Source organism: Camelina sativa, chromosome 4 (assembly GCF_030686135.1).
Source record: "Camelina sativa cultivar CO46 ecotype springtype chromosome 4, ASM3068613v1".
NCBI lineage: Eukaryota > Viridiplantae > Streptophyta > Magnoliopsida > Brassicales > Brassicaceae > Camelina > Camelina sativa.
Window position 1 is genome coordinate 1,187,567 of NC_141883.1, and position 142,027 is coordinate 1,329,593.

At 34.7% G+C, this 142,027-nt stretch overlaps 16 protein-coding genes and 5 pseudogenes across 22 annotated transcripts; 11 read left to right on the top strand and 10 right to left on the bottom strand.

Annotated features, from left to right (window-relative positions):
* Window positions 1-1,989: 1,989 nt before the first annotated feature.
* LOC104779504 (defensin-like protein 8) lies at window positions 1,990-2,729 on the top strand. The gene is made up of 2 exons (XM_019244377.2): window positions 1,990-2,205; window positions 2,357-2,729. Exons 1-2 carry the CDS (start codon window positions 2,136-2,138, stop codon window positions 2,524-2,526), a joined length of 240 nt encoding a protein of 79 aa, XP_019099922.1. The 5' UTR covers window positions 1,990-2,135; the 3' UTR covers window positions 2,527-2,729.
* Window positions 2,730-21,147: 18,418 nt separating this feature from the next.
* On the top strand, window positions 21,148-21,835 carry LOC147945186 (defensin-like protein 8; annotated as a pseudogene). The gene is made up of 2 exons (XR_015596100.1): window positions 21,148-21,319; window positions 21,471-21,835. The product of XR_015596100.1 is annotated as a defensin-like protein 8 (transcript).
* A 7,028-nt stretch (window positions 21,836-28,863) lies between these two features.
* On the top strand, window positions 28,864-29,610 carry LOC109132608 (defensin-like protein 8). Its single transcript, XM_019244366.2, has 2 exons — window positions 28,864-29,059; window positions 29,211-29,610. Exons 1-2 carry the CDS (start codon window positions 28,990-28,992, stop codon window positions 29,378-29,380), a joined length of 240 nt encoding a protein of 79 aa, XP_019099911.1. The 5' UTR covers window positions 28,864-28,989; the 3' UTR covers window positions 29,381-29,610.
* Window positions 29,611-32,483: 2,873 nt separating this feature from the next.
* On the bottom strand, window positions 32,484-34,252 carry LOC147945187 (uncharacterized; annotated as a pseudogene).
* Window positions 34,253-35,384: 1,132 nt separating this feature from the next.
* On the bottom strand, window positions 35,385-36,191 carry LOC147945188 (secreted RxLR effector protein 161 pseudogene; annotated as a pseudogene).
* Window positions 36,192-39,006: 2,815 nt separating this feature from the next.
* On the bottom strand, window positions 39,007-40,019 carry LOC147945189 (uncharacterized; annotated as a pseudogene).
* A 2,380-nt stretch (window positions 40,020-42,399) lies between these two features.
* LOC109132601 (uncharacterized) lies at window positions 42,400-43,658 on the bottom strand. Its single transcript, XM_019244355.2, has one exon. The coding sequence runs from the start codon at window positions 43,424-43,426 to the stop codon at window positions 42,641-42,643; it is 786 nt and encodes a 261-aa protein (XP_019099900.2). The 5' UTR covers window positions 43,427-43,658; the 3' UTR covers window positions 42,400-42,640.
* A 2,108-nt stretch (window positions 43,659-45,766) lies between these two features.
* On the top strand, window positions 45,767-47,678 carry LOC104779505 (asparagine--tRNA ligase, cytoplasmic 1 pseudogene; annotated as a pseudogene).
* A 1,398-nt stretch (window positions 47,679-49,076) lies between these two features.
* Window positions 49,077-49,754, top strand: LOC104779506 (uncharacterized protein At4g04775-like). Its single transcript, XM_019244301.2, has 2 exons — window positions 49,077-49,287; window positions 49,360-49,754. The coding sequence occupies exons 1-2, from the start codon at window positions 49,162-49,164 to the stop codon at window positions 49,633-49,635; spliced, it is 402 nt and encodes a 133-aa protein (XP_019099846.2). The 5' UTR covers window positions 49,077-49,161; the 3' UTR covers window positions 49,636-49,754.
* A 10-nt stretch (window positions 49,755-49,764) lies between these two features.
* Window positions 49,765-51,370, bottom strand: LOC147945190 (uncharacterized). The gene is made up of 2 exons (XM_087509043.1): window positions 51,232-51,370; window positions 49,765-50,983 (listed from the first exon to the last, which is right to left on the bottom strand). Exons 1-2 carry the CDS (start codon window positions 51,234-51,236, stop codon window positions 50,479-50,481), a joined length of 510 nt encoding a protein of 169 aa, XP_087365169.1. The 5' UTR covers window positions 51,237-51,370; the 3' UTR covers window positions 49,765-50,478.
* Window positions 51,371-54,126: 2,756 nt separating this feature from the next.
* LOC104779507 (protein RGF1 INDUCIBLE TRANSCRIPTION FACTOR 1-like) lies at window positions 54,127-56,686 on the bottom strand. The gene is made up of 4 exons (XM_010503871.2): window positions 56,340-56,686; window positions 55,504-55,767; window positions 55,155-55,313; window positions 54,127-54,569 (listed from the first exon to the last, which is right to left on the bottom strand). Exons 1-4 carry the CDS (start codon window positions 56,346-56,348, stop codon window positions 54,333-54,335), a joined length of 669 nt encoding a protein of 222 aa, XP_010502173.1. The 5' UTR covers window positions 56,349-56,686; the 3' UTR covers window positions 54,127-54,332.
* A 3,347-nt stretch (window positions 56,687-60,033) lies between these two features.
* On the top strand, window positions 60,034-60,596 carry LOC147945191 (uncharacterized). Its single transcript, XM_087509139.1, has 2 exons — window positions 60,034-60,180; window positions 60,282-60,596. The coding sequence occupies exons 1-2, from the start codon at window positions 60,034-60,036 to the stop codon at window positions 60,594-60,596; spliced, it is 462 nt and encodes a 153-aa protein (XP_087365265.1).
* A 14,573-nt stretch (window positions 60,597-75,169) lies between these two features.
* On the top strand, window positions 75,170-78,274 carry LOC104783444 (uncharacterized). Its single transcript, XM_087509140.1, has 5 exons — window positions 75,170-75,611; window positions 75,973-76,243; window positions 76,321-76,529; window positions 77,110-78,134; window positions 78,254-78,274. The coding sequence occupies exons 1-5, from the start codon at window positions 75,170-75,172 to the stop codon at window positions 78,272-78,274; spliced, it is 1,968 nt and encodes a 655-aa protein (XP_087365266.1).
* A 44-nt stretch (window positions 78,275-78,318) lies between these two features.
* On the top strand, window positions 78,319-78,831 carry LOC147945192 (uncharacterized). Its single transcript, XM_087509626.1, has one exon. The coding sequence runs from the start codon at window positions 78,319-78,321 to the stop codon at window positions 78,829-78,831; it is 513 nt and encodes a 170-aa protein (XP_087365752.1).
* Window positions 78,832-85,883: 7,052 nt separating this feature from the next.
* Window positions 85,884-89,593, bottom strand: LOC104779508 (receptor-like kinase TMK3). Its single transcript, XM_087509688.1, has 2 exons — window positions 86,831-89,593; window positions 85,884-86,681 (listed from the first exon to the last, which is right to left on the bottom strand). The coding sequence occupies exons 1-2, from the start codon at window positions 89,130-89,132 to the stop codon at window positions 86,137-86,139; spliced, it is 2,847 nt and encodes a 948-aa protein (XP_087365814.1). The 5' UTR covers window positions 89,133-89,593; the 3' UTR covers window positions 85,884-86,136.
* A 599-nt stretch (window positions 89,594-90,192) lies between these two features.
* On the top strand, window positions 90,193-92,185 carry LOC147945193 (uncharacterized). Of its 2 annotated transcripts, none has more exons than XM_087509044.1 (5): window positions 90,193-90,612; window positions 90,973-91,062; window positions 91,160-91,267; window positions 91,393-91,425; window positions 91,510-91,748. In XM_087509044.1, exons 1-5 carry the CDS (start codon window positions 90,295-90,297, stop codon window positions 91,612-91,614), a joined length of 654 nt encoding a protein of 217 aa, XP_087365170.1. In that variant the 5' UTR covers window positions 90,193-90,294; the 3' UTR covers window positions 91,615-91,748. The 2 variants fall into 2 exon arrangements, with proteins under 2 accessions (XP_087365170.1, XP_087365171.1); XM_087509045.1 differs by lacking the exon at window positions 91,510-91,748 and adding an exon at window positions 91,843-92,185 and having other exon boundaries at window positions 90,202-90,612.
* A 1,603-nt stretch (window positions 92,186-93,788) lies between these two features.
* Window positions 93,789-99,276, bottom strand: LOC104774020 (histidine kinase 4). Of its 4 annotated transcripts, none has more exons than XM_087509690.1 (11): window positions 98,946-99,276; window positions 97,742-98,285; window positions 97,287-97,523; window positions 97,030-97,199; window positions 96,705-96,923; window positions 96,385-96,623; window positions 96,055-96,284; window positions 95,877-95,975; window positions 95,085-95,791; window positions 94,451-94,960; window positions 93,789-94,358 (listed from the first exon to the last, which is right to left on the bottom strand). In XM_087509690.1, exons 1-11 carry the CDS (start codon window positions 98,972-98,974, stop codon window positions 94,121-94,123), a joined length of 3,222 nt encoding a protein of 1,073 aa, XP_087365816.1. In that variant the 5' UTR covers window positions 98,975-99,276; the 3' UTR covers window positions 93,789-94,120. The 4 variants fall into 4 exon arrangements, with proteins under 4 accessions (XP_087365816.1, XP_087365815.1, XP_087365818.1 ...); XM_087509689.1 differs by having other exon boundaries at window positions 97,742-98,280; window positions 98,946-99,270; XM_087509692.1 differs by lacking the exon at window positions 98,946-99,276 and adding an exon at window positions 98,425-98,897 and having other exon boundaries at window positions 97,742-98,280.
* A 19,036-nt stretch (window positions 99,277-118,312) lies between these two features.
* LOC104773877 (putative xyloglucan endotransglucosylase/hydrolase protein 27) lies at window positions 118,313-120,648 on the top strand. The gene is made up of 4 exons (XM_010498545.3): window positions 118,313-118,737; window positions 118,850-118,950; window positions 119,121-119,329; window positions 119,938-120,648. Exons 1-4 carry the CDS (start codon window positions 118,554-118,556, stop codon window positions 120,443-120,445), a joined length of 1,002 nt encoding a protein of 333 aa, XP_010496847.1. The 5' UTR covers window positions 118,313-118,553; the 3' UTR covers window positions 120,446-120,648.
* Window positions 120,649-122,307: 1,659 nt separating this feature from the next.
* LOC104779512 (uncharacterized) lies at window positions 122,308-127,691 on the bottom strand. The gene is made up of 8 exons (XM_010503877.3): window positions 126,926-127,691; window positions 126,709-126,840; window positions 124,177-124,994; window positions 123,895-124,061; window positions 123,550-123,802; window positions 123,109-123,451; window positions 122,793-122,951; window positions 122,308-122,560 (listed from the first exon to the last, which is right to left on the bottom strand). The coding sequence occupies exons 1-8, from the start codon at window positions 127,538-127,540 to the stop codon at window positions 122,552-122,554; spliced, it is 2,496 nt and encodes an 831-aa protein (XP_010502179.1). The 5' UTR covers window positions 127,541-127,691; the 3' UTR covers window positions 122,308-122,551.
* Window positions 127,692-128,236: 545 nt separating this feature from the next.
* On the bottom strand, window positions 128,237-131,547 carry LOC104779511 (uncharacterized). Of its 2 annotated transcripts, none has more exons than XM_087509694.1 (11): window positions 131,256-131,547; window positions 131,029-131,157; window positions 130,759-130,947; window positions 130,501-130,641; window positions 130,285-130,394; window positions 130,048-130,171; window positions 129,803-129,932; window positions 129,497-129,709; window positions 129,139-129,402; window positions 128,826-129,052; window positions 128,237-128,735 (listed from the first exon to the last, which is right to left on the bottom strand). In XM_087509694.1, exons 1-11 carry the CDS (start codon window positions 131,463-131,465, stop codon window positions 128,442-128,444), a joined length of 2,031 nt encoding a protein of 676 aa, XP_087365820.1. In that variant the 5' UTR covers window positions 131,466-131,547; the 3' UTR covers window positions 128,237-128,441. The 2 variants fall into 2 exon arrangements, with proteins under 2 accessions (XP_087365820.1, XP_087365819.1); XM_087509693.1 differs by having other exon boundaries at window positions 128,826-129,058.
* Window positions 131,548-134,122: 2,575 nt separating this feature from the next.
* Window positions 134,123-135,313, top strand: LOC147945194 (uncharacterized). The gene has a single exon (XM_087509141.1). The coding sequence runs from the start codon at window positions 134,123-134,125 to the stop codon at window positions 135,311-135,313; it is 1,191 nt and encodes a 396-aa protein (XP_087365267.1).
* Window positions 135,314-142,027: the final 6,714 nt, after the last annotated feature.

Below are 142,027 nucleotides of genomic sequence, written 5' to 3' on the forward strand. Positions count from 1 at the left end.
ACATAGCCAAAAGCATATATAAGTGTAACGCATATGCATTAATCAAAATTAGGAACATAATTAGGCTAACCACTTTCGTGTCAAGTGAACTGGCTCAGACTTCACCAACCTGACGTAAATTTCTCCTCAAAAGAGATTCCAACCCGAGAAATCAAGCAAAAAAAATTCTATCTCCACTATATCCCGAGTCTCTTAGAACCATACTCTTAACAGAAGTTGGATGTCTATCTTAAATACTGAGCTCCATATTGGTCGAAACATTTTGCCGGACTAAATGGCTGCAAAAAGACAGATAAGTAAATGAAGACCATAATTGAGATCGAAATGAGAGTGTGGATATATATATATATATATATATATATATATATATATATATATATATATATATTATGGAAGATTTGTACCATTAAATGGTGTGACACCCCGATTTGAGGTACATGCGGAGAGATTTAAAAGAACTGGTTTGGCCACCTATATCACCAAAGTGCACTTATATTTTTGGTCAAAGGTCCTAAGAGAATTCAAGAATTAAAGCGTGCTTGGGTGGGCTCACGGGCCTAGTGAGAAGACGTATGGCCCATTTAAGCGAGGTGGCCCATAGATCGGCAGTGGACATGGGATCCACTAAACAAGGTGACGGTCGGGGCGTTACACATGGCCTCCAATGAGGGGCTGCAAGCAATCCCTAGCTCAAAATTTATAATCTAAACTTTTATGTGTACATCGTATTTGATGTTGATTTTGTATTTAAATGAAAAGAAAAAAATAAAAAAGAGAAACAAATCAGGTTAAATAAATATGTAAAGGAAACACTATTTAAAAGCACAAGATAATAGAAGAATCTGCTTTGATTAGAATAATATCATAAGATAATATCTAATAATAATTTCATATGAATTATGTTTATTAAAATACAAAAATACATGTTAGGAATATATGGCATATGTGATAAAGAGACAAAATAAATATTGGAATGCTTTCTATCTTACAACTATTTTTGGTTTAAGATAATTTGCTTTAAAAAAAATATGTTTCTTAGATATGGCTCTGATTGGTAACGGCTGTTACTATTGACTGTAAAGACTTTGACTTTAAAATTTTAGCTGTAGAGAATTTGGTTGTAGATACTTGGACTGTAGAAACTTTAACTGTTAAAATCTGATTGTTTACCAACAACTTTTAAAGTTGTAGCTGTTATTTTTATTATTATTATTATAAATATTAATAAAAAATTTATATTATGTCAAAAATTAATTCATATATTACTTTAATGATAAAATAAATTTTATTAATGATAAATTAAAATATATCACTTTAATTATAAAATAAATTTTAAAATGATAAATTTTATTAATGATAAATTAATTCATATATCACTTGTAGAGGTTTTTTTTCTTTCTATTGACTAGTTAAATGAGCAGTCAAAAATCTATTAACCTATTATTATTTGAATTTTATTTGAATTATTCAATGCATTGTTTGAATATTATTCTATTAGTAATCATGAATTTCATAAACTCTTTTATAGTAATATTAGTGATGATGAAAAAATAAAATTTATTATTGAAATGGATCTTAAAAAAAGAGAAAAAAATAAGAATAATTAATTTATAAAAATAAAATATGTAAAATATTTATATATATACTTGTGGAGAACTTTTAAATATAAAAGGGAGAAAAAATAATGCTTTTTAAATTATTTAGTTTTAAAGCATGTGTTTTCAGGCTTTAAAAAAAAGTGAAAACAAGAAAGGACAAAAAAAATTGCTTTCAATGCTTTAAAAAAATTAAAAGCCAAAAAAGTATGATTGGCAAAAAAATAACTTTTAAGGCTTTAAATATTTTAAAAGTCTTAAAAGTAGGTTACCAATCAGAGCCATAATAGTAATATACTTCAATCATATCAAATAGATAAAGATATATTAAAAGTTCTTTTTAGAAAATACTTGTCAAAAAGAGGTGTATATATACATATTTATTATAGGTTAATTTTTATGAGTTGGTTATCAACAAATTTAAAATATTATGTAAGATATTGAGTCCTTGTGCCACCAACAACAGTTCTTGTTCCTACACAACAATTAATTAATTCCAACGATCTCTCGAGAATATTCATTCCCTCTCTCAAAAAAAAAATGAAGCTCTCAAACCGTGTTCTTTCATCCATTCTCCTGATCTCTTTTATCTTTCTTGCTGCCACTACAGGTTCAATACTCATGTCTTTATATAGTATATAAATTATCATACATTATAATATGTGAATTTAGTTGTTATATCACAATTAGTATACATTTTTATGATAGAAATTAATTTCTAAGTAACACAGATATGCTTAAATGTGTTTTCATATATATAGAGATGGGTTTGGCGGATAAAATATGCAAGACACGGAGCGATCGTTTCTCAGGTGTGTGCTTTAGTGATAACAATTGTACCATCATCTGCAGCCAATTCAAGAAATTTGAAAGAGGTCACTGCGAATTCGACGGAGCCTTACGTTGTTGTTTATGCACCAAAGCGTGTTAAAGACTATCATCATATTATCAAGAACCAGTTGTATTTTTGACTTCTCTCTTTAATATTTCTATGTGGTTGTTGTAGAATAGATCTACATATATATATATATATATTGAATTATAGACACTCTTTGTTAAATTTAAGTTTTTATCTTCTATTTTTGGATTTATTTGTTCTTGAAAATAACAAAAAATAATTTAATTTACTATGAATTAATTAATATAGTCATTTAAACGTTAAAATAAAATTTTCCTTTAATTTTAATCAATGTTATATTCAAAACAAAAGCTTATATAGATGCTTTCTTAGACTAACTCGTTGTGTTTAAATTATTACAAAGTAAAAACTGAGGATCGATCTACCTTCCATGATAAACATATAGAAAATTTGGTGTTACCACATTTTACAACATCTTTTGCAATTCATCAAAACCTAATTCAATGACACATCATATTCTAATAATCATATACTGATTCCGCATAATATATATATATATTTCAATTTTTGGTTATAAACATATTACATAGCCAAAAGCATATATAAGTGTAACGCATCTGCATTAATCAAAATTGGGAACATAATTAGGCTAACCACTTTCGTGTCAAGTGAACTGGCTCAGACTTCACCAACTTGACGTAAATTTGTGCCTCAAAAGTCTCTTAGAACCATACTCTAAACAGAAATTAAATACTGAGCTCCATATTGGTCGAAATTTTTTACCGGACTAGTTGGCTGCAAAAAGACAGATAAGTAAATGAGGACCATAATGGAGACTGAAATGAGAGTGTGGATATAAGAGAACTCCGGAGTTAAAGCATACTTGAGCTGGAGTAGTTTCACGATGGTGACCTTCCCAGAAGTGATTGTCGGAACTGTGCGAGTGAGGAAAAAGCACAGAGAAAGATCATATGGTGAATTGTAGGGATGGACAAGTCTTTAAAGCCTCCCAGACGTAGCAAACCAACCGTCGGATATGGGTGGGCCTGTAGGCCTAGTGAGAGGATGTGAGGCCCATTCAAGAAAGGAGGGCACATCGGTTGGGACTGGACATGGGCCCACTAAGCAAGGTGATGGTCGGAGCATTATAAGTGGTACCTGGAAAGCGTGCTTGAAATAGAGTAGTTTTAGAATGTGCAACATTCTGGAAAGCTGATAAGCTCAAATTAATCCCAAGAGCTACTCTCTCAAATTAAGAGGTCACTGTAATACTTAGGGGTCGATTTCCACAAGGACTCAAGTCTACACAATAAATTATAGAGTTTTTTTAATTATGCTAAATAGATTAATTTAAAATTAAATAACAATGCAAAATATTAAAGAAAAGCTGTTGTAAATTCAGAAGATCAAAAAGCTAGGCCTAGGGAATTTCTCAGGAAATTACAAATTATTAAATCAAGAAATAATTAGGATTCAAGCAATTAAGAACAAATCTAGAACTCTAAACACTTTTGTAAAATAAATCAGTTCTCACAGCAAATATTATCTAAAATTAAAACTAGGAAATCCAAATCTCTTTGTAAAATTCTAGGTTAAAAATCAGCTTTGAAAACAGGTTTAGATTGTTCACAAAATTACTAAATCAAATCTCTTTGCAAGAAGTAATTTTGCTCATCAAAAGGTTTTATCAGGAAAATCAATTATATTCTCATATCAATTTATTTTCCTAAAGTATTAATTCTAGGTGATCAATCAAGAATTAATGTGAAGAACAACCTAAGATGAAGATCTAGAAAGATAATGAATCCTGAATAAATAGATCTAATAAATCATAAAATCTCTGTGAAAAACCCTGAACCTAACTAGCAAACTACTCAGACATATTCAATGAAGAACAAAACATAATTCTGAATAATAAGCAATTGAAATTAAAAGAGTAAAAGGGAGTTCAAGAATTCTTCTCTCAAAGTAGTTCAGATCTCTCTCTCTCCAAAGCTCTCAAAACCTCATAGGGTTGCAGGAAAATAAAACTTGCTAGAAAATAACTTAAGGGTTTACAAATGTAACACCCGCGAACCGAAATCCCGGTTTGGGGATTGTATCGGTCGATGCAGAAGGTGCATCGGTCGATGCAGTTTCAGTTTTCTGCGTTTGGACTTAAGTGAAACGCTGCGTTTTGGGCAAAGGGAAGAGGAAAACCCTTAAGTCGATTATTTTGTCTCATGAGTCGAATTTGGCCGTTTTTGAAAGAAACAAAGGAGAGAAAGAGTGTTCTTGGTGTTCTTGGTGATTTTTGTGGGTTTGTGGCGTTTCTTGGTGAGATCTGAGGCGTAGAACGTTGTAGGAGCTTGCTGGGAGTGTCCTATTGCTTGTTTGAGGTTCAGATTCTTCTGTGGCAAAGGTAAGTGCAGGAACATGGCTTATCTAAGCTAGAGCTTCTCTGATCTTCTTGTTTATGTGTTGTTAGGCTTGTTAGATGGTTATTTGGGACGTTAGGAAGCTTTCTTGTGGCTTGGGATCGAGTTTTGTGGTTGCAGGAACAAAGATCCGGCGAAAAGCTTCGGGGAACACGATACTCGGCATGTTGCATCAGTCGATGCACTCTGTGCGTCGGTCGATGCAAGTGCGAGGACGGCGCGTAAAACCTTAGGGTTTTCGTGTTATGTCGAGCATGCGTCGGTCGATGCAGTGCGAGTGTTAGTCGATGCATGTGTAACTTGCATCGGTCGATGCATCCCTTGTGTCCGTCGATGCATCCCCATGTGGTGTCGGTCGATGCATGTTGGTGTCGGTCGATGTAGAGTCCTGGTTTGTTATTTGTTGTTTGTTGATTGTTGGTTGATGGTTAGAGATGTCTCTATTGCTTGTGTGTATAGCCCAGTGGATGGGAGGATTGCCTTACTGAGTGTTTATAAAATACTCATGCATTACAATTTGTGTTTGTGGTTCAGGTAAAGGCAAAGTGTGATCGTGGAATCAAGGCAATGAAGAGGAGGATGTTCTAGGGACTCGATTGGATGTTGTCTGGCATTGCTAGGTTGCTAGAGTTGGGTCATTAGATACATTGCTAGGTTGCTGGTTCCATGTTTTCTGATGATTTGGATATTGGTTTATGTTTATATTTGATTATTGGATATTTTAATTATTGGAATATTATTGGTTATTGATATTAGTTATTTCCGCTGTTTGATTGTGGTTGTGGTTAGGTGGCTAGTGGGTATGGAACCACTAGTCGTAGTATATTATCATTATTATTATTATTTATTATTTATTATTTTAAAAAAAACGGGTCGGGTCGTTTCAGTTTGGTATCAGAGCCCTTACGGTTCTAGGTTTGGGTTCACTAGGTTTCTGTTGTGATGTTTGGGATTGCATGTTTTGATTGATTATGTGAGTTAGTCAATTGTGTGTGGCATGGAGTCCTAGAACATCCTCTTCAAGCCTACAGTGTGATTCCACAGTGAGTTTATGTTTTTGTGTTATGTTTAAATTGTGTGCTTAGCCTTTTGTTCATGGTAGTGCAGATAGTTAGAGGGGTTGCTGTTGCTGGTCGTGGTCAAGGACGCGGACGTGGTCGTGGACGCGGATGTGGTCGTGGTAGGGGCAGAGTCCCAGTGGTTTGTGAGAGCGAGGACCAGAGTGTGACAGCTGAGGGTGTTGGCGAGTCGCAAGGTGTACAGGAGGATTCCATGAGTGTGGCCGGAGGGGGCGATGTTGATGCTCCAGTGGCTGGTGATGTTAGGGTCCCGGGAGTGGGAGTCCCAGTGGGTGGAGTCCCTGGTGCTGACTTTACGGCTTTGCTAGCACAGTTCTTAGAGCGGTTGCCAGCAGTGGTACCGGCTCAGGCTCACGTTGTGCCACCAGTGGTGGCGGAGGAGCACCAGCCAATGGATCCAGATGCAGGAGCGCATGGACGTTATCTGTCCATGCTCAAGGAGATGAAGGGTCTCGTGACCGCGCAGTTTTCGGGTGGTATAGATCCTACTGTCGCAGATGCGTGGAGGACAAGTGTGGAACGTAACTTCCATACTCTGAAATGTCCTGAGGAGTTTTGGGTGGACATTGGGGTCCACCATTTGATTGGTGATGCTGAGGTTTGGTGGAGATCAGTGGCTGCTAGGAGAGTGCAGAGGGAGATGACTTGGGCTGACTTCGTGGGGGAGTTCAACCGCAAGTATTTTCCGAGAAAGGCATTAGACCGGTTGGAGGTGCGGTTCCTTCAGTTATCTCAGGGTATGCGGTCAGTGAGGGAGCTGTACTTAGAGTTCAGTCGACTTCTATGTTATGGGGGTCGGACTATGGAGTCTGAGGAGGCCCAGATCAGGAGGTTTATGAGGGCTCTTCGTGATGAGTTACGTGTGCAGAGCTGGTTGAGACTGCGGCTGAGATCGAGGAGGATATCCGGACACAGTCAGTGACGGTTAGTCTAGCAGTTCAGCCTAGTAAGGCTCAGCACCATGCAGGTTCTAGCAAGGGCGACAAGCCTGCGCAGGGAACCAAGAGGAGGTGGGAGGCTACACAGAGGCCGAGTAGTGCGAGTTGCTTCGGTTGCGGGAGCAAGGATCACATGATTACTAGCTGTCCCAAGAGGAGTGCTCCGACGGCAGCAGTTTGTGTATGCTATCATTGCAGGGAGCCAGGGCACATATGGCCCTTGTGTCCCAAGTTGTAGCCGGTGACAGTGGCAGCGTTGCAGTAGGTGCAGCCGGGAGGGCAGCAGGTTGCACGGATTGAGCATGTGCCACGGGTTTACACGACTGCAGAGACTGGTGGAACCAGTGCCGGGGCGATCACATGTATAATTTATGGTACTTAAACTTTGTGAATTTCAGTAGGTTCAGAATTTGTGTTTTCCCTTGATAAAGTGTTAGGTTCTCAACACATGAGGTTTGTGTAGGGACCTTGTTGGTGGGCGGGTTTAAGTCCCATGTTATGTTTGATTCTGGAGCTTCTCATAGCTTCATTACTCCGGAGTGTGCAAAGAGCGCGAGAATCAGAGGGGATCCCGGGGAGCGTACAGGAGTTGTCAGAGTTGCGGGAGGCAAGTTCCTAAGGGTTATTGGACGAGCCAGAGGAATTGATATTCAGATCGCAGGGGAGTCATGGCCAGCGGATTTGCTTATCAGTCCAGTGGAGTTGTATGATGTTATTCTCGGAATGGATTGGTTGCATCAGCATATGGTGCATTTGGATTGCTATTGGGGTAGAGTGGAGTTTGAGCGTCTAGGAGGGAAGTTGGTTTTTCAGGGGATTAGACCGACTTCGGGGAGTCTCGTGATCTCGGCCATTCAGGCTGGGAAGATGATCGAGAAGGGCCGTGAGGCTTATTTGGTTACTATATCTATGCCAGAGTCAGTGGGGAAGTCTATGGTAAGCGGTATTCCGGTTGTAGAAGAGTTTGAGGATGTGTTCCAGTCGTTCCAGGGGTTACCACCATCTCGGTCTGATCCTTTCACGATTGAACTTGGAACCGGGGACTACGCCGTTATCCAAGGCTCCTTACAGAATGGTTCTAGCAGAGCTGGCAGTGCTGAAGAAGCAGCTAGAGGATTTGTTGAGTAAGGGATTCATCCGTCCTAGTGTATCACCGTGGGGAGCACCGGTGTTGTTTGTCAAGAAGAAGGATGGGAGTTTCCGGTTGTGTATTGATTACAGGGGTTTGAACCGGGTCACTGTGAAGAACAAGTACCCTTTCCGAGGATCAATGAGTTGTTGGATCAGTTGAGGGGTGCTACTTGGTTCTCCAAGGTAGATCTGGCGTCGGGTTATCATCAGATACCGATAGATGAGGCAGATGTGAGGAATACTGCATTCAGGACGATGTATGGGCATTATGAGTTTGTGGTGATGCCTTTCGGGTTGACTAATGCACCTACAGCGTTTATGAGATTGATGAACAGTGTGTTTCAGGAGTTTCTGGATGTATCTGTCATCATTTTCATTGACGATATCCTGGTTTATTCTAAGAGTCATGAGGAGCATGCAATGCATTTTAGGGCAGTTATGGAGAAGCTGCGGGAGCAAAAGTTGTTTGCTAAGTTGAGCAAGCACAGTTTTTGGCAGCGTGAGATGGGCTTTCTTGGTCATATTGAGTCTAGAGACAAGGTTTCTGTAGATCCGGAGAAGATTCAGGCTATCAGAGATTGGCCTAGACCGCAGAATGCCACAGAGATCAGGAGTTTCTTGGGTTGGCAGGTTACTACAAGAGATTCGTGCAGGGGATTGCGAGCAGAGCACGTCCTATGACTAAGTTGACAGGGAAGGATATTCCTTTTGGTTGGTCACAGGAGTGTGAGGAGGGCTTTGCAAAGCTGAAGGAGATGTTGACTATTGCGCCAGTGTTCACTTTGCCTGAGCAGGGAGAACCATATGTGGTTTATACAGATGCATCTAGAGTTGGGTTGGGGTGTGTTTTGATGCAGCATGGGAAGGTGATTGCCTATGCTTCGCGGCAGTTGCGGAAGCATGAAGGCAACTACCCTACTCATGATTTGGAGATGGGTGTTGTAGTTTTTGCCTTGAAGATTTGGAGATCTTATCTTTATGGTGCAAATGTGCAGGTGTTTACAGATCATAAGAGCCTGAAGTATATATTCACTCAGCCCGAGCTGAACTTGAGACAGAGGCGGTGGATGGAGCTGGTGGCGGACTATGATTTGGAGATAGCCTACCACCCTGGTAAGGCTAACTTGGTTGCTGATGCTTTGAGTCGGAAGCGGGTGGCTTCGGCTCAGGAGCAGGATATGGAGTCTATGGTAGGGGAGAACAGTGCGTTGAGCTTGTGTGCGGTTTCTCAGGAGCCGTTGGGTTTGGTTGCAGCTGATAGATCAGATCTGTTGAGCAGAGTGCGGTTGGCTTAGGAGAAAGATTTGGGGCTGGTGAATGCCTCAAAAGATGTTGATTCAGAGTATCAGGTTTCGGCTAATGGTACTATTTTGGTGCATGGGCGGATTTGTGTGCCTAAGGATGAGGAGTTGAGGCAGGAGATCCTGAGAGAAGCTCATGTGAGCATGTTCTCTATTCATCCAGGAGCGACTAAGATGTACCGTGATCTCAAGAAGTACTATCACTGGGTCGGGATGAAGAAGGACGTGGCTAGTTGGGTTGCGAGGTGCGATGTGTGTCAGCTAGTGAAGGCTGATCATCAGGTACCAGGTGGATTGCTGAAGAGTCTTCCCATTCCAGAGTGGAAGTGGGATATGATTACTATGGACTTCGTGGTAGGTTTGCCATTGTCCAGGACGTTTGATGTTATTTGGGTCATTGTGGACCGGTTGACTAAGTTGGCACATTTTCTGGCCATTAAGAAGACTGATGGAGCAGCGGTCTTGGCTAAAAAGTATGTGAAGAAGATAGTCAGGTTGCATGGGGTGCCAGCGAGCATTGTGTGTGATAGGGATTCTAAGTTCACTTCGGTGTTCTAGAGAGCGTTTCAGGCAGAGATGGGCATTAAGGTGCATATGAGTACAGCTTATCATCCCCGGACAGATGGACAATCAGAGAGGACAATCCAGACGCTGGAGGATTTGCTGAGGATGTGTGTGTTGGATTTGGGAGGCCATTGGGCAGATCACTTGAGCTTGGTAGAGTTTGCTTACAATAACAGTTATCAGGCAAGTATTAAGATGGTTCCTTATGAGGCTTTGTATGGGGACCGTATCGTACACCATTATGCTGGAATCAGGTGTGGGAGAGGACCATTTACGGGGCAGATTTTGTTCAGGATACCTCAAAGAGAATTCGGGTTCTCAAGCTGAACATGAAGGAGGCTCAGGATCGGCAGAGGAGTTATGCCGATAGGAGGAGGAGAGATCTTGAGTTTCAGGTAGGAGACAAAGTGTACCACAAGATGACCATGTTACGGGGTCCGAACAGGTCATTGACTGAGACTAAGTTGAGTCCGAGGTATATGGGTCCGTTCAGAGTGTTTGAGCGTGTTGGACCAGTGGCTTATAGACTTGAGTTACCTGAGGTTATGCGTGCATTCCAAAAGGTTTTCCATGTTTATATGTTGAGGAAGTGTCTCCGTGAGGATGATAAGTTGTTGGCTAAGATTCCTGAGGATCTTCAGCCTAACATGACTTTGGAGGCGAGACCAGTGAGGGTTCTCGAGAGGAGGATTAAGGAACTTCGGAAGAAGAAGATTCCTTTGATGAGAGTCCTTTGGGACTGTGATGGTGTTGAGGAGCAGACTTGGGAGCCTGAGGCGAGGATGAAGGCAAGGTTTAAGAAGTGGTATGAGAAGCAAGCCACGACTTGAGCTTGTCTAGCCTGGTCCCATCTGTAATCTTTGGCTGGAGCGGGAATGGAGTATTCCAGCCCATCTCTCTTGTTTACTTGGTCGCTTGGGGTGGTTGGTTGTGCGATTAAGTAACAAGATGAGGTGGTGCTCGGGGTACAAAGTTTCCGTGAGGCGGGGTTTTTGGAGGAAAGTTTCCTGAACTAGGAGTTTCCAAAAGTGGAAAGTGTTAAAAATGTAAAGTTTTATGTGAGTTATAATTTGTCCATTTTAGTGGGAGAGCCTTGGAGGGGCTTCTGAGGCCTTAGTGGTGGACTTTTTAGTCATTATGTGGCCTTAGAGGCGGTCTTTTGAGACATTGTGTGGCCTTTGTGGCGGGCTGTTTAGCCAGATGTGTGGCCTTTGTGGCGGGCTGTTTAGCCAGATGTGTGGCCTTCGTGGCAGGCTGTTTAGCCAGATGTGTGGCCTATGTGGCAGGCTGTTTAGCCAGATGTGTGGCGGACCACCAAGGCCAGAGACCCTGTTTAGGCGGTCCTTCGGGACAGATGGTCTTTGTGACGGTCCTATTTAGGACATTTGTTTGGCCTTGGTGGCGGTCCTGTTTAGGACATTTGTTTGGCCTTGGTGGCGGTCCTGTTTAGGAAATTTGTTTGACCTTGGTGGCGGTCCTATTTAGGACATTTGTTTGGCCTTTGTGGCGGCCCTTGTGGCAGTGAGATGATCCATGTGTGGTCATGAGGTATCCTAGTGAGGGGATATGTGGTTTGTAGGACATTGAGATGTCTTACGCGAGCCACGAGAAGCAAACCTGGATAGGGATAGGACTCAGACGTGTTCAGAATTGTTTGCTCGCGACTCTTGGGGAACTTAGGTTCTCCTAGTACCGCCATATTCTGAGACTTTGTGGTTTGGGAGTATGATTGGTATATCGACTTCGGATGACGATCCGGGAGCGCGCTGTAGGGTGGCAACCCGAGAGACGAGTATTGGACTTCCTTATATATTATGGCATGCAAGCTTAGGCCCGATGAGGAGCCAATATTATGGCATGCAGGTTTCGGCCTGATGAGGAGCCAATAAAAACTCAAGATTTAGGCCTCTGAGTAAAGGAAAGTCCAAAAGTCGAAATTATATAGTTTTTTAATTATGCTAAGCAGATTAATTTAAAATTAAAATAACAATGCAAAGTATTAAATAAAAGTTGTTGTAAATTCAGAAGATCAAAAAGCTAGGCCTAGGGAATTTCTCAGGAAATTAAAAATTATTAAATCAAGAAATAATTAGGATTCAAGCAATTAAGAACAGATCTAGAACTCTAAACACTTTTGTAAAATAAATAAGTTCTCACAGCAAATATTATCTAAATTTAAAACCAGAAAATCCAAATCTCTTTGTAAAATTCTAGGTTAAAAATCAGCTTTGAAAACAAGTTTAGATTGTTCACAAAATTACTAAAAAATCAAATCTCTTTGCAAGAAGTAATTTTGCTCATCAAAAAGTTTTATCAGGAAAATCAATTATATTCTCATATCAATTTATTTTCCTAAAGTATTAATTTTAGGTGATCAATCAAGAATTAATGTGAAGAACAATCTAAGATGAAGATCTAGAAAGATAATGAATCCTAAATAAACAGATCTAATAAATCATAAAATCCCTGTCAAAAACCCTAAACCTAACAAGCAAACTACTCAGACATATTCAATGAAGAACAAAACATAATTCTGAATAATAAGCAATTGAAATTAAAAGAGTAAAAGGGAGTTCAAGAATTCTTCTCTCAAAGCAGTTCAGATCTCTCTCTCTCTCTCCAAAGCTCTCAAAACCTCACAGGGTTGCAGGAAAATAAAACTTGCTAGAAAATAACTTAAGGGTTTACAAATGTAACACCCGCGAACTGAAATCCCGGTTTGGGGATTGCATCAGTCGATGCAGAAGGTGCATCGGTCGATGCAGGTTCAGTTTTCTACGTTTTGACTTAAGTGAAACGCTGCGTTTTGGGCAAAGGGAAGAGGAAAACCCTTAAGTCGATTATTTTGTCTCATGAGTCGACTTTGGCCGTTTTTGAAAGAAACAAAGGAGATAAAGAGTGTTCTTGGTGATTTTTGTGGATTTGTCGCATTTCCTGGTGAGATCTAAGGCTTAGAACGGTGTAGGAGCTTGCTGGGAGTGTCCTATTGCTTGTTTGAGGTTCAGATTCTTCTGTGGCAAAGGTAAGTGCAGGACCATGGCTTATCTAAGCTAGAGCTTCTCTAACCTTCTTGTTTATGTGTTGTTAGGCTTGTTAGATGGTTATTTGGGACATTAGGAAGCTTTCTTGTGGCTTGGGATCGAGTTTTGTGGTTGCAGAAACAAAAATCCGGCGAGAAGCTTTGGGGAACATGATGCTCGGCATGTTGCATCGGTCTATGCAAGTGCGAGGACGGCGCGTAAAACCTTAGGGTTTTCGTGTTATGTCGAGCATGCGTCGGTCGATGCAGTGCGAGTGTCGGTCGATGCATGTGTAACTTGCATCGGTCGATGCATCCTTTGTGTCGGCCGATGCATCCCCATGTGGTGTCGGTCGATGCATGTTGGTGTCGGTCGATGCAGAGTCCTGGTTTGTTATTTGTTTTTTGTTGATTGTTGGTTGATGGTTAGAGATGTCTCTATTGCTTGTGTGTATAGCCCAGTAGATGGGAGGATTACCTTACTGAGTGTTTATAAAATACTCATGCATTACAATTTGTGTTTGTGGTGCAGGTAAAGGCAAAGTGTGATCGTGGAAATAAGGCAATGAAGAGGAGGATGTTCTAGGGACTCAATTGGATGTTGTCTGGCATTGCTAGGTTGCTAGAGTTGGGTCATTAGAAACATTGCTAGGTTGCTGGTTCCATGTTTTCTGATGATTTGGATATTGGTTTATGGTTATATTTGATTATTGGATATTTTAATTATTGGAATATTATTGGTTATTGATATTGGTTATTTCCGCTGTTTTATTGTGGTCGAGGTTAGGTGGCTAGTGGATATGGGACCACTAGTTGTAGTATATTATTATTATTATTATTTATTATATAATATTTCTTATTTAAAAAAACTGGTCGGGTCGTTTCAACAAAACCCAAAAACACTATAAATATGTCTTAAAACACGTCGAGGGGATTATGTTACAATTGTGGAAAACTTTGGGTAAAATTGTAAAACTTCCAATTCTAGTTCTCTGGTCGGGTAAACAGAAGTGTTGATCGATGCTCATGTAGTGTCGATCGATGCCAGCACTCTAATCCGACTCCAAGTTCGTTTCCTTCCGTTAAATGTTGTTCCAAAACGATCCAAATTGCTCCATTTTGCTCCATCCGTACCAAATTCCTAGATAACCTTTAAAGACTCAAAAACAACCTAGAAACAAATCAAAAGACCCAAAAAGCACACTTATATGATGGTTAAAAACCACAAAAACCTTGATATATCAACTCTCCCAGACTTAGCCTTTGCTTGCCCTCAAGCAAAACATAAGCCTAGACCTGTGAAAGAGGTTTGAAAAATGGAAACTCACTCAATTTCATGATGATTCCTATTCGCACTCTTCATTTACCTGACTCAAGAACTTACTTCTTATACTTAACCATGATAAGCATCAACATTCCTTACTCAAATCCCACAATCCTTTGGAATCTCTGAAATCTCCATTGTCATCTCATTACATAAATTAAAGCAAGTACAGGTGAGTTCTTACCTAGGTGTATCGATCAGTGGCATATGGACTCTCTTCAAGCCAAGACATTTGTCATATATCTCCTTTCCTTTCCCTTTTCTCACTTCAAAAGAGTTGATTTCTCCCAAAAAAAAATTTTCTTTTCTTTTTTTTTTAAAGCAAAGGTGTAAGCGAATACTAGGGTCATCGGTAATTTACCTACTCCTCGCTTCCAAGCTTTGTGTGATCATCTGACTCAAGAGTAGAATACTGAGGTCACAGGTAATTTACCTACCTCTCTAAACTGATCAAAATCATCTCATCTTTTATTCTCTTTCTTCTTTTTGTTTTTCTGATCTTTCTTTTTAAAGTACTGAAGGGAAGAGAGAGGGGAGACATACTTTGAAAAATTGCACTGTCTTGTATGGCCCGAAGAAGAAGTCTAGTCCACTGATTTCCAACCCCAAAGTAAGAGATTAATCCCGGTTAAAATCCTGATAAAACTTGAGACAACGTTAGATCAATCAGATATCCATTGAATAAGGGCTTTCAGGATTGTTGATAAGGCTCATAGTCTTTCTAAACTTCAGTTCTGAGATCAAGCATAAACCAATAATCATTAGAGTGTTAGCCAAATAAGAGAAATCATTAATCAAGATCATATTTCCCAAAGACAAAGAAAATTTTTGAAAAATTTGACTCAAACTTTATGGTTTTGACCGACACAACTGAAACTCAAAAACAAAAAATGTAGTTAGTAGACAACCTCCCCCAGACTTAAACAACATTGTCCCCAGTGTTATCAAGTAAGAGGAAAGCTAAAAGAAACAAAAATGTATGGAAATTGTAATGAAAAGATGAACTGATTCTCGGGTTACCCAGCGGTGTAGACCGATGCCATTTCAGTGTCGATCGACACTCATCACGAATGGTGTTTTTGGCTGAAACTCCTTGTTAGTTGCAGTTAGTCGTGTTGATGTGTTGTTGGATCAATCCTTGGATGACTATTTTGTTAAGAAACACTTAAACACAAGTTAAAAGCAACATGATAGATAGATAGTTCATAATTTAAAACAAAAATTGACTCAATGCAAAAAGAAAAATGACTCAAAAGGAAAAGAAAATCTAGGAGTGGGTTGCCTCCCACTAAGAGCTTGTTTTCAGTCAGTAGCTTGACTGTGTTGAAGCTCAGGCACCGGGTGGATCAAAAAGTGGCAATGAATGTTGCCGAGAAGAATGTCTCATCATCCAAGGTGGTGTATAAGCTTTAGGTGCATGAGGTCTGCCAAGGATGTGAGGAACAGAACCAGGACGGGATTTAGAGATGGGTTTGCTTCTCTTATGTCCTGCAAAATCATCAACAGAAGAAACAAGCGCTCTACAATAATCTCGTGGCTTGGTTAGCTGCAAAACAGTTTTTGTATCTTTGAAGGTCTTATTGATGATAGGAGGAGGTTTGGGTAAAGAAGATACAAACCTTGGCCTTACTTGTGGACTCTGGAGTGTGGAGTGGGGAGGTTTCTGTGTGGGAACAGGTTTATGACTTGAAGCATAGAGAATGTCCTGCGAGCTCTCAGTTCTGGTCAAGTGTGGGCTTGGTCGCGGAGGGGTGTCGACCGACACTGATGGTGTGTCGATCGACACTGAGCCTGTTGTTCATGTATTTGCTTCTTTGCAGCTTATCTCAGCAATCTTGTCAACAGAAAATGTCTGTCCATCAATGGTAGGAGCTCTCCTCCGCTTATGCATCTCAAAGTTCACACTTAAACCATCCACATTCAGTGTTATGTGTCCCTTCTTCACATCAATGATAGCACCAGCTGTAGCCAAGAAAGATCTTCCTAAGATGAGAGGATCATTAGGCCCTTTATCATACTTCAGCACCACAAAGTCAGTGGGAATCATGAAGTTTCCAACCTTAATTGGGATATCCTCTAAAACACCTTCAGGGATTCTTCCGGATCGATCAGCTAGGATAAGAGATAATCTAGTTGGTTTGAATTCTGTCATCCCAAGTTTCACAGCAATAGAATGTGGCATCAAGTTGATACGAAAACCGAGATCACAGAGTGAGTGAGCAAACCGTTGTGCCACTGAATCATTTCACTCACTTTCTTAGAGACAACCACCTCTTGCTTCCTCTCTTTCTTTTTCTGTGGAGGCTGGTTCAAAAGAATTGCACTGACATCTTTTGTAAGTAGTGCTCCTTCCTCAGGGCTCAAACCAATGGATACCATTCTCTTCACATATCGCTTAAGTGGTGGTGAAAGCTTAACTGCATCAATCAAAGGCATCTCTATCATCACCTTGTCCATCATTGCCTTGCATCTAGCATCTTCAAGCTCCTGCTTGGACCTTCTTGGCTTAGGAAAAGGAATCTTCGGTTGGTACACCCTTTCAGCAGCTGAAACCTGAGATTTTGCAGTTTTGGGTTCTGTTTGAGAGGGGTGTCGATCGACATCATCATCTGAACCCGATAATTTGGTTGATTTTTCTCCCTGTTCTGCAGAAACAATTGCACCAGCATCTTCATCTCTCACTGATATGGCATTGCAAGCATGCTTGGGGTTTGATTCAGTTCTTCCATGAAGAAAACCCTCTTGCCTTTTAACAGACCCAACAGTTTGTGCCACTTGACTCTCCAATTGCTTAACATGTACATTCAGTGCATCAATCTTTCCAGTAAGCTCTGTGTAGACATTATCAATCTTCTCATTGAATCTCACAGTCATATTCTCTTGTCCCTGAAGAAGCTGATCAAGCATGGCCTCTATTCTACTCTCAGAAGGAGTTTGTGGAGGTGGAGACTGATAGGAAGAGTTCCCATAAGTCCTTGTGAAGTTGTTCCCTTGTTGCTGCTTCTGAAAATCAGGCTTAGGAGTGTAGCCCAAAGAGTTCCCACTGTAAGGCTTGTTGCTTTGCTGATTACCGAATCTCTGACCCTGATTCCCATATACAAAGTTGACATCTGCTTCTTCAATCCCAGTCTCAGGTTGTGGCTGAAATGATTCAACTTCAGCAGCAAAGTGAACTAATTTCTTACCAACCAGGAGATTGTGAACTGAATCAAGCTTAGCGTTAACAGAAGCTAGCTGGTTTGAATCAAATCCTCCATGCAATCTCTTCCTTTCATTATCTGCTCTCTTAGTGCTATTGTTGGAAGCCAAATTCTCAATCAAAGCTTCAGCATCTTCTGGAAATCTTGTCTTGAAGTTTCCATGGCTTGCAGCACCCAAAGCTAGCTGATATTCCCAGTCAATTCCTCTAAAAAAGATACTCAATAGCTGCACCCTTGAAAAACCATGGTTTGGACAGTCCCTCTGATAGGCCTTGAATCTCACCCAAGCTGCTTTGAAGGCTTCATCTGGTCTCTGTTTGAAAGAGGACAGCTTGACTCTTAGCTCATCTGACATTGCATCATCATAAAAGTAGTTGAGAAAAGCCACTTTGACTTGTTGCCAAGATGTCAAAGATCCAGCTGGTAACTGCTTCAACCATTGGGATGCTTCTCCTGCAAGTGAGTAAGAGAAGAGTTTGCAGAAGATGTAGTCCTCAGTCACTCCATTAGCCTTGATACTAGTCACCAGATCCTCAAAATGCTCAATGTGGTCCAAAGGCTTCTCATTGGGCAGGTTAGAGAAAGGTCAATGCCCAACTAGTTGAAAGTAAGCAGGTTTCAACTCAAAATCATTCCTCTGGAATGGAGGAGGAACAATAGCAGACCGGTTCTCATACACAAGATCAGCCCGGTTGTAGTCAGCAATGGTCCTAATCAAGTCTCGGTTGTTCTCCTGTCTTCGAACCGGATTGTTAACATGGTTTGCAGCTACATGATCGACACCATCAGCCTGTTCGTCGCCAACAGCAGCTTGTGCATTGACAACAACAACTTCAGCAATAACATTCCCTTCTGCATCAAGCTTTTGGCCCTACTCATTGCGCAAGTGGCCCTCTTGATCCCTCAAAGCACCATCCTCATCACGCATCAAAATGACTGTGTTAACCATCTTCAAGTATTTGCCTGCTTTTCAGTTTTCACGCACTAGCTTTCCCAACTCTTGGTTTGAAAGATTCATAGTGGCAACCCGAGAGAAGAGTATTGGACTTCCTTATATATTATGGCATGCGGGCTTAGGCCCGATGAGGATCCAATATTATGGCATGCAGGTTTCGGCCTGATGAGGAGCCAATAAAAACTCAAGGTTTAGGCCTCTGAGTAAAGGAAAGTCCAAAAGTCGAAATTATATAGTTTTTTAATTATGCTAAGCAGATTAATTTAAAATTAAAATAACAATGCAAAGTATTAAATAAAAGCTGTTGTAAATTCAGAAGATCAAAAAGCTAGGCCTAGGGAATTTCTCAGGAAATTACAAATTATTAAATCAAGAAATAATTAGGATTCAAGCAATTAAGAACAGATCTAGAACTCTAAACACTTTTGTAAAATAAATCAGTTCTCACAGCAAATATTATCTGAATTTAAAACCAGAAAATCCATATCTCTTTGTGAAATTCTAGGTTAAAAATCAGCTTTGAAAACAGGTTTATATTGTTCACAAAATTACTAAATCAAATCTCTTTGCAAGAAGTAATTTTGCTCATCAAAATGTTTTATCAGGAAAATCAATTATATTTTCATATCAATTTATTTTCCTAAAGTATTAATTCTAGGTGATCAATCAAGAATTAATGTGAAGAACAACCTAAGATGAAGATCTAGAAAGATAATGAATCCTAAATAAACAGATCTAATAAATCATAAAATCCCTGTGAAAAACCCTGAACCTAACAAGCAAACTACTCAGACATATTCAATGAAGAACAAAACATAATTCTGAATAATAAGCAATTGAAATTAAAAGAGTAAAAGGGAGTTCAAGAATTTTTCTCTCAAAGCAGTTCAGATCTCTCTCTCTCCTAAGCTCTCAAAACCTCATAGGGTTGGAAGAAAATACAACTTGCTAGAAAATAACTTAAGGGTTTACAAAACCCAAAAACACTATAAATATGTCCTAAAACACGTCCATGGGCTTATTTTGCAATTGTGGAAAACTTTGGGTAAAATTGTAAAATTTTCAATTCTTGTTCTCTCGTCGGGTAAACAGGAGTGTCGATCGATGACAGCACTCTAATCCGACTCCAAGTTTGTTTCCTTTCGTTAAATGTTGTTCCAAAATGATCCAAATTGCTCCATTTTGCTCCATTCGTGCCAAATTCCTAGATAACCTGTAAAGACTCAAAAACAACCTAGAGACAAATCAAAAGACTCAAAAAGCACACTTATATCATGGTTAAAACCCACAAAAACCATGATATATCAAAAATGATTATATCACTTTTAAGCAAGGTGACGGTCGGGGCGTTACACATGGCCTCCAATGAGGGGCTGCAAGCAATCCCTAGCTCAAAATTTGTAATCTAAACTTTTATGTGTACATAATATTTGATGTTGATTTTGTATTTAAATGAAAAGAAAAAAAAATAAATAAGAGAAATAAATCAGGTTAAATAAATATGTAAAGGAAACACTATTTAAAAGCACAAGATAATAGAAGAATCATATTTTTTTAAAAGCAAATTAACTTAAACCAAAAATAGCGGTAAGATAGAAAGCATTCCAATATTAATTTTGTCTCTTTACCACATATGCCATATATTCCTAACATGTATTTCTGTATTTTAATAAACATAATTCATATGAAATTCTTATTAGATATGATCGTGCTGAAATGGTGACATCGTGCTGAGATCTGATCGTGCTGAAATTTTAACCTGATCGTTACAGTTCACACCATCGGGGGTGATGGGCTTGGTGCGCAACAAGGACGTTGTGATCTGTTAGTGGGGGTGAATTGTGACACCCTGGGTTGAGGGACATGCAGAGAGGTTTAAAAGAAATGATTTGACCACCTATATCACCGATTCGGTCAAGAGTTCTGACAGAACTCCTGAGTTAAGCGTGCTTGAAATAGAGTAGTTTTAGAATGTGCGACCTTCTGGAAAGTGATTATCGGAACTGTGCCAGTGAAGGCAAAACACAAGGAAAGATCTTGTGGTGATTTGTAGGGACGATAAACAAGTCTTTAAAACTTCCTAAACGTAGCAAACCGACCGTCAGATATTGGTGGGCTCAAGAGCCTGGTCAGAAGACGTACGGCCAACTTAAGCAAGGTGGCCCATGGACCGACAGTGGATATAGGGCCCAATAAGCAATGTGACGGTCGGAGCGTTACACATGGCCTCCAATGAGGGGCTGCAAGCAATCCCTAGCCATGTATACATCATATTTGATGTTGATTTTGCATTTTAATGAAAAGAAAAAAAAATTAAAGGAGAAATAAATCAGGTTAAATAAATATGTAAAGGAAACACTATCTAAAAGCACAAGATAATAGAAGATTCTGCTTTGATTAGAATAATATCATAAGATAATATCTAATAATAATTTCATATGAATTATGTTTATTAAAATACAGAAATACATGTTACGAATATATGGCATATGCGATAAAGAGACAAAATAAATATTGGAATGCTTTCTATCTTACAGCTATTTTTGGTTTAAGATAATTTGCTTTAAAAAAAAATATGTTTCTTAGATATAGTAACATACTTCAATCAAATCAAATAGATAAAGGTGTATTAAAAGTTCTTTTTAGAAAATACTTGTCAAAAAGTGGTGTATATATACATATTTATTATAGGTTAATTTTTATGAGTTGGTTATCAACAAATTTAAAATATTATGTAAGATATTGAGTCTTTGTTGCCTATTTATATATATAGTGCCACCAACAACAATTCTTGTTCCTACACAACAATTAATTAATTCCAACGATCTCTCAAGAATATTCATTCCCTCTATCTCTCAAAAAAAAAAATGAAGCTCTCAAACCGTGTTCTTTCATCCCTTCTCCTGATCTCTTTTATCTTTCTTGCTGCCACTACATGTTCAATACTCATGTCATTATATAGTATATAAATTAACATACATTCTAATATGTGAATTTAGTTGTTATATCACAATTAGTATACATTTTTATCATAGACATTAATTTCTAAGTAGCACAGATATGCTTAAATGTGTTTTTATATATATAGAGATGGGTTTGGCGGATAAAATATGCAAGACACGGAGCGACCGTTTCTCAGAGAAATTTGAAAGCGGTAACAGTTGTGCCATCATCTGCGCCCAATTCGAGAAATTTGAAAGCGGTCACTGCGAATTCGACGGAGCCTTACGTCGTTGTCTATGCACCAAAGCCTGTCAAAGACTATCATAATATTATCAAGAACCAGTTGTATTTTTGACTTCTCTCTTTAATATTTCTATGTGGTTGTTGTAGAATATATCTACATATATATATATATATTGAATTATAGACCCTTTATGTTTTTATCTTCTATTTTTGGATTTATTTGTTCTTGAAAATAACTAAAAATAATATAAATTTACTATGAATTAATTAATATATTCATTTAAACGTTAAAATAATTTTTTCCTTTAATTTTAATCAATGTTATATTCAAAAAAAAAGCTTATATAGATGCTTTCTTAGACTAACTCGTTGTGTTTAAATTATTACAAAGTAAAACTGAGGATCGATCTACTTTCCATGATAAACATATAGAAAATTTGGTGTTACCACATTTTACAACATCTTTTGCAATTCATCAAAACCTAATTCAATGACATATCATATTCTAATAATAATATACTGATTCCGCACAATATATATATTTCAATTTTTGGTTATAAACATATTACATAGCCAAAAGCAAATATAAGTGTAACGCATCTGCATTAATCAAAATTAGGAACATAATTAGGCTAACCATTTTCGTGTCAAGTGAACTGGCTCAGACTTCACCAACTTGACGTAAATTTGTGCCTCAAAAGAGATTCCAACCCGGGGAATCAAGCAAACAAATTTCTATCTCCACTATATCTCGAGTCTCTTAGAACCATACTCTAAACAGAAATTGGATCTCTCTCTTAAATACTGAGCTCCATATTGGTCGAAAATTTTTGTCGGACTAGTTGCTGCAAAAAGACAGATGAGTAAATGAGGACCATAATGGAGATCGAAATGAGAGTGTGGATATATATATTATGGAAGATTTGTACCATTACATGGTGTGACACCCCGATTTGAAGGACATACGGAGAGGTTTAAAAGAATTTGTTTAGCCACCTATATCACCAAAGTGCACTGATCTTTTTAGTCAAGGCTCCTAAGAGAACTCCAGAGTTAAAGTGTGCTTGAGCTGGAGTAGTTTCAGGATGGTAACCTTCCAAGAAGTGATTGTCAAAACTGTGCGAGTGAAGACAAAACACAGAGAAGGATCATGTGGTTATTTGTAGGGATGGTAAACAAGTATTTATAGCCTCCCAGACATAGCAAAGCAACCGTCAGAGATGGGTGGGTCCGCATGCCTAGTGAGAGGATGTGAGTGTGAGGCCCATTCAAGAAAGGTGGAAACGACCCGACCCATTTTTTCTTAAATAATAATAATATAATTAAATACCCCATAATATTTAATTACAACCCAAACAATAAACCAATAACAAATCGACATGCACAGCGGAAGACAAACCAAACCAACTCCAATTCAATTTAAATACAATATCAATCATAACCAATATAAACCAGCAACCTAACATGTTTCTAAACCAGGTTCCAACAACACAAACACCAAAAACCGACATCACAAAACCGAGACCCTAGATCATCCTCCCCCTCATCGCCATGATTCCACGCTACATATTACCTGCACCACAAACACAATGAGATGCGTGAATATTACCAGAAATACCCAGTGAGGCGATCCTCCCATCTAAAAGCTATACACACAAGCAAATCAAGATTACAACCACAAATAAAACATAAAAAACCAGCCATTGAACATGTCACCCAATATCACATTCACCACACCTACATATCATCACACAAAAAACAAGTCATACAACCCAATCGCTCAGATAAGCTCATGGTCACGCACTCACCTTATCAAACTGATTATAACAACGAGTAAAACCAGTTGAGACTCTCCTAACGTCTGAAACAGCCCAGCAACGCCCTACAACAAGCCACACAACCAAAAAACACTTATAGCAAAACTGGACAGAAACATCAGAAAAGAACAGTCTCAAAGACGAAACCCTAAAATAAAACCCAACCGTTAACTAACAAATCTCTCCGGTGAAAACATAGCCCTAGACGTCAAAACGTGGCCCACAAAATTTCACCACGATCGGATCTCAGATGAAACCGCAATCTATCCTGAAACACCCGCTGGTCTCAATCCGCGACTGAGAAGAAACACCCCACGAAACTGCCGATATCTCCTAGAATATTAACTCAAATTCACTTCTATTAAAAGGAGAGTGTACGAAAATATCTTAGCTACAACCCTACCAAAAATAAATACCTCTCGAAACGATTTGAGCAGTCGGATCCTCCTTCTCTCAAACCCTGACGATTCTGTTCCTTTTGCTTTGAACACCAAAAATCTAGTTTACTCTCCCTTCTCCTCTTCTCACACGTGAATGAGCACTTCTTCTCTTTGTTTTCTTTCAGTCATTCACGACAATAACAGGAAGGAGGCGTCTTCTTATTAACAAAAAGGGTTTTTGGTTTAATTATAATAAACCATGATTTAATTAGATTAAACCAAGATTTATTTAAACTAGAATTAATTAAATCATCTTTTGATTTAATTAATAAATCGACCAGCTTAATAAACCAACCTCAAATTAGACCGACTTCACTCCAATTCTCGATAGAAACTTCCATATTTCATATTTTTCTGGGCACGGGCGTTACAATTCTCCCCCACCAACAAGGATTCGTCCTCGAATCCCACAACATTGTCCATCCGCCAAGAACCTCCGTGCAACCGTCACCACGCCCCGCATATCCTCCGACAGGACTGAACACTGTCAGCCAAAGTTTTCTGTGCAACTGTCGCAACATCCCGCCCATCCACGTGACTCAACGGTCCACACAACCCTGACTCCAGTAGTCAGCACAACACAAAAACACGAGGTCAATCCCGACCTCCGAGGTCTACATCCAGTCACTATGCTGATACCCACGTTCCTAGACATTGTTTGCTCTCTCACTCATACGTTCTCAGGTCGCAACCTTCGAACTGCACCGCCTGCACTCTCAGACCGTCGTCATCAAGCCATACCGTCTCACTCTCAGATCGTCACCCTCGAGATCTCAGTACCAGGGGAACTACTCATCCACTCCGGAGAACTAATCATTCCCTAGGAGAACTAATCATCTCCTCCGGAGAACTTATCATCTCCCCAGGAGAACTAATCATTTCCTCATGAGCAAACAATTCCTAACGTCTGTAAGCATCTCCCGCTTGGAACTACCTCTTGTGGTTCGCGTAAAATATCGCAATGTCCTACCAACCACCATATTCCCTCAACGGAATATCACCCCCACCATGACCACTCTTCAGGCCAACTCTAAAACATCTCAACCATTCGGGTGTTTACACACGCCCTTTCCAAAATAGAAAAGTTCTAACTATTCATAGAACTTCCTGTTTGTTTGTAACCGCATTTTCTATAAATAGGCAAGCTTTAACTATTCATAAAACTTCCCATTTATAGAACCCGCATAACTCGTAGCACCGTGACATCACCAATCAAAATCCATGAGAACTGTTCATCTCATCTGTGACCACTCTTCAGGTCAACCTCTACACATTCCCACCACTCCAGGCATTTCACATCCTCTTTCTAAAAATAGACAAGTCCTAACTATTCATAGCACTTTCTATTTACAGAAACTTTCCTTTTCTGGAACTTCATATTTAAGGAAACTTTCCATTTCCAGAATTGCATAATCCCTTAATCCATTCCACATCAAGATTCAATAAGAGCTAATCATCTTATCAAATCTTCTCCAACAACATTGTCAGTAAATCCGCAATACGATCATTTTGGTCTGAGCAGAACCTGTTGCCACACTCGCAGCACCCGCTGGACCTCCAGCAACACCAGTAAGCACACCAGCCACACCCTCAGCTCCCCACCTGACCAGCATAAGCCTGACCCTCCCGGTCAACACACATAAACTCCTCCCCCGAGATTGAACCCCCATCAATCTCGAGATCCGTATCCGGTCTCAACCAAAAACCTGAGATTGAACCCCCATCAATCTCCTAAATCCACATTTGGTTACAATAGGAAATCTGAGATTGAACCCCTATCCATCTCCTTAATCCACATCCATTTACAATACTTATCCCCACCTCAGACCCCCCCATCTTCGAGCAGTACCGCCTCACCCTCAGGTCTCACCCTCGGGATCTTGGTACCAGGAGAACCCCCATCTCCTTTGCCACCCTCAGGACCGCATTCCTTCGAACTATCGGTATCTAGGGAGCCCCCTGTCCCCTCAGGAGAACCCCCATCTCCGCATAAGTTGTTCAGGATCCCCCGTCCCTATAGCAAACGGTCTTATCGTTTATAAGCATTTTCTCCAACCGGGGCCACCCCCTGATCCGCGTAGAACATCTCAATGTCCTACCAACACCATAATCACTCCCAGCATATCACCACTGTCATGGCCACCCCCAGGCCTCACTCCAAACATCTCAAACACTTTGGATGTCCCCCGCACCCTTTCCAAAAATGGACAAGTTCTACCTCCCAAAAAACTTTCCATTTTTAGAAAATTTCCATTATGGAAACTTTCAATTTATAGAAGTCCCAAGCTATTTCCTTTCCACATGACACATAAGTCAAAAAAAAATCCAAACGAACTCCATTTGCAAAACGTCCACTCCCACAAATCACCGCCATCGGTATTTCCCGATACCGGCGTGATCTTCCACTTTCCAACAACTTTTCAATAGCCAACTGCACCTGCACTTCCTGCACAGAAGCTAAAAAGACTAAACAACTAACAACACATAAAACAACTTACCGTGCAATCTCATTGAAGGCTTGAAGATGATGATACTAGGACTCCATACCACAAAAAATTGACTAACTACTCATAATCAATTTTCATTCACAACATCATGCATCACCCAATAAGAAAATAATTCAACCAATTAAATTCCTAAATCGCTCTAAACCATCCATTTAATCATCCTAGAACCGTAAGGGCTCTGATACCAAACTGAAACGACCCGACCCGTTTTTTTTTAAATAATAATAATAGAATTAAATACCCCATAATATTTAACTACAACCCAAACAATAAACCAATAACAAATCAACATGCACAGCGGAAGACAAACCAAACCAACTCCAATTCAATTTAAATACAATATCAATCATAACCAATATAAACCAGCAACTTAACATGTTTCTAAACCAGGTTCCAACAACACAAACACCAAAAACTGACATCACAAAACTGAGACCCTAGATCATCCTCCCCCTCATCGCCATGATTCCACGATACACATTACCTGCACCACAAACACAATGAAATGCGTGAGTATTACCAGAAATACCTAGTGAGGCGATCCTCCCATCTACAAGCTATACACACAAGCAAATCAAGAGTACAACCACAAATAAAACATAAATAACCAGCCATTGAACATGTCACCCAATATCACATTCACCACACCTACATATCATCACACAAAACAAGTCATACAACCCAATCGCTCAGATAAGCTCATGGTCACGCACTCACCTTATCAAACTGATTATAACAACGAATACAACCAGTTGAGACTCTCCTAACGTCTGAAACAGCCCAGAAACGCCCTACAACAAGCCACACAACCAAAAACGACTTATAGCAAAACTGGACAGAAACATCAGAAAGGAACAGTCTCAAAGACGAAACCCTAAAATAAAAACCAACTGTTAACTATCAAATCTCTCCAGTGAAAAGATAGCCCTAGACGTCACAAAACTTCCCACAAAATTTCAGCACGATCAGATCTCAGATGAAACCGCAATCGATCCCGAAACACCCACTGGTCTCAATCCGCGACTGAGAAGAAACACTCCACGAAACTGCCGATATCTCCTAAAATATTAACTCAAATTCACTTCTGTAAAAAAGAGAGTGTACGAAAATATCTTAGCTACAACCCTACCAAAAATAAATACCTCTCGAAACGATTTGAGCAGTCGGATCCTCCTTCTCTCAAACCCTGACGATTCTGTTCCTTTTGCTTTGAACACCAAAAATCTAGTTTACTCTCCCTTCTCCTCTTCTCACACGTGAATGAGCACTTCTTCTCTTTGTTTTCTTTCAGTCATTCACGACAATAACAGGAAGGAGGCGTCTTCTTATTAACAAAAAGGGTTTTTGGTTTAATTATAATAAACCATGATTTAATTAGATTAAACGAAGATTTATTTAAACCAAAATTATTGAAATCATCCTTTGATTTAATTAATAAATCGACTAGCTTAATAAACCAACCGCAAATTAAACTGACTTCACTCCAATTCTCGATATAAACTTCCATATTTCATATTTTTTGGGGCACGGGCGTTACAGTTCACACCATCGGGGGTGACGGGCTTGGTGCGCAACAAGGACGTTGTGATCTGTTAGTGGGGTTGAATTGTGACACCCTGGGTTGAGGCACATGTAGAGAGGTTTAAAATAAATGATTTGATAACCTATATCATCAAATCGTTCAAGAGTCGTGATAGAACTCCGGAGTTAAGCCTGCTTGAAATAGAATAGTTTTCGAATGAGTGACCTTCCGGGAAGTGATTGTCGGAATTGTGCGATTGAGGGCAAAACACAGGGAAATATCATGTGGTGATTTGTAGGGACAGTAAACAAGTCGTTAAAACCTCCTAAACGTAGCAAACCGACCGTCAGATATTGGTGGGTTGACGGGCCTGGTCAGAAGACATAGAGCCCATTTAAGCGAGGTGGCCCATGGACCGACAGTGGACATGAGGCCCACTAAGCAAGGTGACGGTCGGGGCGTTACACATGGCCTCCAATGAGGGGCTGCAAGCAATCCCTAGCTCAAAAATTATAAGCTAAACTTTTATGTGTACATAATATTTGATGTTGACTTTGTATTTAAATGAAAAGAAAAAAAAATAAAAAAGAGAAATAAATCAGGTTAAATAAATATGTAAAGGAAACACTATTTAAAAGCACAAGATAATAGAAGAATCTGCTTTGATTTGAATAATATCATAAGATAATATCTAATAATAATTTCATATGAATTATGTTTATTAAAATACAGAAATACATGTTAGGAATATATGGCATATGTGATAAAGAGACAAAATAAATATTGGAATGCTTTCTATCTTACAGCTATTTTTGTTTTAAGATAATTTGCTTTAAAAAAAATATGTTTCTTAGATATAGTAACATACTTCAATCAAATCAAATAGATAAAGATGTATTAAAAGTTCTCTTTAGAAAATACTTGTAAAAAAGAATTGTATATATAGATATTTATTATAGGTTAATTTTTATGAGTTGGTTATCAACAAATTTAAAATATTATGTAAGATATTGAGTCCTTGTTGCCTATTTATATATATAGTGCCACCAACAACAGTTCTTGTTCCTACACAACAATTAATTAATTCCAACGATCTCTCGAGAATATTCATTCCCTCTATCTCTCTAAAAAAAAAATGAAGCTCTCAAACCGTGTTCTTTCATCCCTTCTCCTGATCTCTTTTATCTTTCTTGCTGCCACTACAGGTTCAATACTCATGTCATTATATAGTATCAGAATTATCATACATTCTAATATGTGAATTTAGTTGTTATATCACAATTAGTATACATTTTTATCATAGACATTAATTTCTAAGTAACCGCGATATGCTTAAATGTGTTTTTATATATATAGAGATGGGTTTGGCGGATAAAATATGCAAGACACGGAGCGACCGTTTCTCTGGTGTGTGCTTTAGCGATAACATTTGTGCCATCATCTGCGGCCAATTCGAGAAATTTGAAAGCGGTCACTGCGAATTTGACGGAGCCTTACGTCGTTGTTTATGCACCAAAGCCTGTTAAAGACTATCATAATATCATCAAGAACCAGCTGTATTTTTGACTTCTCTCTTTAATATTTCTATGTGGTTGTTGTAGAATATATCTACATATATATATATATATATATTGAATTATAGACCCTTTATGTTTTTATCTTCTATTTTTGGATTTATTTGTTCTTGAAAATAACTAAAAATAATATAAATTTACTATGAATTAATTAATATAGTCATTTAAACGTTAAAATAAAATTTTCTTTTAATTTTAATCAATGTTATATTGAAAAGAAAAGCTTATATAGATGCTTTCTTAAACTAACTCGTTGTGTTTAAATTATTACAAAGTAAAAACTGAGGATCGATCTACCTTCCATGATAAACATATAGAAAATTTGGTGTTACCACATTTTACAACATCTATTGCAATTCATCAAAATCTAATTCAATGAAACATCATATTCTAATAATCATATACTGATTCCGCATAATGTATATATTTCAATTTTTGGTTAAAAACATATCACATAGCCAAACGCATATATAAATGTAACGCATCTCCATTAATCAAAATTAGAAACATAATTAGGCTAACCACTTTCGTGTCAAGTGAACTGCGACCCAGAGACTTCACCAGTGCGGGTATAGTGCTAATAACCGGTAGTATTAAAACCGGCAAAACCTATAAAAACCGGTATTAACCCGCAATCCGATGAACCGATTAACCCGACCGGTTAGCGGTTCAAAAAAACTCTACTTGCTTTTTGGAAAATAGAATAGAGTATGAAGGGAATGATGGTGGAGATAACCAAAATTAGTTGTAGTGAATTTGGAGATGTTCAATTAGTGTTCTTTATTTTTCTTATTTGGATTTAAAAGTTTTAATCATTTTCTTAGTATTAATAAACTTCATTCTTTGTTAAACATGATATTCTTTTTTTTTATAATATTTTAAAAATGTTTATTTTATATAAATACATTAAACATATTTTATTCAATTGACCATTGGTCGAACTCAGTTGACCCGATGACCCGGTGACCCGAGAGCTAGTCCGGTTCACGATCCGGGTCGGGTTTCAAAACATTGGTTTTTATATATATAGAGATGGGTTTGGGGGATAAAATATGTAAGACACGGAGCGACCGTTTCTCAGGTGTGTGCTTTAGCGAAACCAATTGTGCCATCATCTACAGCCAATTCGAAAAATTTGAAAGCGGTCACTGCGAATTCGACGTAGCCTTACTTCGTTGTTTATGCACCAAAGCATGTTAAAGACTATCATAATATTATCAAGAACCAGTTGTATTTTTGACTTCTCTCTTTTATATTTCTATGTGGTTGTTGTAGAACATATATATATATATATACATATATATATATATTATAGACACTCTTTGTTAAAGGACGTTGCGATCTGTTAGTGAATGGTGAATTGTGACATCCCGGATTGAGGGACATACAGAGAGGTTTAAAATAAATTATTTGACCACCTATGTCATCAAAGTGCATTTATCTTTTCGGTCAAAGGTCCTGAGAGAACTCCACAGTTAAGCGTGCGTATGCTGGAGTAGTTTTAGGATGGGTGACCTTCCGAGAAATGACTATCAGAACTGTTCGAGTGAGGACAAAACACAGGGAAAGATCATGTGGTGATTTGTAGGGACGGTAACAATTCTTTAAAGCCTCCCATACATAGCAAACCGACTGTCGGATATGGATGGGCTCACGGGCCTACTGAGAGGAAAGTGAAGCCCATTAGAAAAGTGGGTCCATGGACTGGGAGTAGACATGGGCCCACTAAGAGGTGGCTCTTGGGGCGTTACACAGAGAGAGAGAGAGCTACACAGAGAGACTGAGAAACGATTTTACTCTTTTTCAAGCTTTGTTAGGATTTCTTATATTCAGTTTTTACAACTATTTCATGTTGATTTTGTAGTACGTTTTGTTTCTTTTCAATACATCATCTACTTTTATTCTATGCAATTCTCATTCTTTTACGCTTTTATGTCGATTATGATGAGATCTGACTAGTTAACAAAAGTTTCTAAGGATAGGATAGGCTAATAGGTATTCATGATCGGTTAGGATGTTTTAGCTTGATTGTTTTTATAAAGATTGCCTTCTGGATTAGTGTTCTTAATGTTTATTTCAGACTGAGAGGTTGAGATTAGATCCTAGGTGTTTCTGCACCTAGAGATCTTAGATGAAATGCTTGAATTAACTAATGCCAGAGAATTATTCACTTAGCCTAAGAGATTAGATGAGTAAGGGATTTATTAACAATAGTCAATCGGATATTAATGCATGTTTGGTCATGTTTCTCCAACGAAAGTTGGGTAAGGGAGTGATTGAGGTTGACTGTTTATACCACGAGAGTGGATTAGCAAGGATTAGAGATTCATTGTCTAGGGAATAGATTGCTTGAGGCATGTAAAACATTCAAGGTTGATTAGGAATACTTTTGAACCGATTACCCCATCCTTAGGTGTTTTTGTATTTTGATTGTTTACAGTTTTTGCATTAACTCGATCACTTGCATCGTGTGGGAATTCGAGTGCTTCATCATTCTGTTCTTATTTTTTTTTCACCTAATCACCTACTTTATCCGGTACTCGACTGCTTGCATCGTGTACCTCGTTCGAGTAGTTATTTGTTTTATTCCTTTTATTTGTTCATATATATTAGGTTGTTAGACAAAATCTCTTTTATTGCTTGGCTTGACTTGCATTCTATCTGCTAGCATACACTCATTTGGATTGATAACCTTTTGTACAACAACTGCATAGGGAATTGATACCCTAGTTGAAAATCATGTTGTCAGATGTGACATGAAAAGGACCCCAAACATCATTATGAATCAAAGAAAAAGGTTCCTCATAAATGTTTTTTTATTGAATCAAAAGACAATCGTTTTTGTTTTGACAAATGAAAAACTTTACAATGAAATTTTGAAAGTTTCTGAGGAATATTTAAATTTGGAGACATAGTTTTAACTCTTAAAAGGGATGGATGACCTAGACGCTGATGCCAAAGCTCAAGAGAAACAGCAATGAAAGCAACATGATGATTTGTATCAGGAAGGTGTTGATGGTGTAAGAGATAGAAATCATTGTATGGATCCCCTTCATCAATCATCCATTCCTGAGTATGATCCTGAATGAAACGAGAATCATGATAATAATGCACAGATACGTTTTTTGTTTGTTTTTGTTAATGAACTAACACTAATGAGATTTAAATGAAAGGAAGGAACAAAGAAAACATGTTGAAGAATAAGACTGTCACTAAGTTTAAATGTTCCAGTAGTGTGAATGGGAATTGTGATGTTATTTGGGAGAGTAATATTAGTGTGATCAACTGGCTAGACATTAGAGAACATCCTTAGGTCACATAAGACATGACAACATGCTCCATTATGAAGAATCCATATAATTCGTGGTAAAGTAAGGCCTGGTTCGAAAGTAGAAATATAGTGAGAAGGTACAAGTGAGGTACCTTGAGCTGAAATATAACTGTGATGCCGTGAGACAGACGTTAAACATATGACTTGATACGGATAACCTTGAAGTTGTCTATTCCATTGAGTAATCAGCTGAGTAATTTGTTCTCCACCATGAGAGCTACTGCTAGGAGTAAAATTTCTTCTAGAATGCACCATGTTAACATGGTGATTAATCATTGGAGAAGTTCCATTATTAATACCAGCAGAATTTTGTCAAACAGAAGTGTAGGATACGCTAGTAATGTTTCCAATAGAAGATTGTCCAGAGGACTATCTAGTGGGATGGTAGGAAATACCATTATAGGAGATAGCATGATTCTGTGGAATCTGAACTTCTGGACTATGTTCTGTAGATTGAGAGTAAATCATCTATTATGAGGGCTGAGAATACACCATATGAACTCCATTATGTGGTGTTAGATTCCCTTTAGACTTATCTGCATTATAGCCAGAGTTTGGAGACACTTTGTATCCAGGAGGATATCCATGGAGTTTGTAACAGTGTGTTATTGTGTGACCAAGCAAACCACAGTTAGTTCAAAGGCGACGAGGTCTTCCTTGTTGAAATCCTTTTGGTTTCTGATAACTGACCGTAGCTTGAAACACAGGAGACTCTGGTACATGCAGTGGAGAAGTCAAGCACCTATGTTGCTCATCTTAAGAAATGAAGTTAAAATTGTTGGTGAACTCTGGAAGTGGATCCATCATATGTATTTGACGGCGAGCTTGAGTAAAGGATTCATTCAAACACATCAAGAACCTGACAATATTACGCCTCTCATACAACTGAATCTATCGATCATTACATCCACAAGTGCATCTGCCACAACTACAAGTAGGTAACTCTTCAAAATTCTTCAACCCTCGACTTGACCAAACAGAAGTAGTGGGTGCTAAAGAGGGTGAGCTTGATATAAACTTATCGGCATCGGATCTGGGAGGGTTCATACTCGGTTCAAGGTCAGGGAAAGGGGCAGCGGCTTGATACGCATCATAGCAGATAATAATCGAAACTCCACAACGCTGCAACCTTAAACTTATATCCGATGACAAGTAAAGTGCACTATCCATACGGTTTTGAAGATTGATTAAGCGTCTTCTCTAAAAACAGTGTTCCTATGACCGAGTGGGAGACCTTTCTCTCCATTATCAAGTAAACAAGATTCTGAGAAAAACTAAGCAGAGCAGATGAGAATTCAGACCTGGATATGGGCCACAGTGGGGGAATGAGCCGGAAGATGAGAGCAAGAGTCGCTGCCGTTCTGTAGGATCGGAGTGGCGTGCGGCGATGAGGCTCCTTGTTGGACCATCCGCCAGCTTATGAGCTTGCCGTGTGCCGTCAGCGTTCCCACTAGAAAAGGCATATCTAATGGTCCAAGAGAAGCTCTTGCCATCAACGAAATCCAGTGGGAAGGAGACAATGGTCGGAGCTTAGGCACTCTACATTTACATCTCTTATCATCACATACATTCAATTTATTAAGCATTGTAAGTCCTTTGGTGTAAAAGAGCTCCCAGGCACGGGAATCCAGTGGGAAGGAGGCAATGGGCGAACAGAGGTCTCACCGGCTTTAACATAAGATTTAACTTCATACTAAATGATAATTTATTATTCAACTTGTATATAAAGGAAATCTATAATATAGAAGTTAAAAGATAGTTAACTTCATACTTAAAATGCATGGCCTTCACAAATATAAATTTGCCAGCATAGTGCCGTCCGCTCTGATTAGGCTTCGAATATTTGCATTACAAAAACCTTATGTTATGGAATATACAATTTATATTTATGGAAGTAAATACATATAAAGATGATACTTGGGAAAGGTAGCTAAACTCAGATTTTTTTTCTTTCTCAATATTGCCCTGGCCATGAATTACCCTACAGTAAGAAATCGAAATAAGTTTTAAATATGATATGTACTTTGACTGTAAAAAAACACATAATTTTGAAAGGCATGTGACAGTGCTAAAATAAACGTACCTTTGAAGAATAGCCTGTTTAAATCATTCTCTTAGTTATCCTGAGAATAAAAAGAGCAAAAAATTACACCGGTTATGTCAACGTATTATGTATGTACTTTTGAAGAATAAGATATGTATTTGGGCGTGTGGAAAAAAAATATATAACTTTGAAAAGCAAGTGACCCTCCCTAATATTGTTATAAAAGTAAGATAGAGGTTTTAGTGTTTCTCTTTTTCTTATTCTCATTAACTTATAGAACAAGTATATTATATAGTAGATGGCAAAGCCTAATCCTAAATCGAATAGGTTATGGCCGATGGGCCTTACACATGGCCGATGGGACTAACACAATAGGATAAGTAATGGGCCGGTTATGGAAGTCCACTCCATGTGTTTTACAACACTCCCTCTTGGATGACATAACCGTGCCGATGCTAAGGGATCAGTGCAATACGCTTGGGGGTGCTGCCTCATTAAAACCTTACCAAGAAAACCCATTGGGACAAAACCATGGTGAAGGAAAAAGAGTACAGCACGCATTGCTCCCCCTGTTCTAAGCATCACTGAAAGTCCTTAAGCCTCTGCATTCCAATCTGATGCGTGAGCTTCTTGAATGTTGATGCCGGTAAAGATTTGGTGAAGAGATCGGCTGAGTTGTCGCAAGACTGAACTTGTACCACTTGAACTTCTCCGACCTTCTATAATTCGTGTGTGAAGAAGAACTTGGGTAATATATGCTTCGTCTGATCTCCCTTGATATATCCTTCCTTAAGTTGTGCGATGCAAGCCGTATTGTCTTCATAAATCATGGTTGGTTCCTTGTCATCGACCATACCGCAGTCCGTCCTGATATGTTGAGTCATCGACCTCAACCATACGCACTCTCGACTAGCTTCATGCATTGCTAAAATCTTTGCATGGTTAGATGATGTGGCCGCAATAGTCTGCTTCATAGAACGCCAAGAAATTATTGTACCACCGTGCGTAAATACATAGCCAGTTTGAGACCTAGCATTATGTGGATTGGACAGATAACCTGCATCAGCAAAACCAACTAAACCTTCTTTGTTATGGTTAATATAAAATAAACCCAAATCTGTCGTCCCTTGTAGGTAACACAATACATGTTTAATACCGTTCCAGTGCCTTTGGGTCGGACAAGAACTAAATCTTGCTAGGAGGTTCACGGCAAAACAAATGTCTGGTCTAGTGTGGCTAGCCAAGAACATTAACGCTCCTATAGCACTGAGGTATGGCACTTCAGGACCGAGAACTTCTTCATCGTCCTTCTTTGGACCGAATGGATCTTTATTCACATCAATGCTCCTTACAACCATTGGGCTAGTCAATGGGTGAGCTTGGTCCATATTAAATCTCTTGAGTACCTTTTCAGTATATGCCATTTGATGCACAAGGATTCCATTATTTATGTACTCAAGTTGCAATCCCAAACAGAATTTAGTCTTGCCTAGGTCTTTCATTTCGAATTCTTTCTTTAGACATTCGACTGTTTGGGCAATTTCACCAGAGGTTCCAAGGATGTTTAAATCATCCACATACACTGCTATGATTACAAACCCTTTGTTTGCAAACTTCTTTAAAAATAATACATGGAATGATGGGATCATTCTTATAGCCCTCTTTGGCTAGGTACTCACTTAGTCTATTGTACCATATTCGCCTACTTTGTTTCAGTCCATAAAAGGATTTGTTTAGCCTTATGAAGTATTGTTCTCGAGAACCGCTCTTATCCTTGAGCTCAATACCCTCTGGTAATCTCATATATATTTCATTATCCAGTGGACCATATAGATATGCGGTCACTACATCCATTAGCCGCAAATCAAGTTTTTCTCTTATAGCCAAACTTAGCATAAATCTAAAAGTTGTTGCATCCATCACAGGGGAGTATGTCTCCTCATAATCTATTCCTGTTCTTTGAGAGAATCTTTGTGCTACAAGTCGTGCCCTATATCTTACGATTTCATTACTCTCATTTCTCTTTCTTACAAAGACCCACTTATGTCCAACTGACTTTATATCGAATGGTGTCCTTAAGATCGGTCCAAACACATTCCTCTTCTTTAAAGAGTTTAACTCTACGTCAATGGCTTCTTTCCATTTTAACCAATCTTTACTTTGAGTGCACTCTAATATAGACGTGGGTTCATGATCCTCATTTATCTCAAGTGCTATCTTATACGCAAATACTTCATCAATGTCGATATCTTTACGGTTCCATTTTATTCCAGACATAATATAATTGATTGAGATCTCATTATTATCAATACCTTCAGGTCCTTGAGGTTCAGCGTCCCAAACCTCATTTGGTACCTTAGGATTTTTCGCGGCCATGTCTATCATTTCCTTAACCTCGGTTTGATTTGCACCTTTCTTAGATTTCCGAGGGTTCTTATCCTTGGAACCTAATGGTCTAACTCGTTTCAAACGGGCCTTAGACTCTGTAGCAACTTGATTATTGTGTTCCTTCTGAACATCAATACGTATTGGTGCATTACAAGCTGGTATGTACGATTTTGTTACTCTTTTTGGGTCCGCAAAGGAATCTGGCAATTGAATAGCTAGCTTTTGCAAATGTATAATTTTCTGGACCTCTGCATCACAGGCTAGAGTCCGAGGATCTTGCCAATTTAAGGATGTCTGATTCCATGATATTTCCTTAACCAGCTTGTTATTCTCTCCACCCAACATAGGAAACTCGGATTCAACAAAGTGACAATCCGCGTATCTGGCCTTAAATAAATCACCGGTAGTTGTCTCAAGATACTTAATAATGGTGGGAGAATCATATCCAACATATATTCCCATCCTCCTCTGAGGTCCCATCTTAGTTCTCTGTGGTGGAGCAATCGGTACATAAACGGCACACCGGAATGTTTTGAGATGGGATATGTCTGGCTCATGACCCGTTAATAGTTGGGATGGTGAATACTTATGTTCACTAGATGGCCTGATGCGTATCAGTTCTGCTACATGTAATACTGCGTGTCCCCAAGCTGACATAGGAAGTTACGACCTCATAAGCAATGGCCGAGCAATCAATTGAATAAGTTTAATGAAGGATTCAGCTAATCTATTTTGTGTATGGACATGTGCCACGAGATGTTCCACACTTACCCCCATGGACATACAGTAATCATTAAACGCTTGGGATGTAAATTCACCAGCATTGTCTAGACGTATAGTCTTAAGTGGAAAATCTGGAAAGTGGGCTCGCAGACGTATAATCTGGGCCAGCAATCTAGCAAACGCAAGGTTTCTAGTTGACAATAAGCAAACATGCGACCATCTGGTCGATGCATCTATCATGACCATAAAATATCTAAACGTCCCACAAGGTGGGTGTATTGGTCCACATATATCTCCTTGGATTCTTTTCAGAAAGTTTAAAGTCTCTTTATTTACTTTGGCTGGTGATGGCCGTATAATAAGTTTCCTTTGTGCACATGCTACACACATGAGATGTTTAGGGATAACTATCCTCTCTTTAAGAGTGTGCCCATTTGAATTCATTACAAGCTTATGCATCATGTTCGAACCCGGATGGCCAAGCCGGTCATGCCATAAAGTGAATTGTTCATTGAAAATCTTATTCATTGCCAAGTTAGCTTCTATCATATCAATCTTAGCATGGTAAATACCAGTGGCTAGTGCAAGTATAGCCTCTAGGACCTTTTTATGTCCTTGGGTGGTTTCTGTAATATATAGAAACTCTTTTTTTTCTTCACCCTTTGTCTCAACATGGAAACCATTCAAACGAATGTCCTTAAAACTCAATAAACTTCTCTTTGAGCTGGGTGAATACAAGGCATCACTTATTTCAAGATGTGTGCCATTAGGTAGCAAAATATTAGCCTGGCCATAGCCTTCAATTAGGGTTGCTATACCCGCAATTGTACTAACATTGGCACTTTTCATAATGAGATTAATAAAATATCTCTTATCCTTCAAAATTGTGTGGCTGGATCCACTATCCACCACAAGTATGTTCTTGTCCTCAGCCATTGCTAATATAGACAAGAATTTATGTTTTAAACTTTTAAAGTAATATATTGAAGGAAAATAAATAATTTGAATTTAAACCAAAATAATTATCCAAAACAATAATCCAATCAAATGCAAAACATAAACCACAAAATTAAATCAAAACAACATTTGAGTTTAATTATCCTCTCCTAAACAATCGGAGGTTTCATAATCCAATAGGTCATCCTTCTCATGGTCGAAATCACCTTCACCATCGAGATGAACCAAATTAGCTTCTGGATTTTTCTTTAGACTCTCTTGATAGAGATCAACAAGGTGCTTAGAGGTTCTACAAGTCTTTATCCAATGGTTCTCCATACCACATCTATGACAAGTGGACTTGGTCTTATGTTGCGGTTTAAATTGCATGATCAGTTACCACGGCCTTGACCACCAAAATTGTGTCCTTGATAGGTCCCACGACCAGGACCACCACGTCCACCTCCACTACGGCCACGTCCATACTTGTCCCTATGGACATAGTTAGACGCCTTAGTCTCTTTCGGCTCTTTAGGCTCTTGAGGGTTTTTCTTTGCCATGTCCACCTTGTGAGCTTCTGGTAATGGAGTAGTACCAGGAGGTCTCAATGCACTATTTATCATCAATAGCTCATTGTTTTGCTCAGCTAGCAGAAAACAAGATATAAGGTCTGCATATGTCTTAAACCCCTTTTCACGATATTGTTGTTGAAGCCGTATGTTATTGGAGTGAAAGGTAGAGAATGTCTTCTCTAGCAGATCCTTCTCAGTAACCTTTGTACCACATAACCTTAGGATTGAGACTATCTTAAATAGCTCTGAGTTATACTCATCCACGGATTTGTAGTCCTGGATCCTTAGGTTTTTCCAATCAAATTGAGCCTTTGGTAGGAGCACCGTCTTTTGGTGTCCATATCTGCCTTTCAGCTCTATCCAGAGGTCAAGAGGATCTTCAACAGTGAGGTAATGGTTCTTGAGACTCTCAGCAAGGTGGTGGCGTATATGCATTATTGCCTTGTACTTATCCTTTTCTGCACATTCAACCTCATCCTCAATGCATTCGCATAAATCCTTTGATTTCAGATGGATCTTAGTGTCCAAAGCCCATTGCAAGTAATTGTCTCCAGAAGCATTAAGGGCAGCATAGGAGAGGTTGTTGAGCTTAGCCATCTGCATAATGGAGAATATACAACTGATCATTAGCATGCGGTATATGAGACCGAACCATGCAATCAATATTAGGCCATGCGGTATATGAGACCGAACCATGCCAATCACTTTAGGGTCATGCAGTATATGAGACCGATCCATGCCACAATATTACACTCAAAATTTTGTGGTTTAGTATGCATGCAAAGACAACAATCCTAGATAGATTATATTCTAGTATGCAAAGTTTTCCTTTTACCAAAATTTCATTTTTCTCAAATTTTCCTTTTTATTAAAATAGGATTAGGACAAAGTTTTAGGAAAATATTTTTTAAACCTTTAAGATAATGATTATAATTAATTTAGAAGTTATCCAAATGTATTTTCATGCAAACACATAATAATTTCCGATTTTAAAATTTTAGTTTTTAGAGTTTGATTAAACAAATAATCTTAATCGGTTTTAATCCTTAGAACAATCAGTTTAAATTTTCTTCTATGATTTTTGAATTTAATAGTTTAGTTCTAGGGTTCTTATGCAACAAACAAAATCAAACAACCCTAAACTTTTAATCTTAAGCAATTCGGATTTTAGGGTTTAGATCTAAGGATTCATGCAATCAATTCTCAAACAATCAAACAATCATAATCAGATATTAATCATAGCATAAACAGTTTAATTGCAACCAATCTAAACAACCTATAACAACCGATTTTAAAGTTTTAAAGTTATAGGGTTTAGGATTTCAAAACTTAAGAACTCGTTTGTTTGATTGTGTACTTGTAGATTTAGAGTTCCAATAGATTTAAGGATCAAGTTCGATTTATGGGTTCTAAGGAGGTTTGATTTTATTTACCTTCCACCGTTTGGAGGTTAACTGGATTTGAACCGGGAGCTAAAGACCTCGGTTATACCTTGAGTTGATCCACGAACCACGAACCTCGAACAGGATAAGAACAAAGCTTGATCACGAACAGAAACCGGACCACGAACTAGGATTAATCACGAACTGGTCACGGACAGAGCTTCGAACAGGAACTGGCCGCGAACACCGATGGGAACTGATCGCCGAACTTGGACGAACAAGAACTTTGTGGGCGGCGGTTTTTAGGGTTTTTAGGGTAAGGGTTTTTCTCAGGTGGTTTTAGAGCTTCGTGCTGATAACGTGTTATAAAAGTAAGATAGAGGTTTTAGTGTTTCTCTTCTTCTTATTCTCATTAACTCATAGAACAAGTATATTATATAGTAGAAGGCAAAGCCTAATCCTAAACCGAATAGGTTATGGCCGATGGGCCTTACACAATAGGATAAGTAATGGGCCGGTTATGGAAGTCCACTCCAAGTGTTTTACAACAACTATAATATTTTTATGTTTCTGTTTCTGGCATTAGATGTTGGTGTCATATCTTTGAGGCTGTGTTTATATAGATATCAATGAATATTACGAAATCGGACTGGTTAGGAAATTAAGAATTTTTTTATGTATTTTTTAGGGATTTTACTTGGTAGTGTTACTTTTCCACAAATCTCGTTGTACATTAAATATTTTATATTTAGCAGAGGAACTCTTTAGATTTTTTATATATTGAAGATGGAAAATCTGGAGGAATTTAGAAAAAAAAAATCGAAGTTATTATGATTGATTGGAGTGAATATAGAGTTTCCTATATTGGAATGGCAAAAATTGTGTTTAGTTTTACAGAAAATTAGGTTTGTAAGTGGAGTTAATCTAGGAACATTATACTGGATTGATAAGAGGATATTTAATTCACATACCTTATTTTTGCATATTTCGATTTTATCTTTCAATTATAAAAAAAAATATTAATTATAATAACATTGGTTGTAAATACTTTCAAACTTCAAGACTACTTTGACTAAACTGCTGTCAAAAATGTTAATACAGATTGTATTAAAAACCAAATGATATAAAAATTTAAACTTAAAAGTAAAGTTTTTTTTGTTGTGCACCAGATTTATATCAATCAAGCAAAGTTCAGGCCATACAAATTTATATTAATCAAGCAAATTTATATTAGCTTTTAATTTCACTTATGAATAGAATATACTACAATAAACGATAATTCAAGTTTTATCCAACTAATTAATGTGAAATAGTATACTTTTATTTTAATTTCAGTACTCATTTTTATTGCTATCATTCATGCTGAATTAATTTAACTGATATGTAAATGTAAGTTAGCGCGTGTAAATAATTTTGTATTTTTATTGGTTATTTTTTTTTTTTTTTTTTTTTTAGGAAAATAGATTTTTAAATTTAGATATAAATAAGTAAATTAGCATGCATCCATAAATATTTCATAGCTCTTTAAGAAAAATAAAGTTAATATTGAATTTAGTTTATGTACATACATGAAAATTAGCATATATCTAAATATATTTTTTTTTAACATCTACACAATTTTTATTAATATGAATCAGAGTATACATGATCATCAATGAGATTACAAATAGAACCAATGATTTGTGTAACAAAAATATTATAAAGCAAATTACGCGTTGCGAAATACTTTATCATCTTTGTCATTTTCGTCAATCTGGTGTGACTTTCTTGCTTGGGAATCATCTTCTTTTGACTGATGAAATACCGGTAACGCATTCAAAAATCATAGGCAGCGATTCATCTGTTACATCGCAATACCTTCGGATTGATCAAAACTCTCATACAAAAAGAGATATCAATGGTCTTGATTGTAATTAAAACCAATTGTTGAGGATATGGTATAAGCCATCTTCTGATTTTCTTCCATATATAATTGCTTATTATCACTTCATCTTCATCTCCGAATTGCCTCTTTCTCCATGATAGTTTCCATGGACTGTTTCTTCGATTAAGGTTTGCTTGTCTCCAAGATCTGCATAACGCGGTTGCAATATATCTTGAATTTGTCGATCCTTTTACTAACATGTAGTTAAACATGTTATGTTTCTTCTTCATTGGCCATCTTACACGAGTGTGATATGTATGCATTGTGGGCATTATTTGTTTGAAACTCCACACACCTTGACTCCACATCGCATAGAAGAAACCCATTGCTCCAAAGACGTTGTTGAAGATCTTCACGACAAATGCTTCTGCTGTGATTCCGGGATCCCATATGCGTCGAGGGTCGCATATTTGCATTATAACACCATCGGCAATTTTTGCCGCTTCGGGATTACCCGGCAAAACACCGTGAATGAAGCACATCATCATCACACGGACAATTACGCCTCTATGGAGAGGAAAGAGAACCTTGACAGTGAGAAACGAAGTAGCGGCCATTGTTATGGAGATTAGGAATTGAGGCATACTCAACCATAGATTTTTTAACAAGGACATCATCATAACCAGATCGCCATGTTCTGCACTGCCAGACAAACCCATCACCAAAAACTCATCTCTTATGCTACCATTCAAAACCATCTCGGCTGCCAAGAGGGAGCACACAAGAGCAGTTGGTGATAATCTTTCAAGCAATCGGGACTCCGACTAAGATTTATTAAGAATACTTTAAACTACAGATGAAAAAAACTGGAAAAGAAAGTATGGCCGACGCCGGAGTCGACGCCGGCCGAAGAAAACTAACGAAAGTTGTTTTTGTTAAGAATCGCCTTCTCCGTCGCTCGGAGAGAGACAGTTACGATTTTTTTTTTTTCTAATCTAAATATATTTTACTTTTAAATTTTGTTAATTTTCCTTGTGATATTAAAGAAACTAAAACTTTTAAAAAAAATCAGATATAAATATGTAAATTAGAGTTGACAAAAAAGAAAAGTAAATTCGTAAAGATAAATAATTCTTATTTGGCTAAGAAATAAATAATTTATATATATATATATATAATATATATGTCGACATCTTTTTTTTAATATTTTTTCACTTTATAAATTAATCTTATTATACATCGTACAAATTCCTCGTTTCTTCTTAACGAAGGGAAAGGAGAAAAACCTAAATCTTCTTAGAGCAAGTCCACTGGGGTTCTCTTAAGAATTCTCAGGCCCAAAAATAAATCTAAAACCCAAAAAGAAATCATAAAATGAGAGAATCGTTTCTCCGGGAGGTATCCTGAGAATCGGATGAGAACCGCTACGTGGCGGGTTATTATTGGTCAGGGGTAAAATACAACAAAAAAGAAAAAACATTTTTTTTCTCTATTTTCTTCTTTCTCTTCGCGACGTTCTCTCTCTTCTATCTCTCCATAGACGAACGGCGAATCCCATCTTGAATCACGCAACTCACCTTGAATCGTTGGATTTTCCGGCTTAAACAGGAAAGATCTTGTTAGATGAGAGAGATCTGTCGAGGTTTCGGGTTCCAATCGAGATTCCCCTCGATATGACATGTCGTTGCTCACGGCCTTCTATCTCCGACGTTATCACGGAAGGTTCATGTGATGGGATTAAGGGGACAGCGAGGTCAACCGGCTGGCGGTTCGCACACACAAAAGGTTCGTCATCTGATCTTCGATTAGGGTTTGTAAGGTTAGGGTTTGTTACGAGAATTTGAATCTAGTGTGAGTGTGAGTCTGGGTTTACAATTCTGATCGATTGGTTGCTGTTAGAATCAGATAAGATTTGAACAGATAGTGAATTAGGTGATGTATATATGTTTAGAGTCTTAAAGGTGTAATTTTTGTGGTTCTGATTTATCCTATTGTCCATGAAGGTTCCTACTCTCCATTGGTTTTGCTTGTAGCTTCATGACTCCTTTAGTGTATTGTAGAATTCAGGTGTTTGATAGTTTATTCTTTAAGTCTGTTTTGTTTCTTTAGAGTTGCATCTTATACGGTCCTGTGATATGGGGAATTCGGGTGAAAGGTCTTGTCCTCAATACAGTTTTTTTTCAGTTATTTCGTTTCTTAAGATTGAAGAGTACACTGTTTTGAGAGTATATGGAATCCAATTCTTTTCTCAGCTACTAAAGTGTATTGATTTCTCCTTTGTCTTGTTAAGAATTTTTGTTCAAGAGAGAATCTTAGCTGTGCTGGCTTTGAGTCATGACAGATGCTTTTCTCATTTAAGGCTATAAGTGGATGGTCGTGAGGGGCAAATTGAAAAGATTCTCACAGCTTGTCTTCAATGATTTCATTGTATATCTTGATCATTGTTGTCATTTGTCATGCGTGACCTTGTCCACCTTTATACTCTCTCGGTTTGTGAAGTTTTTGGTGTAAAGTTTTAGTATTAAGCTTTTTGTTGCAACTGTGGGTTTTGCTCAAAACGAGTGTTTTTGTCCTGGGTTCTTATTTTTTTGCTTACAAGCTTCAAATTTCGTAACTTTTTGCATCTTCTGTGATTTGGGTTTCAGTCACTTTCTCGTTTTTTGAAGTTTTTGGTTGAAAAGTTTTGGTTTTTATTTGTTGCAGAGGTTGAAGATGTCAGCACCGAAATCGGGTGGTGATCCAGCGCCACATCCGTGGAAAGAGCAGCTTCCGGATATCTCTTACTACATCACAAGTCCTCCTCCATGGCGTTAGTTTTCTCTTCTTTGCCTCTATACCTAAAACGTTTGACTTTTAGTTATTGTTCTTAGCATACCCCTACCTTTGGAGCCTTGTTGTGACTTCTATGTTTCATATTTCTGAATTATGTAAAATATTTTTGTTTTCTTTTCATGTAATATAAATAATTAAAATAACTTTTTCTTGTTTTGATTATTTCATAATTTATTAAAATGTGATAATTAATTAAAAAATTGTTAAATAAAAATTATTTTAATGCTTAAGCCTTAAGCAACCTTGATAGAGGTTCTTGAGTGGAAGAGTGATTTAGTTTAAGTTGTTAATGGATTGATTTGATTAATTTAATATTAATAATATGATTAGTTTAATTAAGAGAATCTTGATCCAAGTTCTTGAGTGGAGTTGGTCTTAGTACCTTAACCTCTTTAGGGCTTACGAACAATGAGTGATATTGATAGGATACCTTCGCCAGACAAGGATGGAGCCTCGTCATCGACGATGCAGAAATCCCCCTTTTCGATTCGGACCCGTATTCGATGGATTGTGGATCGACCCGACGACGGAGCTGGACTTGCAGGTCAGAAGGTCCAAATTAGCGGGTGGGTTAAATCGGGAAGGGCGCAAGGAAAAGGGACTTTTGCTTTTCTTGAAGTGAACGATGGAACCTGCGCAGCGAATCTTCAGGTCAAGGTTGATGCTTCTGTATACTCACATCTCTCCAAGTTGGTTGCGACGGGGACTAGTCTGACCGTTGATGGGTGTTTGAAGCTTCCTCCGCAAGGCAAAGATACGAAGCAGAAGATTGAGCTTAGCGCCGAGAAGGTGACTGATGTTGGAACGGTGGATCCGGTTAAGTACCCGATTCATAAGAAGAAGCTGACTCTAGAGCATCTGAGAGACCATACTAACTTTCGTGCAAGGACCACCACGATGGCCGCAGTTACAAGAATCCGACGTGAGATTACTCTTGCGACCCACCGTTTCTGTTATGAACATGATATATGTCACATTCACACTCCTATCATCACAACAAGTGATTGTGAAGGTGCTGGTGAATTGTTTCAAGTGACTACCTTGATGAAACAATCTGACAGGTTGGAGAGGGAAGTTGCCAAGCTCATTGTCAAGGAGAAAGCTGAAGCTTGCCAAGCAAGCAAGCAAGAGATCACTGAAGGAAAGGAGGAGACTTTAGCTAAAACTGAAGAGAGGTCAATGCTTAAGTCTGGAGGATTAAAATTTGATTATTCCCAAGATTTCTTTGGTCGGCAAGCTTTCCTGACAGTTTCTGGTCAGTTACACGCGGTACTGAACCTATGCTTGCAGTATGGGAGATGTGTATACCTTTGGCCCCACGTTCAGGGCAGAGAAGTCTCACACCACAAGGCATCTTGCTGAGTTCTGGATGGTTGAGGTTGAATTAGCTTTTTCCGGTGTAAATGAGGCTATGAACTGCGCAGAGGAACTTGTCAAATACATGTGCAAGTCGTTGCTTAAAAAGTGTGATGATGACATGCAACTTATGGCTAACAATGTCGACGAAGACTGCATTGAAAGACTAGAATCAGTTACCTTAACTGACAAGTTTGATCGAGTAACATACACGGAAGCGATAGCCTTACTTGAGGAAGCTGTGGCTCAAGGAATGAAGTTTGAGAACCAAGTGAAGTGGGGAATCGACTAAGCATCTGAGCATGAGAGATACTTGACAGATGTCTTGTTTCATCAAAAGCCTCTTATTGTCTATAGCTACCCGAAAGAGATCAAAGCTTTCTTCTACATGAGACTTAACGATGATGGAAAGACAGTGGCTGCATTTGATGTCCTCGTTCCAAAGGTTGGAGAACTAATTGGTGGAAGCCAAAGGGAAGAACGGGTGGAGGTCCTCATGGAGAGAATGGAGGAGATAGGTCTACCACTCGAACAATACAAGTGGTACATAGACTTGAGACGTCATGGAACAGTGAAGCATTCTGGATTCGGACTCGGCTTGGAGCGTATGCTTCTCTTCGTTACAGGAATGGACAACATTAGAGACGTTATTCCCTTCCCTCGCTATCCTGGAAGAGCTCAGGTTTGATAGGAGGCGTATGTCAACCGATCGAACCAGAGCGTACCAAATCGCAAATACGTGACGTGACGTGACAAGACCAGTTTTATTTAATTGTTTCAGCTTATTAAGGAGACTTGGTCTGTGTCTTTTTCAGTCTTTTTTGTTAGCTGGTCTGGTCTTGGATTTTTAACTTTGATTTATCTGTATATATGATCTAGTTTTATGCGGTAAAAAAAATTTGTTGATTGTGACACACTGACACTGACATCGATTATGGCTTTCACTCCTATATATGCAGGTACAATTAAATATTTCATTCGATTCTTATCAAAAGTTTCATCGTTTGGTCTATTTGGTATCTCTATTTGTCTTAGAAATAAATTGTGCAATCTTTAGGCTTTTTTGGAACTGGATTTCAACCACAATTTAGAAAAAAAATGAGGAGGAATGTGATATTCCTCTTAATTCCACAATTTTTTTTACCATTTGATAGTAATTATTTTTCCACTACATTCCTCTACATTTTTCAAAAAATAAAGAACAATAGAACAAAAGTGTTCCTCCCCAAAATTGATGAGGAACAAATAGAACAAAAAAAAGGAACAAATATTAAAATTCGTTTTTATATTTTAAAATAAATAAAAAATATGTTTATTAATAATATTTCAATTTTCTAATATAATAATTTTCATATTTTCATTATTTATTGATAGAAAATATAATTTTGATATGAATTTCATGTTAAACTAATCTTAAGGCTCTATTTGAAAACTATATGAATAGTAAAATAAATTTAAGAGACTCATGTTTATATCGTAAATAAAAACTAAAAATATTTTAAATTACCTTTAAAATTGTATTGTATGTTAATATTAAATAGTAATATTTAATATGACATATCTAAAATTTAATTTACAATTGACAAAAAAAAAAGATATTAATTTACAAATTTTATTTTAAAAGCAAATGTAAAATTCATTGTATATACATTAGAAGTAATATTAGTAGTATCATTGAATTTGATTTATTTAATATTTAATATATTTAAAAATATATTTTTATTGTTTAGTTACTATTTACTATTTTGTTCCCTACTGCAGAAGTTTCTTTTCATTTCTCAAAAACTGTTTATTCTATTCCGCATTATTTTTTTTTTCTATTTTTTTTGTTTTTCTAATGGTTACCGGCAGGAGTCATAGTAATTGAAGATATGATCATTGTCATACGAGTTCCTTTAGTGGAGATTTGGCTGTGTGACAACTAAGGGGAAAAGGGTATATTTCTACCTGTACTATTTGTAAAGTGTATATTTCTACCTAAACAAAAGAGAAGTGTATTATCCAACCGGAACGCCAATAAAATTCAAAATTACTACCCAAATTTTGAAGCGTTATCGATAATACTACATTGACACAAAAACTGTTAGTCAACCGTTAAATATGAGTGATTCGTATGACACATAAGCAATGATGTGGCAAGAGTTTTTGGAATCAAACTCAAAACGATGTCGTTTTGATTTGGGGGAAAAACTTCAATTAGGGTTTTTTTTTTTTTTTTGATTTCACGATTCATTTCTCTCTTTCTCTTTCTCTTTCTCTGCGAAGGCGTTCTTCAATTAGGGTTCTTTCTCTTCGAAGAAATCAAATGGATAATCAAAGAAGAGGTTTCCCCAAGAGATGTCAATGTGGAGAACCTGTTGTTTTGAAGACATCGACAACTGCTAAAAATCCTGGAAGATTGTTTCATGGGTGTCCGTTTGGAAGGGATGGGGTAAGTGTGATTCTCTAAATTTTGTTGTATAGTTTGGCTGTGTCTGCAACTAAAAGTCTGTAAATGTTATAGAATTGGTATCATACATTTAAATGGACCGATACGTTTATGGTCGAAGAGATCGAGGACTTGATTGAGAAAGTGGAGAACATTGATGGAGCTGCAATGACATTGCAGAAGGGTGTCAATGCTTGCGAATCTCAGATTGATACTCTCGCCATGGAGACTCGTGTGCATTTGGGTGTGGTTGAGAAGGAGGTCGAAGAGATGAAAATGCAACTAAGAAGCTTGAAGAACATTGTTGGCTTTGTTATGGTTATGGTTTTGTTTTTCATGTGTATGTATTGAATATGTGAGTTAAAAAGTGGTTGTATGAGAGTAACTAGTTTGGATGTTTAGAGAAAAATATGGCTTGTAAGACTGTTTGTTTGTATGAAAGGTAATGGAAAAAGAACAAGACATATAACATTGCTCAAACCCAATCCAACTGTGATAGAATCCAAAATAGACCGAGACATTTGGTTGTGGTACATGTCACAAAACAGACCATGAAATCAAAAGACATTGTGTTGTTACATGTCCCCAAAAACAGACCATGACATCAAAAAGAGAAAAAGAAATAGTCCTAAACCGCTTCATACTTCAAATGTGTCTTGTGTTGGTTGACTTGAAAATGTGTCTTGTGTTGGTTGACTTGGTCCTCCTCCATCTGCCGATGGTTTAGTCTTCTTCTTCTTCTTAGGTGGCATAGACCTTTCCACTTCCATATTTGGACATTTAGCTGCATTGTGTCCAGTTAAACTGCAACGACGACAATGCATGATTCTCCTCTCTCTACTAGCCTTTTTCTTTTTTGGAGACTCATTCTTCCCTTTCTTCCTTTTTGGCTTTGGCTTTCTTCCTTTTCTGTTTTCAAGTTCTTCAACCAGATTTGGAGATGGCAATATCACAGAACCGGAGTTATCCCAGAAACACATACCATTTACTGGCCGAATTGACTCCCTATAAATTTGTTGTTGCCTTCCATTGAGAAGCCAACTAGAGATGTAATCTTCATGATTTAGCTTCTTTTCTGCGATGATGCGTAATGTATGCCTACATGGAACTCCACTCATTTCCCATCTCCTGCAGGCACATGTCTTCATTGTAATGTTCACAGAGTAAGATGTACCTGACTCACGGACTTCATTTCTACCGTCTGATCCAGGGATAACCTTGCAGACCACTACCTCGTTTGTATCTAACCAAATGCTCCTCTTCTTCTTCACCATCAGAGTTAGGAGGTGTGTTATGATAATCGAAATCCTCATCCTCATCAACAAAAGAAGCCACATTTCTTTCAACCCGGATCTCTTCTTCACATGGCTCAGATGACTCGATATCATTAGGATGCTCTGTTGAGTTCACCAAAAAAACATTCATCACTCCAGTCCATCTGCCTGCATCACACATCCTCTTAAAACTCAAATCCGCAGACCTCAATCTCTTTCTTTCATTATGCTCTTCAAAAGGGTACTTATACCACATGTTTTGGCCATATAATCCCTCCCCCAACTCCGCCGACAACTTGATGAAAAACTCTTCTGGTTTACATTCTATAGCTATATCTTTACCATTGAGATAAGCAACATCTCCTACATGATTCTTCACCCAATATCCTCCAAAATACACAAGGAATGTCACATGATCCGGATTGCTGTCAACAAAAAAAAAATTATACAAAGTTTCAAACACTCAAGCATTTAATCAAACACTTAGTGTGCAGTAAACAAATACGACTCTTTAAAGATAAAACTTCAAATTATTGTCTCCAAATATCTACATTATGCAACTATTAAACAAAAACAAGACAAAATACAAGATTTAATACCAAAAATCGATTGTGTATTACCAAAAATACAAGATTTAATACCAAAAATACGACAAAATACGAACTAAAAATACCTCATTTTCGCTTCTATAGAAACGATTATGGGTAATGCTAACAACTCCCACGATTCACGCCTTGTTTCCTCTACACTTATCCCTTGCAATTAACTTCAATCCTCGTTCTCCATTTTCGACTTCGCAGAGAAAGAGAAAGAGAAAGAGAGAAATGAATCGTGAAATAAAAAAAAAAAAAAAAAAACCCTAATTGAAGTTTTTCCCCCAAATCAAAACGACGTCGTTTTGAGTTTGATTCCAAAAACTCTTGCCACATCATTGCTTATGTGTCATACGAATCACTCATATTTAACGGTTGACTAACAGTTTTTGTGTCAATGTAGTATTATCGATAACGCTTCAAAGTTTGGGTAGTAATTTTGAATTTTATTGGCGTTCCGGTTGGATAATACACTTCTCTTTTGTTTAGGTAGAAATATACACTTTACAAATAGTACGGGTAGAAATATATCCTTTTCCCGACAACTAAGAGGGCTGTTACCTAGAACGAACAAATCGTAATGATATCGGCCTTGCCTTTTGCAATCACTTATATGTTCTGAATGTTAACGCTGAATAGGATGCCGACATTATCTATTTATAATTGAGTTCTATTTAATCAAAAAAATCGTAAGATCAACAATGTGCATAATTCTGACTAGCTCAGTCGTTCTACACGCAATGGTTCAAAGAACTGTGTAGAGACTAGAGAGATCATTATGTTAAATGTATGTTCAAAAAAGCAATTATAAACAATATGACATTAATTTTTCAAAGACATATATGTATAAACAACTCTGGACTATTTTTTTATATATTCTTTTGACATTTAAAATTGCTAACCACTAATTTGGGACGACAGCTTATACACACGTATAGTTACATTTTATTGAGCGTTTTATCTAGTTTTAATACGAAATTATTTAAATTTTGTATCTCGGATGAAATTTGTTTTGGATCCGCCTTCGATAGAATAGTGAGAATATTTTAGAGAGATATTTTAGAGAGATGTGAGATTACATGACATGTGGAACATGCATAAGATTGAGATTAAAGAAGCACATGCATTATCCTCTACTGCTCAAATCTCTCGTCTCCTTCTTCAGTTAAATCTGTCATATCCTCTCCAATTGGCTCACAACATTCCTCTTTTATTCTTTACTTTTTGTCTGCCATAATCATACCCATTTAATTGTTTTTTTTTTTGCATTACTTTTACTTCTATTTTGATATTCTAATTTTCGAAAGTGGATTTTGCTGCCAAAAACATTATGACCATCATTCTTCTTTTTTCTATCATTAATTTTTTATTTTTTTAGAATAATGCGAGTCAATAATTAACAATAACAGTGATCCAACCATAAGACGAGGAAAAGATTTTTATTTTGTTGAGTTGGTTTAGAATATGGTTGTAGTTTTGAAGTTGTTTAGTCTTATTTTTGTTCGAGACAAAGATCGCGACAAAGGTCTTTGGCCCAATAAACGCGCCATGTTGTTGACTAGTGAGCCCCAGGTGGTCATTTTTTTTTTGGTTTCTTTATTTGTTTTCTAATTTTTTTGTTATTTCTAACTGACATAATAAGATTTTTTTTTTTTTTTTTTTGTCAAAGAATAAGAAAAATTTATAATTCAATAAACTTTCAAGAATTTCACAAAAAAATGAAACTAGTATATATTCAAATTTCAACTTACAGTATATGTAAAATTTTCATCTATCTATTTAGTAGAGTTTAAGTTTTGTAATTTCTTTTTGTTATGTTGCCCTTAAATTTCAGATATTTTATAAATTATAGCATGCCAAAAAATATTTGAGTTAAATCGATATTATGTGTCACAGTCGTGATATATACTATGCTTCCGTGCTTCTTCTTTTTGTCAATCGGTTCAGTTTATCTCTTTAATTATGAATTATTAACATTACTAGTATATATTATAATAAAGAGAAGAAATGATAATGATGGGTAATACTATTTTAATTTAGAAAGAAAGTTGTCTGATATAATCATATAACAAATATATATATAACAACAAGTTGCCGTAGACCCATTTTATCATGATCAATATTTGTTATACATCTTCGTAAGCTTGCATATACCACCAATGAATTTGTAAATACATTCTCTTATCTATTTGATATATAGACACGACTACGACTCTTAAATCGTTTTCCTACCAAACAAATAAAAAGGACTCTTAAATATATATATATATATATATAATATTCATTAATCTTGCAAAAATATCAAAGTTTTATGTGATTTGGGTAGTTATAAGTTTGCGCCATCAAAATCGTTGAACACTTCAAATAAGATAGCCCAATTTTTGGAGATGTTAGATTTTTTGTTTCTTTATTTTGCGGTGATATTTTTCTATATATTGGAACAAAATAATGATTATGCGCCAAGAGTTTCCAAATTTCATCGTGCTCAGTTATTTGTAAATGATAGACAATATACGTATGTAACACTTTTGTGGACGGTGGTTGACTGGTTGTGGATGATGGCTGACAATTATATACAATTATACATAGTAGGCGATGTGGACATTAAGACAAGTTAAAATGGTCGTTAAAATGTGTCTTGAGTATTTGATGGTGCATCAAAATCTGTTTTATTTTGTGAATGTGTATCGGAAGAACTATTATGTGCAACTTTCATAGTTTTTATGTTGGTACTATAAATGACAAATCCGTAGAAAATTGTATGACTCAAGAGTCTCTACGAGGAATGGATTCCAGCATACATATTTGTCATCAGAACCTGTATCTATCAATTTATCCCCCCAAAAAGTGTTAAGAATATTGTATATTATATTCACTTTTTCTTATTTTATGTTAGTTAAATTTGTGGGTTCCAGTGAATCAACACAATCTCATGAACACCAAAACTTTTTGGGCCCATATCTCTCTTTTCTCCATGATGAATAATACTAAAATAAATCACTCATTCACCAATACACATCACTATTAATAATTTTTTCTGGTCACAACATCACTATTTTTTCTCTTTAAAAACTTATTAGCTTTTAAACATAATATTGATACCCGATATTCAAATACAAAATACACATAATGTATATAGTTTTCATGAAAAATAAAAATCCATTAAAAGAAAAGAAAAAAATCAATAGAGAGGAGATCTTCGAGAAATTCCTTTTCTCTTGAGTATTCTCATGAGTGGTCTCAATGAAAAATTACTCAATAAAACTTCAGAATCTTCGGAAACATCAGTGAGGGACGATGATGTGCACGATTTTTTTTCTTCTAAGCTTCCTTCTTGATTAGAGTTTTCCTTCTCCATAACACCTTGTTCCAATCTTGGAGAAAAACAAAAATTTTGCTTTTTTGAAGGAGATGAAATCTGCAATAACAAAAAAGGGTATTAGAGCATGCTCTAAACTCAAAAACAAATAAATTCCTGTATGTATTTCATCATTTCAAACGATATAATGCAAATGGAACGTTTCAAAGCGTGTTTGACGTTTGTACAACTCACATAATAGATAAAATTTCCAAACTAATTTTATTAATAAATGATACTTGTCAATGTAGGTTACGTGTCAAAACAGTTTAAAAGTGTCCCTAAAATTATTTCAAAAATATATATGTATATTAAAATAAAACACTTCATAATAAACATTTAGCATCTTCCAACTTGATATAAATGACTACATATTAAAAATGTAGTACTTCAAAAAATGTAGTACTGGTGAAGATGTGTACAAATCAAATCATGCATAGTTCTCCTATATGTTATGTCAACAATGTATGACTCCTTCATCTACTAAAGGCTAACTTTTTCTAGTATTTCAAGACTACTGTAAAACATTGTTTACCTTTCATAGATAACAGTTCCAATGTATAATAATTAAAAATTAGAGAAATATATAGATAACTGCCAAATATTTTGGGGAAAATAAACTTTAAAAAAAAAAACATAATTTACCTTGCAGGAGATAGAGCAAAATCGATTAGGACGATCTTGAATATATCTTTTACAAGTCACACATGATGCTCCATTCTTGGATTTTGTAGAAGGTCTTGCATCTTTTGCTTGTGGCCTTGAATTCAAATGTATTGCCTTTTCTCCATTTATTTTATATGTCTTTTCCCATACAAAAAAAATTATTGCCATTCAATGCCATAAACCAAAAAGAGAAAAGCAAAATTTTTAGAAATTAATTTGGAATTTATGGACTCTAAAACAAGTATTAAAGACTCAGCTGGCATCAAATGATTTATTTTATTGAAAATGATTTCTTAAATAAATAAATGAAAAATTAAAAAAAAAAAACCTGAATCTCGGAACAGTCGAAGTATTGTTGGATATCGAGGAGACGAAGAACATCTTGATAAACGTATTTGCAGATCTGAAGACGACGATGGAGGACATGAGCAGCTTCTGTACTACAACAATGTCTACAGATTTCGACATTACAGTCAATGCAAAACACATTCTTCTCGTTCTTTCTAAGATACTTATGATTCATACATATCCCAAAGAACTCTGAGTTCAGTAGTGTATCAATCCAATCTTCATCACTTCTTCTCTTCTCACCCTACAACAATCATTATTATTAAAAATTTCACCCTATAATGAATTCATCATCATACATGAGTTATATGAAGAAATGAAAAAAAAAATGAACTAAAAAGGAATATAATCCAAAAAAAAAAATCTGTAGAAATTTGAAACTTTATTGACTTTTATTTCTAGGTTTTATATAGGAAATGAAGAAATTTTGGATTACTTTTTTAAAACTAAAATTACTTTTTTAAAACTAAAATTACTTTTTTTAAACTAAAATTACTTTTTTGAAAGATTATGAATCTGCAGAAGTTTGGCTCTTTATATCGAAATTTATAATGAAATTCATATATGTGTTCTATGTAGAAATCATAAATTTGTATATAAAAAGAATAAATTCTTCTGAAATTTTCTTGTTTCTTATAAATTTTGGTTGAAACCAGAAACTTTAATCTAATGGATATTTTTGCAATTTTATATATAGAAAAACACACACAAACTGCAGAAATTATTAAACTAATTTGAATTTTATGATAAAACTGATATGAATAAATTAAAAACAGGGGGATACACATACACATGAAAAAAGAAGAAGGATTGTACCAGATTCATTTGGCCAAGAGAAACCGAGTTCCTTTGATCGATCAGATGAGCAGATTTCAAATTTCTCTGATCAAAATCATCAAAAAAAATCAGAAAATGTATTTAGGGTTCTTGGGGAAGAAGAAGAAGAAGAAGAAGGCGGAAAAGCAAAAAAAGAGGAAGAGAAGAAGAGATTGTGTAGTGTGTGAATAAATAGTAGAACAAGGCAAATGAAATAAATTAAAATAAACGATATTAGGAATGTAACAATTAATTGTATATTATGTTTTGTGAGGAATAATAAATTAAAAAAGGAAAACAAGTAGCAATTTTTGTTAATTAGTAAAAATAAAAAAGGGGAAAAATCGAAAGTCCACAGAGTCAACAATAACTGTGGCTCTTTTATACCTAAAATGGACTTCGCAGGCGGGAATATGAAACATGTGTGACTCTCTATTATCATCTCTTTTAACTTTTTCTTATAACCTTCGATTTTTTTTCATTTTTATTGTTTTTCTAGATAAATAAATAAATATACAAGTATGTAGCTATGTTTTTGATACAAATGATATCCACTAATGAGGTCATTAATTTGCAAATTATTATAATAATTTAATTTTGAGCGGACATATAATTTGACTTTGAGGTGCTAAAAGGTAGTCTTTACAATTTTTAGATGGTGCGATAAAGGTAAGCAAAGCTTCCTATATTTACTCCGAAATTTCCAAGGAAACTAGCTTCTCATTTTTAGAACTATATCATTTTCTACATACACGTAGATAGGAATATTAGTTGTCCATAATAATAACCGATCACAGTGGTATACATATTACATAATATCTAAGCCTAATTCAAACCCAGCACAGACACTATGCTTAGTTAAGTGATTGGTGAAATTATTACTTTATGCCCCGCATAGACAATTGGAATTTAAAAAGATTGGTAAAATTTGTTACAGATTTAGTTAAAAACTTAAAACAATAGGATTTGGCTAAGATATCCTAAGAAATATATCATCGTATTCTCATAAATATCTATTATATTAAACGCGAAGTGAAAACGTCCCACATTCAATCTCAGCAAAATTTTACCGTTTTACCATTAATGAAATTGATCCTGACGTTGAAATATTTTGCCTTTGAACGTAATTTTACCTATTTTTGTATTAAAAATAATTCAAAAAAATCGACAGAAATAATCTAATTGCATAAAAAGTTATTTGCAAAACTAGAATTTACTAAATTAATCCCTAATTTTTATGAAAAAAATACTCTTTGACGTTTAATTTGACCATAATATAACACGCATAAAACGAAGATTGGGTAATTAATGGGCTTAGATTAGATTGTTTTAAGATCGACGTAAATTTAATTTATGGGTTTCTGCATGAAAAAAGCCCGATGTCAAAACATCTTCTAACTGGAAACCTTAAAAACCTAGAAACCCTAAAAAGATAGGTCCTTTACATCTATAAATACAATGATATCGTATGCTTCCACCATAACACAAAAAAAAAAAAACTCTTCTCTTGAATTTTTATAATTCTTTTATCATGTTCTCAAATTTATATTTATATTCCGATCTTGCTGTTTTTAATGATTCATTGACTGATCCTTCTTATTTTCTTGTTCGTATAGTGGTTTCTTGGAAAGCAAGATCCACAAATCATAAAGCTTTGGTTGTTGTTGGTTCATCTTCTAATAAAGGTATAATATCATGCTTTTTAAGGTTCATATTCTCAATTTTCAATTTATATTCTGATTTCACTGTTTCTTATGATTCACCGACTGAACCTTTTTATTTTTCTGATCGTGTAGTTGTTACTTGGAAAGCAAATTTTCTAATCTTTCCTGATCGAATAATGTTATATGTTTTCCTGTTCGTGTAGTTGTTTCTTAGGAAGGAAGATTCGAAACTCATCTAGCTTTGGATATTGTTGGTTCACTTTTTTAAAAAAGTATAATGTTTTACTTTTTTGGTTGATCGACAGATTAATTGTATTTACCTGTATGTATGGTGGTTTCATATATAATAATATAATAATAATAAAATAATAATTATTATTTGATGTAGATATTATGGAGCAGATTAAACGATACAGGAATTTGATTCTAAATAATATCAGGTATTATTTCTTATAAATAGAATGCTTATAACGATTGTATTTCTTTTTTAAATTGATTTATAATTTATAATAGATAATAGTTTTGTCTAAACTTGGATTGCCATATTTGCAGAAATACTATGATCGTAGTTACCCATGGATTCGATTTACGGGTATTTCATCACGAAACTGTTTTAAATAATCATGTTATATAATTATTCAGAAATTGATAATAATTCCATGTTTGATAATAATTATTTTTTAAATAAAATATTGAACAGATTACACCTAAAGAATGCTACAATGAAGATGATCCTGAGAATGATGTTATGATTCGTTCGACGACAACTAAATTCTCGGATTGGATTATATTCAGTACACAAGCTGCTCAAGCCAAAGAAATCACTTATTCTGAAATTCCATATCCATTACGTTGGTGTCGTGAAGAGATGATATGGAAGAGAAAGTCAAAAAGAAGACAATTTCAATCGCTATACAATATTCCTATAATATTTGTTTCTTTAAATTAATTTGAAATTTATTTAAAGGTAACACTAATCTATTTTTTAGATGTATAATTAATTTGAAATATTATGGTTACATTTTTAAAAATTATTTCACTCTAACGAGTTTTGTATAATATATAATCTGCTCAAGACAAAGAAATTATTAATGCTGAAATTCCAAAATCAACAGTCTGGTGTCATAAAGAGATGAAATAGAAGACAAAATTAAACAGAAGACAATTTCTATAACCATACAATGTTCTTATAATATTTGTTTCTTTAACACAATATAAAATTTATTTAATATAGTAATAACCTATTAATTAATATACTGATCTTTCAAACGTAGTGTTAAGTTTTTAGAAATTATACCTTTATGAGATATTTGATTATAAACGTTTCTGAGAAGTATTAAATTATTAATTATACAAAACTAGCATACATCTTCAAAATGGTGTACTTTCGTAAATTTAAAACGTAAATTTAAGTAATAAAATATTGTTATATATCTTTATTCCTAAAAGTTATAATACTCACAAAAGGATAAAATTATGATTTTTATAAAATTTACAAAATTGAAATGATAAAGATGGCAATTACCATTGTTTGAATAATAAAATATAGAAATATATATATATATATATATATATTATATATTATATATAATTATTTAAACGGATGATTTTCTGAATGAGTATATTTATTGTAAACTTAAAGTGATAAAGATAGTAATAAATATATTTTGGAATAAAAGATATTTATTAGATTTTACATAATTTATAGATTATGATGCAAGAAAATATTGTTTAAATAAGTAAATAAATATATATATAAGAGATATATATATATGTTATATATTTGCACATATCTAGTATTAATAATAAATACACTAATATTATAATATTTAATTATTTATATTTAGGAAAATATACTAATCTCTAAGGTTATATATATATATAGGGACGTCTCATATATCTTAAGTTCAATATCCAAATCTCGAGAATATTCCAAGGTTCTTTAAAACATTCGACACACAATTCTTTTATTATGTTTGGGAATCTTAATTTGCTTATAATTACTGAATTCGTTTAGTGCAGGTTAGATTATGGTCATGAATTCTCCGACTGATCGTGTTTCACGTTTGAATCCTTCAAAATACGAATGGAAAATCCGTGTTAGGATTTTGTGTTTATGGGAAGAAAAAACTCTTCGTCTTGGTTCAACCCTAGAGATGGTTCTAACTGATAATCAGGTTTGCTAAATGTTTAAATTGTTAATTAATTAGTTAGTCTTCTGAACATGATAATTATCCAAATTTTATAGAAATCTAATTATATTTGTTTTATTTAATAGGGTAAGAAGATTCAGTGTAATTTTCGTGGTGATGTTTATGACAAATTTGTGTCCAAATTTCATGTTGGCGATTGGATTGAGCTTGAAAATTTTAAAGTTGTCGATCAATATGGGTCATGCAGAGCTACCACTCATCGATACAAGATTATTATTTTGTATAAGACCAAAATTAATAAGATTTCGATTGTTCGAGGTGAAGAATATTTTGAATTCGTCGATTATAATCGAATATTAAACGGTTCTTACTGTGATGATTACTTGGTCGGTAAGTTACCTCATTCGCCTATTTTTGAATCTCCCATAATTGAATTCTAATATATTATACATTATTTTGATGTGAGTTTGCGTTTTATGTTTTAAGATGTCATTGGAGAAGTAACCAATGTTGGAAAAATGAATACTTGGAATGATAAAAAAAGACTCGATGGGTCCGAATAACGACAACAAGTATGAGCTTAGATCACAAAGTGATAATATTCGTAAGTTGCTAAAGATGTGCTGCCAAAATTCTTTGGCGAAGATGGTGGATGATTCTAATGACACTGACTCGGATGATATCGACTCTGATGTGTCCGAAAATGAAGACGATGATGGAAACAGCTCTGATGAGGATTATTGTGAAGAAGAAGAAGAAGATAAAGAAGATGAAGGCTTTTATGAAATAGTGTATGTAGACGAAGAAGATAGTGAAGGCGATGATGGGGATGACACTGATGATACTGAAAACGACGAATATGATTCTGAATCAAGTGAAGATGCTGAGTCTGAAGAAGAAGATAATGAGAAGCAAGTTTGGTTTTAAACATATTATCTAATTGATACTGCTTAAATATATAAACGTTTTTTTTTTTGATTTTTTAATTTAGTGGCATGCTTTTGCTGTGTGAGTTAACCGGAAAAGCGGCTGATGATTTCTACAAGACTTACAAAGATTCCATAGGTGAAAGCCTCATCTGTGTTGTTCTATGGGGTGTAATTGATGTCTTCCAAAGTACATACTCTATTCCTTCGTTTAAAATGTTTTAAAATTAGTTTTTATTATACCTAACTATTCTGAATTCTATATCAAATGTATTGTAGGAAGGAGGTCTGTATCCAACACTATATGTACCCAAATTAAGCTTAACCCGGAGATTCCAGAAGTTGAAACATTTAGACGATCGTATGTTACCCTCTATTGTTAATTAGTTTCTTATACTAATGTTTCAAAGATATATTTTTAATTTATAATTTGTGTTGTAGGAACACCAGAAAGAGAGCACGCACAAAAAAATGGTTGAAGTGTTGTAGGAATACCTGGAAGTGACCTCGCATCAAAAAAAAAAGTCATGAACATGTGTTTTTTATACGGCTACATCTCTATGTTTTAAATTATTTACATTTACTATCGAATCTTAAAATTTTAATACTGGGTTATTGTTACTTTGGACAAGTATATTCATCTTTTTATGTTTGATACTATTATAATTTGCAATATAATCTATTATATTATATAGTATTAAATAAATTAAATTCGACTATTATTTATGTATATGACTTCATAAGAATTAAACTTTCTTTATTTGATACTTCATAAGGTCATCACACATTGTGTCTTAATAAACTTAAATGGGCCTGAGATCATGAGACGCCAACATGGAAAGGCTTTGCGACTCTTTGGACAGATATTTAAGCACTATTCATCTTTCCTATATTGTGAGTACTACCTATTATCATCCGTATCTTTCAGGTAAGTTATCAAATATTTTTTTAAAGTCTTTCGTTTATTCAAAGTTCTACTTACGTAAAAAAAATCTATTTTTAAACTTTATAGTCTCAAATTTCGTGATGGATGGTGAAAGTTCTAGATAACGCAAAGAACCCATGTTCGATTTTGGATGGGAGGACGAAGCAGTCGACAAAGTTAAGAAGGCGTTTCAGAAATCTAGAGATGTGTCTCAAAAGGAAACGTCGAAACGATTCACCGCGATTATCGATATGGTGAAAGAGCATATGAAGAAGAAAGAAGAATCAACCGAACTCATGTGTCAACTTGAAACAATCGATGCTCAACTCACACTAATGAATGATATCTTGGAAGGACGCATCGATTTGATTGAAGAGTGTAAGAGGCTGGAAGACGTTAGGGTTGTTATTGAGAAAGATGTAAAACATTGTGTTGTGCCTAATATTGATTGGGATAAACTTCGTATTTCATTTATTGGTTAACAATCTTTGTAATTTCAGTTTTAACATTTTAATAATTCGAATAAAATAATTATCCTTTTCAAAAATAAATTACCATAAATTTTTAATACAAATCTAACAAACCTAATATATTTTACTAAAATTCATTATATAAAAAGATATTGAGCTTTATGCGAAATGGAAAAGTTTGAAATAACGAGAACATGTTTAGAAATAGAAATCAAAACGAAATTAGGTAAATGAATAAAAAATTAACAAAGATATGTATAACAAATATACAATAAGATGTGATTTCTAAACAGCAAACCAAAAAATATATTTTACACACTTCATAATATATTCTATAACGTTCTCATACGATAATGTTACAATTCTTAAATTTGTTAATAATGATAATCTCCCGATATTATTTATGTGTGTTGATTTTGTATATATATCTATATTCATTAGATGCATTGAGTGTATTATAATTTATTTAGAAAATCGGAAACATGACCACTGATTCTAATTATTGTGTTTATGTTGCCGACTTGCATCCTTTACTCATTCAAAGAAGGATCAAGGTTAAAATTATCAGAAGATTTGTTTGCAGTGCTGCGTTGAACGACGTGATCGAGTTTGTGCTAGCGGATGATAAGGTAATAATACAAACATCTACTCCGAATGATAAGCGAATTTGAATAATATTTGATATATTTTTCACTCTAGGGTTCAAAGATACATGGAACTTTTGAAAGTAGTTTGGTCCAACGCTTCAAACCGTTTTTTAACGAAGGGAATTGGTTGATCTTATCTAATTTTAATATAACACCAGTTGTTGGAAATTTTAGGCCTACTACCCATCAATTCAAAATACTCTCAAGCAGTATGACTTCAGCGCAGCTGATACCTTCTTTGAATGAAAAAAAATTATTTTTCATTCGTATCTTTCATAGATATCCTTTCTGGCTCTCTAAATCCGAATATGTGTATTGGTAAGTAGTGTATCGATTATTTTAGTTGTCTTATATATTTTATATTAAATATTTGAAACTGATTAAACAGTATTTATTCTGTTTTGGATATAATTTGACGTTTCGTGCGTGTGGAAAGATCTGAATACCTTTTGGCTAACAACGTGCACACCAGACTTTTTTTTTGAAATCGAAAACGAAGAGTAAGATTCTTATTTATTTTATACAAACAATACTTTATTCTTTGGTTTTTTATTTATTTTATTACTAATTTCGTATTCCTGTTAAAGTGGTATACGTTTGAGATGTCATCTGAGAAGAGGATATTTGGAGTATTTTTACGACAGCTTCCGTAAAATTGATGAATGCATCATTATATGTATAATCAGATCTGTCAAATTGATAATGTTGAAGGTGAGTGTTTAATATAAACTATTATGATAACTTTATGAGAATAAATACTAATTTTATGTTATGTTTTTAGGTCGTACAATGATTACTACCGCATGCAGTTGTACACAGATTCTATTCAACTACACATGTCTTGAAGTTTCGAATATGCAAAATCACTTTGAAGAATCGGAAGATTAGTTTATGGTTTTGTGTTTTTGGTTTCTTCTTTTATTTACGCATTTTTGTTTTCTTGGATGATAATAGTTAATTTTGAGATAAGACCACCTCTTTGAATTATAAGGCTTACTACATATAAGTTCATAATTCTATCAAACATCATGACTTTGACACAACTGATACCTTCTTTAGATGAAAAAGATTGATTTCTTTAGTATCTTTCATAGATGTCCTTTCGTACTCTTTAGATCTGAATATGTGTCATTGTATCAAATTTTTGTTTTTGATCAAAAGATATTTATTTTGATTTTTAGATTTTATTGGCTGTCTTGTGCATGTTGAAAGCTCTGCTTACGTTTCAGACAACAATGACCAACATCAACTTTATTTTGAGATTGAAAACGAAGAATGAATTTTGTATACAATACTAAAATATTTATTGTTCTCTTATTTTGAAAAATGTAATTCGTCTTCGTGTTCAAGTGAAATCGAAGATGGCATTGTTATATGCGTTGTCATTACCTACAGTTATATTATTATTCTAGGATCATACAATGATTATTAACGCATGTAACTATAAACGGTTTATATTCAACTATCCATGTCTTGAAATTTATAATATGCAAAATCACTTCGAAAGCTTGGAAGATTAGTTTATGGTTTTAGGTTTATGGTTTTATGTCTTAGTTTTTTCTTTGTAATTGCGAAATCACCTAACTAATATTTTTAAAAAAACTTTAATGCTACATTCGATGTATCTATTTTTATGTATTTTCAATCCTTTACTTAATAGATGTGAATGGTAACAACGATTCGAGTCGAATCTTTAAATGCACCCTTTAAACACACCCTAATATTTAAAACGACGAAATATATAACTTAAAACTGAAACATTACCTTTACAACTTCTTCATTCTTCCCTTTTACAAAATTATCTCTTTTCCATCTCTCTTCTATTTTTATAAAAAATGGCGAGATTTGTGTTTCTTACGAAGTGGAATCCTTCAACCATGCAATGGACGATTTGTTTCAAGGTGTTTCGTTCGTGGCAAGTAAAAAATTGTTTGGATGATGTTCTGAGAGAACTAATCTTGGTTGACAAAGAGGTATTGTTATTCGTTTTAAAAAAATATATATATTTTAATTTTTGTTTCTACCTAGATACGGATTGGCATAAGATCCTGACGTCTCCAAAATTTTAATTACACTTATACTGTGAATTAGGGGTCATTTGGACATGCTACGATTCCGGCGTCACTCTATGGTCTTGCGTATTTTGTAATGTCAAAGAATCAAAGTATGTTATTGAGGGGTTCGAAGTCAAAGAAGATAAAGAGCAGATCCAGAAAACTAATCTCGGTTATTGGATATTTTTCACTGACAAGACTATAATAACTCTTGCAAGCGATCCTATAATTTGCAAACCTTTCAATAACGTTGGTTTTAAACGTATTTATGATAATGAGTTTCATGGACGTTGGCCTTACGGTAAGTTTTAGTTTATAATGTATTGTTAAAGTAAACTTTAATTTGTTTCTTATAATACATATTTAAGAGTTTTTATGCAGTTGATTTGATTGGATACATCACTAATATGGGGGAAATCAAGAGTTTTAAACAAGAAGACATTGCTGATCGTTGGAGTATGATGGAACGCTACATTAGGTTCAAAATCATGTCAATTGAGTAAGTTCAAATATCATTGCATGCACGTGTATCTTTAATATAGAAGAAATATAGAAATATGTACTTGGCACAATACGTTGAATGACCTTTTATTTTTTCAAGGGGATATGTACTTGACTGCTTCGCAACAGGATGTTATGCCAATCATATGTTCAAACGGTTCAAGGTGGGTAACGGGAAGAGACTTTGTCTGTTCAAAATGTGGAAAGAAATCAAATGTGGAGGTAATGACATATTTGAATTTATTGTTCGTTTAAACTTAAATCTGTTAATTGTGATTAAGAAATTATTAACGATTTCTATTCGTTTTACTATAATTGGTAACGTTAGATGATAATGTTCTCCTAACCAACTGTGATGGATGTTCGGACATAATTGAGGATCCAAAGGGTGGAGAATATTCAGAGTACATGTACATGTAAGTTAAATTCTAGCATCGAATCATTTTCAATCAAAAAAAAAATAGTATGTGGACATATATAAAGTTATATTTAAAATTTTAATAACGTTTAGGTACAATTTCATTGCTCATGGAGAGTCAAAAATTCAGGATTTGGATGATACCGACTGTCGTTTCGTTATGGACTTGAGGTAAATAACAAATATTACTTATTAATTTTAATAGTTAGTTGTTGAATAGAACTGATCGAAACTCTTTATTGTCTACAGTGATACACTTGGATCCTATATTCATCCTGCTGTTCAAGATTCTTTTGACAAGCATCGAATCCCCGTTTGATTACTATGTGCTGGTTTTAACTTTTAGAAAAACTAATGTTATTTGCTTTTCCACAAAGACATGATTTTTTTTATGGTCAATAGACATGAGCTTAAATATTTGTTTTATAAATATAATTTCAGCATTTTGTTATTATTTTAATGTTGATTGCAAATGTCGACATATAGAATTTTAAGAAATTTTGATTATAAAAGTTTATGTAGTCTTCAAATAAGGAGAAACAATTTTAAAAAAACAATACTATATAGCCAATGCATGAAACTAATAAATTTCAGCATCCAAGGAGAAAATTCTAAACATAGTGCTTCGATTCAAACATCAGATTTTCAACAAACCAATTACAGAAATCTTGAAAACAAACAATTTATTGTTCATTCTTATCAATCAGTAACACATACAGCTTTCCCTGTGTAATACACGAGATTAAAGACAAGCCACACAAATTTTAAAATTTAATTCTATCGGCGTATTTTTGTTTTTGAATAAATATATGAAATATGAAAATTTCCTTACCACTTCCATTTTTTTCTCCGTTGTAACTTTATTTATTTTATCTACTTAATAAGAACAAGAAACAATGGTCGTGTACGTAAGAGATTTGTATCCTACAGTACGTAATTCGAGAGTTGCTGTCAAAATTCTTAGACAATGGCCACCGCATTTAAATGATGGGCAACGTTTTCATGAATGTTTAATTCTGGTAGACGAGAAGGTATGTTTTCTAACTCTTTTCATATAACAGTAATTAAACGATAACATGAAATAATGTTGATTTTTATTTTAGGGAGAAAGGATTGATGCCAAAATAGAAGTTGCTCTGTATCTAGAAACGTTTCATGATAAGATTAAAGAAGGAGGCTGGTACGTGCTTTCAAGATTTAGAGTAATTAAAGGCCTACTATCACTTAGAAACTCTAACAATCCGTTTGAAATCAAGTTCATAGACCAAACAGATATGATTCTAATACCTCCGAGAAGCACTGACAATTTTTACCATCTTATTGATTCATCAATGATCCAGAATTTTTCACCTGATGAGAAGAACTGTTGTGTTGGTAAGTTCTTATATGCAAGTAATCTTTTATAAGTCTTCATTATATAATTAGATTCTAAATTTTAGATAATTTAGGGATTAACATTCTATTTTTTAAAATTATCCCTTTTTATGTTAGATTTATGTGGAATGGTGTTGCATGTAAATGAGCCTCCGACGATCGATTTCCTCGATCGTCAAAATGGCTATACGTCCAGTAATCAAGTTGTAACATTTACCGTTCTTGACATAATGTAAGATAATATGTTAAACTATCAAGAGTACTTATAGTATTCTTTCTTATTTTATTTAAGTGTTGTCTAACAACTACATTATTGTTTTTTTGCTTTTTTCTTAAAAAAAAAAACTTAAAGTGGGGAAGAGATCGAATGTGTTGGAGTTGGCGGGACTTCTGTTGAATTTATTAAGGAATGGGAGAAAATTACTTTCTCTCCAACCTATCGTAATGAACCAGTAATGTGTACGCTTTTGTTCTGGAGGATCTCTGTTTTCGAAGGTACTGTATACTAACTTACTAATAATTACACTTTTAATCTCACAAAATTATCATTTTATTAATAACTTAACTTATTCTTTGCTAGGAATCGAATGTCTGATGTCTCAAATATGATGTTCGAAGGTTATACTTGAAGATAAAATTGCTGGAATGAAGACAGGCGATCTACTGTAATGTTATTAACCTATTAAATTATAGTAATTTAGTGTAATCGATAAATGAATTCTAAAACCTAATTCTATTATTTATTTCAGTCACTGGCCTGACGATGAATCATCTGATGAAGATTGTTCAGAGGAAGCATGCTGTTCAAGCAACCGGAAGTGAGAAGATCCCGATGTTTTCTATTGTTTTCTGTCATCTATGGTTGATTTTAAATTTTCAATATTATGATGTTGTTAATTTGGACATGTCTATTTGTATTTTATTATGTCTTGAATTTGAACTTAATTTAAAACTTAAACTTTAATCAAATTATTTGTAATAGTTTATGTATGTCATTGGTTTTGACATATATTACACTACTACCAATATGTATTATGGGGAAAAAGAATATGCAGTATTCCGCTATTTAGTAAAGTTGAAAAATATGAAATTTTAGCTTTGATTTAAAATATATTTGATCATAGTAGAATTGTAGAATTAAACCGATAAAATCAAAAAGATACTGAAAATAACTCAATATCAAAAGAAAAAAGGGTATAAAGAGTAAACTATGATTATTGAATATCAAAAAAAATGTTAATACACATATAAACGGAAAACTATAATAATCGAATTACAAATAATTGAAAAAAATATCATTAAAGTATTCTCACTGATATAATTGTTATACTTATTGACATTATCTATTGATAAAAAAATTCAAAGAAAAAGGAAAGATAAACCTATATATTTATAAATCTTTAAATACATGCTAAACTCTATACATAAAAATAATTGCTTTAAAAACTTAGATTTTTACGTTTCGTTTCAGTCCAATTTATGCTATCATGGCTAACCTACTTTCCAATGCTATCATGAATAGAAACGGGAAAAAGACTATTTTGTTGATTTGAACGACTTGAATCCTTTCATTCATGAGTGGAAAATTAGAGTACAGATTCTAAGAAAATTTGAGTGTGTTCATCCTCTCTACAATTCGTGTAATTTGATTTTGGTTGATGAAAAGGTATTTTTATACGATAGATTTTTCATAAGTTAAGATGTTCTTTACATATATTAATAAAACTTTCTCGCAGGGTCAAAAAATACACGTTTTGATGGGTCCTAGATTTCGCGACGTTTTTGTAAACAATTTGAAAGAAGGAGAGTGGATCATGTTGGCAAGTTTCTCACTATGCAGAGTTACCGGGAATTTTAGACCAACTGATCATCGTTTTATGATACATTGGAGAACCATAACATTGTTTAGAAAGATTGATGCTTTGTCTTTAAATCAATTCTTCTCTTTTGTATCATTTAATGATATCAAAAGTGGTTATTTAGACTCTACTTATTGTGTTGGTGAGGAAACGAAAATATTATATAGATTTTAAATTTGGAAAAAAATAATTCATTGTAAATTTATAAATGATGTAGATATCATCGGAAGAGTATTGCAGGTTGGAAATCGCTTTGAGGAAGGTCCTCCTGACAAAGAATGGAATGAGTTGTTCGTTGATTTGGAAAATATCGAGTATGTTTTTAAAATTCATTAAACTAAGATTATGTTGTGACACTTTGACTAAATCCTAAAATTTTTAATATAGGGGTGATCAATTGTCATGCCGATTACCAAAACCTTATGCGAACGATTTCTTTAATGAGTGGATACATTGTGTTGGTGATATCATATGTGTCATACGCTTTGCAAGAATTGAGAGAAATCAAGGTTTAGCATAATTTTATATCTATATGTTTCGATAAATGGTTTAATATAAAAATTTATATTTTGCTTTTTATAGATTCAATCCTGGTGACCACGGTGTACGAGAGTGATGATAAATCCACCATGTCCGCAGGTCACACAGTTGAGGGATGCCTTTGATGATTTGGAATCCTGATTTTTTATAGTTTTGAAGTTTATTGGCTTTTAATTGACATGAAATCTTGATTTTTTTTTTTATAATTTTTAAGTTTTTTACCTTTTAGATTTGATATACAATTATTCAATAATTGTAAGCTTTATGGTGTTCGGTTTGGACTAGGATTTACAAATATTTTTTAGACATTTAAAATATCATATCTTTACTGATACGTATAAAATTCCAAAATTACAAATTGTACTATAGATATTTAATTATATTATTCATAAATAGATATTATATAGTTATAAATAGATATTCAAAGATATTATTCATAATGAAAGGATGATCAAAATTTATTTCAATTCACGTCTAACTAAATTCCATAATATAGATATAGAATATATACTTATTAAATTAATAAAATATTTTATAAATTTCTTGATCGAATTTAGTTATATTATATTTACATGATTATTATAGAAAAATGGAAAGGTAATTTGGAAGAAAATGATTCATTATCATCATAATATACTTACAAAAATGTTAATGAAATATTACAATTATCTTAAAAGTAAAATATCCTTAAAACTTATATGCTTATCGTCTAATAATGTTATATTGACATAATTTTAATATGATAATTATTATAATGATTCTAAAAAGGAAGATAAGCTCAAATTTCAATATTATCATATTAATTATATATGTAAAAATTAACAATTGGATACTCTATATATAGTGATACATATTGAAACACTGTGTACAATTCTGCGATTCTTTTTACTAATCAAAATATTCATTATGGCCTCCAAACAAGTCAATATCTCTCCCTATGTTAACATTAACGAGATCAATCCTGCTCTGGATCACTACAAGATCAGGGTTTGTGTGATAAGACTTTGGAAAGAATTCAAATCACTGCAGATGGTTTTAGTCGATGAGGAGGTTTGTTACGATTAATTCAAGTTTATTAAAAAAAACTTTGTGAACAATAATTTAAATAGTTTATTAAAGCTTTTCTACACCTTAATATCGATTCTGATTCAAACGTATTGACGACTGCTTTAAATTTAAGGGAACAAGAATTCACGCGTCTATTGAGGATGCATTGGTGAAGAAATTTCAAAACCAGATCCAAGTTGGCGATTCGAAAATAATTGATACTTTCAGTTTGGTGGATTATGACGGTGATTACAGGACAAGTGCGTTGGGATTTAAGTTAGTGTTCTATAGAACCACCACAGTTAAACCATGTGATGATTTTCCGGCACGAGTTCCTGAAAAATACTTTCAAGAATTTTCAACTATCTTGGCTGGTAAAATAGATAAACAAGTATTGTTTGGTAAGTTGTGAAACTCATGTATATATATACTCGGTTGTTGATTAGTAACTAATATTGTTATGTTTTTAGATGTGGTTGGTCAAATTGCTGGTGTTAGTTCTCTTGATAACGTAAAAACTAAGGGAAATGACAATGTGAAGATAAGTTTTGACTTACAAGATTTAAGGTCTGTTTTTAAAAAAAATAAAAATAAACTACGAATATTTTATAGAAGATACTAACTTAAACTTTGTCTTTACAGTGGTGACCGATTAGGTTGTACGATATGGGATGATCTTGGTAGAACCTTTGAAACTTCTATAAAAGAACACAAAGACTCGGTTGTTGTGTGTGTGATTAGATTTGCATGTTTGAAAGAGTGGAAAGGTAATTTTTTAGATGATATTTAGTCGTTAACTTTACTGTGATTTAATTAGTTGAATTATCATCTTCTTGATAAATTTAAAAATTATTTCGCAGGCAATTACAGTGTATCAAACGCATTCAACACCATAGATATCCACTTGAATCCGTCAATACCCGAAGTCGAAAAATTCCGACAAATGTATTTAGTTTTCTAGAGCATCAATTAGACGCTAGACATGACTAAACATATTCACATTCTTATCTTTTATTTTTTTGAAGGATGCCAAACACTAGCGTTGTTGAGTTGGTTCACAATGAGGATGAAGCGAAGAATATACAGCCAAAAGTAACTTTGTATGAGGATTTTTTCATGAAAAATGAAAAGAAAACTATCGACGACATCCTATATTCATTCGAGGTATTGTTAATCGAAACACAACGTACAAAATAATGACAATTACAAAATAGTAATCATGATTGTATATATAGGTTCGTACATGTGTGACAATTGGAACGATCTGTTCGGTCGAGACAGTGCCTAAGTGGTATTACATTGCATGCAAAAAATGTAGAAAGAAGGTTCAACCATATCCACTAGAGTCTGACAAAGGGAAAAAACGTCTATATAGTTGTGGTGTTTGCGATGACAATGTCAAAGAAGTTGATTACAAGTATGACTTACTTAATATGATTAGAATTGTGTTCATGCGAATATGTTGATCATTTGAATGCTTCTATGTCTTTTAGGTATAAACTCATACTACACGTGTCGTATGGAAGTTCTCCAAAGATTAAGCTGCTCTTTTTTTATGGTCTAGCCCAGCTTTTTGTTGGTAAAAAGGCTGATGAATTAGTTTCTCAAATAACCAAGGTACGTTCTAACAGGAAAGACAATGTACTTTCTACCAGAATATAAATTTCTAGGAATCTATAGTAACATGCACATTTCTTACAAATTTGAAACAATGGACAGGACGATCTGAACATCATGCCTGTTTCTCTTTCTGCTCTAATCGGGAAGACCATGCTCTTTAAGATTTCTATCACCACTGATAATTTGAAGAGTTACAAGGCTTCTTATGTTGTTGAAAATTTTTGGGAAAAAGAGGATATGGTAAACCAGTTTGTCAAGGTAACATATTAAATTGATAATGTAGTCTATAAGATGATTAAATTAATTATTATAATTCCATAATGTGCTTATCTTTAATAAAATTGCAAGGAATCTTACGGAAAAGTTAATGATAATTACCAAGAACTAGAACCAGCTGAACAAATTCTACAACTTACGTCGGAAGAATCAACATAATTTTCGTCAAAGAGGGAGCTGTCTGGAATCAATGAAGAAGTCGTAAGAGGTCATAGCATGACTACTAGGAAGAAGATCAAGATTGAAAAGCAAGAATAGTATTATTCTTATGTTATAAATTATTTTGAAATCAATATATGCTTTTGATATTTGTTTTTTTCAAACTTCAGATATTTAGTTGCGTTGATAAGAATATGATTATTTATTATTTATAAATTTAGAATTTATAAACAGCTCTACATTTTATGATTCGCTAATAAAAAAATAGTTTTATTTATAAGTTAAAATACGACAATCAGAACTAATCATGTTCCAGTTACTATTATTTTGCATAGATACGACATAATCTAATCAAAAACAAAGAAATTGGTGATATTTTCCCCCTTATACAAGAAACATATATATACTGTACTAAATTAAATTATGATTATATAAATATATGTTAAGATAAATGAATAAATGTTAATTTAAATGTCAATGTTACAAAATTATGTGATATTATTATACGTTTGTTTACATAAATAAGAAATATTATAGAAATAAAAAGATAATACCTCTGAACATCATATAAATAAAGAATTTCATAGCCCTAAAGTTCTATATATTTATAAAGAATGCAGAATGTTTCGATTGTATGCATACGATGAGATCTGAAAAATTACCAATACGGAGAAAGAAGGATCTGATTCATGTAGTGAATACACAGGGTAACTAATATTCAGTTTGTTATAAAATAAAATATGTTTTGACTTTAAATTTAATGTTCAAACGTATAAACTTAATTCAGGAGTAATCTCAAAACATGCAAGGATGATAAGAACGCGAACTCTTAAATCAAATAAAGTTCGAAAACGCAAGCAAGGTCGTTTCTATATTCACATGTTATAGTATATACTAAATATTTTATTCATAATATTTTTTTTGGTGTTCACCTATGTAGTTCCTACGCTGTTGCCTCTGATGCATGAAGATTTAGCATGTTTTATTGTTTCTGACTCTGAGTCAAATAACGATAGCGTGATAGCTCGATTGATGAATCTGATTCTGAGTATCGTACTACGCCTAATGTAACATGCGAATTCACAGCCGTAACATCTGGGTTACAAATAAATGGTATTTTTGTAAAGCTAAACTTTCTTTTTGAAATAATTTTAAATATATATATATATACAGATAAATTAAGTTTGTGTTGCTAATGTTATCAGGTTATATGATGAAGGAGATCCTTCGTATATATGTGAAAATTGTGGAGCATATATGTGGTACGGAGAACGGTTAAACAAGCGAGTAAAAAAGGCGAAACCGATTTTTGCAATGTGCTGTAAAAAAGGAAAAGTCCAACTTCCCAAGCTGAAAACTCCACCGAATGCATTATCGGCGTTGTTATATAATCATGATGATAGGAGTGACAACTTCCGTGATAATATAAGAGCATACAATATGATGTTTTCTTTCACGTCATTAGGTGGGAAAATAAATCATTCTATTAATAATGGTAGAGGGTCGTACGTCTTTCAGATGTGTGGAGAAAACTATCATCGTATCGGAGATATTTTACCTGAAACTGGAGAAAAGCCGACGTTCTTACAACTTTATATACATGACGTAGATAATGAAGTCCCTAACAGGATAAATGCGTTCGGGTCAGTTTCATAGCTTAAAAAAATATAATATTATATTGATGTGTTGCTAATATTTTTTTTTCCTTCAAAGAACATCTGGATCTATAGAGAAAATAAGACAAACAACTGTAGAACTTCTGAAAAGGATGCTTGATAATCATAATCCGCATGTACAGGCGTTTAGGACGGCTCGAGAAAGATTTGATTTAACCAATATTGTGACAGATTTGAGGTTAAGAATTCCTGCAGAAAGAATTGCTGATGCAAGGACTCATAATCTACCTACATGCAATGAGGTTGCTGGATTAATACCAGGTGATTTCAATCCTGGAGTATTCAAGCGTGTCATTGTTATAGAAAGTTGTTCTGGCGGTCTGTAGAGAATAAGTGAACTCCATCCGGCTTACTTGCCACATCAATATCCATTATTGTTTCCATATGGAGAGGATGGTTACAGGTTAGGCATTGATATTGGTTTTGTAGATACGGCTGGACGAAAAAAGAAAACAGTCTCGATGAGAGAATTTTATGCATTCCGAATATTTGAGAGATATCAATAATCTTCTACGATTGTGATGTCGGGGAAATTATATCAGCAATTTTTGGTAGACGCGTTCACAACCATAGAATCTAACAGACTGAAATATATTTCCATGAACCAAAACAAACTACGGACGGAAAGAATCGATAAAATAGTTGAAGTTGTTAATCAAGGAAACGAAGATCTTCCAGAACACGGAAAAAGAATCTACATTCCTTCATCGTTTACAGGTGGAAAACGTTATATGATGCAACATTATTTAGACGCGATAGCTACTTGCAAGTACTATGGTTTTCCCGATATTTTCATAACAATTACTTGCAACCCCAAATGGCATGAAGTCGTTCGATATCTAACAAGGCATGGTCTTAAGCAAGACGATAGACCAGATATATGCTGTCAGGTCTTTAAGATGAAGCTAGATAGACTAATGGAGCAAGTGAATAAAGAAAAAACTTTTGGTGTTATAAATTCTGGTATGTTTCATATTATTAATTAATTGACTTTCTATACGTTACCGTGTTAAAACCCAAAATTATTAAAAATGGCTTTTGTGTGTGTGTGCAGCTATGTATACAATAGAATTCCAGAAGAGAGGTCTGCCTCATGCACACATGATTTTATTCTTGCATCCAGACTATAAAATGCGTACACCAGAAGACATTGATAGATTCATAAGCACTGAGATTCCCGATAAATAACTGGACAAGTACGTATATGAAGTTGTTTCTGATGTTATGATTCATGGACCTTGTGGTATTCATAATAGAGGAAGTGTTTGCATGAATAATGGTAAGTGCACTAAATTTTTTCCAAAACCATTCATGGTAAACACAGTCGTCGATGATGCTGGTTATCCAATATACAAACGGAGGAAAAACGGGAGATTCGTGCATAAAAAAGGTTTTGATTGTGATAACAGCTTTGTAATTCCGTACAACCGGGATTTGTCTATCCGTTATCGTGCTCATATTAATGTTGAGTGGTGTAATCAGTCACGTTCAGTGAAATATCTTTTCAAGTATATTACCAAAGGGCCGGATTATATTAGAGCTAACGTAGGAGAGGAAGACGATCAAAATGAAATCAATAAATTCTACAACTGCAGGTATGCCTGTTTATTAATTTCATGTAAATTTAACCCTATTAATTTAATATTTATTAATAGTATTACTCCTTTATTAGATATGTCTCTGCATGTGAAGCAGCTTGGCGGATATTGGCTTTTCCGATTTGCTATCGTACTACCCCCGTTGAAAAACTTCTGTTTCATCTTCCTGGACAGGAATTAGTAGTTTACAACGAAGATGCTCCTATTGCAGATGTTATGAAGCGTTCAGCCAGAAGATCTAAACTGTTGGCCTGGATGGAATGCAATAAAAAATATCCGGAAGGTAGAAGTCTCACTTATGCTGAATTTCTCAACATGTTTGTGTGGATTAATAGTAAAAAAATATGGCAACCAAGATCTAAGAGAAGAAAAAGTTTTCCAGTAGGCAGAATTACATATGTACCACCTTCTATAGGCCCGGCGTATTACTTGAGAGTTCTACTTAATACAGTTCCAGGGGCCACAAGTTTTGACTTTTTAAAGACGGTAAAAGGTAAACTGTAAAAGGAATTTAAAGATGCCTGCTTTGCATTGGGATTATTGGATGACGACAAAGAATATATTCTAGCTATAAAAGAGGCAAGTATGTGGTGTTTTGGGCCGTTTCTGAGGAAGTTGTTTGTCATACTATTGCTTTCGAAAAGTGTTTCAGTGCCTCTCGATCTCTGGGTCGCTACAAAAGATATATTGTGCGAAGATTTTTTGTATTTGCAAAGGAATCGTACGAAAAACCATGGTAAATACATAGTTTTTTATAAAATATATATATAATAAAATATAAAGTTATATCGATGTAGACGAACGTCTATGATTATTATTCTGATCATAAATATGTCAACTTAAAAAAAAACTCTGAAATGCAGGTCTAATGTTAAGTCAGGATCAGATAACAAACCTATGCTTAGCTAAGATTGAAATGATTATGCGGTCCAATGGAAGCTCTCTGTCAACTATTGTGAATATGCCTAAACCAGACCAATCTGTGATGGATAATAATGAGAATAGGTTTCTGATAGATGAGAGAAACTACAGGCGTGATGAACAAAGAGAGGATTTAGAGAGGTTGTTACGTATGTCAACCGATGAACAACGAAGTGTCTACCTAGAAATTATTGAAGCTGTGAATTTTAATAAGGGAGGTATGTTTTTTGTTCATGGATTTGGTGGAACTGGAAAAACATTCTTGTGGAGTATTCTTGGTGCTGATATTCGATCTAGGCGTGATATTGTTCTTAGTGTTGCATCGAGTGGTATAGCTGCTTTACTTATGAAAGGTGGCAGGACAGCTCATTCCAGATTTGGTATACCCATCCATGTGGACGAATATACAATATGTTCAATAGATGGTAAATCACATCTTGCCGAGTTAATTAGCGAAGCAAAGCTCATTATATGGGATGAGGCTCCAATGATGAACAAATTTTGTTTCAAAACCTTGGATGGGAGTATGCGAGATATTATGAAATGTGATCGGGTCTTTGGAGGTAAGGTTTTTGTTTTAAGGGGTGATTTTAGACAAATTCTACCGGTTGTACCAGAGGCTGGTAGAGTTGGCACAGTGTTAGCTTCTATAAACTCATCGTTGCTTTGGGATAGTTGTAAAATACTTCGGCTTACACAAAACATGAGGCTTCGCAAGGCCAAAAATAGTCAGGATGCAGATGCTCTCTCTACGTTTTCAAAATGGCTACTCGATATTGGGGATGGCAAGATCAACGAACCTAACAGTGGTGAGGTCGAAATAGAAATACCCGGGGATTTAGTAATTGCTGCATGTGACAATCCTATACAAGCAATTGTTAAACAAATTTACGGTACATCATTTGCAACAAGGACCGATGCAAAATTCTTTTGCGAAAGAGCTATTCTTAGTCCAAGAAATGATGACGTCGATAAAATAAATCAATATATGCTCTCTCAACCTCCAGGTATATTAAGAGTGCAATTTTTTTTTTGGCAAACAAAATTCAATATAACGGTTTCTTATTTTGGTTTTATTATATCCAGGGGAAGAGAGACATTATTTGAGTTCAGACAGCATCGAGACTTCCGATACAAGTGCTTACGACGATATGATATACACTCAGGAATTCTTAAACAGTATTCACGTTTCTGGATTACCTAACCATGTTTTGACGCTGAAAAAGGGAGCACCTATCATGTTGCTTAGGAATATTAATCCTAAAGGAGGTTTATGCAATGGTACGAGATTGATTGTCACTCAAATGGCTAATCATGTTATTGAAGCAAGGATTGTAACAGGTAAAAGAAATGTCAATGATAAAGTTCTTATCCCTAGGATGTTTGTGTCGCCACCGGATGCAAAGTTTCCCTTTCGTATGAGGCGTCGTCAGTTTCCCGTTGCTCTTGCATTTGCGATCACTATAAACAAAAGCCAAGGTCAGATGTTGGAACATGTTGGATTGTATCTACCCAAGCCCGTATTTACACATGGACAACTATACGTTGCATTTTCTAGAGTGACAAGCAGAAAAGGATTGAAGATTTTGATTACAAATGAAGAAGGGAAATGTCAGAACAAAACCCTTAATGTGGTTTTCAAAGAAGTCTTTGAAAATATATGATTTTCTTTTAATCATCTAATATCTACTATAACATTTCATTTCATACTATTGACATCTGATTTTTAGTTTTTCCCCTTAATAATATTACCTTTTTACATATCAATATCTAAGTGTTTAGTTTTAAAAAATAAAAACATGAGAACATCTGCAATATTTTAACATAAATTATATTTTCTACATACAAGTGTGACAAATCTTATATTAAAACTATATTAATTTATATAATATTAGTATTTTTAATAATCCGACTAAAGTGAGAAACTAAAAAGATTAAGACGCAACGTTTAGTCGTGACTCTTTGTATTCTTTCAAATCAAAAATCCCCTTTTTGTTTTCGATAACAGAGAAGAATCAAGAAAAAAAACTAATTTGAGAAAACCATGAAATTCGATTATATTGCTGATCTGCTTCCCGGAAGAACTAATTGGTGTATCAACGCCAAGGTCTTACATTCTTGGAGAGTCAGAGAGTTCTTTACCAAGCGAGTTCTTCTTCTTGTGGATGAAAAGGTTATAGTCGTTAGTTGAATGATTTTTACTTTAATTTCGAGTTCTAACAGTTATTGTATATAAGACTTCTTACATAATTGTTGTTAAACTGTGAAGGGTGACACAATTGAAGCTCCTTATTTACCCGATACACTCGCTAACCTTCCTAAATATATAGACGATGGTGAATGGTACAGTATTAGAAATTTCAAAGTGATCAATCTAACCGTGGAGGAGAGGAACACTCATCAACCCTATCAGATTAAATTTACGGGTAGAACAACAATGTACCTGCTCGAATCATTGAGTCCCAAGAATTACTTTCGGTTCGACGATTTGGATGACATAAAACGTGGAAGAATAGATCATCTCATCTCTTTCGGTAAGAATTTCTTTAATAGATTTTATATTATTTTGGAACAATCCGTCAATATACTTAATGGGTATCTTTGTGTTCGGAAAATTAGATTCTTTTTAGGATTTATGGAACTTTGTATACTGGTCCTTCACATAAAAAAGAACGATTAACACTTTACCAAAAATAGATTAGAAACACTTTGTAAAACTAAATTATGTCTTTTTCCCAAATTAGATGTTTGTGCGTGTATAATGGATGTGGAAGATAGAAGAAGGCCTCCGAGTATCATTGATATTAATGAAGTTGTTTTCATGTTGTTGAATGGCAGGTAAAAGATATTTACTCTACAGATGGTAACTAGTTTAGAGAACTGTGTGACATAATGGCTCTGATACTGTGTAAGTATGAGTATGACATGAGGAAGGTTTTCTTTATCGTTTAGAGAACTTTCATCATGTTATGACTCATGATTGTATAATTTAAACCAAGAGAAATCAATCTCAACCATAAACGATAATCTCATGTGGCTCTGATACTTTGTGAGTATAATTTAAACTAAGAGGAATCAATCTCATTACAAGCTTTAATTTATTGGATAGAAAATGAGATTGAAAATAACTTAATAATTTTTTTTATTAAGGTGCAAAAAACTAAAAGATATTAAATCTTGTATGGAACACTAAAATTGATTTGATTGATATTTCATACAATATTTGAAAAACCGGTAGATTCATGATACTAGTACCAAATAATTTTTCATAAATATTAAACATGTATGCTACATAACGATCTTAAAAAGAAATATCTAGGAGGAATCCCAAAATGTTCATTTTGTCAATACTAATTTTCAAAAATGCTCCCTCTCTAAAATCTTATCAAAAATGTCTCTAAAAATGATTTGAATACGTATATGACTTTATAAAAATATACAAAAACTATCTATCTTAACATTTTTGAAGTACAAATTTATATCATCCTCTCTTATTTTTGTATCCAAACAAATCCCAACTAAATTCTCTACAATCATTACCACCAAACACAATTATTTCCTAATTTGATAATATTAATTTCCTAAAATATATCTATCTAATTTATATCAATATGTCATATTAAAATATAATTCTCCTTTCATTTTTATTTAATCTTATATTTAATTATTTTAATTATTATTTAATACATAAAGTTAATACAATTTTAGATTTTTTAGCATATAATGTGATTTGAATTTTTATAAACGGATATATATTAAAAATTGTCTTAGGATATTTGTAACCAAACAAGTATATCCACATATAAAGCTCGAAATACATTTTTGGAGTACAATAGGATGCCATCACTTTTTGCCAACTTCGGGTCAGGTTTTAACTAAAATTATAACCGATTCATATATCCGGATCCTCCTTAAGATTGCCGAATATTTTGGGCCAGTTTTGAATTCATAGCGTACTTATTTACATCCAATTAATGTCAATTAATGCTCATTGTATCTTAGGAAAGATCTACTTTGCATGCCGAATTTTTAGGGCCGAGTTTGACAAAAAGAATTGATAACCCAAATTATGTAATCACATCCTCTTAATCACATCTTTATAATATAGTAACTAATTCAAGATGAATACATCTTAGAAAATATCTAATTTGCGTTTAATAAACGATTACATATTTGGTAAGATCTTATTAGCTTTAAATGTACACTATTAATCCAATAATATCAATTGAGAATCATAATAAGAATATGCCAGATCATTCATCCTAAATCATAACTAACAAATCGTAAAATGTATATTCTCAACTTGCGAATCAAGAGTTTATACAAAACTCTACCTACAACCGTTAACAGTATATATATAGATGCAATTCAACATCGACTACAAGCACCTCTAAACTATTACAATATCATATCAACAAAATAATAGACTTGTGGTGTACCATGGGGTAAAACCTAGTATCTATACATAAAATCTTCTGAATTTATAAATTCCTTATAAATACCTTGTAAACTTTTATAGAATCTTTGTAAGACCTTATATATATCTTGCAAAACGTTTTTTCTTTACATTATATTGTAGAACTTTAGAACCTTATAAAAACTATAAATACTTATAAATACTTTGATCGAATCTTCCATAGTTTTAGTTACCATCCAAAAGTATTTTATAACTTTATCAAACTTAATAAACTATCTATATTTAATGAAAATATTTTTAAGACATTTAAAAAAAAAGCATTAAATAGTGATCCACGCTGTACAATGCGGGAAAATATTTACCTAAGTTTGGATCTGTTAGTTACAAAATAATAGTTTAAATTTATTTATTTATATATACATTTTTGGAGACTTTTAGCAAATAAATCCTGGATTTGGAACCTATTTACAAGCATGTCATTGACATTATTTTTGTTTTAAATAACTCTACCTAATATTCGATTTTTTTAATAAAAACTAAGTGTTTTACATAAATTCGGTTAACTGTTATAGTAGCAAATACTATTAATTTCGGTGTAATTATTCTACATAAAGTCTGAATTTAAACAATCATTCAAAAAAAACTAACTGTATGATTTTAAAAGGTAACAAACATATTTACCATTCAATTTGATATCTTGTTCAATGCAATGATAATAAAATATAAAAGATATTGCTTGCTCACAAATTTATTTTTATTATGTATTTAAAACTAATCTTCCTAATCATTTTGATCCGCTATATATATCTTCCCATTAGTAAAAAAGAAAAACACATTATACTAGAACGATAACACGACAAAATTTGATTTTGCGCTTCTTTCTCTATTTTAGATCTTCAAGACATATTTTTTTTAGATTTTGTTATTCTTAGTATGTTGATTATTGATTGACAATGGTGTTGTTTTGATATCTATGGTAAATAAAGTGCTCTATTTTAAAATAGATTTATCTCTAAAAATTATTAAAAACAAATTTATGTTTCTGAATAGTTTTTTTGGTGCGTTTTTGACTTTATTATCAGGAAACCTAAGATGCAAGCACAAAAGATGTGGCATTTAATTTATTTTGACATCCCAAAGCCTCTTGAAAATGGAGTTATGTCGTATCCATCTCGGGAAAAAAACGGATCAGCAACTATTGTAGTATGTATGTATATATTAATGTGATATATTGGTAAAAATCTGAAAATATCAGGTTATATAGATATAATTATCATATATAAAATACAAAAATCATGAAAATATAAATGAGTCCTTTAATTATATTATTTGATCTCTCGTGTAAGATATAAATTTTAATAAAATATTTATATTTTTTACTTGATAAAAAAATTGAAAAATTAATTCGATAAAAAGTGATTTTTAGCCTCACATATTATTTTTACTTTCACGGGTTTCGTATGATGAGCTTTTGTAGATTAAAAATCTTTGAACATGTTGTTTAACCCGCCTGGAAAACTATTAGTTTATTTCATATACTAAAGATTTGTAATCATAGTTTGGAAAAATTAACTTTACACTAACATACCATATAGGCATATACCTTTGTTTCATTCTAGAAAACAAAACAAAACTAAAATTTTATATTCTATAAATTTGATGTAATTAGGTTATAAACTGTATAAAACATAAGAAGAAGAAAAACATTCTAAACAAAATTATAAATTAAGTGGACAAAAGTTAATTAATTGGGAGTTGACAAAAAAAATGTTAATTAATTGGGAATTTGAAAACTAAATAAATTAAAAATTATTATTTAAAATACAATAATTTGTAATTTAGTCTCGCGGTGTACCGCGGATGAAAACCTAGTTCTATACATTTTATAATGTTATATATTTAGTTTCCTTAGTTTCTTACTTCGATGTAGACCCATAATCGGTACCACTATTTTGGTTTGGGTATAATATCAAATTCGTTAATTATAAATTCTGTAAAATCTAAAAAAAATCTTCCAACAAAACCTGTATTGACCCTTGAATCGGTATTATAAATTGATGTGATCGTGTTTAGAACTTTAAAGATCTTAATATACCAAATTACAATAGTGATTGGTGTTAGTATTAACACCATTGAAGTTATTGGTATAACATGTTAGTATATATTAACTTTATACACCAAATTTACAATTAGATTATATATGTATATTGTTAAAATTTTATTTATAGGTTAAAATTCTATGTCAAAGAACAATATGTTCTTGTATTCATAGTGTAAAGATTAACCCACTCCAATACTCTTTAATCGTCCTACACCAATTTCAATTCAGTAAACTCATATTTAAATTGATTCAAATATCTGAGAAACTTTGTTGGATTTGCTTTATTTGCTTCTTTGTTTTCTATGAAGCCAAAACCCTTCCAAAAACATTGGGCTCCATGTTGATTTAGGGGTGGGCGTTCGGTTTTTTCAGTTTGGTTTTGGTTCGGTTTTTTTGGTTTACGGTTTTTTTGGTTTCGATTCGGTTTTTCGGTTTGGTTACAGTTCGGTTTTTTTGGTTTATGGTTTTTTCGGTTTTACAAAAATGAAACCATATAAAAACCATACGTATAACGGTTTGGTTTGGTTTCGGTTTGGTCCCGGTTTTTAACTGTTATTCCATACTTTAAAAAATAGATAGTTGATACATAACTAAAAAATAAGCATAAAAGTAAAACCTAAACATAATTTAAAAAAAAATAGAATCCAAATATAGTTTTGTAAACCCAAATACTTAATTGAAATTAAAATTTTAAAAAGTAAAGGCTATTGAAAAAGAAAACCAGAAAAAAAAAAAAAAAAAAAAAAAAACTTGGAGATCAATAATTATAAGCCCAATAAAAAAAATTACTGATATTGTTATACAATATAAATTTATAAGCTGGAGAAACTAATATATTTAATTATCTTAAATTCTATAAAAAACCAAAAAAACCATTCGGTTTTACGGTTTTTAACCAGACCAAACTTAAACCAAATAGTTAATTAAAATAAAAACCAAACGGATTTTTAAATTTAACTATAACCAAACCAAACCAATTATTTCGGTTTGGTTCGGTTCGGTTTTTCGGATTTCGGTTTTTTTGCCCACCCCTAATGTTGAATCTGGGCAATATATATTTGTAGAACCAAAAATAAAAAAAAAAAAGGAATGAGGTAAATTCTCTCTTTTTAAAAAAAAAAGAAATTGTCTTTGTAGATGTAGATCTTGATATGATTAGTCTATGTTATACACTTAATACACTGTTTATATAGGAAATATTGTGTGTAAAAAAGTTAAGTTTTAGCGAATTAAATATATATTTTTTTTTGTCAACTAATTAAATAGTTTGTTTTTGTTTAATGAGATTTATGAAACAATAAATAGAATATGTTAAATAAATTTCTTAAATAATTTCAAAATATTATTTTATTATTTTATAAATCAATATAAACTTTTCTTTTGTTAGTTATTAAATTAATTAAAATGCAATGATATTTTTTCATAATATACTACATCAAAACTGGATAAAGTTCTATCAAGCTTAAATAAGTATTTAATGATACCAAATGAGAAATTTCATGAAAACCCAAAACTCTGACCCAAAATAATGTAGGTTTCTTTTAGGGGGTGTATTCAATCTAAGATTCCAATTGATTTTAGTTTTCATAAGATTTTAAATGATTTTGATTATTTTAAGCAAGTTGATATGATTTATTGTAAAATTCTTTAAATTTTTACCTAAAACTATGAGATTTGAGTTTATGTATTTTTAACTAAAAAATCATCTATAAACTGTTTAAAAAACAGTGGATTTTAAGGTAGATTTTTAATTCAATAATAGTGGATTTTATGAGATTTTTTAAAATTCATAACTAAATAACATAAAATTTGTAAATTTTACACAAATCACTTAAAATTCAAATTGAATACACCCCCTTAGTATGGGTCTATTGTATTAGATTTTGACTCACCAACCTAAATTGTCCACTCTACATGAAGTAAATATTCAAAACACACAAAATTACACAAACATCTAATTCGAGTTAAAATAATCCAATCGGATTTTCCGTTAGTTTTTATATAAACGCAGTGAATTTGAAATAATGTTTGTATCAGCTTTTACGGTTTAGGAGTAGGAAATTGATTTTATTTTTAGTGGAAAAAGTTTGAATACATTAAAAGATTAAACAGGAAACTAGAAGTACTATGATCGATTTTTCAGCTACGATTTGGTTAAATATAATTTGAACAAAAAGAAACGTGTAAGACACTCAAAATATAGAAAGAAAGAGCTTCATATGTAAGAGGCCTCTCAAAGATCGTTATCTTTTGCATAAACACTACAAAGTAGATAAATAGATACACTAACCAAAAGCTTGCAGTAAATAAAAACGAAGTCATAAGTAAATGCTTCAGAGAAAATAAAAGAAGAGAGAGAGAGAGAGAGAGAGAGATTTATCACACAATGCTTCTTCTACTTAAACGTTTTTAACAGTTCCAAGGTAATCGGAAAACGCAATCTTGACTTCTTCAACGTCCATCCACAGAAGTGAACGAATCAGCAAATCCAGATGGACGAGTTGGGATACTTGTTTGCGTATTGTCTTTGCTTCCATAAACCGAAGAGGAAGATCCCGAGTCATCCGCAGTCTGGCTAAGTCCTTCGAAAGCTTGCCATTTCTTGAGCACCTGTGGAAGCGGCATATCGTAGTCTATCCCATAGACGTCATCGGGGTCGGTCTCAGTGGGTTTCCATTGGACGGTGAGTGAAGAAAGAACGTTGACAATGTGAGCCATGTCTGGTCTTTGGTAAGGCTCACGGGCACAGCAATGACCAGCAAGCTCCCACACTTTTTCAATACTGGCTACAGTATCATCATCTAGGCTGATGTTTGGGTCGATTGCGTTTTTGAAGGCATTTTCTTCCTTGCTGGCTGCTATCCGACGGAACCATGTGACTAGATGGACGCTGTCTTCGGGTTGTGTCTCGTCCAGGGCTTTACGACCAGTGATTAGCTCCATAAGTATGACTCCAAGGCTAAAAATGTCTACTTTCGTCGTCACTCTTCCCGTCACTGCCAAAAATCAGAGTATAGAGCAATTACGAAACGATCAAAGGACAAAACTTTAACACTGGGGGATCAAATCATGAAACTTTAACACTTGGATTAATAGCAAAACGGCCAAAGTATGAAACTGTAACAATATTTGGGTAAGTGCAAACCTGCGTATTCTGGGGCAAGATATCCGAAAGTCCCAGCGACTCGAGTCTCGATGGAGTATTTGCCATCAGGAGCTAAACGGACTAACCCAAAGTCAGAGACTTTAGCGCGCATATCATCACCAAGAAGGATGTTTGATGGCTTTAGATCCCTATGGATGAAACTCTGATGTGCAAGTGTGTGCAGATACTCAACACCTCGAGCTACATCCAGTGCAATCGCCAACCGTCTAGTCCAGTCTAGAGGTTTTAGCCCTTGCTCTTTCCAATGAAACAAATGCTCACTCAGTGTCCCCTGCGGCATGTATTCATAGACAAGAAGCCTCTCATTCCCATCAAGGCAGTACCCGAGAAGCGCAACGAGATGACGATGACGCATTTTTGTCAGAACAGTGATCTCAGATTTGAACTCAGCAAGTCCCTTGTCACTCACAACCGAAGACTCCATTCTCTTCACAGCTATTTTTGTTCCATCGTGAAGTTCACCTTTGTAAACTGTCCCAAAACCACCTCTCCCAAGAATATTCTCTTCGCTGAAGTTATTCGTCACATTCCTCAAAACCTGAATCGATATAACCAAGTTCCCAGCTTCCACAACGTGAATAGCACTCCCCCCACTTCCGCTGTGACTGTAGCTATCACTTCCTCCGCCGCTGTTAAGACTAGAAGCTGCAACAGTGAGTTTAATGTCATCGTTGTCACCCAAATGATGCGGATGAATCACCATGTTGCTAGATGGACTCTGAACTCTAGCAGGTCGCTTCCTTTTCTTCGCGTACAGACACACGCCGAGCCCAACCAGACACAATGCACCAACAACTCCACCGACCACAGGAACAATAATTTTGACATTGCTTGATTTCTTAGAAGTTTCACTGCCACCACTTCCTCCTGAAGGTTTATTACCTCCTGGTGAAGCTCCAGGAGTACCACTCGGTCTGCTAGGTCCATCCTTCCCGATGTTAGCATTCCCTGTAATCACCACATTCACAGTCTCCCTAAACTTTGGCGGTGTTCCAAAGATATCGTTGTTAGACACATCAAGTGTCCTAAGCTTAGGCAACGTTGTAAGCTCAGCCGGTATAGGCCCGGAGAGATCATTATCAGAAAGATTGATGGTCTCCAATGAAGTAAGATTGGCTAAACTCGAGGAAATTGTACCAGAGAGTCCCTGTTTCCTCAGATTAACCACCGTAATGTTACTTCCAGAACAAGTAATCCCAACCCAATTAACACACGGATCGTTTCCTTTCCAACTATAGGCAAGCTTCACTGGATATCCAAATGATTCAGCTACAGAGAGCAAAATATCAACACGAGTATCACACGGACCACCAGGTGCATCAGTACAAAAACTATTCGTCTTCTTGAATATATCAACACCAACGGATTTACCAAATAACGGAGTAGGTCCTTGAAAATGGTTATTGGTTAGATTCACAGTAGCAAGCGTATTCATACGAATCAAAGACTGAGGGACAAGACCAGTGAGCTGATTCTCTCTAACATTAAACGCACGGAGAGATAGTAAACCAGAGAGATCAGGAATTGGACCTGAGAAGTCATTTCCTTGAAGAGAAACCTCAACGAGCGAAGTCATGTTACTCAATATCGAGATGGATCCGTTAAGCTTCGAATCACTCATTTGACCGTTCAAGAACAGAGTCTGAAGCGAAGTACCAGCAAAACTCAGCGGTAACCCTCCCTGTAAACGGTTCTGAGACAATTTAAGATTCTTCAAGCTTGGAAGTGACACAGAACCGAATAAATCTGGGATCTCCCCAAAAATGCTGCAATTGGAGAGTGTAAGATTCTGGAGAGAGGTAGCTTCTTTGATGGTATCCGGAATTTGCCAAGGTGATAAAGGATTGTTCTCGAGATACACTTCTTGAAGAGAGTTCATACCGGCGAAGAGATTCTTAGGAACGGAGGTAAAGAGATTGTCGTGTAGGTTAAGCGTCTGTAAACGAGAGAGACCGGAGAGATCAGGAATGGGGCCAGAGATTCGATTGAGGAAGAGCTCGAGAATAACCAATTCAGAGAGGTTCTGAAGATTAGGAGGAAGAGTACCAAGGATGCCTTTTTGTTTAAGCTGAATCTTAGTGACACGGTTACTCCCATCGCATTCAACAGAAACCCATTTACAAGGGTTAGGGTTAGACCAATCGACGTCTGATGTGAGATTCAGACTCGATTTGAGTGCTTTCATAGTCGAATCATCGACACCGTTCTGAGAAACTGAGAAATTGAGAAAACCCAGTAAAGATATGAAGAAACAGAGGATACCCAGATGAGAAGTCATCATCTTTTCAGTGAGAAAATAAAAAAAAAATCAAAACTTGAGCTTAAAGCAGCCGCCTTTGAGAATTTTGATCTAGGGTTTTAAGGAGGCATTGAAGAAGAAGAAGAAGAGGAAGAAGAAGAAAAGGTTTGTTTTTTTTTTCTTTTGGGTAACAGAAGAGAGAAAGGGAAAGACAAAATTAAGACGATGGAATCGGCGGAGATCGAGGAAGATAGAAGAGAATACAGAAAAAAAAAAATGTAAAGTAAGTTAAAGAAGAAGAAGAAAGGATCATAAAAGCATAACCTTTTGTTTTTGCTCATTCAAAAAGTAAATATAACAAAATATTTATTCTTCTTCTTGAGAAAAAGAAAAAAAAAAAAAAAAAGGAATGAACCATATTTATTAAAAAAGCAAAATTTAAGTTTTTCCCTTTCTCTTGAGTGTTGTGTGTGTGAGAGAGAGAGTAGTATACAGCTGGCAACACGGCATAATTAAGTGGTAAAAGACTATTAGTAAATAAAAAATCAAAGAAAATGAGATTATCTACTATGTTTATAAATTATAATTATAACTTTACATACACGGCTAAGAAAATGAGATTATCTACTATGTTTATAATTTTAACAGCGTTAAGATCTGACAATATTATGCAAAATTCTATTTTAGGTAAATATATTAACAATTGATTGTGTCAAAAATCGAAATTGGTAAGAAAATTAAAAGACAATCTACTGAAGATAAAGAAAAGGATATGGTGTTTGATTTTTTTTTCTTTTTCTTACATGTATAATTGAGTCGATTTCGGCATTTATCGGCTAACTACTAATAATATCGATTTGTCTTTCCTAAAAAAAAAAAACAATTAATTTTTGTAATAGATCTTGGATTTTTCTTCACATTATTTCCATTTGCTTCTATAAAAGAAATGTATATTATTCCTTTCTTATGAAAATTGTGTGACATACACATACTCCTAGCTCCTACTACTCTTCCAAATGCGTGAAACTTATCTGTATATACATAAAAGTTGCATTTAATACGGTGACGGTGGTGGTGAGGTAATCTAAATTATTTAGTGGTCATTGTTAGGCCATCATTAACGGGGAACACATGATGTGTTCTAAGTCCAAAAAAATCAATAAAAAAGTGAATAGTGAGCTTAGATCAAATTTTATGATTTTAAATGAGAACTGATCCAAGCCTAGTTCTCATGTGTCGTGGTTTCACATCATTGGTCGAGATGTTTTGGAAAGAAAGAAAAATTTTCATTTCTTCCCTTCGCCGTCGAAGGTCAGTTTTCCGGCAATTGAAAATCTCACGAGTTCTTCCGGTGTTCATCATCGCCGTGCGCTTTCCTTACTCCGATTTCTCCACTTCGACGCCGCAGATTCCGCCGTTCGATCACCAGCCGCGTCCGTATAACGGTCCTTTCGCCGATGAAGTTTTCCTGAAACGGAAGAAGTTTCTCGGACCTTCTCTTTTCCACTTCTACCAAACGCCTGTACGTTCATCATCTCGTTGAATTTGATGTATTCTTCTGCTGATATCGAATTGAAATTTTGATTTTGTTGGTTTTTGACCGATCGTGATTGTGATCACTACGCAATCGGATGTTTCTGATTTGGGGGTTTTCGAATTCATAAAACTGTAGCATAAGTTATGATCAATTTGTTAGGGTTCTGTTTGTTCTAATAGTAGAATATTTGTGGGGATTTGATCAGTTTGACACTAGCCATAGTTATTAGAGTTCAAACCATAACAATAGATTTGATCTTGATTGCGGTTTTCTTCAGCTTCATGATCCATGTTGTGACCTAATTGGATCTGATAATACTGATTATATCTTGTTGTTGTCCTGCAGCTTAACATCGTTGAAGGCAAGATGCAATACTTGTTTGATAAAAGTGGTAGGCGATATCTGGATGCATTTGCTGGAATAGTCACCAACAAAGTATGGCCCTTTACCTTTACTGTATCTTCATCTCAATCTTCTTCTTATCTTTATATCGCTCGATGTTATAAGAGTCCCGCGTTGTTGCTTTCTACAGACGATAACTCCTTTGGAACATTGTCAATGGCTTAACAAGTTGCTCTCTGAAATTTGGCTAAACTTTATGAACAAGAAACTTTCTCTCAGATTTGCTTCCATGGTAGAGGTGAGTGAGCTTTTATTCTTAGCTCTGCTCTTTCTTATGCAAAATTTGTTTCTGCCCATATACTCGAGCTGTACATGATTCCTTGGGTCATTTAAAGACAATAAAACATGAACTTTTGATCGCAGAAACGACTGAGACAACGAAGGTCAAGACTAATAGTAAGCAATCTCTCCCTTTTCCATGACACCTCCTGCTAATAAAAATTGGACACAGTGATGCTAATTTGTATCGGTTTTCGATAGGAAAATATACAATTGTTGGAGTTTTCTCTTGGCTCATGCCCTCCTTTGCTGGAACATGAAACCATGCTTTCACATTGCTGTTTTCGGGGTTGTAGATCGTTTTGAGTTGTTAGTTTTGTTCTCTTGTTAGTTTGTATTGAATGTTGATAGCTTTACAGGTAGCTGATAAATTTGAGTTGCTGTTTGTTTATAAATGTGAGATGCTGTCTGGTTTCTGGAATGGTTATTTCCTTAGATCCTTTTAATCCAGCCAACTCCCATAAGTGATTTCAGGCTGGATTGTAGGAATTTGGTGATACCTATAATAACAGTAGTTTTTGTTTTTTTTCTCAGAGAGGGAAGCTTCAAGGAATGATGGGTGAAGGGGAAATGTTAATCACCGAGTAAACACTCTTTGTCTTTGCAACCACCGAGTCTGGGACAACACGCAAATGGAATTGAGTCTCAAGTCAAGTTTGTACATATACATACAATAACTAGACAAGTCTTCTTTATAAGACTTGGTATGAAGTGTTTAATATTATCCACTATGTAAGTCTTGTTAAACTGGGTTCCACGAAAATGTTGTTATCTATACATGACTAAATGTCTCCGAGTCCATTCCTCACCACCATGGTGAAACTGTGCCCGTTCTAGCTCCCCACTACTAGTAAATGGAAGATGCATTCTTTGAGTTGAACCAATATATTATTTCAAATAGAATCACAATATATTATTTCTAAGAACACCATAATTAGTTCTCCCATTTTTTTTACCTATGATCTTAACAACTGATCTAACATTATTTTCACTATATATTTAATCTAAGAACACAAAAAAAAGTTCTCCCATTAATGATGCCCTAACGTACTAATAATGACAGTTTTAAGATATAGATACAGCGTTTTTATTTTTAATTAGTGTTTTTGACTACTCATGAGAGTCACGACTTCGTGATTATAAATAAAGAAAATTTAGATAATTAAAAAGAGTGATTTATGCATGGTCTTTACTCTTGTAATTTGACCAACAACAACAAGATAAATGCGAATTTGCAGTCCCGACAAAAAAAGTTTTTAACTGTTAGAGACAGACGCCGTGAAATCCGGAGCCTATTAGCCACACATTATCTACGATTCGGCTGATTTTTTAACGGTCGTTCTGACGCCGTTTACTCTTTTTTTTTCTCTTTTTTTGTCTTTTAACGCCGTTTACTTTTTCATTATTAATGTTCGTTAGGTTCGGAGTTATTAATTTATTTACTTTACTTACCAGTTTTCACACTAATCTAGAACTGTTCTTTTCTTATGGTATTGAATGTCTGTTTCGTATTCACTAGTTATATATTTTTAAAAATATGAATCTAGTACGACATTTATAAAATACTAGTAGATGAAAGTAGCTAAGATGGGTGTGTATTATATGTACATACATACGCACCAACTATAATTTAAACTGGCACGAAATGTAGGTCGAACACTTGTATTGTATAAGGTATCAACAAACAAGATATTACGTGACAACAACAACTAGTCCACTCTCCCACATTGTGTTCGCTGCTGCTGCGGTCACACATCAACCACATTTATTTCTTCACTTCTTTTTTTCTCATTTCAATTCAATCATCTGAAATTCTCAATAAATATGTATAATCAGATATTTTTTGATTCGTACTTGGACAAGTCCTACTACGTCTTCACATCCTAATCGCACATTTGATTATAGACGATTAGTCTTTTATCAACAACAACAACAACAAAAAACAGACTAATGTGGATGTGTAATGGGTGGATCCCCACATGCTTGTCCAAATCACTTGATGCGCTCTCATGGGTACAATCTAGATTCTTCCAAAATTTCCGGTTAGATTCAATCGACATTTCCGGTTTATCCCCTTTAGATGTGTTGAAGACGTGAAGTTGGTCGTTGATTGTCTTTGGTTATCTCACTCGGTTTAGTAAGATCGGAGTACCAAGAAGTTGATTAAAACGCAGTCTGTTTCTTCGGTTTGGAATCTCAAGTCAACTGAGAGCTAATGAAGTGGCAGTCGCAATCTCTTAAAGGCGGTTAAAGGTGCCATGCGATAGCGGCTACGTCAGTTACAAGTGGGAGTGAGTATATAAGCAATGAGATTCAGGTTCTTATCAAGAGAGTGAATTGTGTCGATTTCTTGCTTAACCTCTTTCTATGTTCATCGTTCCATCGAGATTGTGTGAGGTTTCTTGAGTGCAACTTGGTTGTTAAAGGACCTCAAAGGTGAATCGAAATCGTCTAGTCTCAGGTTACTCTACAAGATGTTATAAAGAAATAAAGAGATTATTAGAAAATTACACGAAACTGATGTTTAAACAACTAACCAAATCTGATACAGTACAGACCCATTCCTGTGGAATTAATACTTAGGCTAAGATCAACACTGAACCGTCGATAGTTGTCATTAAACAACATACTTAATGGCCATACCAAGCTACATTACTTAGAAAAAGAAGAAAAAAAACCTTACAAAATCTCTGGACTGTGAACCTATATTTACAGCAATCAAAATGCATATATATCCCAATCAATCAGCAGAATCGGTCCATTCTCCGGCTGCAGAGAGACAAACAAAAAAAAGACTCGCCGGAAGATTGGATTATGAAGAAGAAGAATCTGAGATTGGATTAGGTTTGAATGATTTGGCAACAGATTTATAGAGATTCTCTTCTTCAAAAGGCTTTGAGACATAACCATCCATTCCACTCTTCAAACATTCTTCATAGGTTGCATGAATCACATCCGCGGTCATCGCCAGAATAGGTAAATGCCATTCGAGCTTCGTCTTCTCTTTTGCTTCCTGCTCCATCATCCTTATCTGCCGAGTCGCTTCAAATCTGATAACCAAAAAGTAAACAACCAAATCCAAATCAAACTATAGTAACGTTATATTTAGGCGGCAAACTAAATTCGGTTAATAGTTAGTTACCCGTCCATCTGTGGCATTTGAATATCCATGAAGCAAGCATCAAAACTGTGTGGAATCTGAAGCAAACCCAAAGCAACTTGACCACTCTCTGCACAAACTACCTCAGCTCCAAATTTCTTGAGAGCTCCTGCAGCTACTCTCCGGTTTACTATATTATCATCAACCACAAGAATCTTTTTCCCGGTAAGCAAGCTTTTGAGTGTTGCCGGAGATGATCCCTCAGGATGTTGTTGTCTCGTCTTTCTCAGCTCAAGAACTTGCTGAAGACACGCGCCGATCATGCTTGCTCTTAACGGTTTCATTATTACCGTATCTGCAAACCCTGCTGCTTTAGCTCTGTCGAATTCTGAATTTGTAATGTTTGTTGCGAATAGAGCTAGTTTTGGTGACTTGTGTTGAACGTTTCCATTACTTCTTGAGTTCAATACACGCATCTCTGAGTCTATATCTTCAGTTGAAATCCATGAATCTTTCTCTACTAAGATCATATCCAGCTGCGGTTTTGTTGTTCTGTGAAAGGCAAAAAACGAGTTATTCTAGTACTTGGCATATATAAAAACTGATCTGTTACCAATTTTGCTATACCAAACAGAAACAAAACTAAAACATAATAATTGAGCTTTCAATGTTTTACCCGGATGGGAGAGGAGAACCGTTTCTTCCAAACGTAGCAGCCGCAACAACAGCAGTTTTGAGACTAGTCACGACATCGACATTGATTCCAAGTCTTTTCATATGGTATTTAGTCACGGCAGCTCTAACAGGCTTAGCATCAACAACTAAAGCTCTCATTCCTTTAAAAGTAGAAGGCAAGTGCTCAACGTTAGGTTTCTTCAAATGGTTAACCGCACTGCATTTATCGCATTTCTCTAACACAGCCGTGAACCAGAACGTGCTTCCAATGTGAGGTCGGCTTATGAAACTTATCTGACCGCGCATAAGTTCAACGAGGCACTTGCTTATACTCAAACCAATCCCAGTACCTCCATAATTTCTTGAAGTTGAACTATCCGCTTGCATAAACGGCATAAAAACACGGCCTTGCGCAGCTAAAGGGATTCCAATACCTGTGTCTTCAATCGAAACCATAAGCCTAACATTGCTGGAAATGTCAAAGTCTGATAACAACTGCTCCTCGGAAACCAAATGCTTGAATGAATCCCAACTATTCCGACCATCAGCAGCTTCGTAACCGCTCAGTGTGTTGTAACTTGACGGTTTAGAGGAAACTATCATTTCTTCTGACACTCCTCCTCCATTCAATATGGTTTTTGGTTCAGCTTCATCTTTTAACTGTTCCGCAAGATGGACTTTAACAAAGATATGTCCTTTCTCTGTGAACTGTCAATAAGAAGACAACATCTTGATCAAACAAGAATCCAATATCGATGAGAAACGAAAACACTTTTATGATAAAAGAACTAACTTTAACCGAGTTTCCAACAAGGTTTATGATTATCTGTCTGAACCTCCCTGAATCTCCTTTGACTATCTCTGGTACTTTGTCCGAAACGAATACCGCAAGCTGCCAAATTTGAAATCAAGAAATCAGCAGCAACAACTTCAAAAGGATGTATCTTTTTTTCCATGTATTGAAAACTCACCTCAATGCCTTTGTTCCGTGACTCCTCAGAGAACAGAGAAAGGACATCATCTAGTATTGAACGGATATCGAAAGGTACAGATTCTAGTTCCAGCTTTCCAGCTTCAATCTTGGCACGATCAAGAACCTCATTTATCAATGCAATCAATGCTTTGCCACATACTTGAGCAGTTTGAGCGTAGTCTCTTTGTGTTGAGCTGAGTTCTGTATCTAGCAGCATAGCAAGCATTCCTGCAGAAAGAAAAAAAAGACAAAAACCAAAATCTGTGAGTCAGTTTGAGAAACTAAAGATGAAGGAAACAGTACTGAAACTTGTTTGATGATAGAGTACCGAGAATGCCATTCATTGGTGTCCTGATCTCGTGAGACACGGTGGCAAGAAACTGCGATTTAGCGACATCAGCAGCTTCTGCTCGAACTTTAAGCTCTTGCATTTCATGGAAATCGTCTTCGACTTTTACTATATGCATAGCTGCACCATACAGTATATAACCCACCAAGAAACCAATCGCAAAGAACAATGGCACAGTAGTGAGGACATTCAATGGTATTGGTGCCTTTTGGTGGTACCTGCACTCGAAATTGTTAAAACAAGACATCAGGTTTTATATATTAGGAAGTATTTTAGTTTAAAGATCTTATGTTTGGTACCTGCATATCATCTTATGTTTCCTGAAGGGGTCTCCGAAATCAAGCTTGCTCTCATGAGAGAGAGATGTGTCACCTTCTTCATCTTGATTGCCGTACATGACAAGTGGATCTGATGCATTGGTGATATCATACACATGCACAACTATTGCTTGGTTACCAGCAAGCTGACCAAGTAAATTCTCGACTAGAGACTCCACATCAAACGCACCACCAAGGTACCTGCATTTCAAATTCAAGCATCAATCTTCACATGATCACACACCTACACCAATCTTTCAATCTCAAAATTTGCTTCTTCTATCTAATGGGGATTTGAGAACTTTACCCTGCAGTGGCTGCAATACGCTCTTGGACCGTTGGGTTTTCAGGAAGAGAAGACTTGTAGACAGGGAATGTCAACACAACTCCAAGATGGTGAGTTTCCAACAACCTAAAAGGGCTTGTCAAGACAGCTTTTCCAGTTTCTCTAGCTCGCAAAATGTTCTCACGATCCTCCTGCATAGAAAAAGCTAAATTTAAGAAGCTGCATGTAGGTGGATACAGAACCAAAATATCAAAACCAGAAAGTGTTTATATTATTACCTCGCCTGACATCATATCGAGTGACTCAAGGTAAGAGACACTATCTTGAGAGAATATGACAGGAGCATACTCGTCCCTAACCGGTGAAGGCTCTCCTCTGTCCATTGTCTTTATAACCCAATCGTGCTGCCGCTCAAACATCTCCCTCTCAGAATTCTCAACTTTTTCAGCGTAAGCCACTCCACTTAGCAACGGTCTCTCAAACGCTGTTCTTGCTGTGTATTCCGCAAACGTCTCCTGCAAAATTTCACCACAAACCAGTATAAAAGATTCATAAATTTCCGTATCCTCTGACAATCAAAACAAAGAAACAAAATTTAACTTCATTTACTCAATAACAAAACTTAAATGAGTAAATTCAAAGACAAAAAAAGTCAACTTTGCATTAATGAATCTACCAACTCCAAAAAGTTTCCCCAAAGCTTTTGAGCTTTTTAATGAACTCACAGACTAACCTGATCAATTGCAGATGGATTCTTGTGGTAATGAAAGGTGGAGACGAGAATAGCCAAAGCATGAACATGATTAACACTAACACTAAACTGATCCTGCAACATTCTAGCTCTTTGATCACACATGCCAACCAAAACCTCTTCTCTTCTAATCTTGTTAGCATCATCCATCCACTGATAAATCCCACGGCTTATAAACCCAACAATGATGATCCACAGAATCAAAGCTTTAGGTAGCAATGCTCGATGCTCTTGTATGAAAGTTGACCCCTTTTTGTTACCCATTTGATCGTTACTACTACTATTCATCTTCACCGCCACTGAGTGCTGCTGCTGCTGCATCTTGGCAAAACCCATCAACCCAGAACGCCAAAAATCGATTTTTCTCGGCTTGTCAGTCGAATTCAGAGCACCACCCAGTTGATAAAAATCGCTGCTTTTCAATTTCTCCGGTGCTTGAGAATCAGAAACTTCAATCCTTGGTGGCTCTTCTTCTTCTGGGTTTTCTAATTCTTGATGATTGTTGAGTGCCCAGTTCATATCTGAGCTACAACAACAACAACAACAGAGAAAAAAACGTCTTAGCCAACAACAAAAAAAAGTTAGAGCCTTTTTGTTGCATTCATTCATATAAAACATACTACTAAAAAGCATGCGTAGTGTTTGTTTATGATTAAGAATTTTACCATAAACATTGTTTTGCGTGATTCTTTTCAATAGATTACTATATACTAAAAACAAAAACCCTAGAAACCTGTACACGAAAAAGGACAGTTTTTTTGCAAATTCAAGAACAAAAGAGAAAAAAAAAAAAATCAAAGCTTTCTCAAACGCATGGCTCTCAAAAGAAGCAAACTTTGCTCAGTTTCCGAAGGTTTCTTTCTTTCTTACAGAGAAGAATTGAATTAAAAAAATGTTTTGTCACTAATTATTGTCAGAGAAATTAATAATACTAAAAAAAAAACACTAATCATAAGCTCTTTACAGGCGTGAATGTTATTATTGTTGTTTCTTCTCGGAACAAAGAACACAGCTATGTTCACTGTCTCAAATCCAACAACTTTAAAATAACAATTGAAGCTTTGACCAAAGAACACACAAACACCAGAAGAACAAACAACGAAGCACACAACAACAACAACTAAAAAAAAAAAACCGAAACTTTCGTTAAACGCACATGGAGAGAAAAAATAATAATTTTCATTACCTGTAATGAGTTGGGAAAGGATTGAACATTGCATTATTAAAACCTTAAATCTCTTCTTCTCATCACTTTTAGGAAACAAATTCAATTGTATTTCATTTTTTTTTTTCTTTCTTCAAGCTCTTTCTTCTTTCCTCTTCTGTGTGTTTTTGTTTATATTTTCTTCTTTATGTAAAATGTACAATGAGATTTTATTGCTTTTAAAAGTAAGTAAAAAAATAAAAATAGAAGAAAAATGAAATCGAATTTTTTAGATTTTCCCCAGATACGTTTCGCTCTCTCTGTCTATATCAGTTTTTTTTTTTGCTCTCTGATGAGCTTCCTTTTCAATTTTATTTATTTATATTTATATATATATATATATGTCTCTGTAGCTCTTTTTTTTTTTATCTTTCTCTTTCTAACTTGAGTCCAACTTTGAAGAAGAAAAAGTTTTGGACTTTTTCTTAATGGCTCATGATATGATCCATCCAACAAAAAGTTACTATTTTAGCACAAATTTCCTCAATAAAATTAACATCATTATCAGAAACTATATTATAATTATTTTGTGTTATTAAATTGACCTCAATTTTTTTGTCTGTAATAAAGATGATTAAAGATTACCAGGATTTTATTATCTCTACCAAAATTACCAAACATTTAACGTGCTTAAGGGGTGTGTATTCAACTTGACATTTTAAGTAATTTGTGTAAAATTTACAAATCATATATTATTCAATTATAGATTTTAAAAACTCTATTAAAATTTTCTGTTATTGAACTGATGATTTAAAAATTTACTTTAAAATCCACTGTTATTGAGCTGATGATTTAAAAATTTACTTTAAAATCCACTGTTATTCAAAATAGATTGTGGATTTGGATTTTAATGATCTTTAGGGATTATGAAGGATTTGAGAGGATTTGTTTAGTTAAAAATACAGAAATCCAAATCTCATGGTTTTAGGTGAGATTTGAAAGAATTTTACAATAAATCATATCAACTCCCCTAAAATCATCAAAATCATTTAAAATCTCATAAAAATTCAAATCATTTGAAATATTAGATTGAATATACCCCTCTAAATTTATTAAACTTAAGTGGAGTATGTTTTTGCAAAACTATTATTAGTAGTATCTATTTCTTCACCTTCTCATAAATAGAGAAGTTTTATAAGATTTTAGAAATAAAACGTTTCCATGTTTTAGAAAGAAAAAAGGAAAAAAATAGGAATAGGGTGAGTGAGAGAGAGAGAGAGAGGGAGAGACTTTGTACGAAGGTCGCTATCGCATATCTTGGCCGATAATGACATCGCGACAAAGCGCAGATCTGGCCCCATTAAGGCATTTTAGTAGCCTCGTTTTTTTACGAAATTGCACCCCCCTGACATTACTATGTAATATGGGCCTGACCCATAAAGCCCATGATATGTCACACGTGTAAAAAACTTGAGACTACTAGTAGTTGCATATTTTGCATGAGTTTTTTGGTTGGTGCATGGATGATGGATTATAGAATTCTTTTAAAACTGTGTGAATGAGTTTCTAATGTGTTCTTTTCTTCCATGGGTACCAGATTCAACTGTTGACTATTGCTAAAACAATATTTATAAGTTTGTTTTGTAGCCGCCAGCATTTTTGCAACTTTTTCCATGGACAAACATCTTGTTAAAACCCTTACAAAGAAAATACAAATGTGTTATTAGTCAATGCATTGTAAATTTTTGTTTTGAAAATTGAGAAATGTGTCGATGGAAATATCCTTTTTTTTTGTTAATAATTATTTATGGTTTGTTTAGGGAAATGTCTAATAAATTAAAAAAAAAAAAAGCGATAGGTTTGACATATATAGAGCATTGTTTCCCCTTTCTCTTTACATCGATGGACATACTTTTGTATGATATGGAGTCTGACCAATCTCATTTTTAGTTTCACCTTACATGAAACGTATTCTTCATAATTACTCTCGAATTTTATCCTTTTATTAAAAAAGTCCTCCGCCTAAATAGTTTTTTTCTTCCGCAACTTGTTTTGGATTGATGTTAATGCTGACTTGATGAAGAATGTGACCTTTTATTGTGGTGTTGGCGACAATATTGCTACTCATGTCTCTAGCGCAAATTAGACCACAAAGTAAATGACCATATATGATACTGGAGAAAAATCAACATATTTTGGAGAAAACAACATCTTTTTCACTGGATTTGTCAATACGTTTTGGTTGTAGCGAACTCTGCGATTTTTGGAAACACGTATACATCGATATCGTTGTTGGTTCTCTAACCACGTGTGGCACATGTTTCTGCATATTTATTGACTTGTATGATCATTGATCTTTTAGAAGACAAATTTCTTCTTTTTAGACTTGGCAAAGTTAAACAAACTAATCCTAAATGTGCTCCAATATCTTGAACGTTACTCGGGCTCGAGACTAAGTGCGAAACGCGTTTTTTTATTAATCTAGCATTTAGCATATGAGCATAAACCAATCATTCCTATGCACTGACTAATTAATTAAAAAACCTTGAACTAAAGTGTGATAAAGATTAAATGAAATTAAAGATAATGCGGAGTTTTTGATAAAGTTATAATTTTCCGGCGTTCGATTCATATAAAGCATCTATGTTCATGTAGGACACACGATTTTTTTCGACGAGTTTTGCTAATTTTAATCCTTTATTCTCAAAGATGTAAAAAGTAGAATATGTGGGATTTTAGTAGTACACAAAGAGGGGGTAAAAAAGGTGGGTACATAAAGGAAGTGGTGCTAACAAAATGTGTGTGTGTCGGCCATGTGAGATTCATGTTGACTTTATATCATTAAAATCATTTAGTGGCTACAAAATATCCTCTTTTAATTATAGTATTTTATAAGATTTTGTAACATATTTTATTTTTTCTAGTGTTTGTATTTACTCTCTAATTATGTTTTTGGTAATCACATGCTCGACAATCACCTCATTAAACCAATTAACTAATAGTATACATAATAATACAAAAACCGACCCACATTATTTTATAAATTAATTTGGTTATATTTATTTCTTTAGTTAATTATAATCTATTTTGTACTAGTAAATGTTAATAACTTATTAGAAAATTCACACAAACGTGTTCGCTATTATGAGTCAAAAAAGCAAGACTAGTGTATTCGTCCTTTTTTTCCAAAGGTTATATAAACAATCACGATTTAATAATTACTATCTCAATCAATCGTAATTCAAAAGTCGAATAGAATATTCTATAGAGATAAGATCAACTACATTCATTAAATATGATATCCTATGTTAAACGTCTACAATTATCACTCATAAATCAACATCGATCAATGATTCTTTGACCAAGAAAAAGCTATTGTACGTAATTAGGTGAAAAAATCCAAAGATTTCACACTCAAAATGACACACAAAATATTTCATACAGTATTTGTTTTCAAGAATCAAGATTGTTCATGTACATGAATAACAAAAAACGAACGCCTGAAGTTTCCTGCCTAAATGTATACTAGGTCGTTTACTAGTGTTGGAAGACTTATTTTAGGGTTAGGAGCTAGACAAGTGTTTGAATCCCCTATAGTAGTTGACTATTGTTGACACCTTAACTGGCAATTACTAAGCTTTAAGACCATCTTTAACAGAGAACGATGAATCGTTTCTCACAACAACTAAAACAAATAATTTTATTACACACTTTTTCTTTTTTATTTATTTTTTAATATTAATACCAATAAAAAAATGACACATGTCTATTTTCACATAAATACCGATGCTTACATTGCTCTAGCAAGTAACGCTTCTTAATTTTTTTTCTTCTCTCTCTTCTTTTAATTATTTGTTTAATAAAAGCATCAACATGAGTAACCACCACTAATCATGCCCTAACATGTCATATCTCATGGAATCGTCTGGGATTTTGACATGAGAAATCTTCGTAATCTCATATCTATTTCTAAAAGGTTTCATTTCACATTTTATAAACATATATGTTATCTTTTTAGCATAAGTTTTAAGTTTTGATGATTTTTAATCTTTAACTCATAATACTTAATAGTGATATACTATCTCTCTACCTAGAAGAATTTCTTGTGTTATCAATTTATCATATTGTTTTGGGCCGCTACGTTTATACTTATATGATATGTAAGTTATATCCTTAAAAATAAGACTATACGTTCTAATAACTTTTGTTACAGTTTTTTGATATATAATTTATCAAAAAAAAAAAATACCTTTGAGAGTTGTATTTTTGCTCTCTACGACTTTAATCATTGGGTGGGCTGTACATGAGATGACCTAATTGGACGGGTTGGTTCGTAACTTCGTATTAAGGACCTTATTATAAGACGACCAACATACACTTGCGTGTATATGTACTTAGACACGAAAATAAATTATTGAAATATTGTAAGTATGGGCTCTACTGGGCTTGATAATGATTGAGGCCCATATTCGTGCTATGTCAGTTCTAAAATAAACGGGAACATTGCATAATAGAAAAACCTAATGTGAAACAGAGAAAAAATACAAACAGCAGAACTCAACTAATGATAACACTCTAGTAGTAGTATAATTTATCAGTAAGGCACTAACCAATAGCGCAGTGCCGTGCCTTATGAGTATTAAAAAGGACATTTGTCTAAGACCACAAAATAATAATAAATTATAAGATCACATACCATTTTAGTTAGGTTATTTATTTAGCTTGAAAATATGTTTACGCTTTTTAATTCAAATATTTATGATATTTTGTTTGTTATTAATTCTTTTTGTTTTATATTTCTTAATTTTTTGTTTGTATAAATAGAATATTATATAATGTATTGGATGTTTGAAAGTAAAATGAAAAACCACATGAAAGTTGAAAACATATATTGAAATTTTATACGAAAGCATATTTTTAATGAACTAACAAAATGCTAATATGACAATAAAAAAAATAGATGGTATGATATCTAATAGTCTATTTTATATGTTATAAAAACACATACGTACAAATATCTTAGTTATGTTTTGTTCATATTTTTTATATTTTTTTTTTATTTTTTGTTAATATCTATTCAACATTTCAAAGAACAAAAAAATGAGCTGTAAACTGTTATAAAATAGTGTAAAGCTGTAGAAAAGAATTGTACATAAAAGTTGTACAAAAAAATTGAGAATTAAGTTTTTGATAAATTTTTTGTTAAAGTTAAAAGCTGTACAAGGTGAATAAATGAAAACAAATTTTACTTACATATATTGTTTTACACAAACAAATTTTAAATCTCAAATAATAATTTTACTTATAATATTTATTTAAATAGATTTATCCCACGCATAGTGATATTGAGTATAAGTTCATATGATATTTGAGTAATCATTTAATGTTTGATCATTTTTATTTAGGAAATCATCAACTACTGCGACAGCCACACTAATTACACTAATCTTATCATCTGTAAAACGTTGTTAAGACGAATGATATGCTAAATTAAAAAATCTGCCTTAATATTTTGGTCCACAGCTGTCATGAGGTTGCACATACTTTCCTAATAACATTTGCATTGTACTTTCTCAAATTTCTAAATGAAATGGAAAATGTATTAATTAAAAGAAAATGTAATGTGTTTGTCATGTAAATATTTATCACAGAAAATCTTTCGTTTCTTAGGAAAAAAAAAGTCACTGCTTAACATATAATTTGTTTTAATAATGTCCATATCAGACTGTTAATTCATTAAACTTCAGAGAAAAACCAGTCAAAGCTACATACTATGCCTATTTGTAATCATAATTTCAAACTTTCTTTTTCCGTTGCTAGGTTGCATGGACCCATCATCGCCCTAGTTAAGAAGGTACTTCGATTTATCACGATGACATAAAATCACCATTAAATATAACGAGAAAACGATATATAATACTATAGTTTTTTCAACTCGTTACTCGTACACACAAAATAATTTATAAGATGCATATTCGACTTTGAGGATTGATGTTTTGACTCTTAAGAACATAAAAATGGACCCATTGGTGTCTTTGGTCCACACGAGCTACATTTTCAAGCTATGGATAAGATAACAATTTTTATTTTATAATTTTTTTTAATAAAGAAGCTTCATTGATTATAGTTTGGAAACAGTTTGTAGGCTTCTCAATATTAATTTTTTTCTGTTCAAAATCAAAATCGTCACGAGGGTTTGGATGGAAACTTAGCATATTGCCACACAATCGTTCGAGAAGTGATGACGTGGCAAGTTGAGGTTGGGACAAAAATTCACATCCACAAAACAATAAAAACAGTCTATCCACAACACGACTTCATACTTATCTTGGCCTGTCTATATCTCAACCAAAGATTTTATTTCATTTAAGTTACTTGCACGTAACTCAAGCTTACAAACAACGACATTATCATGTCAATAAACGATCCTTTTATTCATATTGGCATGAGAAACAATAAATCACTACGCTTTATAAGTATACGTCAACTTCTCTATAACAGTAATTTACAAACAAAACCTTGGTAACAGTGATTATTAACTTACAAACCATATAAAAAAATAAATTGCGGTCAAATAAAAACATTAATGAACAGTCGAATTAGACAACTTATTTAGCTATGCTAATCCATAATCTAAATGTGTATAGAATTAATTAGTGGGATTATAGTGATGATAGCACGGTTGTGAACGATCAAGATTTAATTTTGGAGGTAAAAAGCTAATGATTTGTTTATGGGATCATCCGATGTGATGAACCCTACTGCTTAATCATGATTCATAACTATTCATCCACTAGCACTCAGCCACTCACGTACTGCTTAATATTTCATACGTTTAATCAATATACTTGTTTTGAGAGACGTATCTCTTTTTCCAAGCTTTTGTAAATATTTCATTCTTAATTGGGTTTTAATTTGGTAACTGAACGTTCGGTTCTCATAGTGAATGATGCAAATTAAGAAAGATAACGCCAAAGCGGAAAGCCGTATTCGAGTTTTACACATTGTGAGTTCAAAGAATTCGTAAATCGTGTCACTTGCAATTTATGCAATATTTGAGCAAAGCTCAAACATACCGCAATTGGAGATACATTTATCAACACTCTGATTTTTAACACGTATTATATGCAGATGCAGTGGTTGTAACGAAGATTGCTTTGTATGTGATGTCGGGAATATATCATTATAGACGGACCTACGAAGAAAGAACCAAAATTCTTTAGAACAAAATAAAATAGTAACAATTATTAAATAATCTCTGTGTATGTATGTGCTCTATTTGTTATTGATGAACTCGCACCCCACCACACTAGTACATAATCTTTGGTCTCATTGCCATTGGTTCGGCGGAATCTAATGATTTTTTTAAATCCATCCACTTGCATACTATATGATTTTATATCACACACAAAAGAAAATAAATGATTGTATAGAGCCTATCTTTTCTATTCAAAATTTGAAGCTCAAGTGATACGAGAAAATACTGAGTTTGTATTTGTACGCTAAATAATTATTTTTCATAATAAAATTAAAAAAACATACGAGGATGGTTTAATTTCAAATAAAATATAATATACACAATCGTCAAGTACAGTTTAGAATAATATTTTGCATCATTTTGGGTATATGTTGCTTATCCTAAATTCTTGTTAATGATATAACCGTTTGAGAGAGACACACCAAGTATCGTTTATTCATTTTCTTACATATAATAATTATTTAAAGATATGGTACATACGATTAGGAGGAACATGTTAGCTAAATACAAAGCAATAATTATTCACATAATGGACTATATAAGAATATTGATCTAAATACCACATGGTTATTAGCTTTATCATTTGTCGTTTGTGTCACGAATATTATTATTCAATTGCACACCACATTAGGAATGGTGAACCGACTATGTCGGAACTATAAAGTTCCTCGACAAATATTGCCTGATAACAATGCAAGACTCACAAAATATTAATTAACAAATTTTATTTGGATAAATTAACCCCAAAAAATTACATAAATATGCCTATTGCCTCTTAGAAGGCAATGATTTTTCACAGAAATTGAATTAATTTTTTTAAGTCATATGGATGTATTTACATAAAATTTATATATGACAAAAAAAAAAAAAAAAGAGATTACTAGTAATATGATTTGGTTTGGTATGGTACACAATAAGACAAAAGAGGTTGGTTGTAAACTTGTAAAGTAGTAGGAGAATCCAACGGAGACAGGTAATATGACTTCACTGACAGGGGCATTTCCGTCATCTTTGAGTTTTTATTGACAACATCACAAATGGCACTCCTCGAGTACATTAAAGAAGATACAAGTGGAATAAATTTCACTCGCCAAACTATTTATTTTTAATTTTATTTTTATTCCGTATTTACCTAAACAACTTGTATTTTAGTTTTATTTCACACAACAGTTAAGATGATCGTTTTTACTCTAATTATGAGTTTGAATGGTAGATGACATAACCGCAAGAACTACACTAAGGCTATTCGTAAAAAAAAAAATGTGTGGCTCATAATACAATTGTATTTAAGAGAAAATGTAAAGTTCAATAAGTTTGTTCTTGATTAGTTATGTTCAATGACTTTTCTCTTCGTTTTGATAAAAGGTTATATATATATATATATATATATATATATATATATTTTTTTTTTTTTGAAAGATCTTTCTTACAATTCTAAATTTATAAAAGAAAATTATGTTTAAATTTTTATTACTTATTACCATCAAAACATACTGCAAAAAATTATACAGTATCAAAATATCTTAAGTATTGGGTAAATTTATTAACAAACTCTTTTATATATCTTTGAGAAAATATACAACTTCACAAATAATGATCACTAGTAATTAAAACATAACACTAATGTGAACCGCCTCAAACAACTATTTTGGTGTATTAATTTTAATAATTATGTTGGATGTTCCTTTTACATTTACATAAAAATCCAAAATTTTGATTTGAATTGATTTTTCACCTACTAGGACAAATACATATATAACGTTTTGATCATTCAAATTATATTAAATTTATTAAAATTGAATCATTTTTCATGTTAAGTATTTTATTCATTTGTTTTTCTCATTTGTAGGTAGATTATTAGCCATTATTTAAATTATTTAGCTTATCAAGATTATACATAAAAAATATTAAAATTTTATATTCGCAAGAAAAGAGCTCAAAACGTCAATATATCTCGTTCTATATATAATCCTAAATTTCTTTTTCAGTGTTAAGTAATGAGTTATGAGTAATGTATTTATACAGCATAGAATAAAATTTTGCTAGTTGTGATTTGTAACTATAAATTCATTTCAATTGATGAAACAATTACAAATTGAGCTTTCATGATTTGTTTAAAGAATATGTGTTAGATATTATGACTAAAAATTATTTGTTGATATGCATGATTTGGTGGACACCACACTCCACACATAAAAATCTGAATTTTTGGATCCGATTATGATTTGGTGGGCACAATACATGAAAATCTGAGTCTTTGAATCCGATTATGAAATTATCAATCTATGATTTTTGTTTTAATTTAAAGTTTATTGAAAAACATTTAGTTTTCCGTTGGATATTAAAAATCAACCTATTCTTGAAGACTAAACATAATTCTAATCAAAAATTTGAAAACTCATTGATAGAGAATATTTTATAAACATCCCTAGAAACAAAGGTAGTTTAGATATTGCAGAAAATACGATTATAAATGGTTCAAATTGATAATATCAACCATTGGACTCAAACAAATACTCCTACATTATTTATTTGAGAAAATAAATACAATGATTCTAGTTACCAATAATCAAAACATCACATTAATTTATCACTTTAATTTTTTTTAAAGCACATAACATTAATATGAACATAACGCGAACAATCTAAAAAAAAACCAAAATAATTGATTAATCACATATAATAAATTGTTTGCAATCATTAGAAAATAGAAAGATCTTAACATTGATTGTCTTGTTAAGTATTTTTTCTTCATTAATTTAATCGTTATTCAAATTATTTAGTTTATTGTGATTGTCGACTGAAAATATAAACGTTTCTATATTAATGGAAATAAAGCGAAGCTTGAACGTAAATGCACCCAGTGGCTAGTAGTTTGATACAATTCCCTAATTTTATTTCTCATTTGTTGGATGAAAGCATATATGAGTAAACCAATTCGTTAAGCCAAAAAATATTACTATTATTTTGCCAAAAAAAAAGAGTAAAAAGATCCCCATACAGATATCAACGGCTGTGATTCGATTTGATACGTGGGGACTAGACCCATGCAAAAAGCCACACGTGAATTCTCATACATTGGGATCATCTTAAGTCTAAACTACTAGATTGATGATAGCTTCACTTGTGCTTATGTACACGTTAGCATAAAACATTATTCTTGTACTAAACTACACATGGGTATAAGATTAGTACTACAAAAAAAGAAGTATTTTAGTAATATTTTCCCATCTACTAAATCCTTTAATTATTGTAATGAAAAAGTATTAAGATCGTAATAATTATCGCTGAGAAAGGATAAGCATATACATATAAACGCGTTAAGTATTGGAGAACTGTCTGATACAGCAAAAAAGAATGAATTAACGGCGTTAATGTTGCCGTTATCTACATCGCAGGCAGTTATGTAGTATATACGTGTCAGCATATTTAGATATCTTAGAAAGCATGGTAGAGATCTAACGGCTGCTCTGTGTTGACGTGGAAGCATGTGTTACTGTTAACTATAATTTGGTTAAATTTACCTATTTAATACTGTACATACATACTGTATTAAACAAAATTGGCCACACCAATTATAGTTATACAGTTTTGTTTTTTTTATTTTTTTGAGAAAGATCGCATCAACTAATTTGTAAAAAATGTCTGTTTCTCTTTCGAATATAATAGAATACTAGATAATAACTCGTATTAGAATACCAGCGTGGAGAATTTTTATTTTATTTTGTTATTTGTTAATATTATGTTTCTGTTGTATCATTTATTTACATGTTATATAATATAGTATTATATGGTGAATTTTGATTCATATTAAACTATTAATAGGTAGGCATGGAAACTACTACCGATACCCGTATTAGACCCGTTTTTTGGTTTGTATCCGTTCCGAAAAAAGGTACCCGCAGCTTTAGGGTCGAGTAAAGGATATAATAATTATATTATCCATAACAATGATTGAGTATTAGATATTAATTTAATTTTTGAGCGTCTCGTTACCCGTCTCATTACCCGTTTTATTATCCGACTCATAAATACACGTTAATATTTTGTAGAATAATGTTACCAGCTTGAGGAAATATTTATGTAAATTTGGATTTGTTTGTTACAGAATAATAGTAGAAAATTTATTAATTCTATATATTTTATAAAATCATATAGTTAATTTACTTAAGGTCATTCTTTGATTTCGACCCGTAGCTGGTACTATTATTTTGGTTTGGTGCAATATCAAATTTGTTAATTATACATTCGATAAAGCCAAAAAAATCCAACAAAATATGTATTGACCTGTGATTTGGTATTACAAATTGATGTGATCGTGTTTAGAGATCTTAATATACCAAATTACAAATTGAAGTTATTGGTGTAACATGTTGTATATTAATTTTATAGGTGAAAATTACAATTGGGTTATGTATATTATCAATATTATACACTTAGTATTGTTTATATAGTGAATATTGTGTATAAACAATTAAGTTTTAGCCAATTAAATAGTTTGTTATTATTTCCTAAGATTTGTGAAACAATAAATAGAATTTTATTATTTTGTAAACAAATCTAAACTTTTCTTTTGTTAGTTATTAGAATAATTAAAATATAATAGCATTTTCGTAATATGTCACATCAGAACTGGTTAAATTTTTAACAACATAGCTTAAATAAATATATAGATATATTTTAAAAATATAAACAATGTTGTATCCTAATTTTAATATATATTTGTTATTATTAAATGATTTAGATATGTAAATATTTAATCTTAGTTTTATAAATAAATTTAAGTTTTATAATTTTCTAAATAGTTTGTTATTTTTTCCTAAGATTTCTGAAACAATAAATAGAATCTGTTTAATTATTTTATTACATAATTTTGAAATAATTTTATTAAATAATTTCGAAATTATTTTATTAATGATTTCTTGTAATCTAATACATTAATAATTACTATTTTTTTGGATAATCATTTTTCAGGTTACAACAAATTAATATTAAAATTTTGTTATTATATTTTGTATTAAAATACAATGGTATTTTGTGTAATATTTTACATGGAGTAGGGTTATTTGTTTAAATGGTTGCTTAAATAAATATATAAGTTAATTATAAATCTATATAAATATTTTTTCAAGGAAGATGTTTTAGATTCAAAATTGCAATGATGTAATTACATCAAACACATATATATTAGGTAAAGAAAATCTGCTAATTAAATTTTATCGCCCGCACAAGAACACAGTAACCGGTATGACACTGTTTTAAAGGATGCATTGCATTCATTAGCACAGAGCCGCGGCGCCAGATGTTAGTGTTTTGAAAGAAAAAAAAGCCCACTAACTCCACACCTTACTCGTCACGTGTCTTTATTTAAAAAAACCGGCGTCTCCTTCACGCGATTCTCATTAGACGCAGCCGCGGTTTTTTTAAAAAGGTTTTGTTTAGGGCATCTCCACTCATGGGTACTCTCATGGGTACTCATGTTTTTGGGCCCCAAAACAATATTAAAAAATCCAATTCTGGGTCCACGATGGTGAGGATCGTTACCATGGGAAGCAATTTTAGCAACAGCTTAAGAACGCTACGTGGCATTCTGTAATAGGTTGGAGTGAAAATATAAATTTTTTTTTTCTTTCCCATTTCTTCTCTCTTTCTCCCGACTGTCTCTCTCTCTTCTCTCTCGCAGAAGTCAGGCGAATCAAGAAACGATTCATCCCGAATCGGAAAAATCAATGGATTGAGGTCGAATCTATTGATTTTTCCGACTTAAACTGGAGGATATTTGGTCACCCGGACGCGATGGCTTCAAGATCGGCTCAATCGTAAGAGTTGACGGTTGGGTTCTCACGGCAACAGACGGCGGCGGTTCCTTTTAGTGGGACAACGACGGCGGAGGATTCTTCCGGTGGCCTACAGGGAACGGTGAGGTCCATTGGCTACCGAATCGGAGATAGAAGGTTCGTCTTCTCCTTTCTGATTTATTGCATGTATTTGAAATTAATCTTTGGTTGTCTATAATTGTTAGGGTTTCGGATTAATTGATTGATTGTTAGATTGGTAAATGTTTTATTTCGATTTGACTTACTAGGCGTAGATTATGAGATTAGTTTGATGTTCAATCGGTTTTGAGAATTTTTTTGGAGGGTGATTGGGTTTATGTTTTAATCGAGTTAATGTCTGATAGTTTTTTCAAGGATTAGTACATTTTTATGTTCTTGTTATCTTATGTTTGTCTGTTTTGTTATAGATTGTTGATTGAATCCTTGTTTTGTTCTCAATATTAGGAGTACAATGTTTTAGTTTATGTCGTGTATAAGTAATTGTGTGATCAATGTTGATCCGGTTGTCATGTTTTATGCGAGGTGCTTCATAAACTGTGTGTAGCTGTTAAATGGTGAAGATTGGTTAAGGTGAAGTGGACACACCGTTGGATTCTCTTACTTGTAAAGGTATGCTACTCTAGCTTTCATTTTGTTGTTGTTTGGTTTTGTTTGAGTTTGTGTTTGTGATGAATTTGTAGCTTTTTTATATTCTTTAAGTGTTATGTTTGTATATGTGTTATAGATTGTAAGAATGATTGAAGTGTTATGTTTGTCTTTGTCTTGATGTGTAGCTGTTAGATGGTGAAGATTGGTTAAGGTGAAGTGGACACACGGTTGGATTCTCTTACTTGTAAAGGTATGCTACTCTAGCTTTCATTTTGTTGTTGTTTGGTTTTGTTTGAGTTTGTGTTTGTGATGAATTTGTAGCTTTTTTATATTCTTTAAGTGTTATGTTTGTCTATGTGTTATAGATTGTAAGAATGATTGAAGTGTTATGTTTGTCTTTGTCTTGATGTGTAGTTGTTAAATGTTATAGATTGTGTAGCTTTTTTATATTCTGTAAGTGTTATAGATTGTAAGAATGATTGAAGTGTTATGTTTGTCTTTGTCTTCATGTGTAGCTGTTTGTATTTGATGCTGAGAATGTTTGAGGTTCGGTAAAAATAATTGAACATCAAACCGTGTGTTTTTGTATTTGATATGTGATGAACCGTGTTTGTTTAAAAATTTGCTCAAGGGTTTAAAATTTTCCAAAACAATGTGTGTCTTAAATTTACTCAAGTGTTGTTATGCTGTTTGATCAAGTGGTTGAGTTTGATTTTTGGTTTTATATTTGATTAATTGTTTAACTTTGAGTTTGTGTGTAAAATTATCCAAAACCTATATGATTGAGTTTGAATTTAGTATTGACTTTAAAGATCAGCTTTTTGAAAACTTTTACCCAAGAAGATTTACTGAAAAGTGTTTCAATCGGTCTATTCATAGAGATATACTGAAAAGTATATCTCTTTAGTACTAAAACACTCATTACTCTTTAGCTAAATAAACCTTTATTCTCTTTAGCTAAAAAATCTAAACTCTCAACTCACATAAACCTTGAGGTCAATATAAATGACCATTGTTAAACATTAATCCAAACTCTTAACGTTTATCTCTCCAAACCCTTTGTTTTCACAAATCTAAACTCTCAGCTTTCACAAACCTAAACTCTCAGCTTACACTAACACTAGCAATGGATCCTAGAAACCCTTATCGTTTTTGGGATCAAAATTTTGTTGGTCTTTTGAATTCTCAAAAAGAATCCAACTGTTCTGATAATCCTATTCCTCCTATTTCCACCCAATCCTCTTAGCCTATTGACTTTAGTAATCCATTCTCTTCTCAGCCTTCAAACATTAGCCCTGGATTCAACTCTCAGCCTTCAAACTTTAGCCATGGATTCTCTTCTCAGCCTTCAAACTTTAGCCCTGGATTCCCTTCTCAGCCTTCAAACTAAGCGGACTAAGCTTTCTTCTGAAGGAGATTTCTCAGCTCCTTCGAGCAATGGTGGAGACGAGAGGAGGCCTCCGGGAGTTAAAGCTGCCAAGAAGAAAGGAAAGAAACCTGCAGTTAGTATTGATGTGGATGATGGTTCTGTCAGTAAGTTGGATAGAATAATAGCAATGAAGGATCAAGAACAGGCGGCTAAAGAGAGGCACGGCAAAATGAGATTGCTAGACAGCCTACTTAACAAGAGTGAACTAACACCTGCTGAAGTCCTACTTAGAGATAAACTTGTTGATCAAATGTTGAACTAACACCCGTTTAAGTCTTGGTTGTCAGGTTTTGTGTTTAACTATTGTCTTAATATTGTTTTACAATTGTTTAACTATTGTTTAACTTGTGTTCTTCTTTTGTTTCAGGTTTTGTGTTTAACTATTGTCTTAATATTGTTTTACAATTGTTTAACTATTGTTTAACTTGTGTTCTTCTTTTGTTTCAGGTTTTGGGATGACATATAAAGCTGTCTCGTTGCCGTCTAAAGTGAAACATGTTGGTAGTCAAATGAATGGAAGTTGTTGGTAGTCAAGCAAATGGAAGCTGTCTTTTGTTTTGTATTGATGTGTTCTGTTAACAACCCGTGAATCTGTTGGTTGTTTTTTAGTTCCATTCACGGGTGTCTCTTTTGTTTACTTGTGGTCGGCTTTTGTTTGTTGAATGGACTGTTTGCAACCCGTGAATGTGTTGGTTGTTTTTAGTGTCATTCACGGGTGGTCGGTATTGATTGTGTTTGTAACTTGTGTCGGTATTGATTGTGCTTGTAAGTTCTATATATTGAAGGTTCAAGTTCAATTTTATTTGCTACTTCATCCGCTTCATTCTCATTTCTCCTTTTCATTTATTCCTCTTTAAAACAAAATAAACATTTATCTTATCATTTCTTCTTCTAATTTCTTGTTCTCATTTCTTCTTCTCATTGACAAAACAAAACTAACATCTTTCCATAAACCATAAAAAAAACCCAACTTCCAATAACCTCACAACTAAACAGCTTTCATTTCTTCTTCTAAGCCTCACAACTAAACCAATTTGACTAATAATGTCTAATTGGAGTTCTGATCATGAAGTTGATGAAATGGTAGAGGAAGAAGTTGATAGTATAGTGGAAGGGATTCAAGAGGAAGAACCACCAGCTCCAATATTCCGAAGAGTGCACATAAATAGAAACCGCGAAGAAGGCCACACTCAACTATGGAATGATTATTTTGGTGAGAATCCGACTTACACTCCTGCTATGTTCCGTCGTCGCTTTAGAATGAACAAAACATTGTTCGAACGCATCGTTAGTACTATTGAGAATGGAGTCCCGTACTTCAGACAAAGACGAGATGCTATTGGAAGGCTCGGTCTTTCTGCACTTCAAAAATGTTTTGCAGCTATCCGTATGATGGCATACGGATGTTCGGGAGATTTGCTGGATGAATATTTACGACTAGCTGAAACAACCGCACACAAATGCCTTGAAAAATTTGTAGACGGAGTTATCAATCTATTTGGAGACGTCTACCTCAGACGACCTACAGCGGAAGACCTCCAAAGATTACTAAATATTGGAGAACAACGCGGTTTCCCCGGAATGGTGGGTAGCATAGATTGTATGCATTGAGAGTGGAAGAATTGTCCAACTGCATGGAAAGGACAATATTCACGTGGATCTGGAAAACCAACAATTGTACTAGAGGCAGTGGCATCCCAAGATTTATGGATTTGGCACGCATTTTTCGGACCACCTGGTACGTTAAATGATATCAATGTTTTGGACCGCTCACCGGTGTTTGATGATATCTTAGAGGGCCGAGCTCCAAGAGTTTCATACGTTGTCAATGGACATCAATACGAAATGGCGTATTACCTCACTGACGGTATCTATCCCAACTGGGCAACTTTCATCCAATCAATTACACTACCACGTGGCCGAAAAGCTAAACTCTTTGCTCAATTTCAAGAAGCATGCCGGAAAGATGTAGAGCGTGCCTTTGGAGTCTTGCAAGCTCGATTTGCGATCGTGAAGAATCCAGCACTTTTTTGGGATAAAAGGAAAATAGGGAAAATAATGAGAGCATGTATCATATTGCATAACATGATAGTGGAAGACAAACGACATACCTACAATTTCTATGAACCATCAGAGTTCTATCACGGAGAAGGAAGCGGAACTTCTCAGGTTGATCTATCGTATTCTACAGATAGACAAACAAATCTACATAATTTGATGGGCATTCGAAATGACGTTCATGATCCACAAATGCATGATCGTTTGAAAAAAGATTTGATTGAGCATATTTGGCAAAAATTTGGTGCAACCCATCAATAAATCTTCTTCCGAATTATGTATAATATGTTTAATATTTCTTATTTTAAATTTATGTTTAATATTTCTAAATTTGTAATATTTTATTGTTTTATATTTTATGTAAAAAAAATATTATTTAAATGATTGAGTAACCTAAGTGAGTTTCTCTAGTGGAGGATTGATTTTGTTTAAGTTTCTAAGTGAGTTATTTTAATTAGTTTATAATTAAATATATAATTAATTAAGATTTGAGTAACCCATGTGGGTTACTCGAGTAAAGATGGTCTTACCGTTTGAAAAAATGTCTTATTGTCCTCTTAGTGTCAGCCTTATTTACGAAAACACCAACGGACGGTGTCCGTGAATAAAGGGTATTTTGGACATATGTATCAAAGGGACGGCGTAATGGGACGGCTTACCCAATCTGACTTTTATTTACTTCGTTATGCGCTTTATGGGAAATTTCAATTAATTAAAAATTAAGAGGGGTTATTGGTTCTATGATTTTAATGGATTTGGAAATCTAGACAAAAATCATGTGTTATTCAATCATTGATTTCAAAATACTTATCAAAATGATGTGTTATTGGTTCCATTATTTACAAATACTTGTTAAAATCCCATGTTATTCATTCAATGATTTGTTTTTGGATTTCAAAATCCACATTATGTTTTAAATGGATTTGAATGGATTTGAAAGTGTAAAATAGAAGGATTCAAATCCAAGGATAAAACATGTTATTTCAAAATCCATGTATTTTGATTTTTAGAATTTACAATTTATATAGATTTATAAATTACTTCTCCAATAACACCCCCTAAAATACTAATTAAATATTGAAAATTCAATGATACGCCTTTTATTTTTGACTCCGAAAGTCTCAAAAATTTTAAAATAAATTAAAAAGCTCAAATGATTCACCTTTTCTTAAAATGTACCCCGTTTGTCTTCGAGGAGAGATCTATATGGTCCACAGCTTTTTTATTAGACAACTCAAAAAAAAAAATGATATTCTTTTCTTTTTGGTTTTGTATTATGAGCTTTCATTTGGTATTTTACACTTTATCCCTTCTCAAAGAAACCTCTAGAAAAGCCAAAAACACACAATTTTGAAATACATTCATATATTTTTACCATGAATGTTTGTACCATGAGGCCATTTTTTAATGTTTTTTTTTCTTTCTTTTGTGGGGTTTTATATCATTCTTTTCAGATTTGTGAAAATATTGTTTACAGTTTTGCTTACGGAATTTATAATTTTGCAACATGTTTGTTAAATCTATAATTTTGAAGGTGTTGGGTGAATAGAGCTGCTGACACAGCACCTGTGACTATTTGTCGGGACACATGTGTAAGAAGCAAAACCTCTCATGCTTTCTTGCTTCTCTTTGTTTTTCTCTCGTCGTCTTTTATATATCCATCATTTTTATTTTATATATGTATAATATTTTATTGTTATGATATTTTAAAAGTATAAGTATCGGAGGTCACAGATTAGTATAGTTTCGTCTGTAAACCAAAAAAAGAATATGTATCTACACAAAGAACTATAGTAATATGATTTATGATTATTAATTCATTACTAGACTAGCAGTAAATTTAGTATACTATTTTCGTCTGAACGTATTTAGGTGATCGATCACTGTTATTGCAAAACTAAAATGTGGAATGAAAAATACTTCTCGTGGAATGAAAACCATTGAATACAAATATCTCGACAATGTGACAAAAATACAAATATCGCTCCAAAGAAAATCATATGCTAAAAACGAACCATGATATAATATTAGAGAACATGATTTATTACTATCATTTAGTAATATGGTTTACGTTAAATATCTGTGTACTTTAGGAAAATATAAAAATTACAAAATTATCGGAAACTAATACCAAATTACTATATCCAAAACATACAAATAATTTATAACAATTTATCATTTTTGATTAGAAAATTATTTAGATTTCGTTAAAAAGATTTTGTTGCCTTGTAATGTCACCACACCACCGCGTAAAATTAAAAATTCATTAATCATGATTACAGAAAAAGGAAAAAAAAATCGAAAATATAAACAACCCAAAAGACAGATGGAATCCATATTCACTCTCTCTCTCTCTTTCATTGAGCCTTTCGTCTCCTTCTCTCTCTCTCTCTAAACCTCCATAGCTTTCCTACGCAAGCTATCATCTCTTAACGCTATCAATCTACACATACACACACAGAAGCGTTTTAGTACAAAAGATGGAAACTTTGAGTCGTTTCTTGGTTTTCATGTCTCTGTTTTCCGGTTTAGTTTCTGGGTTCGCTATTCAAAACCTTCCAATCACATCTTTTGAAGAAGGTTACACTCAGCTTTTCGGTGACAAGAACTTGTTTGTTCATAAAGATGGCAAATCTGTCCGGTTAACGCTCGATGAAAGAAGCGGTACGATTCTTTTTTTTTTAATCTTCCTCTGTTTTTTTTTTATTTGATCTTTTTCATTGTTCTTCTCGGTTTAGTGATGATGATGATGATGATGATTTAGTTTATTTTATAGGTTCTGGGTTTGCTTCAAATGATCTTTACTTGCATGGGTTCTTCAGTGCTTCTATCAAATTACCTTCTGATTATTCAGCTGGTGTTGTTGTTGCCTTTTATGTAAGTTCAAAACCCTTAATTTAGCTTAGATTCAAAGTTTTGTAGCTGTTGGGTATTGTTAGGATTAACCAAATAAGGATCTTTTTTCCATAAATATGATTAATTTCACTATTGATTTGGGATTAGTATTAAGTAATAATGATTTTTATTTTGGGTTGGTATGGTTTCAGATGTCCAATGGAGATATGTATGAGAAGAACCATGATGAGATTGATTTTGAGTTTCTTGGTAACATTAGAGGAAAAGAATGGAGGATTCAGACAAACATTTACGGTAATGGAAGCACTCATTTAGGAAGAGAAGAGAGATATAATCTCTGGTTTGATCCAACTGAAGATTTTCATCAATACAGTATCCTCTGGTCTGATTCTCACATCATGTAAGTATAAACTAAAAGTCTCTCTTAATCTCTGTGTTTGTTATTAACTCAATTAAGAGTTTTGAAATGAGATTAGGCTCTAGACCCCATTTTGAATTTAAGCTTTCTGGATTCAATAATGTCATCTTCTATTTAAGGAAACTCAAGTGGGGTTTTTAATGATGGGCGGATCTTTTTTGTTGATAAAAATTGCTACACATTTCTTGGTTGGGTATTAATTTTTTTCCTTGTTGTGGAAAGTTTTGTGATGCTTGGGGACATCATTTGCTTTTGGTTGTATTGTTCCTGTCAATTTCAAGTGTGTGTGAGCCCCCAAAATGGTTTACAGCTTTCGATTTTTTGGCATCAACAATGACCCCATAGAGAAGAGTATGTTTTTTTTCCTTTGGGGGTCCAAAAATCACAAGTTGAGAATCTTTTTACTTAGTTCATCAAAAGCTGGATATTTTTTTATGCCAAAAATGTTATATTTCTATGCTTACAGTTTTAGGATATTGATCAAAATCAAACTTACTTAACGGACATATGTTTTTTTCTTTATAGCTAATTGAATCCTTGTCCCTCGTTATTATTTTTTATGATCAGAGTTGTTCTTTTTGGTTATGCAGATTCTTTGTAGACAATGTTCCGATCAGAGAGGTCAAACGTACAGCTTCAATGGGCGGTGACTTCCCATCAAAGCCGATGTCTCTATACACAACAATATGGGACGGTTCTAAATGGGCGACTAATGGTGGCAAGTACGGTGTAAACTACAAATATGCGCCTTACATTGCACGGTTCTCTGATCTAGTCCTTCACGGCTGCCCTGTGGACCCAATCGAGCAGTTTCCGAGGTGTGATGAAGGAGCGGCCGAGGATATCCGTGCGGCACAGGAGATCACCCCATCACAGAGGAGTAAAATGGATATTTTCAGAAGGAAACACATGACTTACTCGTATTGCTACGATCGGACAAGGTACAAGGTTGCTTTATCAGAGTGTGTGGTAAATCCCGCGGAGGCTCAAAGGCTTAGGGTTTATGATCCAGTCACGTTTGGTGGAATCCCTAGGCGCCACCGATATGGAAAGCACCGGAGCAAGAGAAGCAGAGTCGATGGAACAGAGTCGATATGAGAGTAACATATATAGTCAATAATATGGTGTTGGGTGAGAGATTTGGTGGGGGGGGGGGGGGGGGGGGGTTTCTATAATAAGTCCATATATTGGTTAATTTATGATTCAGTGCATTTTCACAGTTAGAGGGAGCATTTTTGTCATTTGTTGCTTGTATATGAATATATAAAAAAGAAAATAATTAAATTTTTTTATTTGAGAGATTTTTTCGAGTTTGAATACTACAAATTGGTTTCTTGTTTTTGTAAATACACTGTCGTTTACGAATATTTGCAATGTAAGTTCAGCTGTCTTTGAATATTTTTATTTATTGATCATTTCATTTTCTTTGGCCTATTGATCCAATTGATATATATTTGTATTCAATTTTGGGTACTTTATGTGGAGAAAGCTTTGTCTCTCTTGTGTACTTGTTTTTATTCAATGGGTCCAACGAATATTGTTTTAATTTTGTGTGGACATGTTCATGCACATATGTATATAACATACAACGACAAATATTTTATGTAAATCAATACATGGTACCTTTCGCATTCCAACAAATTTTGAGCTGTGTAAACAATTCAGTTTTGTAACACATGTACGTTATATAAGCTATAGTTTCGAATGGTTTGTTTTGAGTTTAGCCGCATAGTTTCAAATATATATATATATTTTTAAATTATTTATAACATATAGATATATATGGGAAATTTAGGGACCATCTAAGGGGATAAGACTTGAGAAAAACTAGACAAAATTGGCTTTAGTTCATTCTCATTCGTGTTTAGTCGTTTTGAGGTTGATGTTTTGCTTTCTGCCAGCTATTTTCCAACTGGTAAAACACTTTACTTGTTTTCAAAGGTTCATCACACAGCTGCTGGCTTAATCTTTTATTCATAAACATAACTTTTGATTGGGTCGGGTCGGTTTGACCGAATTGGATAATTGATTATTAAGAAAAATACAGCGATAACTCAAGGCTTGAAAGACCCATTTTATCCAAAAAGATCTTATAAATATTTCTCCATGGAAATATGCTTAAACAAATCTGTCAAAAAAAAAGCCACATAATGTAAACCACATCGACTGATATTTATGTTTTTTTTTTCTTTTTTTTTTGGTGAACTGATTGATTATTTTTAAAGATAACATTTTTGATTTTCAGAATTCTTTCTAACAAAATGATATTAAGACGGTTTTTTGTTTTAGTGATTGTGATGGAATTGAGAATAGTATTATGAACATGGTTAAGACGTAAATATATTTTATTAGAACATATATAAATATAATTTAATAATTTATTATTCAAATTAATATCATATTGTTAAATATCAGTATAATATTGATTTGAGCCAATTAAGTATTCTCGTTTTATTATGATTGAGTAAAATGGATCCTTTGACCATATCATATCTAATGTATTAATAAAGAGTATAAATAAAAAAGAGAGTATATATTACTATTTATTTAATCTTATTCGTTTTACAGGTTTTTTGGATTATATAATCCAAAAAAAAGAGTATATATTACTATATAATAAAATTTATTTAATCTTACTGATACTAATTTTTGAATTTTGTTTTTGGTCAGTCTATTGATTACTTTTAAAGATAATATTTTCGATTTTCAGAATTCTTTCTCAAAAAAAAAAAAAAGGAATTAAAACGGTTTTGTCCTTTACTGATTGTGGTGGTATTGAGAATAGTATTATGGGCATGGTAACAAATATAATTCATTGTCAAAATCAATATCATATTGTTAAATGTCAATATAGTATTGATTTGCACCAATTAAGTATTCTCATTTTTACTGTGACTGAGTATAGTTAATTTCTAATATCACATATTTTAATTTAGTAACTAACATCAAACATAAAGATAAACAATAAAAAGTTTTAACACTCAAGTGATAACTGTTAATGGTGTTGAAGCATGTTTGTTATCCACAATTAAAAAAGAAATTTGTTCATATGGCTCACCGTCAGGTCTCTAAAAATAGTTAAATAAATTTGGATTCCAACTAAAGATTCCAACATTGACTAAATAGTTAAATCCAAGAAAATTCTTCATCTGGCTCATCGTCAGGTTTCTTAAAATATGTTCATCGATCTGGCTCATCGAATGCTCATAATAGCTGCAAAAGACAAAAGAATCACACAAAATCACCATTGACTAAATCCATAAAATCATCTAAAGATTCCAACTAAGATTACAACGAAATAAAAACATCTAAAGATTTCCCATAAGATCTTCATCCGATTATCTCTTCCACAAAAACCAAAGTCAAATAGGCAAAAGACAATGGATTAAAATACCCCTGGAGATTAAAATGAAATAGAAAGTGAGAAGAAGCTTGAGATTCTAACCTTGACTTCATCAAAAGGAGGTAAATCAAGTAATAATCTTTTAAATTCTTTCTCTTTGCTGCATTGCCTTTTAGCAACACGATAAACCTCCACAAACAAGCTTGGGAATAAATGATCAAAATAGTTGAATACCGTATCTTTCCCATTTGGAAAAACTTGCTGAGGAATCAAAAGTCAAAACAATCAATTAGAATCACAAAGGCTGGAATAATTAATGACATTGAGTGTTTTTGTTAAATATTATAAGAATCAGAGAGACTGGAACAATGAATTAATTAGCTTTACTTTGACAATAGACTTGTTTAGAAGGTCAAACCTGGACATTCTGTGGAATTTCTCTGAAATGAGACTCAGTGTTTCTTATAAGTCTGAGTAAATCACAAAGCGTGGAATAGTTGTACTTTGGGATTGTTGTAGTAGTCGAGTTTTGCCGGTTCGCTTTGACTTTCACTTTCGCATTGATGTCAGTGAAGAAGTCACTATCTAGCTTAGTGTCCCAACTTCGAACTCCTACTCCCATGACCCTTGCAAATCTATTCTCCAGAATGTTTTGCAGACGGAAATTGCCATAAAGATGGTCACTGACCTCTGTTATCATCTTGAGCTTCTGTTGAGAATTCCAGAAAAATGGATGTCTGAGAACATCACTTGCGCTGGGGCTAACAGAAAAAGAATATGTATTAAGGAATAGTTTAAGCCAGAATATAATTAAGAAGTAAGCGGAAGGGTCAGAACTTAACGAGATTGCAATACGTACCGTTTAACGGGATTTAAGTTCAGCAAATGTGGGATCAAGTCAGCGGCTTCAGGAAAGTTTGAGATTGCATCTAAATTCTTGTGGTTGTTCCTGATGTTTTGTTCAATAGTTGCAGACCCTCCACATGAAAATGGATGCTCACCCTGAGTAATAATGTAGAACATGAGAACTCCCAGGGAGAACATGTCTACTTTATTGCTTTCGGTGCCGTAGTTGGTTTCATCTAGTGGTTTGAATCCCGAAAATTTTTCATCTGTAAGAAAGCCATTTTTAGAGTTCATCAATCAATCCATCAATACAAATACAAGGTATATGAACGAACGCACAACTAACAAGAAACTATACCTCCAAAGTGGATGAAGCGTTGTTCCTTTTCAAACCAAGCCATCCTCATGTCATCAGTTTTTGCAGTTATTGTATTTCCATTTGACATGATCATCACAGTTTGTGGTGTCAAATCTCGGTGGACTATATCTAATCCATGCAAATGATCAAGTCCTAAAACAATATCCCTAGTTCCAAAATAACAAGTTTGTTATGAGTACACTAAAGCTATATAGCAAAACAGTATATGAATCCTATTCTAACAAATACACAACAAAGGAAAAATCAGAATTTTTGATTTACCTGATGAGGCTAATCAACAGTCGTTTAGGAACACCTGTTGCTGTCCACAGGTCGTTTTTCCCAACAACTCTTGTTTCAGAATCTTGTGAAACTGAATTTCCACGTGAGACATTGTCTATGAGATCACCAAATGTAAACTGCCATAGCTCTAGGCAGTGTAAAACCTGATCTCCCCAAATCGCAGAGCTAATATAGCGGACTATGTTTGGGTGAAAGTCAGATGCAATGAGAATTTTCTTCTCATTTGCCATTGCGTATGAGTTTGGACCATATTTAGCGATTATGGGACGCTTTCCGAAAAGCCCTAAAGCCATCTTGACATCTCCGCTTTCTCCTATGATTGTATCTGAAACACTCACCTCATCCATCGTCTTCCAACCTACGTCTTTCACAGTAGTCTGCTGAAATGTTTCCAGTTCATGAGACTCTTGACTGGGATCGTCTTCTGAGAAATATTCAACGCAATCTTCAGAGATCTCTTCAGAATCATTGTTTGGGGTACTGGATGAATCTGGCAGAGTCGTCTCCAAATCGATATTTTCCTTTTTCTTCCTATTTTTCTTCTTCTTCTTAGGAAGATTGCGTATATTCCCCTTGTTCTCCAAATCGATATTTTCCTTTTGCAAACTTCTCCATAGAAACCACACGACCACAGGAAAGAAAGCACCAACAACCAGGGCAAACAATATCCAGATATATGGAACAGTATATTCCCCTTGACACTGCTCCTCTGCGCTGCTAGTCCGTGGTAATAGCAGCAATATGATAGTATATTTGACGCAGCAACTCCTTAACAAATATGTTAAAAACGAAACCATCTGCATAGAAACAAGAAAAGAAATCAATATAAAATGCCATGGCGCAGTTACGAACAATATAATTCAGTTCAAACAATGAGTCCTTCCTAAAAGGTAATATCTAAAAGCAAAAGCAAAAACACAGCAGAATAGCAGAACGTTGGTGTGAATAAGTGACCCAAATGCAGAGTATGAGAAAGTTCAGTTCGACTCAGGTTCAAAGATATGATGAGTTTCAAGGTTTGGACTTTAAGTTACGAAAAGCAGAATCGGTTCAGCATCTCTCAAGACTCAAATCTGGAAGAAGGATTTGGTCTATAATCCGCTGCATATCACAAGTATGTTTGTGATGTTATTAAGTTTCAAGATTCTCAAGGTCTGTTTTTCTAAGGAATCAATGCATGGATTAGAACACAAGAAGATTGATGATTTTAACAAAGGAAAGCTTATACTCTTTGTTGGGTTTCAGTTTGAGTATGGTTTGAGTATATTTGTTTAAATCGACTTCAGTTAATGTTCAAGATTGGTTGAAAGAACATCTTTGGAAGCTCATAGATTCTGGTTACTATAGGGGACGCCTTAATTAGGAGGATGCATCTATGTGTTATTGCCAGTTAAAGCATCAGGTTAAAGGTTGAGATTCAAGTAATGGATTTGCAGGTGGAGTAAACTAGAAACTTGGTTAAGATAGCTGAGTTCAAGACAGGTTTATGACTATGAAGGTTTCAGGGTTTGAGGAAGATTTGAAGAGGTCTCGGCTACAAATTTAGCCTCTGGGTTAAGTATCAGGTTCTGAGAATTGGATGTGGTTACAGGCTGTGAGGTTTAACGTTCAAGAAGATCTCAGGGGTCTGTGAGTGGAAGTATAGTCAAGAAAGGAATTTGACAAGCTGCATCAGTATCAGTTGTATGGTTTATCGGTGACATTGGAAGTGTTGAATTCAGATGGTTTTCTGTAAGAACAACAAGGGTGATGTTTTTCCTTAAGAAACAAGTCAAGTCAAAAGGTCCCTAAATAAGAAGCATGGAAGAGTAGAAGTCAATAAGGGGATATCTGGAGAAAAAGGTTGGCTCAGGCTAGAGCTATAATATCTCTAGCAAGGTTCCTGGAAATGAAATGATTAAAGCTGATAAGGAAAATCAGTTTTACAGAAATCAAGCAACAAGAAATAGGTTTCGGGTTCTTATGGCTCATGAAAAAGAGTCTAAAGAAGAAAAGTGGATCAGCTTGTTATAGAAATAGGATTTAGACGTTGAGACTCAATAGTCAAGATTAACGGTCCTGCTTTGCAAATTTCAGGAGACGCTTGTTCTGGTTGGACAAAACAGAATGGTAGAGTGAAGAGTCAAGCAGTCAAGCGGTTATATCAGGTTAAAAGCTGGTTAGATGGTCTATAAGACCAAGGTACACAATCAGATTGGGAGCTTCATTAGAAGCAGGTTCTTGGAGAGTCCTCAAAAGATTAAAAGAGACTGTTGGAGGTAGCTACATAGAGGGCAGTAAAACGTGTCCAAGATATGACAAATGGATATGTCATGGTTTATACAGTCAAGCACACAGAAGGACTAAAAGGACTAGAAGGTTCTACACAAGCTCTCTCTCTCTTCATTGGCACGTGAAAAGCACATGTCATGGGCATTGGTGATTATATCTCAGACAGTAAGCTTTCAAAACCAGCATCAAACTTTCTAACCCAAGAAAAGCTGAACTCCAAGAATTAGCTAATGAGCTGACCTGATGCAAGATGTCAGACATGCAAATATATCTTCTAGTTCCTGCGGCTAAAATATAACCTCCATCAGCAGAATAGCACAACCTTGTAGTGCACTTTCCAGCCCTTGATTTAGCTACCATAACATCCCACATCTGAAAACACACAACATTTATTAAAAACATGCTATTTTAAATCGATGATAAGAATGTAACAGTTGAGTCATGGAGATTCTAATACCTTGACATTGCTATCATCAGCACCATGTGCCAAGAACTTGAAATAGGGTGAGTAAGTGACACAATTGACATCAAAATAGTGTCCTCTTTGGCTTTTAGATTGCCACTGCGAGACTAACAATTGAACCGAGTTGGTCAGCCAAGTTCCACGCTCATTAAAGACAGTTGTTGTTAGCTTCTCCCTCCAAATAGACAGCAGATGTGTACAGATAAAATCTGGCATCTGATAAAGCCCAAAAACACCATCAGAGAACCCCAAAACAACCATGTCGATCCCCTGGTGATAGTTGCAAGCTGACACCTTTGCCGATGCCTGATCAAACCCATCCTTCCTTAACAAAACCCATCTCCCTCTATCCATATACTCTTCATCAGCCCACTTTGGAGTATCATGGGAGGGTGGCTCAGAGTGGTCATCCTCTGATTCATCAGGGGAGGCAGCAAGGCGACAAATGTTGGAAGAGGGACTGAGTAGAAGAGTAACCGTACGGTGCTGGTTGAGGTCGGTGACAGAGACACGATTACCTACCGGTGAAATGAGCTCAGTGTTCTTAGTGATGACGGCGTTCCCGCCTCTGCAAGGCGCGCCAAGAAGTTTCTGGAAGCGGTAGTTCATGGCTATTTCAGATCCTCTCCATCGTTTGGAAAGCCGAGTCAGTTTATATTATTCAAGCCCTACGGTAGCTTAAGGTTGAAGGAGAGTTTCTTTCTTTGGTGTGTTTGACATTTTATTTTAGAAACTTATGGTTTGTTAGTTGGTATAATGTATATAATAAATTCAAATAACATAATCTATATATCTGTAATATAATTATTGTTAATCATGTTTATTTCTCAAATTTCAAATGCTTATTTAGTTTATAAAATATTCTCTATGCATCATTTTTATTTCGTTAAAATTGTATATATATGTTATAAAAGAATCATCACTTACTACATCACCCCTTATTTAGTAGTACTGATGATGATGAATGATACAATACGTCTTTCCCCAAATAATATCAACAAACAATAAATACTCATTGGAAATATTTCAAATTTAATTGGTAAAAACGGAAAATAAAATAAAATTTATAAGTGTATTTACATATATAGAAAACGCGTTTTCCTTCACTGATTGAAATCATGAACAAAATAAGAAAAAAAAAACTTTGAAGAAATTTGTTGAACTACGACAGCTATTTTCAAAGAGTATGATTTTGTTTTTTAGCAATAAATGTGAGCCCTTTAATACAAAATGGTTTAATCAAGTTTTATAAGCGTTTCCATTAGCATAATCAAAACACACACAAACAAAAAAAAACGTTATCTATTTTCAAAGAGTATTAACTCTAAATTTAACAATGAAATGATTGTGAAACACATAAATTATCATTACACAAGTGAAATAATCTAAAAACCGTTTACAAACTTGCGAGCTTTATAAACAGACTCCCAAATCCCAACTATGTGGTTATATGAAAACCCTCCTCACTATAATCAGAAAATGTCCACCAAACCGTAACCAAACTGAATGACTAATGCTTTCTATATAGTTCCAATATTTGCAAAACCGAACAACCGCACACCGAAAAACACGAACCTAAACCAAACCAAAAAACCAATTGCCCAAATAGGTTAGGAGGTCTACCAGCGGCTAGAATCACAACAGCAACTAGAACCACAACAGCAACTAGAACCATAGCAGTAATGGTTGTATCTTTGAGGATGCTTCTTACAAGTCTCGACGAGATCACTTTGCAGGACTCGTCAGCTTCGTAATGAGAATAAAGAGAAGCATTGGCTCGTCCTTCAGCGATGGCATTTTTATTCTAAAAACATCACAGGTGAGGTCAGAGATGAAATGACAACTGGAATGGAGGGTGAAATTAGTTAAGCTTAGAAGAGCAAGGAGCAATTACCTGTAGCGTGAAGCTCATCATAGTTTGACCAAGAGTGAGAGTATCACTAAGCGATGATGATAGTTTGAGGGAATGATCCTTCCATTCTTCTACTAGCATTTTAAGAAGAGCAACACTAGCTTCCAGATTCTCCTGATAGAGTTTGTCCCACTTTTTCCAGCAATCAACATTTTCAGTCAAACACCAAATAGCGATTGATGTAGCTTCCTTGGCTAAAACAGAATTTGCTGTAACTGTAACACATTAGAACTCTATTTGGAGAAGTTTCGAAAAAAACTCAAGGATTCAAGGTTTTGGGATGTTAGTAAAATACCTTCTCCAGCTAATTTCAAAGAGAGAGTAAATATCTTTCGAGTGATTTGTTTCCATGCCTTGCTTCCTGGTGAAGTTGCAAGAGTATCACTCGGTGAGGATGAGAGATTGAGGGAATGATCCATACATCTCTCGGCAAGATGTTCAAGAAGAGCAACACAAGCTTTTAGATTATCCACAGAGATATTGCCCCTCTGCTTCCAGCAATCAAGGATTATGTTAAGAGACCAGATAGCGACTGCGGTAGCTTGCTGGGGTAAATTTCCTGCAACAAAGTTAAACGTATTAGAACTCTATTTAGAGAAGAGAGAGGGAAGCAGAAAAAGTCAAGGATACAAGGATTGGATTGTTACAAATACCTCGTGCAGCTAAGTTCAAAGAAAAAAAGAATATCTGGTCATTCATTGCCTCAAGTGCACCGTCCTGGAATTTCCCTACAAGTGTTTTAAGAATATCAAGACTCACTTTTACATTTCTATAGTAGAGATTCTCCCAGATCTTCCAGCATTCCTTGTTAACGGTCAGAGACCAGATAGCGATTGATCTAGCTTCCTCGGCTAAAGCAGTATTTTCTGCAACAAAGATAACAACAGATAAGAACTAGAGAGGGAAGCGGAAAAAAACTCAACAAGGATTCAAGGTTTGGTTTTGTTACTAATACCTACCTTCTCCAGATAATCTGAAAGAAACAGTGAATATATTTTCTTCTATAAATGCCTGGCTATTGCTTGTTGTATGGACTAGAGCCAATTTTTTCAGCAAGGGGTAAATTGCCTTAAACCTACTTGTAGTAGGCTGTGTGCACAAAAGAATTAAAGACCACAGTCGTGATCAGAATCGACAGACACGCATTAAGTAAGGGTTTTTTTTGTTTTGTTTTGTAAGTTGCAAAACAGTAAAACGTACGTACCTCGGATGAAGCAGGGAATGTAAGCCGAAGCAAGATCTCAAATGAATGAGGTGGAATAAGCTCCTCTCCCTCCCAGAGAGGAGCTTTTAAAGTTCTGGCCAGATCATCGGGTTTGGCCAAAATCCTGAAAAGGAAATTGCATTGCATGAACAAACAAAAGATCTCTCAGATGATGTTTTTTTTGTATATAATATAGCAAAAAGGGAAGTCAAAAAGAAAACAAAACTTTGGACTCACTTCTCGACAAAGTCGAGGATGGCATCTGTTGACTGAGGATGGCTGTCGACTAGAGGTAACAAGTTATGCGCCCATGAAAGCAAGCCTAGAGATAAATCATCTTTGGAGGCCTGTCCCACATCATTTTTACAGTTGAATAATTAGAGCTACACAACAAAAAAAAATCAAACACACTTGGTCGGTCCTGAGTCCACACACACACACAGAGATACGAACCTGAGTAATGAACCAAAGTGTAAGCGGAATCTGGCCAGGTACTTTATAGAAAGGCGCAAACCTCCTCAGAGAGGGCAAAACCTTAGTTAAGACATGAGGTTTGCTACGCAATATCATTGCTAATGTAACAAACATTGCCATCTAATCGTAAAAAAAAAACAAATATGAAAAATAAGTGAAAACAAAGGCCGCAAGTAGTATTTCCAATCACACAGACATTAGTGAAAGCGACATGGTTGTTGTTTTTTTTCTTTTTACCTTAGTCTTGCCCATTATGAATATCAGTTCACTCCTGGGAACAAAGTCTTTTGCTGGTGTAACCAAATAAGAGAATATATAATTAAATGTCAACATTACAAAGTCACAGCGAATTCTCTCTGGAACTTGTTGGTTGAGCCATTCAACTGATGTTCGGAGGACAGGTTCAGGAATATGGCATAACGGAACCTGTTTCACGATGATAAATCTAATATTGATTGATTGATTCACCACAGAGAGACAGAAAGGTAAAAAAAGCTCACAACATACATCGATCAGGCTGGCCAAATTAGAGTCCTTGAACATCTCACACCATGGACATGATACTCCGGAAAGTGCAGTGTCATAGTAATCGAGAAATCTCGTTAGCCGAAACATGGGCACAGGCGGATACTTGTCCTATATGTTGGGAAATTAACAAACCAAACCAAACCAAACCAAAAATTGGGAAATTTTTTGATCGATTGAGAAGATGAGAGATGGTTTCACGAACGTACCGGAACTTTGTCGAGGAAATCCGCTAGATCTGAAGGACCCATCTTTGCCGCAACATTGGCAAAAGACACTTCCCAATCACTGAGCTTCTTCTTCTTCTTCTGGGGCACGACTTGGTTACTACACCCATGATGGTCGTCCTCGAGTAAACGGAACATATTACCGTCGTTTGCATCATGGTACTCCACAGATTCTTCTATCGCATCCATCATCCACTGAGTTTCTCGCGCGGAGAGACGCGACTAATAAGAGATTTTAATTAGAGTTTCTCCCTATTTTTCTCTCTGCCCAATTGAATATTTGAATTACATATGTAGGAAGAAAATATTTTTCTCTACTTTTTTTTTTTTTTTTTTTTTTTTTTTTTTATTTTTTATTTTTATATATATAGTAATTATTAGTTTTAATTTATGTATTATCTTTTTTTTTACAACTTTTAAACATATAATAATATCTACCAAGTATATTAATCATTGTATGTCTTATCAATATTTCCCAAAAAACAAAGGTTTAAAATTATAACTTAAATGTAATTAAATCATTTACAACTTTTAAAAATATACTAATTGTTAACCAAGTATTATAGTTCAAATCAATTCAGAATAAGTATCATATTAGTAAACTATAAATATATAATTAAATCATTAACAACTTAAAAAAAAATATACTAATGTTAACCAAGTTTAATATATGTTACAATCAATTCAACATAAGAATCATATTAGTAAAAAATATATATAATACCAATAAAATACAAATAACAAATATATGCTGATAGTAACTTTATATATAAGAACACCAACTAATGACAAAATTGATACAATATTTAAGTTCCAAAAATTTGAAGGTTTTATATTACAGTTTAAAATCAGTGAAAACTATTTAATCATCTACAACTTAAAAAAAAAATACTTTGACAGTTAACCTAATGGAAAATTCAATTTTTTTTTTTTTTTTAATTATCTTCTAGATATATGTCTTTCATGTAAATAAATAGAACTTTTATTATTTTCGTCCTATTAAAAACAAAGACATAAAATTTTGTAAAATCAAATAAATAGTTGGCAATGTCTTGGATATATTCCAAATGACATTATCTTATAAATAAGCAAAAAGACAAAACAAAAATATTTAAAACCCCCTACCTTTGAAACTACAATATAAAAAATGATATTTAAAAGGAAAAGGTATATATTTGTTATAATTTTATGAAAAAAATCTACTACACATAAAATTTTGATGGTATAGTTTTATTATATTTTTTTTGGTATATTTTCTGTATTAACAAAATTAGTTACTAGATATACCACAAATTCCGTTTGTCATATAAACTTTTTTCTTTATATATATAATTTTCTTCTATTTTTTTATCGTATAACTTTTTGTTGTTATATTTTAATTTTGTAAATTATTCAAATCATTTATCTTTTTTATTTATTTATCAAAAATACATTAAAAAAAAAAAAAGAAAAAAAAAGTTTTTTTGAATATTTTTATGGTCAACACTGGTCAACGTCGGTCAACACCGGTCACATAACCTATGTTTGTTTATGGTGTTATACACATAACCTATGTTTGTTTATGTATGTCCTTATATGATGACAATAGTTCACGTAGTTAACATGACATTCATATTGTTTGTATATATGGTCATGTGTAGACTTATACTTCAAGTAGCTGACAATCATTTTTCATAATCTAATCCCTATGCTATTTAACATATTTAAAGTATAACTAGAGATTGGACCCGCACGTACGTGCGGAGTTGACTTCAAAAGCTAAGTTAGTAGTCAGATTTACAATATCTTATGTAAGCACCAATTTAGTATTCGATTTGCTTTTAATCGGTTTAGATAGTATTAAAATAATACAAAAAACCAGACTAAAGTAAAGTTAAAATATATCTATGTACTTTGACAAATAATAACTTTTCTAACAATAAAAATTAAATACTAGTATATAACAATTATATGATTAAATTTGTGTAAACTACAAAAAGTAGACCACAAATTCAAACTACACTAATATATCTCCCACAAAAGTTAAAAGAAAATAAAACAGAACATACATTAAGATTAGTAAGGGTATTTTTACAATTAATTATATCCGTTTAAAATGTAATCATTTATAAGCCATCCTAGATTTGAGATTTCTTTATTTTTGTTTTATTAATGCATTCTCTATCTTATCATTGTATAAACCATAGTTTTTACAATTACTCCAATTCCAAAAAAAAATATCATATTTTTCGATGATTCAATATATATAAAAATAGTTACAAAAAGTTTTTCAAAATGTAACGCAGATCTAACCTAGTATATATATATAAAAAAACATAATATTGAGAGTATAATCATGAGATTCATGACTATAAGCAGTGGCGAATCCAGAAATTTTTTAGCATGGAGCACAATACATCGTGCAGGTACGTTATCCTTGTGATAGTCCTTAACCAGCTCCGTCGCCAATAAGACATTCTCAATAAACAATCTATCTTTTACAAATGCGGATTGGTTTCCGGCAATAAACTTCAGTAAGATTCGTTTCAGCCTGTTTGCAAGAATCTTAAATATCACTTTGTAGAGCACATTGCAACAAGAGATGGGTTTGTAGTCTTTCATCTCCTTAGCATCCAACTTCTTTGGAATAAGGGCAAGAATAGTGGAGTTGATGAAGAAGCAAAATATGATAAAATATCAGTATCTAAGATATTTTTATTAGACAAAAGATGAAGAAGATTATGAGTGTAATAGCATGGAATTGTCAGGGAGCGGGCGCTTACCTGACGGGAGAGCACCTCCGGGAGCTCAGGAGATGGTTTTTTCCTTCTTTTCTTTTTCTTTCAGAAACAAAAAATAACTTTTCATTTATGCAAGACATTCAAGTTTCTCTTGGTTATGATAAATTGTTCACCGTGGAACCTTCGGGTCGAAGCGGTGGTCTCGCTTTACTTTATATGGAGTCTCCTGTTGTGAAAATTTTGTATTCAGACAATCGCATAATTGATATTGAGACTACCATTGAAGGACATAAGGTGTTTATGACCTTTGTCTATGGGGATCCAGTTATTGCATGCCGTGGAAACGTCTGGGAGCGGTTAATGAGGACAAGTGTGGATAGAGCAGGAGCATGGTTCATGATCGGGGATTTCAACGAGATCACAGGTAATCATGAAAAAAAGGGAGGCCGACGAAGAGCAGAGTCTACTTTCATTCCTTTTCGAACCATGCTGGCGAGTTGCGGTATGCTAGAATTTCCTTTCAAAGGAAACTGTCTTTCGTGGGCTGGCAGGAGAGGTAGGAGACGTGTTCAATGTCGATTGGACAGGGCAGTTGGAAATGAAGATTGGCACCATCTGTTTTCCCACACTGATGTGGAGTACTTAAAATTATGGGGATCAGATCATCGGCTGGTACTGGCTAGAATAAAATCTAGTAATCATCGGGCTCAAAGGAGCTTTAAGTTTGATAAACGATGTCTCGGGAAACAAGGATTCCGAAAAGTAGTTGAAGACAGCTGGGACTCAGCGTCTCCCATGGACCCTCTGGACTTCCATTCCAAAATAACAGCTTGCCGTAAAGCCATCTCTCGCTGGAAGAAAAACAATCCCTCAAACTCAGAAAAAAAGATCGAAGAACTTAAAAATAAAATCGATGAAGCTCAGGGCTTGGATTCGGTCTCAGCAGAAGAGGAACTGCAGTTAAAATGGCTGTTATGTGCAGCCTTTAGAGATGAAGAGATCTATTGGAGGCAAAAGAGCAGAGCCACGTGGATGCGTGAGGGGGATAGAAACACTAAATACTTCCATGCGTCTACAAAACAAAGACAAGCTCGGAATCTGATTATTTGCATTGAGAATGGGGAAGGCGGTCTTGCGGAGTCAGAAGCAGATATAGAGAAAGTAGCAACTAACTTTTTCGAGAATCTCTTCTCAGCCTCGTGTACGAGTGGCATAGAAGATGTACTCCAGTATGTTACTGAGAAAATTTCCCCGGAGATAACATTTCGCTTACACGGGAGCCATCAGATGGCGAGATTAAAAAGGCCCTTTATGGGATAAATCCAGACAAAGCCCCTGGGCCAGATGGTATGACAAGTCTCTTCTATCAGAAATTCTGGCATGTCGTGGGGAAGGATATCATAGCCATGGTTCGAGATTTTTTTGAGTCAGGTACTTTTGATCCTCGGCACAATCAAACAAACATTTGCCTGATACCTAAGAACGAGAGACCGAGAGCTATGACGGAGTTCAGGCCGATAAGCCTTTGTAATGTTAGTTACAAGATCATTGCAAAAGTCCTCAGCAACAGGCTGCGGAAGGTCCTGCCAAAGGTTATCTCAGAGACACAATCGACCTTCGTGGCTAGGCGTTTAATCACAGACAACATCCTTCTTGCTCAAGAAAACTTTCATGCATTGTGGACCAATCCGATTTGTCGCTCCAAATTTGTTGTCATCAAGACAGACATGAGTAAAGCTTATGATCGAGTGGAGTGGTCCTTCCTAGAAGCAGTCATGAGGAAACTCGGTTTTGACAACAAATGGATAGGCTGGATCATGAGCTGCTCTCCCCCTTCCTGTTTATCATCTGTACAGAAGCCCTGATTGCCCAGCTAAAGGGAGACCCGCTCTCCCCCTTCCTGTTTATCATCTGTATAGAAGCCCTGATTGCCCAGCTAAAGGGGGCTGAAGACGAAGGTCGGATCACAGGTTTAAAATTTGCTCAAGGTAGTCCACCGGTCTCGCATCTGCTGTTCGCGGACGACAGCCTGTTCTTCTGTAAGGCGGAGATCCAGCAATGTGCTGAGCTTCTGAAAATTATTAACAGTTACGGACGAGCCTCGGGTCAACAGCTGAACCGAGACAAGTCGGCGATCCTGTTAGGGAATAGAGTCCCCTCGGAAACAAAGACCGCCTTAAAAGAAACTATGGGTATTACGAAGGAGGGAGGCACGGGAATGTACTTAGGTCTCCCGAGACAATATGTGGGTCTAAGCAACAAGTTTTCTCCTTTGTACAAGATAGACTGAACTCAAGAACCAACGCATGGTCTGCAAAACTCCTTTCAAAAGGCGGAAAAGAGGTCCTCTTAAAATCTGTTGCCCAAGCAATTCCGACATATGTTATGTCATGTTTCTTGTTGCCTCAAAATGTCATTGGTAAGCTGAGAGGAGCAATCTCAAAATTCTGGTGGAGTACCAAGAACAATAACCGCGGTATACATTGGATAGCGTGGGACAAAATATGTGTACCGTTGTCGTGTGGCGGTCTGGGTTTTAGGGACCTCAAAGAGTTCAACCTGGCCCTATTAGCTAAACAATTGTGGCGCCTTCTTAGATTCCCAAACTCACTCCTATGTCGAGTCCTCAAAGGCCGTTACTTTCGGTACTCTAACCCGATAGATGTAGGAAGGGCAAACTCTCCATCGTTTGGATGGCGCAGCATCATTGCGGCTAAGCCTCTGCTTCAAAAAGGTCTCCGGAAGAATATTAGATCGGGCTTTAGCACAAGAGTATGGACGGATAACTGGATCCCAGCTGTACCACCACGACCGGCAAAGGATAACGGCGGACCTAGAGACTCAAATCTCTACGTAAACCATCTTATAGACTTTGAAACTAAAGAATGGAAACAGGATAAGCTCAAAGAGGTCGTAGACCCTCAAGATATCCCACTGATTCTAGGTTTAAAGCCAAGCAAGTCTTTCATGGTGGATGATTATTTATGGGTTCACACGAGGTCAGGCCAATACACGGTGAAGTTAGGGTATCTAGTGGCTTCTGAAGGGAACACCGAGAGTCAGGCGGTCATGGAACCAAGCCTTACAAAGTTAAAAGGACACGCGTGGAAGCTGAATGCACCCAGAAAGATCAAACATTTCATTTGGCAGGCGATAGCAGGTTGCATAGCCTCGTGCAGTCGCCTAGTGGACAGACACTGTGGAACAGATAGAACATGCCCGAGGTGTGGTGCAGCCGAGGAATCGATAAACCATGTTCTTTTCGAGTGTCCACCGGCCTTGCAGGTCTGGGCTTTGTCTCATACTCCACTACCTCCGGGGATCTTCCCGTGTTCTTCTTTATATGCAAATCTCGACTTTCTCTTCTGGGGAGCAAAGGACCTAGGCTATGTGGTATCCATTGTGGAGTCTTTCCCGTGGCTGCTTTGGTACATATGGAAGGCTCGAAACGATAAGGTATTTAATAATCATGAGATTCTGGCACCGGATACGTGTGAGATCGCCTTCTCAGAAGCAACCAGCTGGAAACTAGCTCAGGAACTGGGTAAAGAGGAAACAGAGGATATAGAGCAGGGAGGGCCCGTACGAACGCTACAACAAGGGATAGGCTTAGTCTGCTGTGTTGATGCGTCGTGGAAGGATTCTGATAACATTGCAGGACTGGGATTTGAACTGAAAGGCGGCCCGCAAATGTTATATGGAGCCAGGGGTACTACCCGACAACTTTCTCCACTTCATGCAGAGCTGGACGGACTGATATGGGCCATGGAAACGCTGATTTCGAGCGGTTTTACTCAAGTGCGTTTTGAAACAGATTGCTCAAGTATACCTAAGATATTAGAAGAAATGGAAGAATGGCCAGTTTTTGCCACGGAGTTAGATGTTTTTTCTAGGCTGAGAGATAGGTTTTCTTTTTTCTCAATTTCATTCATTTCTAGATCAAACAATGTCCGTGCCGACTGCCTCGCTAAGAGCGCTCGAGTACGAGGTATTATTTTTTCCCATGTAAGTTCGCAGATTCCGGAGTGGTTGGCTCATGAGGCTAACCTATTCGATCTAGCTTAATAAAGTATGGTGTTTTCGCGGTCAAAAAAAAAAAAACCATAGTTTTTACAATTACTCCAATTCCAAAAAAAATATCATATTTTTCGATGATTCAATATATATAAAAATAGTTACAAAAAGTTTTTCAAAATGTAACGCAGATCTAACCTAGTATATATATAAAAAAACATAATATTGAGAGTATAATCATGACTATAAGCAGTGGCGGATCCAGAAACTTTTTTAGCATGGAGCACAATACATCGTGCAGGTACGTTATCCTTGTGATAGTCCTTAACCAGCTCCGTCGCCAATAAGACATTCTCAATAAACAATCTATCTTTTACAAATGCGGATTGGTTTCCAGCAATAAACTTCAGTAAGATTCGTTTCAGCGTGTTTGCAAGAATCTTAAATATCACTTTGTAGAGCACATTGCAACAAGAGATGGGTTTGTAGTCTTTCATCTCCTTAGCATCCAACTTCTTTGGAATAAGGGCAATAATAGTGGAGTTGATGAAGAAGCAATATATGATAAAATATCAGTATCTAAGATATTTTTTATTGGACAAAAGATGAAGAAGATTATGTGGAAAATTATTTCTAAAGTATTTGCACTTTCATTACTCTAATTATCCTCTTCGCTGGTAGGAAGAAATTAAAAATTTTACCAAAACATATGAATTATAATCGCAATGCACTTTCGCCGACTAGCCAATGAGATTCAGTTCTTGATCTATATTTTTATTTAAACTGGTTGTGCGAGATTTAGCACCCACAACATATCAACTCAAACCGAAGGCAAATCGATCAACTTTGAAGATCAACTAAAATGAGAGATCTCCCTTTTGGGTCGGTTAAAAGGACCTGTAAGTGGAGGCCCAACAAAAGCAGCCGACCGACCTCCGAGACCGCCTCCAAGTCCGACATGATCATAAAAGGGGAAACTTATCCTATATTCCATCCGAGATTTAAGCAAAATTGATTAACCTAAGGTACTCATATAAATAGAGGGGTATTGTAACGACCCACTCTGGGTAACCTGATGGTACCACAGATATCGGATCAGAACACCGGACATGCTACGCACGCGATACATGCGGCGGTTCGAGAACAGAGCGTACATAGTATGAGTAGCGGTACGATAGGAGAACGTACGCGGTACTAGTGGTGGTACGATAAGGGAACGTATGCGGTACGAGTAGCGGTACATACGCGGTACGTGCCACAGACCAAGGACCTTACAATCACAGCGAACGATGGCACCATTCACAGTGAATGAGAGACTAGTTAGACCATGGGTATCCAATTGTGGAAATGAAGAGTTTGGGGACTACTGAAGTGACAATAATGAACAGATGTTTGAATTGAAGAAACGAAACCCAAATGAAAATGGAATAGTGAAATATCTAGTGAGAGTGACAGTGAAGTGGGACTGTCGGATAGTATGGTATCATCGGTGAACGATGGACCGGGCCGATGGGACATAGGTAGTTCGGTTATGACCATGGGCCGGTAGAAGGCACGAGAACTTGGAATTCTTGCGAATAAATTAGACTGACTCATGGGTAAGGAAACTCAAGGAAAATGGAAACTCGCAGAAAAGGAAATCGGGGTAGGATAAAGATAGTTGCAAAAGAAAAGAGAACTTGGGACACAATAAAGCTTATCGTTCTGGGGAATTCTAAGGCGGATTAGTCGACCCTATATAAGGATAGATAACCCTAAGCTCTCGAGAGAGAACCACACTAGAAATCCTTAAGCCGTCGTTCGAGAGAGAGAGAGAGAGAGAGAGAGAGAGAGAGAGAGAGAGAGAGAGAGAGAGAGAGAGAGAGAGATCCATCGATCATAGACCAAGTTTCCTAAGAGCCATCGAGAATCCGAGAGTCATAGTTGAATGAGAGATCGGTAAGTGATCCTCCAACCTAGTTCATCGTTAGTATTAACGGTTTAACATCGGATGGCAACAGTGACCAATGTGTCTGTGTAGTGATATGAGACCGGATCGGGGGAATGAACAAGTAGGACAAGAGAAAACTGAAATTTAGCACCTAGGGTCGAAACCAAAGGTGAGTGAGTGACTTTGGCCGAGTTCTATGGTCAATCTCTTGACCTGCAGTTTACTTAGTCCTGTTTGCTTGCTTTTCATGGTTAATGGTTTTATTGCAATAATTTTGATGGTTAGTCTAAGCGAATTGGACAACTATCCTATGAGTTTATTTGACTTGATGACTTGATTGAATTAGACCCTATGTCGTATTGAGATTATTGAACTGAGTCTAGCGAGATGGGATTACCACTTTGCTTACGCCTCCTTTATGGATGCAGGAAAGGAAAGGACCGACGATCTGAACTTAAGTGGCTGACCAGCTCGCTTGACGCAGGCAAAGAAGGGAGAGGATGGTGGCTTTGGGTAGTTTCATTTCTGGTCTAGTATTTTAAAGCGATGTAATAGCTTATTGGCATGACTCTCGTTGTACTAGAACTTCATTCTGAATTTGATTACATGTTTATGCTTATTTATGGCCTGTTTACTTAACCACATGCGCTTATTGTTGAATGAACAAGTGAAAAATTAATTGGCCCTACAGTTAGAGCCGGACATGGTCTATATCGGTAAGGGATTTTAGGGTCGGGGAGTTACAATTCGTATCAGAGCGCAGTTATAGTTCTAGGACAGTTTAGCATAAACGGGTATTGGGTTTAAAGCCATCCTTTCTTCGCCTAAACGTCTCGTGGTAAGACTTCTCATTGTTTCTTATTGTTATCTGTGCAGATCTAAGTTGGTACGAAAGCTAACTTAGAATCAGTCATGGTATTTCAGTTGGTTGTGAACACACGTAACTCGGGTAATGCAACGGCTAGAGAGGGAGCTAGGGAACGATGATGCATAGATCACTCCAGCGGTGAATGTTAGGCATGTGGGGGGAGTCGGTGTAGGAGCCGGTATAGGAGTCGGTGTGGGTGGAGTTGATGGTATTGGTACGGGAGCGGTGCCTATAGTGGGCGCTGATACGACTGCCCCGGTGGAGATGGGACAAGTCTTGGGTGTGTTGGCACAGATCTTGGAAAGACTAGCCCCACCACAGGCAGCGAATCCACCCATACCGGATATAGTACCAAGGGAATCAGTCGCTCTTTCGTACCTAACCATCATGGACCATAAGCTGAAATTGGGGACCCAGTACTTTAGCGGTGGAGCGAATCCTACCAAGGAAGACGAGTGGAGAAGCCATCTTGAAAGGAACTTCAACTCCGTGCGCTCTCTGATGGAGTACCGGAAGAATATTGCGATTCACTACCTGTCCGGGTAAGCTCATGCATGGTGGCAGGCTATGATTCTTGAGGATCTTCAGCCCAACATGACTTTGGAGGCGAGACCGGTGAGGGTTCTCGACAGGAGAGTCAAGGAACTTCGGAAGAAGAAGGTTCCTTTGATGAGATACCTATGGGACTGTGATGGTGTGGATGAGCATAATTGGGAGACAAAGGTGAGGATGAAGACGAGGTTCAAGAAGTGGTTCGAGAAGCAGGTCGCGACTTGAGCTTGTCTAGCCTGGTCCCAGTTGTAGTCCGTAGCTGGAGTATTCTAGCCCATCTCTCTTGTTACTTGGTCACTTAGGGGTGGTTGGTTGTGCGAGTAAGTACCAAGATGAGGTGGTGTTCAAGATACAAGATTCCGTGAAAGTTGTGCTAATAGAGGAAAGTTTCCTGAAGTGAAAGTTTCTAAAAGTGGAAAGTTTCTAGAAATAGAAAGTACTAAAAATGAAAAGTTTTATGAGAGTTAGAATTTGTCTATTATGGGAGTTAGAATTTGTCAATTTAAGTGGTTGTGGTGGTCTTTTGAGACATTGTGTGGCCTTTGTGGCGGACTGTTTAGCCAAATTGTGGCATTCGTGGCGGGCTGTTGAGCCAATGTTTTCCGTTTAGGTGGTATTTTGGGATGTATGGTCTTCGTGACCATCCTGGGGGACGTGTCGCATGTTTAGG

Excerpts from the sequence above, each read along its gene's own strand:
- LOC147945194 (XM_087509141.1), top strand. The coding sequence starts at position 134,123 with ATGCAAGACATTCAAGTTTCTCTTGGTTATGATAAATTGTTCACCGTG.
- LOC104773877 (XM_010498545.3), top strand. The coding sequence starts at position 118,554 with ATGGAAACTTTGAGTCGTTTCTTGGTTTTCATGTCTCTGTTTTCCGGT. Across the intron at positions 118,738-118,849 it reads AACGCTCGATGAAAGAAGCG|GTTCTGGGTTTGCTTCAAAT; the intron begins GTACGATTCTTT and ends TTTATTTTATAG. Across the intron at positions 118,951-119,120 it reads GTGTTGTTGTTGCCTTTTAT|ATGTCCAATGGAGATATGTA; the intron begins GTAAGTTCAAAA and ends GTATGGTTTCAG.
- LOC104779507 (XM_010503871.2), bottom strand. Across the intron at positions 55,314-55,503 it reads TCGACTGTTCCGAGATTCAG|ACATATAAAATAAATGGAGA; the intron begins GTTTTTTTTTTT and ends GTATGGGAAAAG. Across the intron at positions 54,570-55,154 it reads TTTGCTCTATCTCCTGCAAG|ATTTCATCTCCTTCAAAAAA; the intron begins GTAAATTATGTT and ends TTGTTATTGCAG.
- LOC109132608 (XM_019244366.2), top strand. The coding sequence starts at position 28,990 with ATGAAGCTCTCAAACCGTGTTCTTTCATCCCTTCTCCTGATCTCTTTT. Across the intron at positions 29,060-29,210 it reads CTTTCTTGCTGCCACTACAG|AGATGGGTTTGGCGGATAAA; the intron begins GTTCAATACTCA and ends TTATATATATAG.
- LOC104779508 (XM_087509688.1), bottom strand. The coding sequence starts at position 89,132 with ATGATGACTTCTCATCTGGGTATCCTCTGTTTCTTCATATCTTTACTG. Across the intron at positions 86,682-86,830 it reads TCTTGCCCCAGAATACGCAG|TGACGGGAAGAGTGACGACG; the intron begins GTTTGCACTTAC and ends GATTTTTGGCAG.
- LOC104779504 (XM_019244377.2), top strand. The coding sequence starts at position 2,136 with ATGAAGCTCTCAAACCGTGTTCTTTCATCCATTCTCCTGATCTCTTTT. Across the intron at positions 2,206-2,356 it reads CTTTCTTGCTGCCACTACAG|AGATGGGTTTGGCGGATAAA; the intron begins GTTCAATACTCA and ends TCATATATATAG.
- LOC147945193 (XM_087509044.1), top strand. The coding sequence starts at position 90,295 with ATGAGAACTGATCCAAGCCTAGTTCTCATGTGTCGTGGTTTCACATCA. Across the intron at positions 90,613-90,972 it reads TCCACTTCTACCAAACGCCT|CTTAACATCGTTGAAGGCAA; the intron begins GTACGTTCATCA and ends GTTGTCCTGCAG. Across the intron at positions 91,063-91,159 it reads CTGGAATAGTCACCAACAAA|ACGATAACTCCTTTGGAACA; the intron begins GTATGGCCCTTT and ends TGCTTTCTACAG.
- LOC147945191 (XM_087509139.1), top strand. The coding sequence starts at position 60,034 with ATGGTCATGAATTCTCCGACTGATCGTGTTTCACGTTTGAATCCTTCA. Across the intron at positions 60,181-60,281 it reads TGGTTCTAACTGATAATCAG|GGTAAGAAGATTCAGTGTAA; the intron begins GTTTGCTAAATG and ends TTTATTTAATAG.
- LOC104779511 (XM_087509693.1), bottom strand. The coding sequence starts at position 131,465 with ATGATGGATGCGATAGAAGAATCTGTGGAGTACCATGATGCAAACGAC. Across the intron at positions 130,395-130,500 it reads CACTTTGGTTCATTACTCAG|GCCTCCAAAGATGATTTATC; the intron begins GTTCGTATCTCT and ends GATGTGGGACAG. Across the intron at positions 129,403-129,496 it reads TTTGAACTTAGCTGCACGAG|GAAATTTACCCCAGCAAGCT; the intron begins GTATTTGTAACA and ends ACTTTGTTGCAG.
- LOC109132601 (XM_019244355.2), bottom strand. The coding sequence starts at position 43,426 with ATGGTTTTGAATGGTAGCATAAGAGATGAGTTTTTGGTGATGGGTTTG.
- LOC147945192 (XM_087509626.1), top strand. The coding sequence starts at position 78,319 with ATGATATACACTCAGGAATTCTTAAACAGTATTCACGTTTCTGGATTA.
- LOC104783444 (XM_087509140.1), top strand. The coding sequence starts at position 75,170 with ATGTCGGGGAAATTATATCAGCAATTTTTGGTAGACGCGTTCACAACC. Across the intron at positions 75,612-75,972 it reads TTTTGGTGTTATAAATTCTG|TCGTCGATGATGCTGGTTAT; the intron begins GTATGTTTCATA and ends TGGTAAACACAG. Across the intron at positions 76,530-77,109 it reads CAATAAAAAATATCCGGAAG|GTCTAATGTTAAGTCAGGAT; the intron begins GTAGAAGTCTCA and ends TCTGAAATGCAG.
- LOC104774020 (XM_087509690.1), bottom strand. The coding sequence starts at position 98,974 with ATGTTCAATCCTTTCCCAACTCATTACAG. Across the intron at positions 97,200-97,286 it reads TCGATATGATGTCAGGCGAG|GAGGATCGTGAGAACATTTT; the intron begins GTAATAATATAA and ends TTTTCTATGCAG. Across the intron at positions 96,285-96,384 it reads ACCAATGAATGGCATTCTCG|GAATGCTTGCTATGCTGCTA; the intron begins GTACTCTATCAT and ends TTCTTTCTGCAG.
- LOC104779506 (XM_019244301.2), top strand. The coding sequence starts at position 49,162 with ATGGATAATCAAAGAAGAGGTTTCCCCAAGAGATGTCAATGTGGAGAA. Across the intron at positions 49,288-49,359 it reads GTCCGTTTGGAAGGGATGGG|AATTGGTATCATACATTTAA; the intron begins GTAAGTGTGATT and ends TAAATGTTATAG.
- LOC104779512 (XM_010503877.3), bottom strand. The coding sequence starts at position 127,540 with ATGAACTACCGCTTCCAGAAACTTCTTGGCGCGCCTTGCAGAGGCGGG. Across the intron at positions 123,803-123,894 it reads ACGCTTCATCCACTTTGGAG|ATGAAAAATTTTCGGGATTC; the intron begins GTATAGTTTCTT and ends GCTTTCTTACAG. Across the intron at positions 123,452-123,549 it reads AACTTAAATCCCGTTAAACG|CCCCAGCGCAAGTGATGTTC; the intron begins GTACGTATTGCA and ends TTTTTCTGTTAG.